General features: G+C 41.4%; 2 protein-coding genes across 3 annotated transcripts; both read right to left on the bottom strand.

The window, feature by feature from the left end:
- Nucleotides 1-17,766: 17,766 nt before the first annotated feature.
- chchd6a (coiled-coil-helix-coiled-coil-helix domain containing 6a) lies at nt 17,767-114,298 on the bottom strand. Of its 2 annotated transcripts, XM_070544979.1 has the most exons (9): nt 114,037-114,298; nt 112,322-112,415; nt 111,256-111,370; nt 110,411-110,555; nt 82,949-82,972; nt 80,725-80,808; nt 69,084-69,154; nt 44,874-45,009; nt 17,767-18,355 (listed from the first exon to the last, which is right to left on the bottom strand). In XM_070544979.1, the coding sequence occupies exons 1-9, from the start codon at nt 114,118-114,120 to the stop codon at nt 18,332-18,334; spliced, it is 777 nt and encodes a 258-aa protein (XP_070401080.1). In that variant the 5' UTR covers nt 114,121-114,298; the 3' UTR covers nt 17,767-18,331. The 2 variants fall into 2 exon arrangements, with proteins under 2 accessions (XP_070401080.1, XP_015824077.3); XM_015968591.3 differs by lacking the exon at nt 82,949-82,972.
- A 565-nt stretch (nt 114,299-114,863) lies between these two features.
- On the bottom strand, nt 114,864-119,278 carry LOC107391327 (E3 ubiquitin/ISG15 ligase TRIM25). Its single transcript, XM_015968590.3, has 4 exons — nt 118,420-119,278; nt 117,261-117,400; nt 116,033-116,200; nt 114,864-115,835 (listed from the first exon to the last, which is right to left on the bottom strand). The coding sequence occupies exons 1-4, from the start codon at nt 119,062-119,064 to the stop codon at nt 115,127-115,129; spliced, it is 1,662 nt and encodes a 553-aa protein (XP_015824076.3). The 5' UTR covers nt 119,065-119,278; the 3' UTR covers nt 114,864-115,126.
- Nucleotides 119,279-144,179: the final 24,901 nt, after the last annotated feature.

Here is a 144,179-nt window from a genome sequence, read left to right on the forward strand (position 1 = left end):
TGGTGTTTGTTATGGCCAAACTGTGACTTGCGCAGAAGTCCAGTAACGAAACACCACTCGAGTTCAGATTAGGCGGGCCGTTCCTCCTAATCACACCCCTCCAGGTCATGCCGTCATTTAATGCTCGTTATCCAACCCAAAGGCGCAGCAAAGCTACCCTCTCGTCCCCAGGGTAAACCCCAACACACAGGCAGAGAGTCTTGGGGCTAACAAAAAGCCAACCCCAGCCCTCCGCCTCTCACCCGGAGCAACTCCAGCAAAGGAGAGTGTCCAACCCCTCTCAAGGACTTGGGTTCCAGTCCAGAGCCAATGCTATGTGTCGAGGTGAGTTAGACTATATCTAGCCGGTACTGCTCAAACTCTGCCACAAGCTCCTGCTCCTTCCCCGCCATTGAGGTGATGTTCCAAGTCCCAAAAACCAGTTTTGTTGTCCGGGGATCGGACCGCCAAGGCTCCCGCCTTGGTCTGCCACCCGATCTACACTGCACCGGACCCTTCGTGTTCCTCCTGCGGGTGGTGGGTCCACAGTTAGATGAGCCCATGTATCTGGTTCGGATTGGGCCCGGCCAGGCCCCATGGGCGAAAGCCCGGCCACCAGGCGCTCGCTCACGGGCCCCAACCCCAGGCCTGGCTCCAGGGTGGGACCCCGGTAACCCTCCGGGCCGGGTACTCCGACTCTTTGAATTTACACACATGAAAGATCCTCTGAACCATTCTTTGTCTCACCCTTCAACTAAGACCAATTTGTCATGTGAGACCCTACCAGGGGCACAAAGTGCCCCAGACAACATAGCTCCTAGGATCATTAGGGCACTCAAACGCCTCCACCACGATAAGGTGACGGTTCAAGGAGGAGTTTGATGGACGCCAATCATCTGCCCACACCCTCAAAACCCCGTTCCATTTTTATATTTTCCAGAAGTAACAAGATGAAAGATGCAGCCAAGATGGTGGTGAGATCCACCCACGGGGTTTCAGTTCAGCTCTTCAAACACCTACGGGTGAAGACGTAAGAGGTCATTGCTCTCTACTGATCATTAGCATTAGCAAATCCACAACATGGCAGAACCTATTCAGGCTTATGTTATTTGTGGAGATAAAACATCAGTGTTGCAATTTAACTCCAGAGAAGAAAAAAGCAAACATAGGCAATGGAAGAGTCATATTGCTGTTAGCCAATCAGAGGAGAGACGTTTGTATATCATGAATGTTAATGAGACTCCAAATCTCGGTTGTTGCATGGTTTCCATGGTGGCCACACTGGGATTTCCCCCCATAGATTTTAAAAGGGCCATGTATGCATCAAAGCTTCTGGGCCCCTCTGTAAACCTGTGTAGGGCTTAATAAAACCTATGTGGGCAAACCCCGTTGGACCACCATGGAAACCACTGACTAACCCTATTGGCAACCATACATTTGCCCATATATATCTATATGGGGCTCACTTATGCATATTGACTGGGTGTTATGCCAATCAGGAGTCTGTCATGTGGTGACTCACCCACCTTGGCTCGTGACGGGGAAGGCTGTTGTTGGTTTAGTGTCCAGGAAACAGAAGCGAACGTCTTGACTAGTAAGATAAATGTTAGCAATTAGCATCTCCAACACACGGAACAAATCCTTCAGGCTTGTGTCATTTGTGGAGATAAAACATCAGCATTGCAAAGCAAACAGAGTCAGTGGTAAAGCCATGCTGCTGTTAGCCAATCAGAGGCAAGATGTCCAAACCTCAGGAAATATGACTCCAAATCCTGTTGTCTGACGCTACTTTCTGCTCTGGCTGACTTCTCCATGCTGAAACAGGTGAAGTGAATCATCCCCCCCCCCCCCCCCCAGTACAACTCTCAAGGCATTCATTCCTAATATAGACCACTGCAAGTGTATAAAAGTATGAGTAAAGGACCTCTTTAAATATGTAAAGATAAATGTTTGGTTAGAGCAAACCAATCCTCAAACCAAGCTTTTATTTTGAAGTCAACTTTAAGCTTCTGAACTCTTTTTTTAAGCATTTTGGATGCAAGTGTGTCAGTAAAATGTCTCCACATACAGATCAAACAAAAAAAAAAAGTCCAGCTAAAAGGACTCCGAACTGCCTTTGTTGAAGATCTCACAAATATTCGTGTTTTTGGGACAAATTTTTGACATTAAGGCGTGCACACAAAGACCCAAAGTTAAATCAATACCAGTCATCACTGCCGGTAAAAAAAACAGGTACTGTCTGAGAAAGAAATATTGTTTTTCCTCCTAGTGTTGCGTCAGGTGCTTTTCTCCTAATCAAGGGACTCGGGGACCATCGGGGGAGGAAAACCAGACACCCTGACATGCTTCATTAAATAGGTTTTGATTTGAACCTGTGAACATGGACATAAAAAATGCAGTGTTGTGTTATAATTGGGTAAATAATGACATGTCTAGGAGGCAGTTTGAGGGAGAACAAGACTGGCTGCTAACAAATAAATAGCAGTTTTAGCTACTGGCTACATATTAAAAATAGATTTACTTTTCTCCAGTAAGCGGTCCTTTATTTTATTTCAAACAAACTTTGCAATCGCAATACTATTTTGTTGGGGGTTTCCTATTAGAAATATTGTTTTTAGACTGTAGCAGTAGTCATTTAGTTTATCAACAAAGATCATTTTTGGCTTTATGATTCACCTTAGTGAAGCTACTGACGTCCAGTCAACTAAATACTTAAAGTGACAGTGTGTATTTTTCCTGGCGATAGGGGGCAGTAGATACCTGAATTGTTGCAAGCAAGCTGTTTTTGTGTTGGAGTAAGACCGTACCAATGGATGCCCATTAGGGTCAAAAAGCTCTGGGAAGTGCAACCTTCAGCAAAATGACAAGCACATCAGGCTCCATTTCATCAGAGGCAACGAGTGAAGAGGTAAATGTGTAAAACAGTGTTTAAGAATGATGAAAGTTTTGGAACCGTTTGTTACAAATCAGTAATGCATTTTGTCCTGAAGGGCTTCCGTAGATGAAAACATGGCATTGTCCTGAGACTGAGACCCACCCCCATGTATTTTAGACCAGATTTTTATGGATATATGTTAAGAAGCTGCCAATATTTTTCAACAACCGGGCATCATTTCATTCATTTTCAACAACTGTTTGATGGATATTTCCAGAGATTAATGATAAAAATTAAACATTGTCCTTTTAAGCAGACTAACAAGTCATGAGTTAAAGGCATTCATTCAAAAAATACCTCACAGCCGTGTTTTTTATCTAGACTTAGGTAGTTGTCTACCTTTTGGTGATTTGTTTGTGTTTTACTTCAGAGACTAAAGAACTGACATCGGATAAATAACTGAATTATTAGAATTTCGACCAATCCACAAGGCATCCTTACCAGATGCATGAGGATCCCCGCATCCATCCACCCGCCACACGTTCAATTATGTTAAGACTGTCTGAATATGTGCTTTTAGGATTCAGGTGTTTTTCCTGCCAGCCAGCCAGGGCAGGGTGAGGCGCCTGATTTTCTCCCTCATCCCCCCTTGTCACCCGTTTCTTTGTCAACATATGGGGGCGCTGTAGTGCCTGCATGCCCACAGTCAGCCTGTTCCTGTTCATGTGTTTCATGTGCTGCACGTCTGCTTTGGGAAAGGTTGCACTGAAACAACGTGTTGTTGTACCGGGATGCCAGTTCATTGACACATAAAATGATTCTGATTCTGAGGTGTCATAACAGGAATACCAGAGCCTCATCCTGGAGGCATGGTTGACCCCTTCTTTCCACGTGAAAGTGTCGCGAAATGACCGTGAAGCTAACTACGCTGCAATTAGCCGCTGTTAAAGTGGGTGAGTTCCTTTCCACTGTCAGCAAACCGTAACGTCTTGGACTCACCCCTACTGCTACGTTTCGAGGCTACATTTTACGTGCAACGCTTCCAAAACATATCAAACTCCGCAGTTCATATCGCGATAAACAGGAAGTCAAACACAAAAGCAGTGCACAACATAGGGAAACTTTCAAAATAAAAGTCACATGCAGGTAAACATAGGTCATTTCCTGTTAAAAACCTCGTAGTCAATGTACATAGCACAGAAAATAAACCACAGACATGCAGCTGTCTTTCTTTCTTGTTGCTTATTATTGTGTGTGGATCTTTGAACTCATGCCTGGTGTTGCAATACTCCAGTAATTTTATGACCAGCTGCGTTGAACGCTTTCGCTCCCGTTTCACATCGGAATTGCTCCCGGTTGGGAATGCATTCACGGCTGGTGGAAAGGGGAGTGTGAAAGACTCACCTGTTTGCTGGTCTGGCCTTTATGGGCTCGGACCGGGCTGAAGCAGAACAAGCTGGCCCTCGAGGACCAAGACTGCCCACCCCTTCTCTATAGTGTCACCTTTGCACAATACTGTGAAGCCACTTGCTAATATGGCCATGTTGGTGTTAGAAAACACAAGTGTCAACATCAAGTGACACCCTAAAGCTGACCACATCTCTCTGGTCATCAATACTACTGAGTGGTTTTTGATTCTCCCCCCTCGGACAGATCTAACAGCTCTGCAGAGCTGCAGCAGAATTATCGAACCGCGTCCGAACCTTGGGGAGAGAGATTCACGAGGATAAAGTGCATGCAGTCGTGATCAGCTGTCCCCGCTGCATGCAGGGTTACAGATTCACAGCATGAGCCTCTCTCACAGAAACACTGCACAAGTCAAGGATTTGGAGTCGCAGGCTGAGACACATAATGATGAAAATCTCTGTTATGCATTGAGCATTTGTTTGTGCTCATAATGGGGTCCAAACGCATGGAGTCTATCACTTGGGTTACCTCGAAACTTGTTATTGGAAGCATCATAAAGCATCAAAACAAATAACAGAGGAATTCCTGAGGCATATCTGCAGGGCAGGAGGAATAACACCTCTGGTTCAGTCTGATAACGTCTCTGCTGAATGTGAGAGCTACTTATGTAGACACCCATCTTCTATTGATCTGGCAGTAATCCGTGTGTCACAGAGCATGAGTAAAGGCGTGGGGAACCATTCAGTTGGTGTATAAGTGAAGTCCATCTAAGCCGAGCGCTCAGTCAATTACTGATAAATGCATGAAAGTCTGGATTTATTTCATTTTAAAGCTGTGAGTGTGACTTGTTTCTGAAATAATTTTGTTTGTTGGATGCTTTAAAATAATCATAACATCCCCTGCATTCAGATCAGAGTAATTAAAACATATTAATTACGACCAATAAGATGTGATGATTCCATATAAATATGAAATATTAATCTGACTGATCTTTGAAGAAGAAGAAGAAGATTTTAGGGTTCTTTGCTTCTTCAGGGACCATAAACACACTTCGTATTATTTCAGAAAGAGTCAGTTTATAGTTCATAAAATGAAGTTAATTATTTTTCCTAAACTAATAACTTATACCATGACAAGATATGAATAATGAGATGTGGAGTGGTGGATGTGAGGTGTTGTGATGGAAGCTAGATGTTGTAGCAACTGTTCTTTGTATCTGAGAGAAATTGTGAAATCTGGGTGTAAAAGAATTAGTTGTTTGTTCTAAACTAGAGAGTTGTTTATTAAAAACAGCAACCCTTGGTGTGGAGGTTTTCATTTGATCCGGGGGGTCGATGGTCACTGCCGGTGGAGTGAACTTCTGATATCAGGAACCCGTAGACGGTTCCATATGACCCGTCCGGTCTGAGATCCCTCGAGGTGAAGGCCGAAAGCTGGAATGCTTATTTGCATCTAAGGTTGATGTTGGCTTGGCGCTTAGAGAGCTGGTTGTCTGGTGTCAGCCGCAGCGTTGCAGAGAGGCTTTGATTTAAGGTCAAAGGAGAAGATGGTTTCATCCATCCATCCATCCATCCATGGTGCCTATCTCCAGCGGTCAACGGGCAATCAGGCAGGGTGCACCCTGGACAGCGAGCCAGTCCATCGTAGGAAGATGATTCCAAAAATGCTTCTTTCCCAAATTGGCCGGTTCGAGGGTCAGCGAGAAACTGAATTACTCGGGAAGTAATTCTTGTTATTTTAAACTACTTTGTTATGATTTCTGGCCAATTTTGGCAAATCAGGATTTTACACATTTCTGAGTATTTACCAACATCACTCAGAAAGCCACGCCTTCCTTCAGATACAAAGATGTTTTTAACCTTAACATGTATCTTATTGTAATGTGTATGAGTGTAAACCATGATTAACTTGTTAAATCAAACACACACTGATTTGTGATATAAATGGATCATTGTAAGAACAATATTCATTTCAAATTCATTCATTTAAGCACAGATTATTAAAACATTTGATTTAAACATCTTGTTCATTCATCACATATGATTATTGTAAGCTTATGAGTTGTAAAAGTCATGAAGTCCTCACTTATTCAGATTGAAGAAAGTGGACGTCTGACTTTCATGAAGAGTGTGTAGGACCTTGGGAGATGTCTGGATGTTTTGTCTTCTGTATGTAAACACTCAGTGAACAGAACCTTCTGGGTTTGGAAGGCCAAACAAAAAGTGGATTTATTTCTGTAGACGAAAGGTTATTACATTGGTCAATCTATAGGTGAAAAGTGACCCTTTTGGACGTCACAAAGGGTATCGACGCCAACCTGAATATATGCTGCACGAAGAGCACATCAGTCATTGTTAAGGGTTTATAGTTTATTTTGAGGTTTTGATTTTTAATTTTACATTATGGACGAGGGAACTCTTGTCTAGCCCGGAGTGACATCCTTCAAAAATTGGCATACACAACATAAAATGTGTCGTAATAACGCAAACATAACAAAAACCTGTAGCTCCAACAATTATTTGATGGAAAATAATCACAAATTTTTATGTAATACACCAAAGTGCAACATCTATGATGATGTAAAAAAAAGTTAGCAATACACCAACAATCTGAGTTGGGACTAGCTCTCAGCTCTTTAGTCTGGGTCACCGGGTCGCTCCAGCAGACGCGTAATGATCACGTAATGTCCGCTAAGCTAAGTAAGCAGCTAATACCTGCCGTTACAGTAGCCCGCCGGCTGCACAGTGGCACATTTTGGATATGTGCCAGAATTGTAGTATTAGATCCATCTGAAAAAAATGTTAGCTATTTTTTACACGCTACGCTTTCAGAACGTTTCAAACTCCGCGGTTAACATCGGCTCAGACAGGAAGTCAAACACGAGATCAGTGTAAAACATCAAGCAACTATCAAAATAAAAGACATGCCTATTTCCAGTTGCTTAAATAGGACAAACGTGCATCATTAGGCGTGTTTCTACTATTGGAATGGCCTGGTAAAGTCACCAAGTGGGACTTGTGGTAAACTCATGCTGGTTGGTTGTAACTCAGGAAATGATGCAGACTTTACCAAACAATCTGCATTTGTAGAACTGAAAGAGTTACTAACATTATTTACCCGGTTTTAAATTCACCATTTCTACAATCCCACCAATGCAAGATGCAGCAGAAATTCCCTCACAACAACATCATTCACGGCGCTTTGTTGTTTCACAGAGCACTGTAAAAAAACGACGCTTCTCCTGGTCATTGAACACTGATTTTCCATCCCAGAGCAGCTCTCCCGGTCTACCTGTGACACCTCCATATGGTAAATGGCCTAAAAGAGAATTAAACCCAGCGTGCTTGATTGTATGTGTAAAAGACTCAAATTGGTTTACAAAACTAATTTTGTTTCTTTTTCAAGTAAAATCAAAGCAAATAATTAATAAAAAAAACAACATGAGAAGAGTCCAGTTATATAAACTTCTCTCTGAGTTGTCTAATCTGTGAGTTTAAACTAGTCTGATGGCTCGGGGGTGGGAACTTTTACACCTGCAGATTGGTTGAGAGGACTGGACTGCTCCATCTCTGGACAGGACATGAACGAGGCGTTTGTGGGGTCACCCACAGGCCGACGGCTTGCACATATGATGTAAATGTATATGATGGAGGAAGGAAGAGTCTTTGATCTCTTCAGATATCTGCTGCAGGGTCAAATGATCCAATATGGTGCCGCTTCCCCATCAGACAGCCAAGCAGCTACTTGGCAGGCTTTTGATGTTTTTCTTAATGAAACGTGGGGATGATGGAGGATAGAAGGAGCATTGCTTTACTATATCTCAAAGAACACCATCTCCACACATGAATCTACAAAGTGTGTAATGAATTCACATCTCTTCTCTGGTGAATTGTTTTTATGTGGAGGAGTTAGATGAAAGTGATGTTAGTTGTAGTAAACCTCCTCTCTCTGATGGCATTGGTGAGTTTTCCCCTCTTGCTGTTAAAGTTCCAAATAATTTATTGAAAAGTTTTTGGGATTTTGATGTAAACTTCATGCTAAAAGCTAAATGCGTCATTTATCTGCAGCGGACCTCATTTCCTCAGCTCAGCAACCAGATTCCAGCCCCTTTTCTGTGTGAAGTGTAAAAACTAGGATAGTAACAATACATCATTACATTAATTTTATGGTCATCGATCCAAAATGCAAAACATGCTAAAAGTTATTTATTAAATGCAGTTTTATTTTGAAAATAGCTTTATTTTGAAGTTCTGCTCTCAAACCGTTTTCCACCTGTTTCTGCTCATCACCAAACGCTAGTGACAAGATGGTGAGCAGTGACATGATTGTGTTCAGTCAGTTGTAATCCTGTTTCATGTCAGATCCTAAATTGAATCGGTGACTGAATTGAAGATATTAGCAAATATTTAAAGGATTGCTGAAGTTAAACCAGCAATATTCGCCACTAGCATGAACACACGCATATGTTAATATGAAAACATAAATATTTTTTTTTACAGGAAATTACATGTTTTATGTCCAGTCTGACATTTCAGTTTTTTTTCTAAATCTGAAGTTGTTTCAATTAAAAAAAAAAGTGTAATTTGATAATTCAGTTCCACCTTTCTGCTGCCTGTGACTAGCGTTGGGTACCGAATTCGGTACTTTTTAAGGTACCGACCGAAGTCCACAGTACCGACTGAGCACTGATTCACGTCATTTGAAACGGTGCCTCGTTTCGGTACCCGTCCTTCATAACAAGAACTTGCCAAGACAGCTGCGTATGCGCAAGAGCGTTACGTCGTCGGTCCCTGCGAGCCAGTTGTAAACAGAGCAGCATGGTAGAAAGAACGCACGCTAAAGCTTGGGTCCACTTCACTAAATGTGATGGGTAACTGGGTGATGATGAAACCAGCGACAACGATCTAAGTGAGACATCCTCATCTTAATCTGCTCCGGTAGGTAAATAAAATGTTTAAGATAACGTTAGCTTGAGATGTTAGCTTCCGTTCCGCTAATGGTGTGTTCGCTTTCTCCTCGGAACTCCGAATTTCCGACTAGAAGAACATGAACGTGCTCTTAAGTTTGGCTTCACTTTACTAAATGTGACGGGTGATTCCCATCATCTAAAACCATTCCGACTTGTTTAGAGCAAAGATAACCAGACATCTCACCTTTCATCCAATGAGCTTCCTCAATTCAGAAAGAAAAGCTCAGAGTTCTGAGAATTTGAGTAGTAATGGGTGCTCCATTAACGCAGTCTTATACTTCCGAATTACCCCTACCGTCCTCCTTTCTGAGCATTGTTGGTTTTGTTTGTCTGGTTTACACGTGAGTGGCCGAAAGTGTGATTTGTGAGTGGAAGCAACAACAATCAAGTCCATGTGTCTTTGTTTGAACCCACTAGCATCCCCACATTCTGGTTGACTACAAACCTAAACTTTTCAGTTATTTCTGTCACAATTATTCTAAAACCAAACAACATTTGTTTCTGCAAAGCTAAGCACGTGCACTCTGCTTGTTGAACATCAAACTGCTAATCAGCTGAGTCCACCGGCAGTTGTTCCACCAACTGTTCTCTCTGTGTAATCTGGATTATTTAAACACATCCTTTAACCCCTCCAGGAAAAAAAATAAACACATCACCGTTTCTTTTGTAAATCACTGAATTTTGACTGTCAGTAGTTGCTGTTCTGAATTAGACCTGTAGGTTGTGAGTCGTGGCCGGTCATACTTCTGTGGTCACGGTTTCACGGACAAACACCAAAGTTCTTTGGCATCTACGGTTTTGTCCAAATGAGATCACGTTTAAAGAGAAAACGGCGTGCATTTACACAATTACAAGAAGTGTTTTTACTGCAAATGAGATAGAGCCTTTACAAAAAAAATCACGACACTGAAAGATTTGTAATCAAAATCCGAGTGTTAGAGATGTTGGGTATTAAGTGTTTTTGTACTTTAAACCCTCTCGCGTTTTTGGGTGACTGATTATGTAAAAACAACAAACATCTTTCACTCTGCTTTTCAAGGAGAAGGCTTTGTTTGTCAGACTCTAAGACTGCTGAAAGCCGATTGTAACTGATTATTCTGTCTGATATGAAGCAACCATCACGGAGTAATTCCACCTTAGACCTGCAGCGTACCAGGAACAAACACTGACAGGGGCTCTAACGAATCAAGATCTACAGATCTAAGACCTATTTCACTACAATCCTCTTTGTAGTAGGTGAACTGACGAGCTCCTGTTCAAGCTTTCCCACAAATGTTGTTTATGTTCAAATTAAAGCCTCTGGCGTAATTCCGACAGTTGTTTGAACACTTTTCTTAGTGGAGATCATTTTAATTAGTTGATTCCCTGAAATGGACTTGGCATTTCAGGGTCAAAGAGACACATTGTTGGACGGCTTTATCCAATCAGAAACTGGCTCTGGCGTCAATTTGGGGTCATTGTTTTGGTGGGGAACCCATCTTTGTCCAAGTCTAAATCATCTATTCAGGTGGATGTTGAAGGCTGTCTTACTTTATGATTCCAACCACTGAATGCAATGTGCGGCTACCGCATCATGACACCACCACCACCATGCATGGTGCTTGTGTTCTCAAAAGTAAGAATCTCAATTTGACACTTTCATAGAAACTTCCTATCAATGTGGTCAAACAGCCCCTCTGCCCTCCTTTTGCACTGCTGCTGCTGCATCCTCTGTTCCTGCCATTCAGCCCTTCAGCACCACGGGCAGCTCCTACATGACTCTTTACCCAGCCAAGTTCAACTTCAGCACCTTGGAGAGAGACCTGCCAAGCAGGTTGACAGCAGTTGGGCAAAACTCATCCTAACCTGAGAATATTTATGCCCTGTCTTGATTCAAGGGACAAAGAATCAGTCTGTGGCCTCAGTAGTTGGAAGTAGGCACAGAAACAGTCGTTCTCAGTAGTGGGGCAATTAAAAGCCCATAGGGGTGTATTTGCAAGAATCAATTAATCTATCCATCCATCCATCTATCCATCTATTTATCTATCTATCTGTAAATAAATAACCAACAAACACCAAATCCTACTTAAACCATTGATCACAACATGAAATATCTCTATTTTTCTGTGCATCGATATTTTCTCACACCCTAACATGATTGACGTCGTGGTGAGTGGATCTAAACCATATCACATGTGCACGTTTCTTAGCATGTTAAAGAGCTGATGGAAACGCTGAAGGGGCGTGTGCTGCTCAGACTCAATTACACTCAACAAGCCCAGAGAAACGTCTCATCTGTTTTACACTGCAGCCGCTTTACTGTAGGAACCCTTTGTTCCTGAGAGAGAATAATGACAATGGGCAGATAAAGGCAAGTCGCCACGTTTAACAGCATTAAGCCATTCAGCAGTGGATGAATTAAAGAAAGAGAAAAAGAGGATAAGAAAAGGATGAGAGGGGAAAGAAAATGACAGCAAGGCTCAGAGAGAAGAGGAAGTCAGCGAGAAATCAGAGGATTAATCCGGGCTACTACAGAGGGATTAAATCATTTTCTCCCCGAACGTCTGCCCGCTCTCAGAGACAACTGAGGTTAAGCAGACTGTTCTCTTCCCACTTCATTTTGCTGCCGCTCTCTCATCCACACAATCACATTTTCTACTCTTTTTAATGGCATTAGAGGGGGGGGGGGGGGGGGTAATCCGGTAGGCCTCCATGACGTACGCACGAACAGATTCAGACAGCAGAGCTGAACAGATGGAGTGTTACGCTAATAGATGTCAATGTTTCTGATAATCTGATGTAGGGGAGCGATAGCAAAACACTCATTGATTTCCCCTGTGGTTAGTGCATAAATGTGTGTGTGTGTGTGTGTGTGTGTGTGTGTGTGTGTGTGTGTGTGTGTGTGTGTGTGTGTGTGTGTGTGTGTGTGTGTGTGTGTGTGTGTGTGTGTGTGTGTGTGTGTGTGTGTGTGTGTGTGTGTGCGTGTGTGTGTGTGTGTGTGTGTGTGAATAGACGTATTGCCTCATGGAAGAGAGAACCCACGATCGTCTTGCATCAAAATCAAATTCTAACAAATTTGTTACATTTGAAACTAACCCAGAACTTTTCTGCCTCATGAGGCTAAACAGTTGTGCGCACATTTATTTGAACTTTTTACAAGTGCTCATTCCTTTCATGGTGAAAAAAAAGCAAAGCATTAGCTGGAACCTCATTGAAATTAATTGTTAATATTTTTCTTAACATTTGAGTGAGTTTGTGCTTTTTTTTTTGCCAAAAGTGTCAAATTTGTTCACAATTTATCCACATTTTTTACTTTTAGCCAAATTCTGAATGCCGGTTACTCCAAAGCCCTCCCTATGTCCTTTCACATGGACTCATGAGAGTTAAAGCCTCAATTTGTAAAAATATTCTTATTCTATGTATACAGAAATGTAAAACAGCTAATAGAAACATTTACAATAGACTTTGGTGAGAAATATTAATGAAAAAGGACAAGTTTGTGAACAGATATGCCTTTAGAGTGATAAAGGAATACAACAATTACGACCCAATGGAAAAAGTGGCTATACAATTTTAGGGCACAGTCATTTTTAGTGAGAGATGACATTAAAAATGTCCTGTTGGTTTTAAATTTAAAGGAAAATACAATTTCTTCTCTAAACCTGCAAGATCACTGTGAGGTAAAGTGTGAACCATCCAGACACCAGATTTTATTAAAAATGGGACTTCATTTGCACAAAAAGTTAATTTTTGTGGGATAAAAAGCAATAAGTAACACAATGAGCCACAGCCCCATGGGAGAGGTGTTATAAAGCATAAGCTTTCATAGGTGAGGGGGGAAAAGCCCAAAAGACTCCTGCTTAACCACCACAGAATCAGCGAGGGCAAAGAGAAAAAAATGGACACTGAAACGAAGACCAGAAAGTACCGTTATGGATATAATTTGAACTCCTGATTAGTTTAATAAAAGAGAAAAATTAGAAAATATTTTTATTATTATTTAAATACACTTTAAATTGGTTGACTTATTGAATTTTGACCACATTTGCTAAATAAATCTCCAGTTGACCCGATACATCGACATAGTTCTACTTGCTGACACCAATTTAAACAGGTACCAAAAAACTCCTACCTCATGTAAAAATAAAGAAAAACAAAATCACTTTAGGTTACTAACATCACATATCATGCAAATGTATACTTAAAAAATATCCATGCAAATTTAGGTTAGGCCAGTTGGGACGAAAACAAACAAAAAAAATAAATTAAATACACACACACACACACACATATATCTATATATATATATATATATATATATATATATATATATATATATACACACATACACACACATATATATATATATATATATACACAAACACACACACACACACACACACACATATATATATATATATATATATATATATATATATATATATACACACACACACACACACATATATATATATATATATATATATATATATATATACACACACACACACACACACATATATAATTATTACATACATACACATATGTATATACATACAGTTTTACTTTACCACAGATCTGTCATATTTTGACACTTTGAGTCAGAGAATAGCTGAAGCATGAGATGTATACGTGTGCTTGGTGTGTAAGCGTGTTACCAAAAGTGTAAAAACTTAAAGATCAATTCCAATTTTACATTTCAATGCCAATTTCAACAGATATTGAACATCTCTAATTTAGACTAGGGTAGACCGCCATATCAGTCGGGCGATATATCGGCCCAATATTTAACATTTTGTATTTGTCCATGACCTTTACATTTCTGCATCAGTTTTGGCAAAGGAAAAGCCAATATCGGTCAACTTCTAATTTAAACAATTTGGTCTTTTGGGGGGGTCGTTGTTTACATTAACAACTTAAATGACAACAAGCTCATTTAACAACTAAAAACAGAGCTCTGCCTGTCTATCAGAGTTTGAAACCTTCAGCTGCCTCACCAAGATTCTCTTGTAGCTGCAGATAAGAGATTTTTGCTGCAACCTTCGCCTAGTTAAACAAGTAATGACAGGCGTGGGTGTTAACCCACATGCAACTCTCTGAAAGGTTCAAGCCGACACCTGAATGCTCCTCTTTCTTGTCTGTATTCTCCGCGCAGCCCCAACCCCGGGCCTCCTCCTGGATCCCCTCGCCTGGTGCCCCCTCCTTCGCCGAGCTGCAGTGGTAATTGGGTATGGCATGGGATCAACAGGGAGAGAGCGAGGACGCATTTGAATGCGTTGACTGTCGTCTTCCACGCTCTTCTTTTCAAACCGGCTGCCTCGCAGCTCCCAGCCTGTGCTCACTGCTGTTACCGTAGCAACATCTGCGTGACCGCATCCCCCTCTCTGCATCCTCCACCTTTTGTGGCGTTTCTTTTATTAACATTGGACGCAAGTGCCCAAATCAACGTGTGTGTGTGTGTGTGTGCGTGCGCGTGTGTGTGTGTGTGTGAGGTGCACACAGCAGACGACTGCCAGCCCAGCTCTCTGCTCCAAGTCAATTACCACAACCTCGCTGTGGATTTTAAAGCTACAACTTAAAATAAAAATCACCTTGAGCGGAGAAAATGTAGGCACTCCAGCCCAACTTGCTGCGTTAAGCCAATCAAACACATTATTGCACACCTGGGTGCATCTTATTTTTGCTCAAAGTGGACACATCTCCAGCTCCATGAGTCACACAGCAGCCACTAATCAGTCCATAACGTTCTTTCATCAAAGCTCTCCTTCAGTGGAAACATCTGAATGACTGTATTTAAACATTTTCTTTTCATTAAAATCCACTGAGACTGAAGGACAAGTTCACTCCAATTATCACATTTTATTTTGTGCCGGCTAAGGTCGAGGACTCGGCTGCTTTTCAAATGGAGTTTTTCATTTCAAACCAGCGTCATGACAGCTTTTTGCATGGCTGCACTATGAGTTCAGGTTTATGTTAACTTCTTTGGTTCGCGGGCGTTATATGATGAACTTCTTTTTTTGTAAATTTAAGATTATTTCACAGAAATGTAGATTTTTCCCCCCTGAAACTTGTTTTATTTTCTAACCCATTTTCACTTCCACATGAGCTTTTAGACTTGGAAAATAACAGAACCTAACAAACAATTTCTGTAAAAACTCTTCTCTTTATCTCACAAACAATAACATATTACAATGTTAAATCAATGTGCTGAAGTCCACAGAGCTTTTTTCTTTAACCCCCAGAGACCCACGGTTGTAATATTACATCAGATTTAAGTCTACAAAAAAAACCCTTCCCCATTTTTTCTTTTTAACACCACATTTACATTGCTAATAGGTCCTATTGTTCAGTTCTGCAACACTATTGGCTGTTAAAATGTGTAAATAGGCCCGTTTATCTGGCCTCCTAGAACAACATGTGAAAGGTTAAAAAAGATTTTGCAGTTGTTTTCTAAATTTGGGTTTCTGGGGGTTAATATCACAATTTGTTTTCTAAAATAGCAAGAATTTTGCAAATTTCCTTAAGAAAAATATGAACGTGGCATTACCTGTGTTGTTACAACAAAGCTTCGTAATCGATGTTTCGGGAATGAAAAAACACATTTACAGTAATCTTTGAATTTCTTTCCTGCAAAACTCAATAAACAGTTAAAAATCCGTCTATCACTGACCCTGGACTACATGCACGACTTCCAATGAATCATCTCTGTGTGCGAACGCAATCGGAACCAGTGCAGGAAAGATATTTGCAGCTACTTCATCAGGATGATCTTCTGCTCCTCTGGTTTATCTCCCATGATGACAAACACAACATTTATCTATCTGGTTAAATCTTCTTTTATGTATTCATCCTGCGTGTTTCTTCTGATTGCATTATTTGGTTCTTTTTTTAATTTGTAAACGGAGAAGGAAGTGACACCACAATTAGTGGCTAGCTCTGAAGAAGACCACCGGTCAAAATTGTCAGCAAAACAAGGTAAAATAGCCTTTTCTTGTGTTAAAAAAGAACCAAATATTGCTATTTGGTTAAAATGCTGAAAACTGACCAAATAAAAAACAAGAGCAAGGAACATAATGATGAATGTAATCCAAATTGTGAATTAGCCACCCCTCTACCCACAAGCAGAAGTTTAAGCATTCCTTAAAGCCATGTCCTTAAGCTCTCCTTTGTAGCTTGTCAGCCTGATTTAAATCCACACAAAGCAGTTTCTTGATTCTCTGTCCAACTGGATGAAAGCGGAATTACAACTGTTGTAAACAACCCTGCTGCAGCCTGCTGCAGCTAATGCTAACAACGCGCTAACACTAACATGAGCCAACTAATACTAAATAAGCCACGAAGTAAAAAGATCCACATGCTCTTTGTTTCACCTCCAATGACATTTCTCTCTTACTTTTACTTCCAGACTACAACATGATGCTAAAAAAATGCAAACTACTTTTTTTCTTCTTCTTCGTGCTTTAAATTACTGGTCGGCGAACTGAAATTCAAATATATATTGTGTTTTCATGAATATTGTTTAGTATCTGTTGTGTTATTTTTATTATGTGTTTTTTTTTTGAATGAAATAAAGATAATAATAATAAAAAAAAGCTAACTGCTAGCCTTTATTTTAGCTATTGGCACAAACAGCTAAGAGCCATAAAGCAGGTAGAGCTCCACCCGTCCCACAAAACTGAGTTGACCTGTATTGGAATGTTTACTATGTGAAGTGCCTTGAGATGACTCTTGTCGTGATTTGTCAGTATAAATAAACTTGATTTGAATTGAATTGAGTGTAAAAGGTAACAATGTGTAGTCTTTACTGTTGATATTTACTGTCTCTGTAAATATCAACCAAAATGTTGTTGAAAACTTATTAAATGATGCCCAGTTGTTGAAAACTATTGGCGGCTTCATAACATATAACCATAAAAATCTGGTCTAAAAAACATGGAAGTGGGTATGTCTCTGGGCGACGCCATTTTAGACGCCACGTTTCCTTCTACGGAGCCCATGAGGACAAAACACATTTACTGATTTGTAAGAAACGGTTACAAAATGTCTCTATTCATAAACGTTGTTGTTTCACGTGTTTACCTCTTCACTCAGTGCCTGTGACGAAAGGGAGTCTGATGTGCATGTCATTGTGCTGGTGTTAGCATTCCCGGGGCTTTTTGACCCTAATGGGCAACCGTTGGTAAACTCTTACTGCAACACAAAAATACCGCTTGCATGCAATGATTTAGGTACTATTGCCCCCTATCGCTAGGAAAAACACACACACTGTCACTTTAAGTGTGGTTTCGGGTCAGTAGAGTGCTGTCCAATATGAAGTTGGTAAAGTTTATACCTAAAATATCACTGAAACCCACTTTTAAAGGAATAGCTTAAAAGTGTTAAACCTCATTAGTGTTGCTTTGGCAAGTTTATAAATGACTTTAGGTTTAGCAGGCTGACCCAAGGAGCACATTTCATTCTCCTATGTCTCCAACATGTGACTTATTAGAATGAGATAAAGAGACATTGCAAACAATTTAGTTGTTATTTGTGAAGAACTAAGAACACTACAGTAGCATTGAATATGAATGGTTTATTAAAATCATACAGTCACAGGTTTGACAACTGAGAGTCTCAGCCAGGATTACCTGAGCTTGTTCTTATGCAAGTGAAATAATACAAAACTATAAAACTCAAAATAAATAGAAATTGTTTTGTTTCTCTTTTAGTAAGCAATCAAAAAAATGGTTCCAGTACAACTCTTTTAGCACAATTTAGTTTCCTTCTTTTTATTCCTCAAAAGCAGCAGGGGTTTGGACGTGAACTGAGTCTTACATTTGGCAGAGAGATGAGCGTCCTTGAACGCATCTCCACGTTTCAGATTTATGAGACTGAATAACAATGCCTCAGAGCATGAACCAGATGTTCGCACCTTTTTTTAAATAGCTTCCCCGCAAAACATAGCTTTAACAAAACACTGCAGATATATGCATATTGTTATTTATGTCATTAAAAAAAAAACAAGGCATGCTAACAGCAAACCAACTCTCCCAGTATTCAAGAAAAGGACATAGCACACGCTACTTTTACTGTCTAAAGAAACATCTTCATCACACAAGGGTTTTCCCATTGCACCCCCCTCTTCATCCATGGTTGACCAACAGGTTCTAGAAGGAAAAACAACAAGGAAAAATAATAGAAAATTAGACTATTTGCAACCTCACAACACATTCTGATCTTTGAGATGCTCTTAAGAGCAGGGACTGTGCCTTTTCTGTCCACACTTTTTCACTGTTAACAGGCAACATCTGAAAGGTCAGATTTGGTAATAATAGGGATTATCTCGGTAATGGAGAGACGAAAACCTATTGACCTGTGTTAAATCACTACTCCAGAGGGTTTTCAGACTGCATTGTATTAAATCACACAACAGGGGTGTGTGCACCAACACAAAACTTTCTTTTCCAAACTAATAAGTAATGATGATTACCAGTATATTTAGGTTAAGAAAACTCAACTCAACTCTCCTCCGCTTTAGCGTAATAGTTACAATCTGTGGAAAATGGATAAAAGCAGGTAACACTTTACAACAAGGGTTCCTTTACTAACGTTACTTAGTGTATTACTCAACATTCATAAACAAAGGATCCCTTTATTAACGTTACACATATTGTTAACTATTGAGAGTCCTTAAGGGCTGGGGGGGGGGGGGGTAATTAGCTTAGTAATACATTACTCAGTATTAACTTTTTATTAAGCAGTCATTAATATTTTATTTAATAGTTTATTAATGCTTAATAATGCACTAAATATTGTTCATAAAGGGACCTTCATTGTAAAGTGTTAACAATAAATAATTAGAACAGCCATCACATTGTCAATCACTCTCAAGCACAAAGGCGGAGGACAATCAAACTGACTGAGGAGATAACTAAACCATTTGGTGAGAGTTGTGACACCATGGCAACAACTTCGGACGACTATGGAGAAAGCTTAAAATAGAAGGTAAAACAATAACGTATAACTGGTGAGAAGATCAAAACAAAGAGAGATAATGAGGAGGGTGTTGATGTCTATAAATATACAAAGGAAGTGTGAGCTTTGATTAGAAACAATACCTGATGGTTTCTAGATATCACAGCATTGCTAAGGTAGGGGAGAGTTACCGCTGGCAACTACAAACAAAAAATAATAGAGACATACAAATAATTGTGATGCTAACAGAAGATTTATGCCTCACTTCAAATGATCCATGCAAGGATATGAAGATGAACGTGGGCCAGAAAATGGAGGAAAAGTCAAGGTTAAGTAAAAATGCCAAGAAAACTGCTAATTCCAGATATCTTTTGAAATGTTGATTAAAAAAAATATAGAGAATACACAGAATACACGTTAAAAATACATCTTCAAAATTTCAGGCTTTGACACTTTCCAAATCACAATGGAACTCATTTTTAGCCAAATCTACTTGATTTTTGCCATCAGTTCCTTCTTGGTAAAGGTTTTCTCCTCGACCTTTTTAGACCCCCTGACCTTTGGATATCCACACACTGTAGCCCGTAGGATCGCAGTCCAGGAACGCAGGAATCAAAACTTCTGAATGTTGTGTTCTTGGCTTGTATAGGATGTTTTTCTCGCCGGAATGCGATGCAAAGGTGATGCAGGAAACGAATAACTTTCAAGGAAAAATCAATAAAAACGGTGATAAATCTACCACTAATTCTGTAAAGTAAAACCTGTCGGAACAAACCAAACACAAAGATATGAAATGGAAATATGAAATGAAATGGAAATTTTCTGGTAATAATTCAAAAGTAAGCGCAACACGTTACTCCTCTTTCTGAAGACAAACAACTAATGCACTGATAATCTCAAGGGGAACTTCTTTTGGTCAATCTTGTGTGTTTGAAGTTGAGTTTTGGTTATTAGAAAAATATTACAGCTACTTAAAATAAAAAAACACACAGAAACACTTTCCTTAGACAAATCCCTGTAGCAAATATGAATGTGCTAGAAACGTATGTTTGATATTAATCATGTATATGTTTGTACTTTGATCCATGTTTGTGTAACCTCTTGCATATTTTACACTGCATTATGACACATAAACTCACATACATTTCTAATTTCATGTGTTCTTCAGAGGGCAAACACGAGACTGTCCTTCGAGCCGAGTATTTTACCTTGAGTGAAGTGCGCACAAAGACATAAATATTAATTGTGTAAATGTGTTTTTATTAAATTGTGCATCATTGATGTTTGTGTGCACCTGAATTAATTCAGTATGAGAGATTAAAACAGGAACCACACTACTTGTTATTGGTACAACACATGGTCCTTACCTGTTGGAGGCATTTTAGGCAAAATTGGTTCTACAAAGCAATGTGTTTGACATTTTTATAAATATTTAAATAAGTGATATATTGAGGTACCATTATCCTTTTGGTTCAAGCATTACCTTTTACTTTGCTTTATAATGAATTATTAATGGATAATTACTTTGCAGCTCCTTATCATGAAATCTAATCATCCCCAGAAGGTTTTGTAAAGTCACTTTCTATTTTAAATGAAAACAAAAGAGGTCATAGAGACTTATATGAAGCTGGTAAAGATAGAGATGGTCTATAATGTACATAGCCTCGATGCACATAAAGATAAACCAGGCGACTTTGCCATCTGTTGTTGAAAACAAAAGCTAAGACATCCCATTTACATGCACTGCCATATTGAAATTCTGGAGCAAGAGTCTGGGCACCAGAGTCTTTCACCAACTTGCCTGCACTACAGGAGTCCTGTAACATTTCTGGGAGCAGGAAAGTCAACAAGGACAATAAACTGGCTCAGTCTTCTTCACCATTGTGTCTCCATACAAAATGTTTAGTCAGTGAGAGATGCACAGAGCACTTCACTCTCAGACTGCAGGTTTACTGGTGGTGCGTAGAATATCTAACAATAGGATGGGAGGCAGATCTTTTAGCTATTAGGCTCCTCTATTGTGGAACCAGCTCCCAGTTTTAGTCCATGAGGCAGACACCTTGTCTACTTTTAAGACTAGTCTTACAACATTCTTATTTGACAGGGCCTATGGTTAAAATCGGAGGTTAGCCCAGATCTGGATGAGTGGGGGAGTAGAGGGAGGTGGAGTGTACAGTGGAGAATACAGTCGGTAAAGATGGCTCTCCCTTACCCTGCCTCCAACATGCCGCCATCTAAAAGGCTAAGTTATCCAGAGTTATCTCTGTAGTTATGCTGCTGTAGACTTAGACTGCTGGAAGACATGCTGACCACTTTCCACACTCGACTACTTTCTTCTACCACTTCTCTATAATTACGTTATTTCCTGCTATTTCAGCTGTTAACTTTACTTTCTCTCTAAGTGTTTCTCTCCTCGGAAGAAGCCACAGTGGCGTTCTGCTGAACTGTGGTGGCCTCATGAAGGGGGCCATTGGCTTGCACACTGCTGTTAACCACTTAACATTCTCTCTCTCCTGAATTAATTATAGATCCACTAAGATAAAGACAATAAAGTTTATCTCTTACTAAATAGAATATTTACAATGTAGCCATAGAAATACTACTTGGTAAATATGTTGCGTGTGTGTGTGAGTGTATGGGTGTTGGGATGTGTGTGTGTGTGTGTGTGTGTGTGTGTGTCTGCTCTGTCTTCTCCATCCACAGTGAGTCGTGGAGGATGGCTGCTTATACTGAGCCAGGATCCTCTGGAGGTTTCTTCCTGTTAAAAGGGAGTTTTCCTCTCCACTGTCGCTACATGCTTGCTTAGAATGAGGATTGCTGTAAAGACTCTGACACTAGTCAGCGACTCAATGCAAGCTGCTGGGCTCCTTATATAGGAAACTTTTTACTGATTGGCTTAATGAACTGACCTGTACTGGAATGTTTATTTTGTGAATTGCCTTGTCGTGATTTGGCGCTTTATAAATAAACTGAATTGAATTGATGACACTGATCTTAAAGACATCCACGGACATTACGATTAGTTTAAAAAGTGGCATTATTTATTCAGAAGAAGCACAGTTTTTAACAGCGCTATTTGGGAGACCTCAGACTGCCAAGAATTGATGCATTGAGTGATTTCTGATGCATATTTTCTTTTTGGCACTGAGAATTTAGACAGCTTCGCCAAAGCTGCTTATACTCTTTTTCTTCCATTCTGCTTCACCAGCAGCTCTTCCAGTTGTTTTGCCCACCAGTCTGCCTCCCGTTCCTGCTCACCTGCGTTGGTCCTTTTGCAACCATCACTATTTCACAACAGTTATGGTTTGAAGTAGCTAAATGAAAACACTGCTTTCACTACCAACTTATAATGTCTTTGGCATTTTGGTTTTCAATCTTGGAAAAAAATCCAAAAATAAGTATCTGGAATGATATCTACTGGTCAATTTATCATGTGAAAGTTTTAGTGCAATCTATTAGCAGGCAATTATATTCTTGTTTTTTATTAGTAAAGAAGTAAAAAAAAATTGCTATTTTTTCATCTTGAATTTTATTTATTTTTTAATCATAGAATAAGGAAGTACATCTAGCTTGCACCTTTGACATTTTGTATCGGCGTGTTTCTATTGTAGAAAGTCACACGCTGGATGTTTAACTGCAAATATTAATATTATTTTTATCCTAAACAATTTTAAAGAGTGCCATCTTGACCAGACAGTACCATTAAAACAAATTATGGAGGAAAATAAAAGTTTAAATATTACTGTAGACTTAAATCCTCCTAAACCAACAGCTGGTCTGATGGTTCATCTGGTATCTGAAACCTGCATTAAGGTAGCACCATGTAAATCACCTACAGGCATGATAATGGACTCCCCACTAGAATGAATATCACTCCCGAGTTAAAGTAGCAACTGGCTTTGGAAAGTTGCTGAGGTTAGATCATACTGCCCTCCAAATACTGTATCAGTTTGCGTCTGGACTTTAACAATAAACCCATTTTCATTTCATGCAGCTCTGGCCAGCAGATCAGCAAGACTGAGTGATAGAACTTTAGAGGAGAGAAGTGGGACAGAGACCGATCACCGTAGGAGATAGAAAGAGAAAAACAAATAACCAAGAAGCAGTGAGGAAAGGCAGGGGAGCAGAAGAAGTCAGCCTGCTCCCCATTTTGCAGAATCCAGCTCGGGAGCCTTGACTCAATTGGAAATCCATTTTATCTGATGACTGGCAGGCAATTGGAACGCCCAGGTGATAGGCTGAGGCGCTGCGGTTGATAGACCTGACCACTCCACACTGCTAAGGGATGGAGCACAGAGTGCAGGATAGCACGCACTACAAAAAACGGCTTCACTAACAAAGTTAACTTCAAGCTACAACTATTAGCCGGCTAAAACTCTGCTAAAAGGGGAGAACATTGATGAGTAGAAAGCAAAAACAGAAATACCTACAAAAATGTTTTGACACACATAGTAATTCATACAACGCCGCTTTCAAGTCAAACATCCTCTAAAGTTCCACATGAGTGTGAACTTGTCAGCATAGCTTCAAGTGCAAATAATGCACTGATGTTTATTTATTTACAAAAAGGCCACAAAAGAAAGCAAAAATTGATCTCTGGGAGAAATGGGCATGAGTTGGAGTGTAATCACAAAGGAAAAACACTTGAAATCATAAAGCCAAAAGAAGCAGACAGACGGAGAGATAGGCTGACAACGGGACACAAAAGAGGCTGGTAGAAATGGATTGTTTCGATAATGTTGTGGCTGTTTGAAGACGACAAAAGCCAGTGAAAAATCCACCTAAAAGCCCTGCTGCAGTCCTCTCTTATCCCAGCCGGTGGTCTTGGTTCCATACTTCCTCCTAAGCATGTGCAGGAAGGTGGGGGTGGTAAAATGCTGATGAGACTGTGGGTGTGGGGTGCACCCAGTGCAACAAAACTGGTGCGTCAATTGCTTGTATGGCTGAGGTGGCTTTCAGTGCAACACATTGGAACTCTGTGTTGGATTATTATCGGGACCCCGACTGGAAATGCAGGGGGGGGGGGGGGGGGGGGGGCTGGTGGCGCGAGCCCAAAGATTGTTGGCACTCAAAGGTCGAGGTACACCGAGCGAGGGGCATAAATGCTGGGGAAAATGCCTCCCTCAGAGGGCAGTTGTTTGTGTTCTCAATTCTGCCCCCCTCCTTACATATCCATGAGCCCCCCCCCTCCATTTTTCCACAAATCGTCTGAGGGCCGCCAGGGGCCACAGTGCTGATGAAAAAGGAAACAGAGGCTACATTTTGACTTGATGTGCAGTTTGATCACACAGCAAACAACAACAAAAGACGGGAAAAAGGGAATACAGAGTACGCAGAAAGAAACGACTGTCATGTTTTTCTAAAGGGAACAACAGTTCAAAGTGTATATGTGACAAAGAAGCAAGCAATTTTATCCTCAATGCTGAACAAAAATGTATGAAAAAAACGAAGATCCAAACAAACAGAAAATCAGTCGGCAGGCACGCCGGTAACGTCTTGATTCTCAGAACTAAAGCAGTTTTATTTACACATGCTTTAAAGACCAGGTTCACTCGTTTTGTCAACGCATTTTAAGTGGTTTCCAGTATAAATAAATGTGAATCTATCTCTGTGGGGGGACGCTCTCACACTCCTGATTCACAAAGTAAACCTTAGCTAGAAAAGCGTAAGATGGAAAACAGCAAGATATGGAACCTTATTTCTTAAAATCCAAACATCTCGCCTTTGATTGTCCAACAGCAACACAACTCTATCACTGACTGTTTGCTTTGCACCATTTATTCTTCACAGATAGTTCTGCCATGTTGTGTAGTTGCTAATGCTAATGGTTAGACCCTACTAGCGGAGACACGCTCTGCTGTTTTCTAGATGTTTAATAAACAAAAGCCTTCTCCGTTGTGAGCCAAAATGGGCGGGTCCATTAATGCTAATTTTAAATGCGACTTCTAATGTGAGAAAAGTCAAAATCCCATCTGTCTGAAATAGTTCCAACCATCATGATATAAAGGGACCATCTCAAACTAGGAATAAAAATGTTTTTGACTACATTTCAGATTACATTAGGGGCAGCAGTAGCTCAGGTGGTAGAGCGGGTTGCCACTTGATCAGAGAGTCATGGGTTCAATTCCAGCTCCGGCCAGGGGTATTCTGCTGTTGTGTCCTTGGGCAAGACACTTCACCCAACTTGACTGTGTTGTTGGTGGTCAGAGGGTCCGGCGGCACCAAATGGCAGCCTCGCCTCTGTCCGACCGACCCAGGCCGGCTGTGTCTACAAAGTAGATTACCATCACTAGCAGTGTGTGAATGTAAGAGTGCATGAAAGCATCTTTGAGCGTCCTAAACAAGCGCTATATAAGTTCAATGATTATTATTATTATTAGTGACACTTTCTTCCATCCGTCCACTGTCTATACCAGCTTGTCCATGCAGGGTCGTGGGGGGCTAACGCCCATCTCCAGCAGTCTTTGGGTAAGCAGGCGGGGTACACCCTGGGCACGTTGCCAGTCCATTGCAGGGCGACACAGAGACACACAGGACAAACAACCCCGCACGCACGCACACACACATACACGCCTAAGGACAATTTAGAGAAACCAATTAACCTGAAAGTCATGTTTTGGGACTGTACCCGCCGGGATTTTAACCACGGACCTTCTTGCTGCAAGTCAGTAACGCTAACCACTGCCCCACTGTGCAACCACTAACATTTTAACATGCTGTAGTAATAATAATTTATAAAAAAGACAAAAACTAAATGTTTCAACACCTGATGGAGGCTTTTCCTTAACCTGATTGGGGCTACGGAGGCACGGCAGTGAAACAAGTACTAATGACTGGAATTTGGAGAATTACATGTATAATATACACTTTTTAAAAAGTACTTTTTTCTATATTAAAAACATTCTTTAGGTATGCTGTGCAGTTGTTTTTGATGCTTGGTTTAAACAGAGTGACAAGTTTTTATGAATCTTGTAAAAATGAGACGAAAAAGTGAAAAAGTGAAAAATAAATACTAAAATGTGTAGATTTGTCATTATGTTGGAGTTTTGGACAGCTAGACTGAAAAATACAGTCCACAGAACACACAATACCAGACAAATTTGGGGCAAAGAGAGAAAGGGATTGCTGATAATGACACTTTGTGGAGATTGGTTGTGATCGGCTGTGTGGTGATCAATGCCAGCTTGAAAGGAGGCAACAATGATGGTTTATGATTGAGGGAGCAGCTAGCAACAGTATGAAAATAAAATCAATACGCCAACTGTGGAGAAGGAGGAGAAAAATGAAGAAAGCGGACAAAAGAAGGAGAGGGGTGTACGAAGAGAAAACAAACAGGAGACATGACAGAATAAAACAAGAAAGATAAAAAAAAGTGGAGAAGATGGAGAAAAGAATAAAAACGAGTTTCAGACAGAGGAAGATAAAAAGGTGGTGCAATAAAGGAAGTACAAGCAGAGGAAAACACTGACAGATGAAGGAGTGTTCTTTAAAGACAGATAAAAAGGAGGTGTATGCAAAAGCCAACGTTTGAATAAACACTGATCAAAACCACGAGCAAATTCTGAACTAACTACGAGTACGCCGATGTAATTCATCAATAATTCGCTATTGTATCAAAAAGTTCAATTTCTACTAAATGTCAACAGACAACTAACTCAGTAAAAACAAATGTACAAAATACAACAAAATACCAAACCGGGTAAAAAAAATGGGCACCTTCCCATTTTCTTATCCTTTGCTTTGTCGTAAACGCCGTTTGGCTTCCAGCAATATCCATTCTGGTTCAAGTAAAAACGTGCAGAAATCCACCGTGGCTCAAAGTTGATTGGACAGACAAATATTCCCCGTTTGATCAGCACATTGGCTGTGCAGACCTTCATTTTAAAGTGCCCCCCACCCCCAGCACAGCATGGTTCCAGACTGAAAATCACTCGCTGTGGCCAAACTGTCACACAATCAGCAGCTGATGTTCACCTGCTGCTGCTAGCTAACAAGCCCTGGAGTTTAGAAAGGCACAAAAATACTTAGCTTTCGGCTTTGATTTGATTTGGGCAACCTGGCTGGTGATCAGTGTGGACAAGCAAATATCTGGGCAAAAAAAGTCCCTATTTGTTGACGACTTCACTTCATGATTACAGCATAAAAAGTAACTGAAGACTGTCCTGTTTCCTCAACCTTTAGCAGTTAAGTGGATACCTTTTTACAGTTCTGTCTTTTATAGTCTTCCTTGTTGTTCTCTTATCTCGTTTTAGTCAGATTTGCTATTTTATCAGTGCCATTTATAAGTTCTCATTCTGTAGTTTTTACATTAATGTTTTGAACCCTACCCATCTTTCTTGCTTTGAATAAAAGCGCCATAATAAGAACGTTATTTGCTCCGATATGATCATGTGATTTACAAACGATTGGAATCAGGTGGGAAACGTTGGATTTGACCAACGGGCAAACTCTACCTCCCAAAACTGAAGCCAACACACGTGACAATAAAAGCAGTTCCCCCTTCATCCCCTAGGGGCTGGATCCAGAAAGGAGCGAGTTCTCATTTGGTGCATTTACATCTGGGTCGGCCTGGTTCAGTCATGGTTGGGTCAGCCCTCCCCCGCGGCCAGGTTGTGTTCACACAGCCTTCTCAGGAACCCAGATGTCTCCGAGCACGTGGGCAGGATAAAAGTGGCACAGAGAAGTCCATGGTGTCCTTTTTAAGTACTACAAGTTAGCACTAGTTAGCGGTTTGTACTACCACTGCACTGAGTAGCGGTACTGCCGTAGGCTCCTCTCTCAGCAGGCTGTCCTCACGCTCTCGCAGTCAGAGAAGAAAGCTCAGCGCCACGCTGACCGCTGGTTCAGGATAACGCACAGGTAACCCTGAATTACCCTACCGGGGCTCGAGTGGACGGACCCATATATGGATTTACTTCTATATTAAAAATTCCAACCTCACAGCAGAAATAAACATGTTTATAGTCTGGAACCATAAACCATTTTGGGTTTAATAGGTCAAGTTTCCCATCATGAGAATTATGTGAATTCTTCTGTAACTCACCAGTTTAGTTGTAATTGAAGCTGAATTATTAGGGGCGTGTCCATTTGATTGACAGATAGCAAATGAAACGCCAGCACTAGCGGATTACCTGCTTGTCTAATAACTGTAAAATATGTCAAAGAAGCCACATGTGGCATTTCGGAGGCATTTTTACCAGTGCTACAGATTTCCTATAGCATTAACCAAAATCCCATCATTAGCTAAACCACCAAAGCTGAATATCCCACTGTATAAAGTATTAACAGAGAAAGTGTCAGTGAAATGATCACGATATTTAAAATTTCTATGGCTTTACGTCATTTCTGAAGTAGGTTTGTAATTTCACAAATAGAAAGAAAAAGGACGGGTAATCTTCACTGTTAAAAATCCAACTTGCAATTTGTTTGGAGAGTTTCAAGTTTTAAGTCAGTTGAACGTTTTAACTTGCAAAATGTTAAGTTAATACAGAAAAGCAAGCACCTAAAAAGTTGACTGAACTTAAAATTGTATTGCAACTGGTTGCTTTTCTGTTTTAAGTTCACTGGACGTTTTTTTTACAGTGTTTTATTCCACATCTGAATAACATTCGCCATCTCCACAGAACTTTTTGGATGGCATTTAAAAAGCTGACCACACAATTTTGTCATCTCCTGAAAATAACGATCCAACTTGTACTCCCACAGCGATGAGTCAACCTGAGCAGAGTTTCAAGAAAACAATGGGTCTATGTTTACAGCCGTTGAACCCGTAGCCTTTCTTTCATTGGCTTGTTTAACTCCTGGTACTTTTATTTGAAGAAAACAGAGCCAGATTATCACATTCTTACTGAAAAAAAAGACAGTGACTATTATGTGATATTTTTTAGTTAGTGACAGAAACTACAAATCGCATCAGAGCTAAAAATTTGGTGTAGTGGTGAAAATCAAACCACCGCTTTAAGATATTCATCCCTGTGTGATGCAAACACTTCACAATTACATTCAAAACTAAAAAGTCTTATTTTTGACGGCACATCTACCTTTAAGAGAAAACAGATGCAACGCAGCTTCACCGGTTATAAAGCTTACCATATTTGTACTAACAAGAACCCTCTTTTTTTTTTTTTTTTTTGGTTTCTACGTGGGCCCCGCACGTTGTCTTCTTGACGCCTGTCAACGTGTCACATTATACAAATTTATCCTGGTTTCACTTCACTCTGCTGTTTGCTTCGGCTTGCTGCAGGATTCATCCGCTGTGTGGTGCAGCCAGAAAATGATGCAATATAGCTGGCGAGAGTTAAAACCTCACTTTTGTAACATTTTTCACCAACAACAACTAGAAATCCTGTAAAAATAATGTGGAAAACGTTAAAGCCACATGTGTAATAATACGATTCACAAGCACAAAAATGAACCGACTTTTGAATCTGATTTTTTACGGCAGTGCACATTACGTCAATTTGTTCTTCTGGAGAGGACAGGAAGATTTTTTTTTTCGTCTGTTTGGCAGTCACAGCTAATGAGGTGCAAAAAGACCTTCAACTGAGAAAAAACGAGTAACGAGAATCTAACAAAAAACCAAACACGTCCAAATGAACGTCACCTTCAAAACCCAATTCCGAACTTTTGCAAAAACCTTAAACGCCACAACTGCACAACGTGGTAAGATCTGAGACCTTTATTTAAAAGTTTTATTTCCCTTTTCTCTAGTGGGCAAGAAGTCACAGAGGCAGAGTGTCAAAAATAGAGCAAAAACACACTTTGCTTCATTGGATGTAAAGTTTGTAGAGAAGTTCTGCACTTTGAAAGAAATTAGAGGAACACTTCTGAGGTTTTAGCCCCAATTAAAAGGACCTAAGCCAATTCCGAAGCTAGGGAGCAAAACTCCTGCGCCTGAGTTTTTAATCTAAGATGACTTTTCTCTGATCAAATATATAAACGAAGACAAATCTAGTTGTTAATTATAGGCCCACTTTAAAGAAAGCTCTGATACTCTTTGTAATATTTATTCATGCAAAGCAGCAGGGTGAAAGGAGTTCAACTAGTAGTTCGCTTCATGAATTTTGTGTCAAAACATGAGGTATTCTAATAAGTGAGGGGCTTTCTGCCTGTGTGTGTGTGTGTGTGTGTGTGTGTGTGTGTGTGTGTGTGTGGTCAGCAGCAGGTCCAGCAAGCAGCTGAAGCTCCCCATTCTTCTTCATTAGTGCTGACTGCCGAGGGGCTCACTGTCTCTCCTTCTCTCTGCATGCATCTCTTCATCCTCCGTCCATCTCCAACCCGTCCCCCATGACCATAGATTTCATTTGTCCTGCTTCTTAAATCCTCATCACCTCCATTGTAGCAGCTCGCACCTGCTCCACCTCCTCATTCTCATCATTTTTACTTCTCCGCTACTTAAATTTTAATCAGCCATCATGAGTTTCAATCTCCCCGTCCACATTTTTCTTCTGTTTTTCGCTTCATATTTGTTTGTTTTTTTAACTCCTGTTTAGGCAGCAGGCAGTAACCAACCCACCAAAATCTTTATTTAACCACGATAAGCCTTGCTGGGATTAAGGAGGACTTCATGTAACAGATATAATGTTTATAATGTGTATATGATATATTTGCCTGAAAAATATCTCATGTACCACTGCATACAGGTGAAGCTGGAAAAATTACTATATGGTGCAAAAATCCGTTGATTTCATTAATTTAATTTAGACTGAGAGACCATCTAAAGACTCAGGAACCCTTTACGGAGTTTTGGATTAATCACCTAATAAGAGTGTGACACTTTGATCCTAGAATAATGACCCTTTTCACAATTTTCACAAATAGCTTGCTTTGCATTTGATGAGTCTCTCATTTATTAGTTTCACCTTTTAAGTTGAATTAATTAAATAAATTAACTTTGGCAACATATATTTTTCTTTCAAATCACTTTCAAGATGGCTGCCATGGATTACAGCTACAATCCAGAGTTTTGCTTCTTTCAGAAATTATGTATGATTTTATTTTTAGGAATCCATCCACTATTGTCCGCTTATCCCAGGTCGGGTCCCAGGTCGGGTCACAGGGGCAGCAGCCTAAGCAGACAGGCCCAGACTTCCCTCTCCCCACCCTCTTGGGCCAGCTCCTCCAGGGGAATCCTAAGTTCTCTCTTCACCACAACAGGCTGGTACAATCCATATATCCATCCATCCATCCATCCATTTTCATTATATATATATATATATATATATATATATATATATATATATATATATATATATCAGTATAGATAGATAGATAGATAGATAGATAGATAGATAGATAGATGATAGATAGATAGATAGATAGATAGATAGATAGATAGATAGATAGATAGATAGATAGATAGATAGATAGATAGATAGATAGATAGATAGATAGATAGATAGATAGATAGATAGATAGATAGATAGATAGATAGATAGATAGATAGATAGATAGATAGATAGAGGTGCTGGCCAGTAAATTAGAATATCATCAAAAGGTTGAAAATATTTCAGTAATTCCATTCAAAACGTGAAACTTGTACATTATATTCATGCAATGCACACAGACCAATGTATTTCCAATGTTCATTACATTTAAATTTGATATTCATAAGTGACAACTAATGAAAACTCCAAATTTGGTATCTCAAAAAATTAGAATATTCTGAAAAGGCTGAATATAGAAGACACCTGCTGCCACTCTAATCAGCTGATTTACTCAAAACACCTGCAAAGGCCTTTAAAAGGTCCCTCAGTCTTGTTTTGAAGGCACCACAATCATGGGGAAGACTTCTGACTTAACAGCTGTCCAAAAGACAATCATTGACACCTTGCACAAGGAGGGCAAGACACAAAAGGTGATTGCTAAAGAAGCTGGCTGTTCGCAGAGCTCTGTGTCCAAGCACATTAACAGACAGGCGAAGGGACGGAAAAAATGTGGTAGAAAAAAGTGTACAAGCTCTAGGGATAACCGCACCCTGCAGAGAATTGTGACGACAAACCCATTCAAAAATGTGGGGGAGATCCACAAAGAGTGGACTGCAGCTGGAGTCAGCGCTTCAAGAACCACCACGAGGAGACTCATGAAAGACATGGGATTCAGGTGTCGCATTCCGTGTGTCAAGCCACTCTTGAACATGAAACAGCGCAAGAAGCGTCTCGCCTGGGCCAAGGACAAAAAGGACTGGACTGATGCTGAGTGGTCCAAAGTTATGTTTTCTGATGAAAGCAAGTTCTGCATTTCCTTTGGAAATCAAGGACCCAGAGTCTGGAGGAAGAGCGGAGAAGCACAGAATCCACGTTGCATGAGGTCCAGTGTAAAGTTTCCACCGTCAGTGATGGTGTGGGGTGCCATGTCATCTGCCGGTGTTGGCCCACTCTGTTTCCTGAGGTCCAGGGTCAATGCAGCCGTCTACCAGGAAGTTTTAGAGCACTTCATGCTTCCTGCTGCTGACCAACTTTATGGGGATGCAGACTTCACCTTTCAACAGGACTTGGCACCTGCACACAGTGCCAAAACCACCAGCACCTGGTTCAAGGACCATGGTATCCCTGTCCTTGATTGGCCAGCAAACTCGCCTGACCTTAACCCCATAGAAAATCTATGGGGTATTGTGAAGCGGAGGATGCAATACGCTAGACCCAACAATGCAGAGGAGCTGAAGACGACTATCAGAGCAACCTGGGCTCTCATAACACCTGAGCAGTGCCACAGACTGATCGAGTCCATGCCACGCCGCATTACTGCAGTTATTGAGGCAAAAGGAGCCCCGACTAAGTATTGAGTGCTATACATGCACATTCTTTTCATGTTCATTCTTTTCAGTTGGCCAACATTAGAGAAACAAACATTTTTTCATTGGCCTTTAGAATATTCTAATTTTCTGAGATACCAGATTTGATGTTTTCATTGGTTGTCACCTATAAATATCAAAATTAAACGTAATAAACATCGGAAATACATTGGTCTGTGTGCATTGCATGAATATAATGTACAAGTTTCACGTTTTGAATGGAATTACTGAAATATTTTCAACCTTTTGATGATATTCTAATTTACTGGCCAGCACCTATAGATAGATAGATAGATAGATAGATAGATAGATAGATAGATAGATAGATAGATAGATAGATAGATAGATAGATAGATAGATAGATAGATAGATAGATAGATAGATAGATAGATAGATAGATAGATAGATAGATAGATAGATAGATAGATAGATAGATAGATAGATAGATAGATAGATAGATAGATAGATAGATAGATAGATAGATAGATAGATAGATAGATAGATAGATAGATAGATAGATAGATAGATAGATAATAAATGGCAAAACCTAAGAATAATATTGGTAAAAGTATGTGTTTTAACTCCGTTGGCTGGCTAGGGTTTCATGTTTATAAATGAGTGGCGCTGTTTTTGGACGTAAATACGGAAGTGGTTAAGGTGCAACACATTTGTTAGCCTGTAGATGGTGAATTGGAAAAAAACCCTCTAGAGTTCTGCATTAATGGAACGCGCAAAAGCTCATCAGTTTAAAAATGTTTTGATGAAATTAAGGGAGCCAGTAGCTGAGAGACATTTATGCCACATACCAAAAGCACTTATCTAGCAAAATGTATTGCTTGTTTCAAACTGTGCCAATACATCAACTATTTTAATTGGAGCTAAAACTTTCTGTTTTTACTGAAACTTCACAACGTCTTTAACCCTCCCACTGTCCTAATGGGTGTGACCCCGCGAGGAAAGTTGACCATTGAGCAGGGTTGATGGTTTATCCCTTGGGTCCACATGGCAGGGGTGAGGTGGTGCTCGCTCCTCACCCCTGCAACATGGACCCAAGGGATAAACCATCAATACTGCTCAATGGTCAACTTTCCTCGCGGGGTCACCCATAAAGACAGAGGGAGGGTTAATACGTGTACAGCTACAACTGATTTACTTTTGGAGTCAACCAAATACCTGATTTCAGACACAGTTAACTATCTTTAGAAATCACATTTATATGTCAGGAAGTAAATGTTTTATATTGGGCTGTATATACTTTGATGTGCTTAGAGTGCTATGATGCATGTCTTGGGCTTAAACTTGTATGAATCAAGAATGGTTTGAAAAATATAATAAATCCCAACATGTCTTCATTAGGTGTACATCTACAACTTTTTAACTTTAGGAGTCAATCCCATTCAAGATGTTTAACAGCCTAATGGACGTCACTTCCTACTCCGATAAACGGAGTAGGAAGTGATGCCACCATCAGCTTTGAGGATGTTTTGCAGTCGGCAAACGAAACGTAGGTCAGCAAGGTAAAGAAAAACCTTTCTTGTGTTTTAAAAAGAATCAAAAATGGAATTAAAAGCTAAGCACAGTAAGAACACACCAAAGATATTCACAATACCTTCTGTGAGATTTGTCCACAGTGATTACAACCTCATAAAGTCTCTACATAAAATGATCTTAGTTTAAAACGTTGCCATGAAAGCTGGTGGGCGATCTGCAGTCCTTGGAGCAATTATATGCCTTTCAGTCTTATCTAATTACAAAGACCTTATGTTGCTTTTTAAAACTTTGTTTATCTTCTCCTCTTGTTCTGCCTTTAAATAAAGCCCACTAAAATATGTTTCACTGGGACCAATTTCCAGCTCACAGCTGCCATACTTAATTTCAACTTTCACTTTATGGCTAATTGTCTCTACTTTTATTTGGATCTCTTGCTCTGCCCTAATGCCATCCCTTCCCTGCCTTCTATATTTTCCGATGTTTTGATTGTTGGCGTTCACACTGGCCTTTCACATCACTCACTCTTGCCAAATCCTGTATCTCCTTATACATACGGTGTGTTTTCTATACAATAAAGCTCACCGTTCTCAACATCTCCTTTGCATTTTTCTTTATGCCAGTTTTGTTATTTACCAGAAAAAGGGACTGAGCTGGCTGAGTTGTGATCTTTGTGCCTGCATGTCTCCAGTTCAATCAACAACACAGAAGGTAAAAGAAAACGAAAAGAAAAATCAATAATGAATTTTACAGTGCACCGCTGTGATTCAGTAGCTTCGCCAAAATCTGCAAACATCTAGGCCGGCTATGGATACAAATTCATTATCAGTGCTTTTGGCAGAGGCAGTCTTTGAAAACACTCATCAAACCAGCATGCTCAACACAATAAAGAAATAGTGCTCCTGCAAACTGGGTGGATCATTATGCATCACAATGGCCCTGCGAATAATAGCGTACCACCTTTCTTTAGATCCGTGGGTAATCCCAACATCCACGGACAAAACCGTTCCAACCAGAACAACAGGATGTTTCACTAACAGCAGGAACAATCTTATGCTTTTATTGTTCCTTGGGGAATTTTGTGATTTTAAAAAATGCTTCATTCACTCCAAAAATATACCGAAAAACGATATATGTTAGTGTTGATATGTTTCTATTGACATGAGGTGGATTTTTGGCTCTTTAAAAAGTGACAAAAATTTGGAAAATTTTCAATAAATTTTTTCATGTCATCACATTTTCACAAGAAAAACAGCTACTTCTGGTGGCATCACTGTTGAATAACTTCTTTCTTAGTTATTCAATGTTGAAGTTATGACACCTTAAAACAAAAGCACAAAAGTAGCATTATTTTTTAAATACTTACTTCTGAACCCACAAACAGTAATCAGTACAACTATTGCATACGAGGCCAATGCTGAAAAAGGAAGACAAAAATCTCAAAGATCATCAACATTTCAAGTACCCACTCCAATTGAAATTGGTAGTTTTGGTGTTATCATGTTGGAAAACTGCAGCAATCACAAACCTCAACATCAACTTTGTTTTGTTAGAGAAATTACATGAAAAAAGCTTTTTGTTTCTGCAGTAACCAGAAATACACTTTAAAACTGTGGATCCAAACACTGGGCTAGGGCTACCACCACTGGTCATGCAGCACTAATTTAAGGGTGCGGAAGTAATTTAAAAATAATTCCTAGAGCCATTCATTCCTACCACTGACTACGTTTACATGCAGCCAATATCCGGGTTATGATCTGGTTAAGGTCGGTATTCGGGTTTCTGAGTTGATCAGAATAACCCGTTTACAAGCATAAATAGAAAGAGTTACCCCTAACTTGCATAACCCGATTTAAATGCGGACGTTGAGGTAGCGTCAGGACGTGTGGACTACGTCCAGACGCAATATGCGACATTTCCGGTTCTTCTTGTTCCGGTATCCGTGAAAACAACAACATGTTTCCCAGTTCTGAAGAGATAGCGACCGCGTTTGTTTGCGCTTTAGTTTCCTCGTCACTCCAAAAGTGTGGTGCTGTGCCGCGAATCGCCATGTTGCTCCCAACTTGTTGTTTACTTCTGGTGTTCTGGCGCATACAAGACGTCTCGCTACTCAAAAGACCAAGATTCCTTGCGAACAGAGCATGCGCAGAACACACGCTTTGATGGGGATATCCCGATATGCGTTTACACGACTAAACATTCGGGTTAGAAAAGGGTTACCCCAGGTGTAGTAACCGGTTTTTAAAAACCCCGTTATGAGCATATCCGGGTTTTTGGCGGTGTTTACATGGACTTGTGGAACCGGGTTATAGTGAATATTTGGGTTTTAAAAGGGTTACTGGCTGCATGTGAACACACTCATTGATGGAAAAGCCTAAACCAATAAGGACTTTACTATGAGTTTACGCTGTTATCTTTCTCGTGCTTTGAAGTGATGTTCGTAAAGTCCATCAATTTACTGGGACCTAGCTAGTAGAAGCTAACGTTAGCATTAGCATCACGATTATCTTTTTCTTATTCATTTATTTTCTTCCTTCAATTTTTCTATCTAAATTTTTTCCTTTTCCCACATTTTTATATGATATATGTAATATTTTTATCATTTTTTACTACATAAAAACGGTTTCTTCTTCTCCAGGTTTGTGTTATTTGTAGAGATAAAAGATCAGAGTCAGTGGTAGAGTCGCGTTGCTGTTATTGAGTCAGAGGCGACATATCCGAATATCAGGAAATAATGAGTAATCCTGCCATTTTCTGCTCACCTATTGTCCGGCTAACTTCTACTTCCTGCTTAACCAACAAGGCATTTTACAATTTTTATTTACACTGTACCACTGCAAATGTATTGAAAAACCAAGCAAACTTGATCTTTGAATTCTTGATGCTTGATATAAACGGTGACTATTTTTATTGTCCTTTCAACCACATTTGCTGATTCCCTTTACTTGGATGTTGTTTCAGACAGTTGTAATGACTAATGGCTACATGAGCCCATGCATGACATTTAAACTTTAACTTAGAAGTAGACTGAAAAGAACCTGAATCTGTTGTTTATTTGTTTGAATTTTATTGTTTTATTAAGAAAAACAGAGCACTGTGTGAAAAACAATCAATTCAGTGATATTTATTCTGAGAAAACTGAGCGCACACACACATATGCACAAGTGTTTCCAAATCTCAGTCTTAATTACTCTGTGACTTTTCTCTCAAAAGTGTTTCTCTGCACTCTGATTCTCTCTCCTCACCGTGTGTGGTTCTGTTTATTTCAGTCTTTCTCCTCAGCCTGATGGGCAGCTTTAACTTCGGCAGTAACTCCCTGGGTATTAGACCCAAAGCCCGTTACACCTGTGTAACTCTCAGCAGGGCTTTGGATATATATATGTGGAAGTGTGCATGTTCCTCAGCAGTTGGCCCTGCTTAGAGGGAGAAAAATAACAAAATTTAAAGCTTCAGAGGTCTGAACATGAAATCGATCAGCTTCTGGCTTTGGTGAAGCTTTGCTAGTATCTGTGAATATGGTGGATTAATAGTTATCTCTGTGTTTTTCCTTTTTTAATTTTCCTGCTTTAAAGTAATTTTACAGCCATGATGTTAAAAAAAGACATTATCTATGTTATGAAGTCTTTCTAAAAAGTACCTAGTCCTTACCAGAATTTAATATTGAGACTTATTATTCATTAAGAAAAATGAAGACTAAATGCATATTCACTGTTTCAAAATCTAAGTGTAGCTCCTTTGATTACTGAGAAATTAACATTAAGGAGCAGTTAGGTAATCAAAAACACCTCATTAAGTTGATCGCTCAGAGGAGGAGGTGACATGATTTTTTTTTCCTGTGGAAGAAAAACATCCAAACTCCAAAGGGGTGCAGACAAGATTCAAACTTAAGATCTTCCTGCTGTGTTACAGTGATGCTAATCATCACACTGCCATGCTGCCACCTATCAGACTCTAAACAGCATGATGTCAGAGTTGATGACAGTTTCATTTGGTAATACTTAACAAAATTATTTTTTGGAGGTGTTGCCTGAAACAAGCCTCTTCCATCTACCCTAGCACTTCAGTTCAAGCTTGAAATGTTGCAAATGAACTATTTTTGAGAAAACCCCAGAAAAAAGTGGAAACATCCAGTGTAACCTAACGCAAGCACCCCATAACAGTACAGCACACAAGCACGGTGGTGGAGGGTTGATAATTTGGGTTTGTTAAGTTAGTTCGTTTTCCTCCACTTATCTGGGTCGTGGGGGTAACATCTCAAGTAGGGCATCCCAGAAAGCCCTCTCCCCGGCCATCTCCACCAGCTCCTTCAGCAGGACCCCAAGGCGTTCCCGGGCCAGATTGGAGATTGCTCCAACTTGTCCTGGGTCGACCTGGGGGCCTCCTGCCATCAGGACATACCCAAAACACCACCCAGAAAGGCGTCCAGGCAGCATACTGGCTAAATGTATGAACCACCTCAGCTGGCGCCTTTTGATGTGGAGGAGTAGCAGCTCTACTCTGAGTCCCTCCTGAGTGTCCAAGCTCCTCCCCCATCTCTACGGCTGAAACCGGCCACCCTCTGGAGAAAACTCATTTTGGCTGCTTGTATCCGCGATCTTGTTCCTTCAGTCACTACCCAAAGCTCAAGACCATAGGTGAGGGTTGGGACGTAGATCAACTACTAAATCGAGAGCCTCGCCTTCAGGTACAGCTCTCACCATGACAACCGGTTCAGGGTCCGCATCACTGCCGATGCTGCCCCAATCCACAGGTCTGTATAGCAGATAGCGAACAAGGCCATCTGGTCACCACGTTGAATCTCCACTATCATTTATACATTCATTCCTCCGCTTCTCCTGGGGAACCCGATGGGGTTCCAAGGCAAAAGAAGACATCTAACCCTTCAAATTACCTGGGTCTACCCCAAAATACCATACTGCGTTGTTGATCAGATACCCTAACCTCCTCAGCAGACTCTATCCAATCCAGAGAAACAGCAGCTCTACTCTGATCTTCCCCTGGAAGACGGAACATCTCACCCTTTCTCCAAGGTTGCCTGACGAATATATAAACAAAGCATATTCCAGATGTTTACATCTGGGATCTTGTTCTTTCAATCTTTGCAAAAGCTGAAGTGAATGAGTGAAAGTAGGACTGACCATTACACAGACCAATGGATTTAGGCATTGGTTTGTTGCTGTGAAGAAAGCGTTGAACTGAAAGGAAGCAAATATGATTTATCTACATCAACCCTCATCTACGGCCATGATGGTTGGCTCATTGTCTTCTCAGTACAACAAATGAACAACAGCAAAAATATAGCCTGGCAAGCCATGTGATTATATAGTCTGGCCACGACACATAGACAGATGTCAGATCTCTACCAAACCGGTAGAGTGCTTCGATTGGCAAGACACACGACTATTTGGGCTCCAATGGAGCATGCTAGAGTGACCTGCAGAGCTAAATCATTTTGCTTCTGCTACAGTCTGTCTGGATTTCTAGGCTAGCTATAAGACTGCAAAAGAGAAGGATGATGTCCCAGTGGAAACAATAAACAGGTATTCTTGTTAAAAATGAGGCTTAATTGATGTGTTCACTTCTTTTTTTAATTATTTTGGCTTTTACTTTAGCCCAAGTTCTGTACCAGTAGACTAAGAAATTTTCAAACCTTTCTTCCATCTTCTTTTCTTCATCTCCTCTCATATTGTTTGCTGAGCTTCGGAAACTGATCACAACCAGGCTGTCTCTGTGTGTGTGTGTGTGTGTGTGTGTGTGTGTGTGTGTGTGTGTGTGTGTGTGTGTGTGTGTGTGTGTGTGTGTGTGAATCCCACTGACTGCCTGGGCAGTGTGTGTGTATTACACATAGCAGTGCCCATGTCTGGTTCAGCTTCCCAGTGGATAATGAGGAGAGCTTATTTGCTTCAACTCTGTAGGCTCTGTGGGAGCTTCCTCTCATTTGCCATCAAACACTCACACACACACACACACACACACACACACACACATAAAGATGGTAGCATAACTCAGCAGGGAGACATCTGTGATATGCAGGCATGTCCACTGACCCGCTGTGACACTGATCAAAACACATCACAACAGAATCTTTGGAATGACAAAACCGGAACAGAGCTAGTTGTGTACTGATTTTGTTCTTTTTCACTTTTTAAATACATGTCAGGGTAACATAATAATGTTTGTTTGCACTATTATCATGTGGTTTTCATCGTAGCAGATCTTTAATATGTTGGATTTCCATAAAGACAAAAATAAGATGAATGATAAATATCTTATATTACAATTTAAAGGAACATTTTAAATACAGAAATAACATTTCTGTTCAACAGGATTGATCATCAATATTGGCTAGTGCAAGTGCAATTACGCCAATAGGAATATAAGATATATTACACACAACAAGAAGTAAATACAATTTTTGTTGCTGGTACATCTTTCAAAGAAAAAGATCAGTTTGAACCAAAATTATTGCAACAGCTATTAAAGTCACAAATACATAAAGAACTTTAAGAACTTTTAAAATGGCATGCTGGAAATCAGGGACATGCTTCAGGGGCCGATCAAGGCAAAAGACATTGATGTGTAAGTTACAGCAAGTTACCACACACTAAGCTATGCTGAACCACAAATACACCATTACTCTAAATGACTTCCTAGATCTAGATATAAAAAAACTGTCTTGAAACAGTTTTGCCCCCATTTTTCGTTACTGCACACCAGTTTCATGCATAAACCAATCACGTCAGTCCGCGTGTGGTCATTAGGCTCTCATACGAGTAATACACAAACAGATACATGCGGTTTAAATGCTGTTGATAGAGATAATATTTAGATAAACCACTGATCAGCATGATGAAAACAGCATGTTCTTGTAGTCTAAAAATACGCATCAGTGGCTCTGAGTGGTACAGAGCAGATGTGAGCAGAGACCAGCATGAGGCTGGATAAAAAGCTGTATGGGTGCATGACCAAGTACTGCATGTTCAAACGCCTTTGGTATGTGTAGAATTACAGTAATTTGTTCTTCTAAATGTATTTTTAAAGTGACACTAAACAGTTTTCTGCTTCTCCCTCCTACTGGTTGAAAGTGGAATTACAACTGCCGTTAACAATCCTGCTGCACTAACAATGAGCTAACACTAAAATGAGCCAACTGATACTAAATAAGCCACTAAGTTAAAAGATCCACACTATTGTGCAAAAAATATTATTTCTAAGTCCAGTAGAAACAAAACCAGGTCACCATCAGTCCGTGACTTTGTAGCCTCCTTTAGCTCCCTCAAACTAGCGTAGGCAGCGCCAATGTTACACTGGTTTTAGCTCTTTGTTTGCCTCCAAAGACATTACTCTCTTACTTTTACATCCAGGCATCACCATGATGCCAACAAAAAAGCAAACATCTTCTTTGTTTTCTTTCGTAATGCTTTTAATTGACGTTCGGGCAAATTGAAAAAAGCTTACTGCTAGCCTTTGCATTAGCTATCAGCAGAGTAAAGAGCTCACAGTTGTTAAGCAGGCTGAGACCGTCCACTAGTGTCCCTACATGTCCCAAAAAAATTTGAACTGTGGTTAGTGGTCAGCAGAGTGCTATTCAATGTGAAGTTGTTAAAGTTTCTACTTACAGAATCACCAAACCCACTTTTAAAGGAACAGCTTAAAGTGTTAAAAACTATTTAGTGTTGCTTTAATGTCGCAGTTATTTTTACGTTGTGCCGAAGCACGCCCAAAAAGAAATGGATGGTATTGCTATTTTTTTGTATTAATTGGGCCGGGTTTCTTGAGTCGGAAAAGAGTAGAATGGCTTCTCCTGGTCAGGGATGAGGACCTGGCCGAAGTGGAAGAGTTTAGGTTCCTCGGGGTCTTGTTCACGAGGTTCACAGGTGGACCGGTGCCGCATCTGCAGTGATGCAGACGTATTAGTGGTCTGTCGTCGTGAAGAGAGAGCTGAGCTGTGAAGCAAAGCTCTTGATTTACTGGTAGATCAATGTTCCTACCCTCACTAATGGTCACGAGCTTTAGGCAGTGAAAGAAAGAACGAGATTGCGGATATTCGTGGCTGAAATCAGTTTTTTTTCCGCAGGATGGCTGGGCTCTCTCTTAGAGATAAGGTGAGAAGCTCAGGCATCTGGGAGGGGCTCGGAGTAGACCCGCTGCTCCTCCACATCGAGTGGAGGTGGCTCGGGAACGTAGCATGCTTCCTGGGTGCCACCCTTGTGAGGTTTTCCGGGCATGTCCAACAGGTAGAAGACCTAAAAGAGGACACAGGACACGGTAGAGGGACTAGGTCTCTCGTCTGCCAGGGAACGCCTTAGAATTCCCCCGGAGGAGCTGGCCCAAGTAACTGGGGAGAGGGAAGTCTGGGCCTCCCTGCTTGGGCTACTGCCTCCATGACCCAGCCACAGAAGGAAGGATGTTTTATTTATTTATTTATTTAGTCAAGAAAATCTAAATATTCACTCAGATGGACCATTTAAACACACATTTAAACGCAACACCAATGGAAATATACACCAGTTATTAATCTCTACAGCTCAGCTTGAATCAAAATTGTGGTAAAAAAAATCAATAATAGATTAAGAATTTAGTCAATTTAACTGACATCAAATCAAATAATTCAGGTCATTAATCTCTTAAAGTAGTGTGCATCACTAATTGTGCTTTCAGCATCAAAACAAAAAAGTTATTCGTGCTCTCTTTTAACTAAATAAAAAAATTATAATAATCTAGACTTGTATAGTTTGAGGCCCTGTCCACACGTAGCCGGGGATCTGCCAAAACGTAGATATTTTTCTACGTTTTGGCCTGTCATCCACACGAAAACGGAGTTTTTTTCACACGAAAACGGATCTTTTTAAAAACTCCGGCCAAAGTGAAGATCTGCGTTTTCTCCGTTTTGGGTGTCTGCGTGTGGACGGACAAAACCGGAGTTTTAAGGTCCACAACGTCACTTTCCGCGACAAAAAAATGCTGACATCACGTGTGCGACCTGTGTTTACACTAGCCGGCATCATGGAAGCCCTCAGAGCTGCGCTCTGTCACTACCCGATCCATCAATTGTCCAAGCGCTTTTTTGCTTGTTTGTTTTTGCAAGCGGAATTATTGCTCCTCGCGGAAGACCACAGACGAAGGACGAGGTTAAGAATGGGGGAAGTACTGCCGCCTACAGGTCTGGCATGTCCTTAACAACATATTTATCCGGGTACGTGTGGACAGTTTGTTTTTAAAACGAGGTGGTGTGGATGCACGTTTTTGGAGGGGCGGATATTCGTTTTTAAAAAACCCCGGCTACGTGTGGACTAGGCCTGAATCTTGCTTTTTGTTCTTAAGGTAACTTCACTGTCAGCTCATTAGTTTTAAAGAAGTAGTTTTTTTTAGCAGTGATACATAATAGTAAAAGATCACTGAAGCCTGAAGAACAAAGAGTTAAGACAAAAAAAAGACTTGAGAGTAAAAGTGACTTTTAAGAGTTCTATGACTTATTTGAAAGGAAACAAACACAAAACAAGCATGACTTTCCAGAGCTTAATAATGACACACGGAAGTAAATATGAGAAGCAAATCAGACAAAAAAACAATTACACTAATCTGCTGCTGCGAAAACGGACAGTGACTAAAAGTTGAGCCAATAGATGCAGATTTAATAGATTAAACGTAATAAAATATAAATTAAACTGGATTTAGAAATACACTTTCTAACATGATCTTCTTTAAGTGACCACAGCCTGGAGCCAAACTGTTTAAATTAACACAAATAAAGAAATGAAAATTGCAATGCTCCTACATTCCAGTTTTAGATTTTCTTCTGTTACACATATCCACTGCATTGCTGAGGAAAATATTCGGAAAAACATCGAATGACACCATCTGGGAAAACATCTTGCTTTAAACTCATCGTTATCTTGAGTGATCATATTTTCTGTTCATCCCACGCTTTAATTTTTTGTCAAACACAACCTAAAATTAGCCCCAACACCCGTCTGTAGAGACGAGGTGAACTTATTTTAAAGCAACCACACTGTTGTCAGTTTAAAGTCGTGGGGAAACAACTCAAGTCGAGTGGAAGAACTTAAGTTTTTGAACTTAGACTTTCGCTCTGAAATCTGTTTTCAATAACAGGATTTCTGTGTGTAAAAACCTTGAGACGCAACACTCAAAATCCTAGCAATTATAACTTTTTACCGCCTTGTGCCCCTTAACGTCGACACAAAAAAAGAACACAAAGGGTATGTGCTGCTCTAAATCAGAACACCTCCACTAGAAAGTGTGGTTCTTTGACTATATAAAAAGGCACTTTCATTTAGTTTTTAAACTTTTGGTTCCAAGATAATCTAGTTAGAAGCAAATGGTGTTCATTTAATGTAAATTCAAGGCTTCAATGATGGGGAGATGTTATCTGAATGATCAGGTTCTTACAGATACCTAAAGTCTCTTACCTTCTTTGCAGCATGTATACACTGCATGTACTCCTTAGCCAGGTCTGAGCACCTTAGAGTCTGCTCCTTGTTGTCCTTGTAGCAGGATAAAATCTGAGCCTGGAGGCCAGAACACACTGGAGTTGTGTTGCGAGACCTGCAAAAAGAAACAACAAACACCCAGAGAAAGATTCGTGAACATGAAGACAACAAAAATCCTGTTTTCCGTATATTTTCCCTGACAGTAAAACATGAAGTACTTCAAGAATAAAACTTGAAGCATCACTCCACGATTCTTACACCAGTTTCATTTTGAAACGGATTTGCCCTAGACCCTGCAGAAATGATTCTATGATTACGGCATGGCTGCATGTGGGGAAATCAGTCGGAAGATTTCATTTGCCTGATCAGTCCTGTACTGTAGAAACTATTAGATACTAGGGATGAGCAAGTACACCACTATCTGTATCTGTTCATTAGAGGTGCTGAAAAAAAAGTCGATTCAAGTCTGAATCGGGATTCTTATTTATAAACATTCAGAATCGATTCACAAAGGTTCCGAATCGATTTCAAGAACTCAAATATTTGGCATGTTACAGGTTTGAGATCTACAGATTTGTTATATTTTACAAGATAAGCAAAAATAAATGTTGCCTTTTGGTCAAAAGATTGCTTCTGTTTACAGTTTTAGAATCACTTTATTTTACATTGTAAATTTGCATTTTTGGAGCATGACCAGTGTCCCATAGCTTTAACTAACTTGTACAACAAAGTAGTTAATCCTGGAGTTGACACTCTTTGTTAATACTGACTGTGAATCGATTTAAATTGAGAATCGAGAACCAATTCTGAATCGAATCAGCACCCCAAGAATCAGAATCAAATCAAATCGTGAGTTGCTCTAACCCCCAAATTCCACTACCTCCGCTCCGCCACGAACTCCGCAGCAAAATCGGTCCCGTTGTAGTCAATCAGAGCTATTCCACTACTGCAGCCGTGCTGCGGCAGTGCGCCGCCCTCTGTTCCGGCGTCCGGCAAAAATAGAATCGATCCTATTTTTGCCGGACGCCGGAGCACCTCCGCAGTCAATGGACAGGAATCACAACCGCCCAACAGGAAAGGGAGCAAGCACAACTTCCGTTATTTAACAATAAATCGATAAACAAAAAGTGTTTTTTGATTCATATGCACAGGTTTAACAACTTTTAACAACTATCAGTGGCGGTTGAACTTTAAATGCACAAAAGTAAGCTATGAATACAGTTTCCACTATCAAAGTAGACACACTTTGTTGATCCAAACACTGCTGATCTCTCAACACAAATGATGGGCAGATTAAACAGCTCATGCAGATGCTTCTCCCACACAACAGGTGTTTGGATCTAACTTCCGCGTTTACTGCTCGGACTGTATCGCAGGATCTCGAAAATCCTGCGCATGCTTGTTTGCGCACCTCAGGTCTCCACAATGGAGCGGAGCCGTTGTAGAGCGGGTACCAGTAAAAATTGAGTTCGGAAGCGAGCGGCTGCGGAAGGTGGGGAGCGGAGGTAGTGGAATTTGGGGGTAAGATTCACATCCCTACTGTTCAACCATCTAAATTATCTGTATCTGTACTCGGAGTGGGCGTGGCCTAACCCGGAAGTGGGTGTGGTTTACATCTATACATTATTTTAAGTCTGACATTGATATGGAATGATCAAAAGTTGCTATGTGTATTGTTTATTTGAAAACTATTTACAGAGCAGCCTCAGAATTCAGATTAAATATTTTTTATCACAATAGTAAAGGAACTGTTACAGAACAAGTTTTTCAATTAAATTAGAACATTAATATTTAAATGCATGAATTAATACATAAAGAGAGAGACAGACAGACAGACAGACAGACACAGAGAGAGAGAGAGAGAGAGAGAGAGAGAGAGAGAGAGAGAGAGAGAGAGAGAGAGAGAGAAACCCGAGTGGAGGCAGTGAGCGATTCAGCACGAGCCGTTTTCAGCTCTGTCTTGTCAAATGCACCACGTACGTTACGAAAAAGTAACTTTAAATATTAAACCGAAAAAGAGGTGAGCTGAAGAAAACCTAAGGAGTTCTGAAGAAACGTGAGCAACAGAGATGCAAGCACAGAGAGATCCGTTACCATCTGTGTGTGTGTGTGTGTGGATGCATGGGCCGGACTGGGGCTGCAGAGTTTTGTGTGTAGGGAGGGGCAGGCGCCCTATATGACTGGCCAATCACAGAGCGTGAAGACGGTCAGTTACCCAATGGGGATTTTCCTTCAGCACAATTATAGATATTTATATTAGATACTCAATGGCCATACGCCTGGTGTTTAAAATCTGTGTGATTTGGGATTATAAATAGTCACTTCAGTGCGTTAAGTTTACATGACTGTTCAATTGCATTGTTTTGTCAAAACAAAATGGTAAATGGTAAATGGCCTGTATTTGATATAGCGCCTTCTAGAGTCCTGGAACCCCCCAAGGCGCTTTACAACACAATCAGTCATTCACCCATTCACACAAACATTCACACACTGATGGTGATGAGCTACGATGTAGCCACAGCTGCCCTGGGGCGCACTGACAGAGGCGAGGCTGCCGAGCACTGGCGCCACCGGTCCCTCCGACCACCACCAGCAGGCAACGTGGGTTAAGTGTCTTGCCCAAGGACACAACGACAGAGAGAGACTGAGCGGGGCTCGAACCTGCAACCTTCCGGTTACGGGGCGAGCGCTTAACTCCTGTGCCACCGTCGCCCAATCAGCTGTGCTTGGTGGACAAATTTTATAATGGACATCATTGTGCCTATTTAGGGTGGGCTTCAGATCCCCCGAAAAATTACCCCAAGGCAGTAATTCTCATCGTGTCACAAACTATATCTATAAGGTTCAGGTGCGCACTTAAAAATTTCTACAAACTCTAATTATAACACATCCTTTTCAGTGGCGTGTCCAGATCTTTGAAAATGGGGTGGCCCAGGTGAGGCACTACTTTGTACATGGGTGGCACCAATGGTTATGCTTATTTCATTTTTTTGTTTTACCCCAAGCCTTTTGTGAACAATGAAAAGCCAATTTAAAGTGAATTCAGTGTGGTGGCCCCTGGGGTGGCCAATCAGATTCCAAGGGTGGCATTTGCTACCCCAGGCCACCCCCTGGACACTCCCCTGATTCTTTTGGCTGTCAGTACGTGCCAGTTCCATTCCACAACCCTGCGGGCTAAGCCCCCGTTGTCTTTCCATGCTACTGACATTCCTGGGTTTTATATTTTATGGTAAGTAACCTGTTTTTGTATAGCACCTTCTTAGGGTTCTACAACCCCCCCAAGGGTCATGCACCCATTCACACACACATTCACACACTGGTTAATATATTTAGATTTAATTTTAAACATTTGTTCAGAGTCTCTCGAAGTCCGTTGTAGAACATTTTAGATCTTTATATGAAAAGGCACAAAGGAAATCGTGTTGCAGATCAAGCTAAACTGCACCAGAACAAGAGACATCAGGTATCATGGAGAAACTTCAAGTATCGGGACAAACACAACATTTCATAATTGATTCTGTATTTTTGATCTCTGATTTTATCCTGGACCCATATTATTTTGATATGTTTTTTAATGTATTGGTACATTTATTCCTAATAGTTGAGGCTTTTGTCAAACAGATGTTTTAATTGTTTTATTTATTATTTTCATTTGACACTTTATGAAGCGTGGTGGGTTTTAGTTAATTATAGTTGTTTTTTTTGTTTGAAGTTTATTTCCTGATACCTGATGCTTTTTGAAATAATTTATTTTACGATAAATTATTTGTTTCTGATTTGTGAAGTTTTTTTTCTTCCTAATACTTGATACAGGCAGGTTAAGCGTCTTGCCCAAGGACACAACAGCAGCCCTTTCTGGTTGGAGCTGGGATGGAACCTGCAACCTTACGATCACGTGACTGGCTGTGTTGATGCTTTCTTCTTGAAGAAATTAAGCATTTTTCCACCTAAATTTGACCTAGGGATGTTCTAAAATGCACACAGTGGCTTTAGCCCAAACACCAAGAGTTGTTTAATTGTTTCTGCAGTTAAAGACTTCACACCTGGTTCTGTTTAGTAATTCATTTCTTGCATTGTTTTTCAGGTACAGTATAAAAAACAATCTTACGTAGAACAATAGAAAACGCATAAAGAGAGTATGATAAATCAAGTTACAATTCCACTAATGGGCACCTGTTTAACGAGTGGGATGTGTGGTACGTGCTTCACTGTAAATCCTACAATTAAAACTAAATCACACTTAATTGAGTGTGTAGGATCGTTCTGATCAAATACAGCAGAAAAGTGAGCTTTGAGGGATTGAATTGGCTGTGCTTAATTTGATATGTGGGCTGTATTACAATTTCTTTGCCTGTCGGTCTTTGTGAGCATTAAGTGTGACAGGTTTGCTGCTTCGGCGCCTCGCTGAAATAGATTCTGACTGATTGAAGCGGAGACAAGCAAGTTAGGTACGCCTACGCAGGTACAGACTGGTGTAACACCTCTGTATTTACCAATTATGATGATGGACCAGTAGGTTCGGACATAGGAGCACAGTGGTGTGTTTTAGTCAGACTCAAAAACCAGAAGATGATTTTTTCTAAACAACCCAAATTTTACTAACTGAATTGAGTAGTTAAAAACACAGTTTAACAATAATGAAAAGAAAAAAAAACACTCAATACACCAAAAAACATTTAACATACGATATTCTAATCACTTGGCCAAAGTGTACATCCTTTTAAATCTCTTGGGTGCACCCTGTTGACCTGTATCCTGTTTCTTAAAATCAGGTTACGTAATTTCAATTCCACAGGGAGTCCTAACATACCGTAAATCCTCTAATACAGGCCCGGGCCTGTATTTGACTCAAGCTCACCAAGCCCCAGGCCTTTATTGGAAGGAGGGCCAGAATTTGAGGCAGGCCTCTATTTCTATTTGAGCAAAATGAACTAATGGTTCGCTGGAGTTTTTGACAATTAAAATTGCACCCACATTTTCAAAGTTAAACACATTTCTTTTAACAACGGTAGTTTCTGCTTCAGCCCTCTCCCCCCTCCCCCTGCACAGCGGCCGCAAACTCACTGATGCGCCTGCAGCCTCTCGGAGTTCCTGCTGCTCTAAACATTAAAATAATTATTTCATTTTCTGTTCCTCACTTCTGATTACCTTCAATGGTGTCTGTTTGTTGCAACCACCAGGTACAAAAACTAACTTGTTTTTATTTGACTATTTTTCTGTCCTGCCTGTTTATTATCTTCCTGCATCTCCTCTCAATCCTAAAGAGAAACTGCTACCTGGGTTCATATATATTCACCTTATGAGTTACCTTTGAGCTGCAGTTCTTAAAGATCTACCGACCGCAAAAACAGCGGAGTGCCGCTGCTTGGTGGCCGCATCAGTGATCGGTGCGTCACCGGAGGACAAGGTGATGCGCCCCGCTCCACAGCGAAACGCATCAGGCACAAATAAAAGACAGAAAACATTAAAGGAAATGAACCGACATGAACGATCGCGTGTCAGTACTGACGCTCTGGCACAGCGCGTTGCCCCCCCGAGCGCAGGAGCTTGTCACCTGCTGACAGCAGGCTGCTGTCTTTTCCGTGGGCTGCATCTTGCCGGTCATTATCACGTGACAGCGACTAGTCGATGACAGGCATAAAAAGTCACTATAGTGAAGTCGACTAGTTCATACAACCCCTATGGCTCCCCAGTGTTCTGCAGCGCACGTTCTCTTTGAACTTGATATCAAATTTTCGCCTCCTCTTCGTCTCCGCACGGTTAAAGTTACCCTCACGGTCTATCACTGGCAAATCAAAAGTGAGACGATGACACAACCGCCCCCGTACTTGCTTGTTACCACATTCCACCCGGCCACAATAAGAAACCGGCCATTATTCACCTCCGCCGACTCCGACACCGGCCAAAATATGAGACCCGGCCGTTAATTGAATAAGGCATGTATTAGAGGATTTACGGTAACATGTTTTCCACTTTTTAATTACAAAATAATGAACTTTCACTGTGAGCGCGCTGACAAACAGTAAACAAACAAGTTTGTAAGTTTTACCTTGCCATTTAAAGCAACCAGGATGAACTTCAGATGAAAAGTTAGCTAGAGCAGGTTAGCTCTATGTAGCTTTAAGTAAAATAAAACAAAACGGCCACTTCTCAGTCTAACCTTTTCACTCTTCTTTTTCAACACAAAAAATGATGTTGTTATTTCAGGCTTGTTTTTCCCGTTCTTGTTCTTGTTTTAACGGTCTGGAACGTCACGGAGCAGCACTCTCCTCCCAGCCGCGCGTCACCTGACTCAGAGTAGTGATGTGACGTTCACGAACGAATCGAATCTTTTGAACGGGTTTTCAAAGAGAATGATGAGAGCCGAGTCCCTGTAGAGAGCCGTTCATCTTAACAAACCTCCCTGGAAGTTGGTCAAACTCACCCCCTCAAACCCCACCCACCGCTGTGACGGACATAGGAGGAACCATAGAATCACGTGTTTACATACGCATCTCGGGAGGAACGCAACCCTGTGGGCCCTCCCGGACACCGCAGGAAGACGTTGCTCTTGACCCCCCCCCCGGCACTCTGTTGGCTTCACTTCTTTCTTGAGGTAAACGACCAACTAATGAACGGCTCCCATGACAGAGCCATAAATCCCATCACTAACTCAGAGACGTTACTCGGCAGTGCCGTTAATGGACAGGATGAGTCGCGGGGGGCTGCGCTCCAATTGGTTATTTCACACAGAGTTTATGTGCTGTGATTGGTTGGGAGGCAGTCAGTCTCTTCTGCCTCTAAAATCTCTTAAAGAGGCGCACCCATTTTATGTGGGTTACACAGGCACGTGCGCTTTTGCAACCACGACACACGGTGTAGTTGACTTTCATCATCAAAGCACACACACACACACATGCACACACACACACACACACACACACACACACTTTCCTACATGTGTCTTCACAGTGTCCCCTCATACACACTTCCTCTCTATGAGGAGCATTTAACACCACGTTTAATTGGAAGGAAATTAAAGGCTCATTTTTCCTTTGACTGTGGAGGGGGTCTGACCCTAATCGCTTCAATTAAAGCATATCTATACCCACACGGGCACACGCACATCAGTGAAACTATCAGACAAAGTAACTGAGCTGATTTAGGCAGGGTGATGAAGGTTAAAGAGGATAATGAACATAGATGGAGAAAGACATAGAAAATAAATGAGATAAAAAATGATAAAGGCAGAATGAAGCATTTATTGGCATTTACTCAGATAATTATTTTTCAGCTGACAGCCTATCAGATTACTCCGTTCCTCCACCAAACCGTTGATTATTTATAATGGCCGTTAAATCCATCTTTCTCCATTTTTTGTCTTCACTACAACTTGGTCTCCCTACTTTCTCACTTCGTCCCTCATCCTCGGCTTTTTTGTCACCAAATTAACTACGCAGACAGCGCAACACCAAGGCACGCCATCTTTATCGCTTCTTCTATTTGAGCCCAGGGAAGATAAGGAACTCTCCTTTAATTTGAAATAAACGGCCTTCATCAGGAAAGCTGAAGCCTCCTGATAGTGCAACGAGGTTTATTAAAGGCACTTGAAGCAGAAAATTGGTTCAGACGCGGCAGAAGCTAAAGCTCCGTCCACATGCTACACCAAATTGAAGGTGAGGCTTTAAATCAACAACATTAACTGAACCGCTAACAAAAATAAATAAAAAGAGAGATGTGGAGATGGGGAACACTTCTTTTCTTTTTATTCTTTTTTAGCCAAAGCCGACTCCCCAACAGTCCGCCGAGCCGGGCTTTTGGTGTTGTTCTTAATGTGTGTGTGCTTCATGAGTGTTTTAATGTGTGAGGAAGCTAGGAGGGGGGGCCTTTATGCATTCGTGCGCACAAAACATGACAAAACATAAACAGCAAGATTAGTTGCTTAATTAATGGTGCTGTCTATTATATTTAATCTCCGGCTGAGAAGGCAGATGTGGGCGGAACAGAGGCCTCAGACATCTGGACAGCGCGGCTTTTTAAAACAAAGACTGGAAGGAAAATAAAAGCTGAAGAATCTGGAAAATAGAACAGACGCACAAAACGCGCTGCAAACTAAAAAAGCCTCTAGCAATGCTTTAAGGCTGATAAGAAAGATGCTTTTATTTCCTCTAAGCTACGCGAAGACTTAGGAGCGATGTTTTTGTGATTCCTTAATAGCTTTGGCTAAACATATGAAGCTTTGTTTGTCCTATCCACCATTTAATTTCAGTCCTGTCAACTACAAAAAGCTTGTTTTTGCAGTGTATTTATGCTAGTAATTAGAAAATCTTTTTAACATCTCATTGAAAGCAGCAAAAAACCTAAATTAAAAAAATCTAATATTGAGACTCACTTTAGAACCAACATCATCTTCCCGGTAGGAATGCTTGGTTATAATTTCTGGCCACTGGCCAATTACGTCAGTACTAAATATTAATGCTAAAAATGCAAGAAAGTTTGAACGGCTCCACCTGTAAAGGAAAACATTCTTAAGTTCAAACTTTGAGTTTCTGTTGAAACCACGATGCTCCACAATGTTTAATAAGGGAATTTATGTAAGGTGCTGTAACTAGTCTCTGAAATTTTAGGGCAAATGTTAAAATGTTAATTTGTTTGAGTCAAATTTACGAATTCATTCAGCACATTTTTGCCCAGAGTTCACTGTTTAAAGAGCTATGCTCTTCAATCATTTGAACATCTTAATTAGGCCTGTGCGGTATACCGCTTCGTACCTAAAACCAGTATTTTTTTCTATACATTGGTATTTTGGTAAAAAGCTTAGAAAGCAGCCAGTATGTTCAAAGTGTTTCAGAAGGGACTGAATTCACTGCTACACACTAAACCACAGCATGTGAAAAGTAAGCATTTAGCAATAGCATGCTAACCACGAAGCTAGCTGAGGTAGTCGAGCCAAAATTGGGAAAAATTACATTTGACTATCATATGCAAAGTACGGGTTCTTAACGTGCAAACAACACATAGTTAACCAGTTGTCTACGTGCTGTTTCACACAAAAATGTCATGTATTTGGCATGTTTGGCTAAGGCCGTACTAGCCTCGTAATGCAGTTGTTGTTTTTCAAGTACAATCTTTTAAAGTGTAAAATATGTCATGCTGACCATTACCAACATACTTTAACAGATAGTTATTATTTGAAATGCTCGCTTTACTCAGACACCTTTGAGCCTGCAAGGCTACAACGAAAACTCGCCCCTGAGAAGATATGTGGAATGTGCCGTCGCTATGGCAATTCAACTCTGTCTCCTATCCCTGGGTGGGACTGTGGGAAGGCTGCTAAAACGTTCCAGGGTCACTGCAACCCTCAATGCTCCTCCCCCCATCCACACTGAGGTGACATGTGCTGCTTATCGTGGCTGCAGGAACTGAAGTAGGGATAGTCCCAACCCACCACCCCACCTAGTGGACACTTATGTTGTGTTGTCTGAAATCTGTTGCATATATGTTTGAGGTGTTTTTTTCTTTTTTTTTTTTTTTTGCAGAGCAAAGCTGCCCTCCCGGTGGAGGGTAGCTCTGAAGTGCCTTTTTTTCCCTCCACCTGAACCAATCCTCATGTAACCTGTCACGAACTCCTCCAGCTGACTGCATTCCATTCATTCCTGCCACCAACGTGGCGACTGACGTCATCACGCCGACACTACTTAAGGAAGTGCCGGCGTTTCATTCATTGCTCAGTCATCGTTCTCACCAGACTTTGTATCGAGTCTCCAGGCTTACCAGCCCTCAAAACCTTCCAAACTACACCTTCAGGAGACAACCACGCCGGTTATCTCCGTCTCTCCGCGTCTGGGCAACCGAACTCTCAGTCACGCTTCTGATCTGCCAACGAACCTGACAGGATGACTGAGCCCCGAATTGACCCAGCGGAGTTCGCGCGTCTGCGTTCCGAAGTGGCTCAACAGCGCGCAACCTTGGATCAGCATACGGCAGAAATGAACCAGCTCCGTGCCATAGCTGATCGCCAAGCCACCAAGATAGAGTCACTCACCGATCTAGTACTCCAGCTGACCACCGCTCTGCAACGTCAGACCGCAGCTGTTCCTGACAGAATGGAACCACGCCTCAGCCTTCCAGATAAGTGGGACGGAACCAGGGGGTCCCCGGAGGGCATGTTGGCGACCCTGGCCATGACTTTTGAGTGCCAGCCAGCACGCTACCCCACATCCTGCTCTCGCATCGCCCTGCTGACCTCACTGCTGACAGGTCGAGCCGGTGAATGGGCGGCGGCTCTTTACAATCAGAAATCTCCTGCCTGCAATGACTATGAGACTTTTGTAAAGGAGATGAAAAAGACTTTTGTGCACCCCAGCAGCGAGGTCTCGGACGAGACTCGGCTGCTTCAGCTCCGCCAGGGCTCCCAGACGGCGGCTCAGTACACCTCTCGCTTCCGGACGACAGCAGCTCGGTTGAGGTGGGATGACGCCGCCCTAAAGGCCGTTTACCTGGAGGGGTTGTCACCTAGAATCCGGGAGGGCATGATTGGACACGAGGCCCCAACCTCCCTGGACCTGGCAGTGGATCTGGCTCTCCAACTGGACCGCTGCATCCTGAACTGGCCGAGCACCATGTCAGCCCCCGTACACACCAGGACGTCACCCCGCCAGCCGGCTCACCAACCGACGGAGGAGCCGATGCAGCTGGGACATCTTCCCCCTGAGGAACGGGCACGGCGCTACCAGGAGGGAAGATGCGCTTACTGTGGGGATTTGGGTCACCACCGTGGCACGTGCCCAAAACGACCGGGAAAAGGTCCCTCCGGGTCGGAGTAGGAGCTGTCCCGCCCGGAGTCTCCACTTTTCCGGCTCCACACCGAACCACTCTCCCGGTCTCCCTCCACCTTGACCAAGGCCCGACCAGACTGGAGGCACTTTTAGACACTGGGGCTGCGGAGTGTTTTATCGATCACGGACTGGTTACTCGGCTCAAGATACCCCTCACCGCCCTCGACCGACCCATTCCCGTGACCTCTGTGGACGGCCGGCCCATCATGCCGTACCCTCTCACCCACCGAACTCAGGGTCTCCACATGACTATTGACCAACACCGGGAGACCCTCCACTTCCTGGTCATCCAGGCTCCGGCTACGCCTCTCATCCTGGGTCATTCCTGGTTCTGCCGCCATGAGCCTCACATCTCCTGGTCCACCAGTAAAGTCCTGGCCTGGGGCACGGGTTGCCATAACCACCGGGACTCCCCTGCACCTCGGACTGGAGCAGCCCCTCCCACAGACGTAGACCTGACGCTCATCCCTCCTCACTACCACGACCTCGCTCAGGTCTTCGCTAAAGAACCCACTACCAGGTTACCTCCTCACCGACCCTACGACCTGGAGATCAGGCTCCAGCCCGGCACCACCCCCCCTCGGGGTCGCCTGTTCTCCCTCTCTCCGGCGGAAACCCGGGCTATGGACAATTATATAACTGATGCCCTGCAGAAGGGATTCATCCGTCCCTCAACATCCCCCGGGGCCGCGGGGTTTTTCTTTGTTAAGAAGAAGGAGGGGGATCTCCGGCCCTGCATAGACTATCGAGGGTTAAATAAAATAACGATCCGGGACCGTCACCCTCTCCCTCTCATGGGCACCGCTCTGGACGCCATCACACAAGCCGCTGTGTTTACTAAACTGGATCTGCGCAGCGCCTATAACCTCATCCGTATTAAGGAAGGTGAGGAGTGGAAGACCGCTTTTATCACGCCCACTGGCCACTATGAATATCTGGTGATGCCTTTTGGACTCTGCAACAGGCCCGCCGTCTTCCAGCGGTTCATTACAGATGTGCTGAGAGACATGTTGGGTCGCTGGGTCTTTGTGTATCTAGATGACATCCTCATCTACTCCCGCACGGCTGAAGAGCACATCAGGCATGTTCGAGCTGTTCTGTCCCGCCTCCTGGACCATGGACTTTACTGCAAACTGGAGAAGTGTGCGTTTCACCAGGAGTCCACCTCCTTCCTGGGTTTTACCATCTCCTCCCAGGGCCTGAAGATGGACCCCCAGAAGGTTCAGGCCGTAGCTCAGTGGCCTCTACCCACGACCCTGAAGCAGCTGCAAAGCTTCCTGGGTTTCTCGAACTTTTACCGGAGGTTTATACGCAACTTCAGTTCCCTCGCAGCGCCTCTGACCTCACTCACCAAAACCACCAATCAGCCTCGCCCTTTTCGCCTTACTCCAGAGGCTGTCCGTGCTTTCCATGAGCTGGTCGGAAGTTTCACTAAAGAACCCATCCTCCTCCACCCGGACCAGACCCGGCCCTTCGTCGTGGAGGTGGACGCCTCGGATGTGGGAGCGGGGGCTGTTCTCTCGCAACGGGGTCCAGACTCTAAGCTCCACCCATGTGCCTACTTCTCCCGGAAGTTTTCCCCCACACAGCAGAACTACGGGGTCGGCGACAGAGAGCTGCTGGCAATAAAATGGGCGCTGGAGGAATGGAGGCAGTGGCTCCTGGGGACCACCGATCCCTTTCTGATCTGGACCGACCACCAGAATCTCATTCATCTACAGACTGCCCGCCAGCTCAACCCTCGTCAGGCTCGGTGGGCCCTCTTTTTCGAGCCGTACCACTTCCATATCGCCTACCGGCCCGGCTCCAAGAACCTCAAGGCGGACGCTCTCTCTCGGCGTTTCGCACCAGATGCCGCCCCCCCGGAGCCTCGGACCATTCTACCGACTCAACGCTTCCTGGCCTCCCTCCAATGGCCGTTGGAGCAGTCCATACAGGCGGCACTTCCTGGCGATCCAACACCGCCGGAGACCCCATCGAACCGTCTCTACGTTCCCGCCTCCTGCCGGCAAGAGGCGCTCACGTGGGGGCATTGTTCGCGGCTCGCAGGACATCAAGGACAAGCCCGTACCCTCCAGTTCCTCCGTCGGGCTCTCTGGTGGCCGTCCATGAGGAGGGACGTCCGCGAGTTCACAGCTGCATGTGATGTGTGTGCTCGCTCCAAGTCCTCCAACCGACCCAGCGCTGGAGAGTTGCAGCCTCTCCCTGTGCCCAAGCGGCCGTGGTCACACATCGGGCTGGACTTTGTCACGGGACTGCCGGCGGTCGACCACCTGGACACTATATTGACTATCACGGACCGTTTCTCCAAGGCCGTGCACTTAGTGGCCCTGGCCGGCCTCCCCACTGCCAAGAGGACGGCCGAACTGCTCCTGGAACAGGTGGTGCGACTCCATGGTTTCCCTCAGGACGTGGTTTCCGACCGAGGACCCCAGTTCGTCTCACGCTTCTGGAAAGCGTTCTGTTGCCTGGTCGGTGCTTCCACCAGTCTGTCCTCTGGGTACCATCCGCAGACAAACGGTCAGACAGAGAGAGATAACCAGCAGCTTGGACGCTACCTGCGTTGCTTCGCTTCGTCCCAGCCGACCACCTGGCCCCGCTTTCTCCTGTGGGCGGAGCTGTCACACAACCTCCAGACCTCCTCTGCCACGAGTCTGTCTCCCTTCGAGACCTGTTACGGGTACCAGCCTCCTCTGTTTGACCATCAGGTGCCCGAGGTGGAGGTCCCTGCTGCCCAGACGCTGGTCCGCCGCTGTCGGCTCGCCTGGATCCGGGCCCGTGCGGCCATCACCCGGGCCAACACGGAGTATGCCCGTCAGCATCGCCGCCGCCACCGGCCTGGCCCCGTCTTCCGGTCTGGCGACCAGGTGTGGCTCTCCTCCGCTAACCTGAGGATGCCAGCGGGCTCCCGGAAGCTCACTCCTCGCTTCCTGGGTCCGTTCCCTGTCCTCAAGGTCATTAATCCAGTCACCTGCCGTCTGCGCCTCCCGGCTACTCTCCGGATCCACCCGGTCTTTCACGTCTCCCAGCTTAAGCCGGTGGTCTCCTCCCCTCTCCACCCTCCGCCGGTCCGGGTGCCTCCGCCCCGCGGTGTTGAGGTGGATCGCACCTACACGGTCCGCAGGATTCTGGACGCTCGCCGCCGGGGACGAGGTTGGCAGTATCTCGTGGACTGGGAGGGGTACGGGTCTGAGGAACGCTCTTGGGAGCCCACGAGCTCGTTTGTCGACCCTACCCTGCTGACTGACTTCTGGGCCCGCCGTCCTGGGACTTCGGGTGCCGTCCCTAGAGGGGGGGTCCTGTCACGAACTCCTCCAGCTGACTGCATTCCATTCATTCCTGCCACCAACGTGGCGACTGACGTCATCACGCCGACACTACTTAAGGAAGTGCCGGTGTTTCATTCATTGCTCAGTCATCGTTCTCACCAGACTTGGTATCGAGTCTCCAGGCTTACCAGCCCTCAAAACCTTCCAAACTACACCTTCAGGAGACAACCACGCCGGTTATCTCCGTCTCTCCGCGTCTGGGCAACCAAAATCTCAGTCACGCTTCTGATCTGCCAACGAACCTGACATAACCCTCTTATCTCTATTGAGGTAGCGCGACTCAGGGTTGCGAATGACCACAATCACCAATTCTTGTCATGTGTCTTGCCCATGTATGTCTGATCTCTGAATTGTAATTGATTACAAAGTATATTTGATTTGATGTTTACTTTGCTAACAGATGTAGTCTAGCAAAGAACACCTCCGTAGCTGGTGCTTTGTGGTTCAGACCGCTTCAGTGTTTACATATTTCCATAGCAACACCAACAGTGTTGTGTGAAAAAAATACCATCAAATAGCATTAACCCAATATGATTTATTAAACTATTGTGATATGAAAATGTTGCCATACCTCACAGCCCTAATTGTTATGAATGTAGCACCACCTATTCAGCTTGGCTACAGTTGGAAGCCTTGAACGTTCCATTTCTTAGGTTGTATAAAACCAGGAGTATCTTACGATGAGGGAGCAGAAGGTCGACATGCAGATTAGTCCAGTCAACAAAAAGCTCTTAATTAATGGTCAACGTTGAGCCCAATCCTCACCTATGGTCATGAGCTTTGGGAAATGAAGAAGAATTAAAATGCACATGACTCAGTGGCTGGGCTCAGCTGGGGAGATTGGGAATCTGGGAGTAGTGCTGCTGCTCCTCCACATCGACAGCTGAGGTGATCCTAACATTTTTTTCAGAATGCTTCCTGGGGAGGAGTTTCAGGTATGTTTTAGTAGTAAGGGGCCATGGGGTCGACCCAGGACGTGCTGGAGGGACTACATCTCCAGTTGACCAGGAAATGTATTGGATTTCCACCAGTGGAGCTGGTGGAGGCTGTTGAGAAGAGGACTTCGCAGCAAAGAAAGCTGTCTATAGCACAAAGATGCTCCAAAACTTCTACAATTACATGCACTTTTTTTCCCATATGCACAAATCATTGGATACATTTCTTCAGTGAAATTGATCTTTTTGTTTTGCTTTAATCAGTTTAAACTGGATTTTAAACGATTGGTTAATTTTTACATTGTAAAATAAAAATTGTACATAAAGTTTATCATTGTACCGGCAGACAGCTGCTGGTGTTCTTAGCAGTGAGTCTATTTTAAAATGAGCTAAATCCTTTTCAAACTTTAATGGTATTTTTCTGCCATGTCATTTCATTTTTAGGCCGAAATTGAACATTAAATTAATTTTGTCATTTTTTTAAGTAAACTTCAAACAAGTTATAATTGAACTCAACCAAATGCATCATTTTAGGCTGCTATGTACGAACAACGATGTGCAAACTATTGAATGAGTCCAATTATGAAAATACACTGTCAGGTAAACAGGCCCCGTCTTATCTACCAAGCCAGGAATTGGCTTCTGACATGTTAGAGGCTCAGAATTCCTGACTAGACTGCTTTGCCACAAGTCGTCTGATTAATCCCGGCACTGTGGTAAAAAAGAGAAAGGGAGAGATGTTAACAAGAGAAAGTGCAGGAAAGGTGAAGTAGAAAGCAGCTCGAGAGAAAAGGTTGCTTCTTATCTCCAGCTTGTAGCTTGTATGCCTGCACCTTGACAGCTTTTCAATTGACTGAGGGTACACATCCTCTGCTCCTCTATCTTGTATCTGTACACTCCTTCAATCATCCTCCAGCATCCCTACCTACTTATCACACCCACAACCAGGAGACGGCGGTCCACGATAGAAGTTAAAGTTTGTTAAATGAGAATTGTTTAGGCATCAATTGTACCATTTCATTATGTTGGTCCTTAAAATGCATGAAGGTACCACTTCTTTGTCCATCTGTGTGATGCAGATCAATTATAAAGTCACATCTGGTCATATTGCATCTCCATCTACATTTGGATATTTGAGTCATACATGAAATTAAGCATTCCAAATGAAATGACTTGGTCTGAAAATGCCTAAATGTTAAGTGAATGATAATTAAATCCATCCTCTAACTGACTTCACATCTCACTGCACAATGTTGAGTTAAGCAGAGATTATTTTTGTTTGTCTTTGCTTTAAAGTTCCATGCAAGCATCTACCTGTAGTTATATTTTCCTCTCACCTAATGTTAAAATATCTTATGATACTCTACCAGGGTTTTTCCCCCCTCGTTTGATTTATAGATCAAATGTGGAAAATGAAAGATTTATTTTTAAACCTGACTTGAAATGACGAAATTGGGATTAATAAGCCTTCCTGGATGTTGTTTTTCTTTCTTTGTCTCATTTTTAAAATATATCAGTTTTTAATATATATTTTCAAGGTTACGGTTATTAACCCTCTGGGGTCCAAGGTGTAATTTGCCGTTTTTGACTAATTTAGAGTTTTCCTTTGTATTTCCAAAATAAAAGCCATAACCACTGCCTTATGTGGTATCAATCTTTTCAGCACAACCTGGACCTTATGAATTTATACTCATTTTTTATATTTGGACATAAATAAAAACAGCTGAACTGCCTGGTGGACATTTATCCTTCTCATCATACTTTATATACGCCTAATAAAAGTCTACTAAACTGCAGAGACAATATATCTGTCCGGATCGCTCCAAAATATGAAGTTTACTGTCAATATCTGTCTAATTGTTTGTTGTTACTCCATTCACGCCACTCCTTTCCCCGCAAAGCGGCTCCTTTTTGCGCACATCTCGTTACTCGTGCGGCCTTCCTCTCTCTCTCAGCTACATAATGATACGTTTTATCAATTGTGAGACTTCCACCAACAGCAAAAGGATCTCATGTTTTTGTGGTTTATGTTCATAAGCACATTCCCTCTCACGGATTACTAAACAGCCATTTTGACAAGTGATCAGATTGTCTAAAAATAGGTCGTTTTTTAGTTTAGCATAACTCCGCTTTTACGTTGCCTATTAACAAAATTTAAAAACTGGGGTGTAGTTTATAATCTCCTTTTTAAAGCTGAATTGAAGCCGAAACTCAGGGAGGCGGAGTCTTGCTGCTACAGCGTCCCAAATCAGACCTGTTCAAAAGATGTGGATATGCGTCCGTGGACCCCAGAGGGTTAAAAAGGATGCTCGCTATCGAAGTAGTGATATTAATACAGGTACTGTTTTGTTGTCAAGTAAATATGGTATAGAAATATCTTAATGGGACATAAGAACAAATATTATCTTTACCCGATATTTAAACAGTTTTTTTTTTCTGAATTCTGATTTTTATAAATATTTAAATTACACAAGTTTCTGGAAGATTTCAGGGAGTGCACGAACAATATGTAAACAATCAAATGCAATAATTTTATATTTGTGTAACAGTTTGGTCGTTATTGAGTGATACATTTTGACAGGTTTTAGTCAATGAGCAAACTTAATAACATTCATGTGAAACTTACTCGTTTCTCCATTGTAAGAAACTAAGTCCTCCCTCAGAACTCTCCTCCTCATATGATTTTAAAGTTCAGGACCATGTAATGTGTGATGTGCCTTGAGACGACGCTCGTCGTGATTTGGCGCTATATAAATAAACTTGAATTGAAATTAGGGCTGCAACGATTCGTCGACGCTGTCGACTAATATTAACAACAGAAATAGTCGACAAATGAACTTTCTTGTCGATGTTGTCGCCAGACATTTTTTTTCCGACCGAGTGAGGCATCTCACTTCATTACAATCTCTGCCGAGAGTCGCACATGCGCAATAGCTTCTCTGCTGAGCTCCAACTAACAGAAATGGCTGCGTCCGATACCGCAGCTACGCTTACCAAAACATCAAAGGTTTGGGAGCATTCTAGCCGGTGTCGGTACAAGATCTGCTCGGGTGCAAGATCGGCTCGGGGTCCGTCGACTGCCGATGACGTCAAAGTAGTTGATTGGCTGAACATGAACCTTATGGAATTACGTAATCACGTTACGTTGGTCCAGGCAATTCTTTCTGTTGGAAAGATGGACAACTTTTACAAAGAAATCCATCGTTACCTCTTTGAAAATACACTTTTAGCATAGAGCTGCAAGTATATTAGGGCTGAACGATAAACTGCATGTGCAATTAAATTGCGATGTGACAAAAGGAGATTTTCTAATCGCAAAGGCTGCAATTTGGCAGCGAGTGGTTAGCGCAATGCTAATATACATGGAAAAACCCATAGGAATGCTAATGTTAATTTCACCGATTACATTATTACAAATTATGAATTAGAAACGTGCCAAATGATTACATTTGGAGTCTAATAGAAAGTAAAACTACCATCAATCAAATAAGTACAGACAGGTATTTTAGTAAAGCCAGAAAACTTTTAACTCCAGAGTTTTGGCTAGCAGCTATGAGCGTAACTGAACTACGTATGGACAAGACGTCAAAAACTAAACACAAAATACTTCAATAAACGGGACACACTTCTTTCCTGCAAATACAATTTCACAGGTGTTGCTAATACCATGATCCTTCAAGGGATGTGCTCAAAGAGGAATTCAACATTATGAATACAATATAGTGTTTTATTTTACAAATACCATTATAAACACAAACTTACGTCTTAAGAAACATTATTTTAATAACAACACTGCTAAATTCTTTCCAACAGTATAGATGTGTAGTGTATTTTGTCCGAGTGGGTTTGCCGTACTTTGACGTCATCTGCAGTCGAAGGACCCCGAGCCGATCTTGCACCCGAGCAGATCTTGTACCGACACCGGGATTTGGCGAATAAAAAGATTACCTGCATTATTTGCTAAGCAGTCCTAGCGTATGATGGCAGCACCTCAGTGATGCATGAACACTTAAAAAGAAAGCACATCGGACAGTTGAATGAAACAGAGTCTGACTCGCCTCGGTAAGATTTAAATAACACGAAAGCCAATACGTTTATATATACGTTTATATATATGTTTATATGTATTTTCGCTTTTAAAAGAGAGATTTAATGTTATGCCTTACAAAAGTATTTTAATTTTATTTATGCATTTATGTCTATACTGACTGAGCACTGTGCCTAATTGGTTTTAGATAGGGCATTTTTATTTACTTTTAGTATGAATTGGCCTATTAGCATCTTTCTTGTGTTTATGATAATTTTTCACATAAATAAAGCAATCTCATGCTAAATTTAAGAAAAAATTAATAATTATCCAATTAGTCGACAAATCGTTTCAATAGTCGGTGAATAGTCGACTATTAAATAGTCGTTAGTTGAAACCCTAATTGAAATGTAATGTAAATAGTCGATATTCTGAAGTGAAAGTTTAGAAGAAAGCGTGCCGTTGATGGGCTTTTCTCTAACAGAGCAGGAAGTCGTCTTCTTCTGAACTTAGATTTTGTCTTCCAGTGTTTTGGCTGAGCGATTGCTGCAGGATAGTTTCCTCTGACACAAACTTGGAAAATATCTGACAAAAGATGGCTATTAAGGCTGCTCGCCCACCGCTGTAACAGACAGCTGGCCTAGTTGCAATGCCTTGGATGGCGACCTGAGCGGTTTGACGTGAGAATCTACTTTGCTCGTCTTTGCAGAGGAGGTTGTCTACCTCACACTTGCAAATGCAAAAATAATCCAGACTAAAAAGGTAACTGGTGCAATGGTTGTATTAGTTTTATTAAACATTTTTGTTCAGTGTTTGTATGTGGTCTAAACTTATTTAACGACAAAGCTAAAATGAGATCTGAAATAAAATAAAGCAATAAAAGCAGTTTGCTTTTCCCATAATAAAACATCAAATCAAACATGAAAAGGATTTGAATATAATCTAATATTTAGCGCTGTAACGGTGGTTTTAGTTTCCCAGCTGAAGTCACTGGTTGTTTAGTTGGACCATCATTGCGCGTGTTTACCAAAAACACAAATAAAATCTCTAGTCTCCATCCAGCATCGAGGCTTGAAGAGAGATGATTCTTGAAGAATAAAAAAAGACAGGTGTTGTTCATTCTACGCCTAGAAGACGTGGTGCTGTCCTTGAAAATAATGGTGGTCGTACGAAATAATAGATGTAGTAGTTTTTGTTTTCTTTTGTATTCATTTTTGCTTATATCACTTTTACTAAAACTGAAGATTTAGTGATCTAATTTATTTTATTAACCTTAATTTCATGTTATGGAGTTAAGCACGTGTTCAGTAAAACCCAGCCTTGTGAAAATTCTGGAAATTGTTCTTTTGTTCATTGAACTACTGATTAAATTTGTACTAAAGAGGGTATACCGTATTTTCCAGAGTACAGGTGCTGGCCAGTAAATTAGAATATCATCAAAAGGTTGAAAATATTTCAGTAATTCCATTCAAAACGTGAAACTTGTACATTATATTCATGCAATGCACACAGACCAATGTATTTCCAATGTTCATTACATTTAAATTTGATATTCATAAGTGACAACTAATGAAAACTCCAAATTTGGTATCTCAAAAAATTAGAATATTCTGAAAAGGCTGAATATAGAAGACACCTGCTGCCACTCTAATCAGCTGATTTACTCAAAACACCTGCAAAGGCCTTTAAAAGGTCCCTCAGTCTTGTTTTGAAGGCACCACAATCATGGGGAAGACTTCTGACTTAACAGCTGTCCAAAAGACAATCATTGACACCTTGCACAAGGAAGGCAAGACACAAAAGGTGATTGCTAAAGAAGCTGGCTGTTCGCAGAGCTCTGTGTCCAAGCACATTAACAGACAGGCGAAGGGACGGAAAAAATGTGGTAGAAAAAAGTGTACAAGCTCTAGGGATAACCGCACCCTGCAGAGAATTGTGACGACAAACCCATTCAAAAATGTGGGGGAGATCCACAAAGAGTGGACTGCAGCTGGAGTCAGCGCTTCAAGAACCACCACGAGGAGACTCATGAAAGACATGGGATTCAGGTGTCGCATTCCGTGTGTCAAGCCACTCCTGAACAAGAAACAGCGCAAGAAGCGTCTCGCCTGGGCCAAGGACAAAAAGGACTGGACTGATGCTGAGTGGTCCAAAGTTATGTTTTCTGATGAAAGCAAGTTCTGCATTTCCTTTGGAAATCAAGGACCCAGAGTCTGGAGGAAGAGCGGAGAAGCACAGAATCCACGTTGCATGAGGTCCAGTGTAAAGTTTCCACCGTCAGTGATGGTGTGGGGTGCCATGTCATCTGCCGGTGTTGGCCCACTCTGTTTCCTGAGGTCCAGGGTCAATGCAGCCGTCTACCAGGAAGTTTTAGAGCACTTCATGCTTCCTGCTGCTGACCAACTTTATGGGGATGCAGACTTCACCTTTCAACAGGACTTGGCACCTGCACACAGTGCCAAAACCACCAGCACCTGGTTCAAGGACCATGGTATCCCTGTCCTTGATTGGCCAGCAAACTCGCCTGATATTAACCCCATAGAAAATCTATGGGGTATTGTGAAGCGGAGGATGCAATACGCTAGACCCAACAATGCAGAGGAGCTGAAGACGACTATCAGAGCAACCTGGGCTCTCATAACACCTGAGCAGTGCCACAGACTGATCGAGTCCATGCCACGCCGCATTACTGCAGTTATTGAGGCAAAAGGAGCCCCGACTAAGTATTGAGTGCTATACATGCACATTCTTTTCATGTTCATTCTTTTCAGTTGGCCAACATTAGAGAAACAAACATTTTTTCATTGGCCTTTAGAATATTCTAATTTTCTGAGATACCAGATTTGATGTTTTCATTGGTTGTCACCTATAAATATCAAAATTAAACGTAATAAACATCGGAAATACATTGGTCTGTGTGCATTGCATGAATATAATGTACAAGTTTCACGTTTTGAATGGAATTACTGAAATATTTTCAACCTTTTGATGATATTCTAATTTACTGGCCAGCACCTGTATAAGTCGCTCCGGAGTATAAGTCGCACCAGCCATAAAATGTATAATGAAGAAGAAAAAAACATATATAAGTCGCATTTTGGGGGGAAAGTTTATTATTTTTCTTACAAAATCTGAGACCAAGCATTTCACATCGCAAGACAAGTATTGGTAACAATAACGGAATAAACAATCAGGGCGCAGCAGCACGCCACAGTCTCCAGCAGAGAATGGCGGTGTTTCAAACCCTCCCAGCGGGCGGGGAGAGATAATTCCTGGGTCGGAGCCGGCCCGCACCACCCCGCCACAGGCGCAGGTGATGGTGGGGCAGAGGAGCTTATTCCTGGTCCAGATCCGGCCCGCTGAAGCGCGGTATACACAATTTGGTATATAAGTCACTTTGGTATATAAGTGGCAGGACCAGCCAGACTATGAAAAAAGTGCGAATTATAGTCCGGAAAATACGGTACTCATTTATGCTGAGCACTGTACAACTAAAAGGCACACTTGACAGTTTTGCTTGCCTTTAGCACCCCTGGCATCTATTATTAATTCTCTGCTGTCAAACTGAAAATGAAATTCATCTCCTCGCTGTACGTTCGTCTTTTTAGCATCTTAATCTAATATCTGAAATGTTTCCCCAGCCTTTAATAGTGTCTACAGGAGCAGTTCATCACTAAATGAAACAAATCAGCTGTGTTCATGATCTAAAACATGCAGGAAACGTGCTGGATGCAGAGGTAGGGGTCTGAGTGACATTTCATTAACCCTGTAAAGGGCCATTTCAAAATATGAAAATATTGCATAGTATCCCTTTAAAATAGGTGACCATCTGCTATTTAATTTAAAAACTCTTTGGTCAATAATATATATTTTTTACATTCGTGATAACTTTGCGGTGAGGTCAATTTGTTAGGCCAAAGCAAAACCAAAGAAATAAAATACCAATATGTCGTTTCATTCTAATTTATCTTCATATCCAGATGCTTCAGTAAGAAAATAGCACCATTTATTTTATTTCTCCCCTAATGAGGAGCTGTGTTTAAAACACGCATGGTCTTCTGATGACTTGTTTCCTGCACTTGATCAGTGTGAATGTTATGATCCATTAGAGAAAAATCACAATAAGGTCATTAAAATAACTTTTTTTTTACATTAAACACAAGAGAAGAATCATTTGCACATAACTAAAAGGACAAACTTCAATAACATCAAGTGAAAACCAAAACCCACAAACATAAAAGTTGTCCAGGATAATGTCTGAACTGAAGAATACATGTATTTTTCTTTTCCGGTGCATATCTGCATTTTCTGAGGACTCCTGTCATGGACCAGCAAGTCAAGGTTTGGTTTCTATTGCCAATTAAAGCTGTGTGTTCTGCACGCTGCTGTAGCAATAATTAAGATATCTTTTTCCAGCTGTAGCTCATTATAAGTCCAGAGTGAGCAGTGAGGATGGCCAAATGGCTATTGTTGAATTTGGCTTAATTAAAGCAACCAATTATCACACAAGTCGGTTTGCTCCAGAAAGTGTTTGCATTTAACTGGTTAAAAGGGGAGACCACTACTGTTTATTAGTCCGCTAAGTGTGTGTGATTCTGTATGCATAAGCTAGTGAGTGTGTCAGAACCACAGGGGTATAATATCCTTCTGCTTTTGTAAATACAAATTGGTTTGTGATTGCTGTGTGGGGATGTGCATGCGTGCACATAGAATGTCCTTTATGAAACATGGTGATGTAAAGATTTGGGGAAGAAAAAGTATGCAAGTTGTGGCTGATTTGTTGATGTTGTGTGTGTGTGTGTGTGTGTGTGTGTGTGTGTGTGTGTGTGTGTGTGTGTGTGTGTGTGTGTGTGTGTGTGTGTGTGTGTGTGTGTGTGTGTGTGTGTGTGTCTGTGTGTGTGTCTGTGTGTGTGTGTGTATGTCTGTGTGTGTGTGTGTGTGTGTGTGTGTGTGTGTGTGTGTGTGTGTGTGTGTGTGTGTGTGTGTGTGTGTGCGTGTGTGTGTGTGTGTGTGTGTGTGTGTGTGTGTGTGTGTGTGTGTGTGTGTGTGCGTGTGTGTGTGTGTGTGTGTGTGTGTCTCACCTGACGTTTGCTTCTGTCTCGGATGCAGCTCGGTGGAATTGTTCTTTGCTCTCCGTGTATCTTTCCAAATTCTAAAGATGACACCAAAAAGAGAAAGAGAAAAAGAGACATAAGAAATAATTTTTAGGTCATTTGATGAATGCATCTGGAAAACGGTTGAACGCCTTCTCGTGGTCAGGGACGAGGTCTTGCCTTCAGTGGACAAGTTTAGGTATTTCTGGGTCTTGTTCACGAATGAGCGTGAAACCGATAGGTGGATTGGTGCTGCAACAGGGATACGGGCGTTGTACCGGTCTGTCTGGGTGAAGAGAACTGAGCCAGAAGGCAAAGCTGTCGTTTTACTGGTCGATCTATGATCCTACCCTCACCTATGGTCACGAGCTCTGGGAGGTGACCGAAAGAACGAGATTGCAGATAAAATCGGCCAAAATTAGTTTTCCCCACAGGGTGGCTGGGCTCTTCCTTACAGATAAGGTGAGAAGCTCGGTCATCCGGGAGGGGCTCGGAGTAGATCTGCTGCTCCTCCACATCAAGAGGAGCCAGTTGAGGTGGCTCGGGCATCTGGTCAGGATGCCTCATGGATGCCTTCCTGGTGAGGTTTTTCAGGCACATCCAACCAGGAGAAGACCCAAAGGAAGGCCCAGGACTCACTGGAGGGACTGTGTTTCTCGGCCCGATGTTTGCAAGGGCATTAAAACACAAACACGCACAAATCATGCAATCACCAGAACTTTTTCAGAATTGGTTCAAATAATTAACGACCAAGATTCAAAGCAAGAACTCGCGTTTCCAGAGTTCATTTGAACTTAACAGCCTTTTCAATCTTATACTGACAGTGTGTATTTTTCCTGGTGATAGGGGGCAGTAGATACCTAAATCGTTGCAAGCAAGCAGTATTTTTGTGTTGGAGTAAGTCTTTAACAATGGATGCCCATTAGGGTCAAAAAGCCCTGGAGAGTACAAACTTTAGCTAAATAACAAGCACATCAGACTGCCTTTCATCACTGGCAACAAGTGGAGGTAAATGTGTAAAACAATATTTAGGAATGGCAAAAGTTTTGTAACCGTTTGTTACAAATCAGTAAATGCATTTTGTCCTCATGGGCTCCTGTAGAAGGAAACATGGCCTCTAATATGGCTTCGCCCAGAGACTTAGACTTGCTCCCATCTATTTTAGACCTGATTTTTATGGTTATATGTCGCTAAGCTGCAAATATTTTTCAACAACTGGGCATCATTTCAGTCATTTTCAACAAGCTTTTGTTGGATATTTCCAGAAATTAAAGGTAAAAACTACAAATCGTCTCTTTAACGTAAAAATACCATGACGCTGAGGAGTTGCACAGTAAATTTGAGGACGGTTTTATAATTTTAGCCTCCCCTCTACAAAACTAAACCCTAGCAGCGATGAGCTGCATTACTCTTACATTGTTTAGGAAGTCAAGACTTCTCCCCTTGCAGCCTGGCTGGTGAGGACTAAGACTTGTGCAAGCAGGCAGTGATATGATAAAACAAGCAGCTAATCCACAACAACTGCAGCCTCTCCTCCATCAATCCTCTGAGCTTAGGCCCTGCAGCATTTAGTATTCCCCAAATATTTACTCAACAAACTGTACCAGCTTGGGGGGAAGGCATGGGAGGAAGGGAAGCTGCAAAAGTGAAAACAGACAGAAAAAAAGATAAGAAGCTAAAGTAATGAAGGTGAGAGGAAGCATGATCAAGCAGGAAAGCATTGCTTTGACGGGAAATCTGTATGTGTTTCAATCAGCTGAGCTTGTTCTCTTTGTTTTGAGTGAAACCATAAAATAAAAAAACATGTCTTTTAAGCTTAAGGTTTACTGTTTTGCATGTGTCAGTGAAGGTACAGGTGCTGCGCTTTGTCAACCTTCTGACACATTTCGTACAGAAATGCTGAACGTGTGTTACTATTTTCTGTCAAGCAGTGGGCATTTTCAGCGCTACTTAAGAAAGTCCAAACCATGGTTTGTCATCAACTAACTTAGACATGTCCTTAATCACACGTTTGCAAGTGAATGCATCTGGCGGCTCCAAGGGGTAACATCATTTCATCATGTACTTCACATGTGCAGGTGCGACAGTCATTTCAAGGGAGAAACCTTTCGCTGCTAGACTCAAAAATCATGCCGATCATCACCTGTAACTCACACAGGTACATGCGATGCTTCCACAAGTTTCAAAATAAAGTCATAAATCAGGGAAGTCCTGATTAAGAGTTTTGTGTCACAATTAAAGATGAAGTATCTGCCAGCTGTTGTTTTCTTATTTACAAAGATAACTACTTTAATACACGACTATTTAAACAGCACCTTTTTCTAACAGGAGGTCTGGTTGAAATCAGTCTCCACCCATGGTGTTACTCACTCGTTAAAGCTACTATCCGGAGTATTTTTTAATCCGACTGCACCATCTAGTGGCTGACAAATATATTGCACCGTAAGCCGCGGGTTCCACCTCCGCGTTTAAGACCGAAAGCATTTAAAAGACTTACTTGTTTATGAGAAAGGTCACCAACTCTGAATCAGCCTAGGCACGTCCTCAAACGCTCGTGCACGCTTTGAGAGTGACGGCTGTACTTAAGTGGTTGTCTTATGCTATTGGCTAATGCTGAATGACTCTCAGTCCGTGTCAGCAGGGAGTGGGAGGGGAGCGTGGACGCTTGGCCCGGTGGCCCGCCAGGCTTCTAGAGCGCCGGGCTAGCTCTACTCCGACCAACTCAAACAAAAAAGCTGACTCAGCGTGTCTGGTAACAAAATGGTAGTTTCTGATCCCTACAGCAGGAAAAACAGCCCTCTGTGATCACTGCTATTAGATTATATTAATGGTATATTATTTTATGTGTGTCCGCCTTACCTCTGTCTTCCTTTGACCTGATCTTAACCTGATTACCTTGATTCTGTGGCTTTTTATGAAAAGATGGGAGAATATTTATCCAGACAAAGAATGTTTTTTCTTGTTCACTTGGTGTATAGTGTAAGTACTCTCATCATCTAGAGATATCAGCATATTTGTCTAAATAATGTACACAGCTAAACCCGAGTCTCTGTGCATCAACTCCAACTACTAAGCAACCTGCAGCCTCCTAATTGCCTCTTAGATTTTTACTGCTGCTCGTTATCTTCACTCACCCTGTAGACCTGTTTTACTCTCGCCGTTCCTATTGTGTGTCTTTGAGAAACAGGATATTTGCTGGATCAGCTTAAAAAATGCAAAGGGAAAACAAAAGATGCGAAAAGGCTCCAGCAGTTGTACGTTCCTTTCAGACATTAATAGCCGAGCAAATTTCCCCACTGATTATGATTGCAATCAACGATTTCCATCAGTTGTCCACAAATGTTTTCAGTTTACCTACACAAACATGAGTCCATCTATGAAATGTGATACATGAAGAATCAGCTGGATGCTCCAAAGCAATTAGACCTATTTGTCGCTCTTGATTATTTTATCGGCTCATTCCAGGAGACTAAATCTAGCCATAAATAATAAAAGTCCGGATGTTCAACCCTTCGCAAAACCTACAAATGATCAGAGCAAAAACCTAATAGGGTTTTCTTCCTAAATATGAGCATGTTAACAACATAAATAAACACAGAAAATGCAAAAACACAAGTTTCTTTTTTCTAAATACCACAGAATGGCATCTTTAAGGTGAAAAAAGATGAGTCCATCGTTTCCCATTCAAAAGCACACGTAGATCCACCTGTACAAGGACCTGTTTTTTAACCCGCACCCACTCGCTTCATCCAAGCGTGACCTGACTGTGGCAACAACATTCACTAAGCAACACAAGGTGTTTTCTCTTTTGACCCTGACTTGTGTGTGGGCCCAGATAAGTGCACGCTGGACTTTCTTTCCCTACGTGCCATACATTAAGCTTGCACTGTGCGTTCAAATCTTCATTTAAAAAAAACATGCACAGGTTTCAGGTAGAAGAACACCCTGTTGCATTACTGTGGTATTTGGTATACCTTACATAGGTCCAAGACTCCCAACACTGCCCACATGCATTTACAATACAAAGCCTGAGTCATGCGTCTGCGCCAGAGCGGAGACACGCAACGCCATTATCCGTCCTTGCGGGCCTGCTGGAGAGCGCCCGCAAGGACGGACGGAGTCGAGCTCTCTTTTCTAAACATATGTCCGTCGAGATGGAGAACGCAAGCTTGTGATTGGTCAGGGCGCCGCTGTCGTCTACACCGCCACCATTGCGCCCTCAAAAACATAAAGAGCCGAGGATACCTAGCGGCAGACACGGAGAAGCTTGAAGAATACCTCGTGAATAAACTCTAAAAATATGAACATTTAATTCCTCGTGACTGGAGGAGTGAAAACATGCGCAGCAAGCGTTTTATTTGTGGACGGAAATGACAGGAAACGTGGGTTTAGAGGTGGCGAGCGCATGAAGAGGTGGAGGAGGATGAAAGACAAATTTGTCTGTGTTAAAAATCAAATCAAATCAAATCAAATCAACTTTATTTATAGAGCGCTTTCACATGGCCAGAATGGACAAACAAAGCGCTGTACATCAATAAAATGCTACACAATAGGACAGAGATATGACCAATAAAATATATTAATAAATCCATTAAAATACACTAAGAAATCCCTGTAAAATACCGTAATAAATCCTATAAAATACAATAAGAAATCCATTTTAAAATACAGTACAAAAACCTGAGTGCCAGTTCACAGTCCATATCCGGCCTACTTCCCCCAACTTCAACGTCCAAAAGCCAGCGAGAACAGATGTGTTTTCAGTCTTCCTTTAAAGGTTTCTAATGACTTGGCCTATTTTACATCAGCTGGCAGCTCATTCCAGAGACTTGGTCCAAGTACTGAAAAAGCTCGACTACCACGAGACTTCAGGCTGTACCTAGGCACAGTTAGTAATCTCTGGTCAGCTGACCTAAGGGAACGCACCGGGACATGCTGGTGGATGATATCGGAAAGATATTTAGGAGCCCCTGTGTTTAACGCCTTAAACACAAACAGGAGGACCTTAAACCTGATGCGATAAAAAACAGGGAGCCAATGCAAGGCATGTAGGACTGGTGTTATATGTTCAGACCTCCTGGTAGATGTTAACAACCGGGCTGCAGAGTTCTGAACCACCTGGAGGCGTGCTACTGGAGCTTGTCTAAGCCCCGCATATAGCGAATTACAATAATCCAGCCTGCAGGTAACAAAGGCATGGATTACAGTTTCCAAATGATTATGGGACAGAAAAGGCTTAATTTTCGCAATGCGGCGTAGATGAAAAAAGCAAGATCTCACAATACTGTTCACCTGAGCATCAAATCTGAGATCTGCGTCCAGTTTTACCCCTAAGTTAGAGACCACCGCCTTCTGATGCGGTGCCAGAGTCTCTTATATACAAAAAACACAATATAAACACACTATCTTGGACGGGATGCATGACAGGATACCACAGAACAGCGCAACGCCCTCTGCTGTCCTGGCGGGGAATTGCTTTGCAACACTCCTCAGGAGACGGAGAAGCATGAGGGCAAAATGTCTCCGTCCGTCCGTGCGCGTCTCTCCCTTTTGGAGCTGACGGAGAAGCATGACTCAGGCTTAACACAACATATTTAAATACAAGATAATTCACAGTTCATCTTTTTGCATCAACTCTTGCTTGTTTTGCAGATTTCCCATTGTAGCGTTAAACATGCAGGATAGCTGCCCTTGAGGACCACAATTGGGCACCACAATACCTAGTGTTGAAGGACTTTCGGTCCACCTTAAATCTAATCTGTAAAGCATTTGAAAATAAAAATGATTTAGTCACTGACAGCTAAGTCCAGAGTAGAACTTATCTTGTTATGTAATGACTATCCATCTGGAAGTCTGCACACCCTGTAGAGCACGGGCAGAGTGGATACCACACATCATCCACATTTACCACTACACCCACTGATCTTTGTCACAGCGGATTTAAAATCTTTTTTGTCACACAGCGCCTTCACACGGACACTCCACACTTTAATAAATGTTGCTAGTGGGGAGTCTCGTGGTGGGTGTTTACCGTCGCTGAGAAATGCATAAGTGCTTCTTCCGCCCAAGAAAAATAATGAGGCAACAGGAATGTCAGCCACAACTCTGCAATGTTTAGCACCATTAACTTATTATGAAACCCATATCTTCATCTCCAGATGGGCGCAGCCTCAGTGGAAATGCTACTAACAAGCTAAACTAATAAGCAGATCCGAAGCCCTCGGTGCAGCATATTGAGCAGATAGCTTTTTACAGGATGAAAGCGGTAAACTTTGACTTGGTGCATATGAGGCTCAGAGTGGATGCATTTCCATACGAAAGTGCAACACAGCAGAAAAGTGACGTTTTAATGTGGTACTTGGGAGAGGAGAGGAAAAACATGAGTTCTGATCAAAATACCAGAATATCTCCATCTTGTTGGGATCACACACACACATACGCATTATGTCATCAGAGCCAGAGTGTGTATTTAAATATGTGTATGTGTGTGTGGTATGCTGTTGTGTAACTTGGGTTGTGAGAACATGAATTTGCTGATATTAGGGGGTTATTAGGTCATATCCTCAGGGTAAACCATTAAATTTCCTTCTGAAGACATGATTTAATATAGAATAGAAATTGTTCATGTAGGTCTCCAGGAATTGAATATAAGTTACTGCCTTTATTCAAATGATGGAAACACAAAGGTGTGTGTGTGTATGTGCGTACGTGTGTGTGTGTGTGTGTGTGTGTGTGTGTGTGTGTGTGTGTGTGTGTGTGTGTGTGTGTGTGTGTGTGTGTGTGTGTGTGTGTGTGTCTTCCTTAAAGAAGTTTTCAACCTCTCTGTTTGCCCGGGAACAAAAGCAGTGCCAGTGGCTTGATTTGGAATAAAGCGGTGCGTGTGTGTTTTGTGTGCAGATATTTCCAGGGCACTACACAGGGGCCCGGCTGACAGCCCGTCAAGCAACCTGTCAGACTTGGAGGAGGATTATTATCTCCTTCTGTATATGCTCTATTTTCACGAGCTTCAAAAATATGCTCCATTATGACAGGAGTGTGTGTGAAAGTCGGAAAGACAGCGAAACCGCCAGTGAGAGAGGGAAACAAGAGACTAACGAGGAATTAGTAGAATAGAACTAACAGGGATATGCTTCATATCACATTTATGCTGATTTTATTGTATGTTTTTGACACTTTTTAAAACAAAATGGAGACAGAAGTGCTTCTATTTAATAAATAACTCAATAGGGAGATCTCCAGTGTTTGGTCGTCGTCGTCTTCCTCCGCTTGTCCGTGTCCGGGTCGCGGGGGCAACATCCCAACTAGGGTGCTCCAGACCGTCCTCTCCCCGGCCACCTCCACCAGTTCCTCCGGCAGGACCCCAAGGCGTTCCCGGACCAGATTGGAGATGTAAACTCTCCAACGTGTCCTGGGTCGACCCGGGGGCCTCCTGCCGGCAGGACATGCCCGAAACACCTCCCCAGGGAGGCGTCCAGGAGGCATCCTGACCAGATGCCCAAACCACCTCAACTGACTCCTTTCGATCTGGAGGAGCAGCGGTTCTACTCCGAGTCCCTCCCGATGTCCGAGCTCCTCACCCCATCTCTAAGGCTGAGCCCAGCCACCCTACGTAGGAAACTCATTTTGGCCGCTTGTATCCGCGATCTCGTTCTTTCGGTCATTACCCAAAGCTCATGACCATAGGTGAGGATTGGGACGTAGATCGACCGGTAAATCGAGAGCCTGGCTTTCTGGCTCAGCTCCCTCTTCACCACGACAGATCGGCTCAGCGTCCGCATCACTGCAGACGCCGAACCAATCCGCCTGTCGATCTCCCGATCCCTCCTACCCTATCTCGTGAACAAGACCCTGAGAAACTTAAACTCCTCCACTTGAGGTAGGACCTCTCTCCCGACCCGGAGTTGGCAAGCCACCCTTTTCCGGTCGAAAACCATGGTCTCAGATTTGGATTTTTAAAAGAAAATGGAGACAGATGTGCTTCTATATAATAAATAATTCAACAGGGAGATCTCCAGTGTTTGGCTTAAACTCATCTAGCCTCAGTGCTTTCTTTATCCTCAAGCTTTTTTTTTTCATTGTAAATAAAACAGACAAGTTTTTTCTTGACTGTCCAGTAATTTGCGGAGGTATTTCTGAGCAGTCCAGCACATGTGGGCACTGGAGCCGACTGCAAACACACGCCGAGTCCTGAGATGGATACACAAGTCTGCCTATACTGCCCGGCATGATTACACAGTATCTATGCAAATAATATCTCAGTCTACCTCACACAAACACACACACGCACACACACACACACAGAGGTCTGTCTGCAAACATCCTGAGCTCAACGGTAAACACAGCTTGTGCCACCCGTATGCCAGCCTTCCAGCCTTCCACTCACTTTCCAAACTCAGCCTGTTACTAATACGACAAACACAAATAGCCACTCAGATGACACCAAGACCCGTGAGAGTCTGCTCCAAATAACTGCTCGATATCTTGGTTTTGCTCATCGCTTTCCTCTGAAAATAAAAGTTTTTGTTGTTTTAATGGTTTCTGGAAAACTCTGGAATGCCATTTAACAACTTGCTCCTCGTGTCAGCAGAGCACAACGTTTGTGTGTAAAAATGGCTGAATAAAAGTAACTTCCTAAAGTAAAACTAATACATCAAGTAAGCAGAGCAGTCCAGTTTGGATTTCTCATCAGCAGAGAGCCACAGGAACAGGATTGGTCATGCCCAGTTCCTAAAATCCTACACTTTAAAATTTACCAACTAGAAAAATGGCTATTGCTCAAGTCAGTGACTCTATCTGCTTATTTTAACCAATCACAACCACTCTACACATATGCACACTGTCACAGTTTTTTCTCCTCCTATAAATTGCTTTACTGTAGTATCAGGTAAAAAGGCTAGAGGCTAATGTGGAGCTAACAAAGCTAGCTGAATACCCTGCTAGTCACTGGTGTAATCAAATAGATTACAGTTATTTCATGAGCCATAAGGCGTGGGATTCCATAGGAAATAGGAAATCCACCTTACAGATCGGTGGGTTATTTAAACCAGAAGATTGGATCTTTTTATTGCAGGGATTAGATAACCGCTACGTATTCACTCAGAGACAACATAAGAGAGAGAGAGTCAAGTTTAAAAGTTAAGAATTTTATTACTAACAAATTAAACTAGACTGACTTTAAACACTAAATGTATGGTGTAACTAAAATGGATGAGACGGTGAATGGATGACGTGTGATGTTAAATCAGAACCAACAAATCCGAAGAAGCGATTGTTCTGACGGGAACTGAAGGTGTTGTTTTCGCATTAAGCCTTGGTTAGGAGATTCAGAAACACATGAGACACCATCATGTCGGTCTACCTACCCTTTGTGGAAGTCCTCTGTAGATCAGGAATATCGAGGTCCAGTGGACCCTCTCTGGAACCGAGCCGGTAGGAAAAGCCGCGGTTCCGATCAAACCCGTCTTGAGTTACTTCCGGGTACACGACAAGTTATTGGCATCTGGTGAGACCCAAGCCTGGGTCGGCGGATGGAGCTTTTGTTCTGAAAGGAACTGCTGCCGCTGTTGGAATAGCGACGGGATTTTTCAGCTTGTCGTTGTTCTTTCGGTTAAAGAGTTGAAACCAGGATTGGCCACTCCGTCACTTTCTCTGGAACGCTTTGAACTGGCGTTAGAGCTGACGTGGCATAGTTTTATACCTCGGATGTTTTGGTTTATTGTCGAATGAAAAATGACCAAACACCATCAAAACCACGCCTCCGTCAGATCTGTAAGATTCTGATTGGATCAGTGAAAGTAATGTGTCATGTCTTTTTAACGCTACGTGAAATGAGTCCTGTTGGAACACAAAGTCACAGTACCTCTATATTCTATAGGATCATAATAAAGTAATTAATATTTTGATTTCACAGGTCAGTCACATCTTATTTATTGACTAACACTTTGATGGATTAACTTTATTAAAATAGAGTTCTTTGATTAATTAAAAGAAAAGAGTTCATTCTTCTGTTGAGCTGAAAATAAGCAGGTTAGAAGGAATGCATGAGACCTTGAGACGTATCTCATGCAGACTAGTCTTGAGCAAAGAAGGGAAAAATAAGAGTCATTCCGTTCCGTTACACTGGGCAACCCACTCTACCTTCTGAGCTACTGCTGCCTCAACAACAGCAAGAAGGCAAACAACCACACCTCCTCCAATGACTGAGGCATACTACCACAATTGTAGTAAGAGACCTCCTATCATAAAACACCCAAGAATGCTAGCACCAGATATGACAACGTAATTATCTACTGATATTTATCAACGTGCGACTTGTCTTTGCTCGTCATCTATATTCTTCTGGAACTGATCTGTAACTGGCTAGTGGCTACAGCCATGAAGCTCTCAGAACGGTAGTGAGAAACACACTTTTTTTAAATAGATGCAATACCCAAATTTGACCACAGGATGTCATTCTTACATTTTGCACCTTTAAACTATAATTCAGTGGCTAAAAGGGAAAATGTCGCAATGAGTATAATGATGGAGCCTCCATGTAAGCCTAATCGCTCAGCCTTCCTGAAGCCAGTCCAATCAGGACATGGCTGTTATTTTTGTCATGACGACACTTCAGCATTACGGTGGCCCATGTGGCTCCGCCTACAGCAGGACAAGCTTGAATTAGCCATGGTAAGCAGAACACAATACTTACAATCCACACATAAGGTCTTCTCCATTTGAAAAATAGAAGACAGCTTCCCCTAGAGAGTCTCTGCTAAAGGTCCTCTAGCATGGCGCCTGGTGAGACTGAGACTTAACTTGAAACCACACCTTTTATACCTGGTAAATGTCAAACAGAAGATGAAAGCAAATAGAAGGTCTTGTAAGAGCTCTCCAGAGATGCTCGGTCTGGCTTCAAACTCTGCAGCTCGTCGATTCACGCTCGATAGGAAGAGTTTCATTTTCTGCATCTCAATGTCACTTTATCAAAAATATTTCTATTCATTTTGCATGTTCACCACTATAAATTATGGATAAGATAAGATAAGATAAGATAAGATAAGATAAGATAAGATAAGATAAGATAAGATAAGATAAGATCAGATCAGATCACAGCAGGCCCACTGCTCAGGATAGGTAGCAAAGGAGTACAAAATGATCAAAAATGCACAAACATAAAAAGACAAGACACTATATACAACAGTAGTTCCTATGTAGACACACACACACACACACACACACGCACGCACACAGAGTAAGCCTTATGGATAGGGGATTGTAAAACATTGTGGATGTAATAATATATAAAACATATTAGCTGTTCTACCACAACTTATTTTTACTGTCCAAGTGATAGATTAATACATGCATGAACATGTAAGCACACGTGCACAAATGTACATATATCAGGAGTAATATGCATGGATATTGATTGTAGAGTTTAAGTGGCTCATGACATCGTTACGTGTTATAAATCCTAATGGCTGTCGGAATTAATGATCTACGTGAGACTGATGCACCCCTGCAGCGTGCGTGCGTCATAGTAGTTAGTCTGTGCGTACATATCCATAGTTATGCTATGGTCCTGAGCACAGCACCTCTGGGACTCAGAAAGCTTTGAGTGATTTCTGTTCATGTGTGGATGTTGTACCCTCTGCTCCAGCTGTGCCAGCTGCTCCTTGTAGAAGGCATCCAGTGCTTTCAGCTGCAAATCTTTCTTCTGTAGCTGCTGAGTCTGTAACACACACACACACACACACACACACACATAGACAATCAATTAAACCAACACAGTAGAGGTCTTAGGGTAAGTTGGTGACAGGATTTGACACAAAAAAGTGCTCATGTACTGTATAATCTAACGGTACATGTTAAGCCAGAAGAATTGAAAAACGTAAACATGCATCTAATTATTTTTTATTTTTCTCTTTCCATAAATCCTGATCATTAATTTTATCAGAATTTTTTAAGACAAAAAATTTGATTTTGTTTAGACAAAGAACCCAAAACATATTATTTTCTTATTCAAAATGAAGTTGGCACTCCTTTGTCAAAACATTCTTGTTTACATAGATCATAGCACAGTTGTTCTGCAGCGGGAAGGTTGCAGGTTCAACACCTTGTTATGTCCTTTCTGCAAGGTTCTCTTCTTGAACGCACTGGGTCAGAAACTGCATAAACTAGTGACTCTAAATTGCCCCTAAGTGTGGGAGTCAATCATTGTACATCTCATTTCTTGCTCCTGTCATGAACTAGAGACCTGTTAAAACCAATGACTGTTTATATAATATGGACAAACCCTCACCCATAGGTTTTAGAAGAGGTCAATCAATTTAAGACTATTGGGCAGCTTCCCCCACTGCCACATTGGTGGCCTTACGCATCTCATCACTCCCAGAAAATACAAAAACTGACCTAAAAGTGGGGCGATGAGGGTGGACACCAATTAACCTTTGAGCCAATGTTACAAGCTAACTTAGCTAAACGAAACTGATTGTGGTTTGCAGGAACTTTTTGCATGAAAACTGCAACTGAGTGACTGCTACCCTCTGCCATCAAGCCTGGAACACTTTAACACAAAGCCGAGGCTGAAGCCTTCCCTGGAGCAAGCAGTAGGGGAAACTGCTAGCGCTAGCACTGACGGTTCATCTGCTACCTGTCAATCAAACAGAAATGCCTTTAATAATTCATAATTAAATAGATCTACATGGATGAGTTACAAAAAATGTCCCTCACTACTCAGGATGAAGCGGTTAAGAAAAAGGATTGATGGATGAAAAAGTTTAGCAAAGCAGCTCAGTTTGGATGGATTTTATGCTTGAATAGAACTCCAGCCATCACTATGTTGCAGATGCATGCTTTTCTTATAAGCGTTTTTCAGTTCTGTTTAATTCAAGAACCAAAGTTAATACTGATTCATAGGGAATACTTTGACCTCAACTGTGCGAACACCTGGAAGAAAAATAAATCATGCAGTACAAAGACAACCAACACGCCATTTACAGGAAGTCAGAACCTTCTAATAAAGCCAACGCTTTTCACATCCGGCTCCATTCATCCACTTAGCTATGCATCTACACTCATTTCATCACGCTGGTGTCAGGTTGGCATAAACGGTACAAACAACCCTTTTGCTCTGATGACAAATACATAATTTATTAAATACCACAGGGTGAGGGGATGCTGCTGAAGGCATGCAAAAAGCTACATACCAAGTAAAAGTAGATGAAATTGTGGGAAAAGAGATGGATAAAAGGAAAAGGACACAAAAAAGGATGTTTATGCTAAATAAAAATGTTTTTAAAATAAGGAGAAACAAAAAAATTCCACCATTTCTATTGGAAGAAATGTATTCAAATAAATGAATAAACTTTCAACAGCCAACATTGCTGTAGGTACACACTGCCCTGACTAAGATAAAAACACTGGAAAATGTCTTTTTAAAAGAAAGCAAGGTCAAACAAAATTGTGTATGAAAGTATTCAAAAGTTGAATGAGTGACAGAGAAGTGTGTGTGTGGGGGGGGGGGGGGGGCATTCAATTAGCATAAAAAACACAAAAGAGCGGGAACACCACATAAGAAAAAAGAAGCAAAGAAAGATCTTTTACTTTCAGTACATCCCAGTTGGTCATTTAGGAGAATTTTTACGTCATTGAGACAGCAAAGTAGACAGTTTACTTTTAACTGTTGACAATCGAACATGAATTTTTAATAATGACTCTAATCGGAATGGTAAAAACACAGCTAATTTTTTTTCTTACGAGACCCCTCGCTTGTAAAAACAGAAAACTGGTAACAAAATGAAAGTTACAAGTCTGATCAAATGTGGAAAGGCCAAAAGATTAGGACCTTTAGAGACTGTAATGGTGCTTACCATCACTTCTGTCTCTTCTGCAGACTAGACATGTTGGACAAAAGAGTGGAAGGGAAAGAGCAGAGAGTGCCGAAAGACAAAGATGGAGGAAAAGATGGAGGAGAGAGAGAGAGAGAGAGAGAGAGAGAGAGAGAGAGAGAGAAGAAAGAGTAAGGGCATGCAGATAGATTACAGCTTTAGGTTTATGCCGATGAAACTCCAGCAGTTGACGTTACAAAATGTATGGAAACCGTTTCTGGAACATGAACAGCATTTTGTTTCATCTCCACCAAGATTCACAAGATCCAGAAGTTTTCTTTACACACTTTTACTATTAGAAACTTTTAAAGTCTGGAAATGTTGGCGTGTCAGAAATAATCCACATCAGACTGTGGTGATGGAATTTCAAGTCTGAGATTCATTACAAACCCTTAAACTGTGGCCACCGAGATTTGCAGATTTAAACATATGAAATATATAATCATATTTACAAAAATGTTACTTTGTGTTTTACCATCAAATATTATGTATGCACCCCCCACCCCACCCCCACCCACCCAACACCCCACCCCAACCCCCACCCTCAAAAAAATAAATCTGTGTAGGCTACTTCAAAGAAAGTACAGGAGGCTCCGATTTTTGTTTACGACTTGTTTTCTTCCACAGTAACAACTTCACCTATGCAGATGACACCCAGATCTACCTAGCGACTGTGGTCCCATAGACTCACAAAAATCTCACCAGGGAGGTGTCCAGATGGCATCCTAACTGAATGCCTGAGCTAAGTCAACTGGCTCCTCTCAGAGTGGAGGAGCAGCGGATCTACTCCTAGCCCCTGCCAGATGACAGAGCTTCTCACCTTATCTCTAAGGGAGAGCCCAGACACCCTGTGGAAAAAAAATCATTTTGGTCGCTTGTGTCCTTGATCTCGTTATTTTGGTCACTACCCAAATCTTGTGACCATAGGTCTTGGAACATAGATCGACCGGTCTGTCGTGGTGAAGAGAGAGCTGAACCGAAAGGCAAAGATCTCCATATACCGGTCCAACGCCAGCATCGCTGCAGACGCCGCAACAATCCACCTATCGATTTTGTGCTCCATCTTTTCTTCACTCGTGAACAAGACCTTCAGGCATGAGCTTCTTCCACCGAAAATTACTCAGAAGGAATTCATTCAAACTTGAGACCACAACAAATCTTTTGAAAAAGCAAGGGAATGACACATTTAATGCAGAATACATACTGTTAGTGTTACTGGCTTTACAATGAATACATCACTCTAATTTAAAACGGCCAATAAAAGAAATCCAGCATAAATAAACTTGCTTGTCTAGTAACTGCTAAGGTTGCAGGCAACACAATGGACCCTGTTATCAGATGATAAACACAAAAATAAACTTGTACCTGGTTATAAGTATTTACATCAAACAGCTCATTATATTTCAATTACACTTGTTGCCATTTTTCCCCAGGCAAGAACAAGACGACTCTGGAGCTTTTTATTGTTTTTGTCTGCAAAACTTTCCAATTTAGAGTCTGATTCCAAAAACTGTCTCAGCGTTGCGGCGCAGACAAAGCACTGATTGTGAAAAGGAGCAATTAAATTGATTGCACAGCAGCCATCTATCCGTATTGTCTAATGTTTGTAATATTCATAATTACACTTAACAACATAGAATGTGTTGCTCTTGTTTCATGGATTGAGGGGAAAAAAGACACGCATTGTGATGCAGGATGAAATTCAAAGAGAGAGAAGAATTAAGACGATCAGACTTGACATTAACGCGACTGTGCTAAAACTATATGGTGTCAACATTCAGCAACTAGCTACAGAAACTACTGGGGTACACTTAAGTTTATTATTTTGACACAAGATGGCTGCTTTTAATCACACTTGAAAACTGTAATAGCTTCATACTATATTTTAGATTGACAGTCAGCCGCTGTAAATTTTGCACATCTGCTACAAATTAATGCCAATCAGTGTTTATAAAGCACTGCTGTTGCAGGTCTTTCAGAGCACAGTGGCACTGAAAAGCAGCAGCAGCCCTTAGTAACCGAGGTGAAGCGTGTCTACATGCACATATGCGCACTTATACAAGGGGGGAGACATATCATAATTATCAGGGCGGATGAACGGAAAATCAAATCGGAGCTGATCGCCTGTGTTTCATAAAAAGACCTTAAACAAGAGTGCGATGGTCCCCGATGTGAGAGATAGTGCTACTGCTCTGTCGAAAAGCCACAGCAGCAGCAAGTTAAAGGAGAGGAGGAAAAAAGGCCAGAATTAAACAGCTTCTTTGGGGGGTTAATTATATATGTTAGACGAGTATCCATTTGGTGGGGATTAGGCAGAAAAACGAACAGATTTAATTAAAAGAAGAAAAAAATGCTTGCTTTCCTATCTGTGTCTCTCTGTGTTGGTCCAGTTTTAATTTGCAGGAGCTAAAGGAACGGCAAGTGAATCAGATGACTCCTCTGGTGTCCCTTCAGGGACCCGTGAGTCTATGGAAGATAACAGCCAGCCAGGCGTGACTTTACACACAACATATCACATCACACTACACAAACCACAACACACTGGATGAGCTCACACACACAGTTAGTCTGACTTCCTGTTCCATTCCCAGACTCTTCATTCGCCTTCATTAATTTTGTCATTAATTTCACACTAAATAATTAATGTGTATCTAAAAGCAATCTGTGGTGGTATTCAGCAATATTGTTTGATTTCAATTATTATCAATGCTCTGTGCAAAAATCTTTCACGCACACTCACTTCTTCCTTCTATATCTGCTGAAGCTTTTCTCTGCTTTTATAGCAACAATGTCTGTCAGATTGAGCAATCATTTTCTAAAATAATAAGTAAAAATGGTTTCTCAGTGAAACTGCTCTTTAGATAAATTGTTTGATGATTTTTTTTCCATAGTGGAACATCTCTACATTGAGTGTGGAGAAAATTTTAAATGCAATCATAGATTCCAGCCCACAAGTGGGTTCTGTCTATGGGTTGTGGTCAGACTATGAATTTACATACATGGGATAGCTTATCAGGCTACTAGAACGTTGCATCAATTTAACTATAAACCCCTTGAAAGTTATTGTTTGCGTCCAGGGAATTGCGCACATCCACACAAGCTTAAGGGCAAGAACCCCTTCTCCAGCCGTTATCCAGAGCTGTATCTCCGCAATTTAAGCTAACGACACATTTTGTGTAATTATTGAAAGGAGACCGTTACTGCAGCTCACACACAGAACTACACATCACACCAGCATTTTTTAAACACATTTATTTCTCAGGACTGATCAGCAGCACAGCTCTCCTCGCTGCCTTCGCTCAGCCCTTGCTCCTCCCCCAGCTACTCGTGCCCCTCAGCCACACATAATTATATATAAAAAAAACATACAAGTCATAAGATGGCTATAACATGTCCATGTATGGACATGTCGGGCAGATATGTTACTTCTTTATTCTGTTATGAGACTTTGTCTGCCATGATGTGGGTGGTTTTTCCACTAGAATTCTCTACATGGCTGTTAAGCATTACCTTCGGCGCATTTTATCAGCTGGAAAGCTGTAAAATTTTACGTTTACTGTCCTTCTTTCATTTATTTGTGCAGCCTACAGCTCTAGGTGTGTCAACCATACTAATGGATTTTATTTTGCCGATATTTAGCTCTGTTAACTAATTCACTGCCACTGACGACTAAAGTCGTCATTTTAACTCCACCCATTCGCTACCAAAGACGACTAAAGTCGTCATTTTAACTCCACCCATTCGCTACCAAAGACGACTAAAGTCGTCATTTTAACTCCACCCGTTCGCTACCAATGACGACTTAAGTTGTCATTTGAATGTTTTTACTGTGTGGGCATCAGAACGAACCCCCGCACAGTGAGAACAAAAATCTCAGCTCTAAAGCCGATCTTCTTCCGCATACGTCACGTGATCAGGAAGCAGAAAATCCATTTGTTGGGAGATCGTTTTGAGCTGTTGCTGTAAAAAAAGTGAGCCCCAAACCGGAAAAGCTTCTACCGATCACAATTCGACAACGGATTATGAAAGAACGGATAACGCTCGAAACACGCGGATTCTTCCTGATTTAAGAGGTGAGTCTACTCTTCCTCTTGCCTCATCTAACAAGATTTGTTGTTTCAACTCACAAAATAATTTTCAAACAAGGCATAGTTATTTATGATATTTGTACAACTTGACATTTAGAGTTGAAAGAAAGTATTCATTTAAGTTGACATGACTCAAGTTTTTAAGGCAGCCGGTGAACTTTCGGGGTACACAAGGAATACATGAAATGTCAATCGTAACGTCACGAAATGGACTGATTTTAAAGATCCCACAGGTCATATGCAGCCAGAGCAAATAACCCTGGCTGCTACATGTTCTGCTGTATCTTCCCTTGTCAGGAGTCTGCACATCTCAGCATTTTAATCAGATGACTTCATCAGCTGAGCGCAGCTTCATCAGATAATAAAGATGAACAGTAACATTCCTTTCCCCAAGGCCCTTCACAAGAGAACTGTTTTAGATAAATCTTTATTCCCAGAGAAAAGAAGATGTCATAATTAAAGTAATCATTTTATGTTTCAAAATAATCACTGAAGAAAGAAGAGTAGAACAGCTATTGGTCACAAGTAATGAGAATAGAGATAAATAGCTTTTAAAGCAATTTATTTAGCCCACCTTACTCTACTATATTACATTACACAATGAAGCTGTAAAAACTCTGTTGTATGTCCATTTATAACATTTGAAACCCTATAATTCTGTTGTGGACTATATCTTCAGTATTGTGTATTCCATGACTATACTTTTTTACTACACTCATTACTTATTAGGTGACATTTTTATGTCTGTCTTATGAAAATATTATTTATGGTTTGTTTTCAATTGGACATGGGAGGAGCTGATGGGAAGTATTGACAGTGTCTCTTAGTCATTCCTTGTTCCTCTGCTGCAGCTATGTAAACATCACACCACCAGCTGTGCTTTTTTGCACCCACTAAGGAACCTCATCGAGATGTTGACAATAGTCTCCAACGGGTTCTGGTGCCATTTATTTTTTCTTGACATTATTTACGAAATAAATAGAGAACAGCAAAAACATATTTGTCAAATAATTTAATTGAAGACGGCTGCAGTCATCTGATTCTTTAGATTTTTTTATTTGTATTTCCTTTTTTTTTTTATAAATAAACTGGTCTACTTTTATCACTGAAGAAAAAAGTGAAAAGAACAAAAATAAGAATAAGAATATTCGATGACAAAGGCACCAGATAAAAACAGTACTGGCACATTGAGCAGTGCAATAGGAATTTTAATCCAACCCTGTGGAAGAAACAAAAAGCTTTTGTTTATTTATTTATTATATATTTATTTATTTATTTTTATTTTGTTGTAAAAACCCAGTCTTGCTTGAAAGATTCCAGTTTTTGAATTTCAGGGGGAAAGTATATTAACGGTATTCTGAGGTCTTTACACATTTTATTGAAACTTGGCCCAACTAGGAAAACAAACAACAATAAATTCAGCAATACAAATAATAAAAAAGTATTTGATGAATTTTCCATTAAAATGCAGATAAAAAAAAAAATACAGTTTTTTCTGCATTTTCTACCCCAAGACAGCCATGACGTGCTGCTTGTTTTGAGACGATGCTGCAGGGATAACAGATGGTGGTTGGTTGAGCTGTTAGTCAGTGTGTCTGTCGGGTGGATGCCACAGTGATGTCAGCTGTTGAGGGCCAAACACCAGATCCAATACAGATGGAGCACATGACGAGAGCCTCTGTACATTAATGTAAACTGTCCAACGGATCATCAGCCCATCACGGTGGGGCACAGCACTAATGTTTTCACTTGGAGTGTGCACTTATTATTAAACTTCCCCGGTGGGCAGTTTGCGTGTTGCCATCTGATAGTAGAAGCAGTCTGCTATCTCCCTTTGCACCCCCCACCCCTATTTACTCTGCCGCGTTTATTTAACACATAGTTCCCGGCGAGGCAGTAAATTAGCACTCAATAATAATCGGACTGATAATTACAGCCAAGAAACTACACAGAAGACTGAGTGGAATAAAATGGGCCACTGGCCCTTCTACTCCTCCTTCCCGTTCTTCTTCTTCTCCCTCCATATGTTACCTTTTTCCTCTGATCCTCCCATTTAAGCTGTTAAAACTATGGATGCTCTGAATTAAACTGCGATACAAACATCCAAGTTTTGGGGAATTTCATGGTAAGCCAGCAACTAAATTCACCCAGTTCTCAAACTTTGGTTTGTTAGGAAACCTGTTTGGACAGAAGTTAGAATTTAGTAATAAAAAAAGAGGGACTGTGTTTTATAAATGTATATTTTTTAGATAGCTAAGATCAAAGCTTCCCTATCGTCTGCCTTCCTTTTCTCCATTCCAGGTCTCCTAACCTCGCTATCTGACATTGCAGTTGTAGAAAACCAGCTTTTGTGTGCACAGTCACCCTAATGGCTTTACATGCAAACCCGTGTTAGCCCCAACAGATTACAATTACTGATACAACAGAGGGCTTATCTGTACTTCAGCCCACCTCATTCACACGATTCCCGTCAATGCCACTACTGCCATCCCCTCGTTTCCTCCACACCCTGAGCTGTACTTCCTCAATGTCTGGCTCTTATCTCTCAATCTGCCATCACATTAAGCCTTCTTTAGTTTTCCTCCTTTATTGCTACCCATAGATTTTGACGTAAGAGACCATTTCGTGATGTGTTTTAGAGTGCGTTTTAGAGCCAGAGCATAAATGATTAAATTCAGTGATTAAGAAGGAAACTAAATCTAATCTAATGTATCCAAACCTACTGGGCTGCAACTGTTGGAACAAGCAGCAAATGGCACTTCTAAACTGTTTTGCCAGCGTTCTCAGTTTCTATATGTGAGTAGCTGAGCCTGTTAATGGAAGGATAAATGTTCTTGTCAAACCCGCTTCTGTGAATCAAACATTAAAGAGAAGTGAGAACACACAATAAAAATGGAATAATTAAAGCAACCTGTGGCACGTCTTCTCCAGGTCCGGAACAAGGACCCGCACCAAGTGGAGGAGTTTAGTTTCTTGGGTCTTGTTCACGAATGAAGGAAAAGACCGAGAGGTGGATTGGTGCAGCACCTGCAGTCACGTTGGCGTTGTATCGGTCTGTGGTGTTGTAGAGACAGCTGAGCCATCAGCCCAAGCTCTCCACTCACCAATCGGTCTACGTCGAACCCTCGCTTATGGTCACAGGCTTTGGGCAATGACCGAAAGAATGCGATCGCAGACACAAGCATCCAAAATCTATTTTCTCTGCAGGGCGGCCGGGCTCTCGCTTAAAGATAAAGTAAAAAGTTTGGTCATCCAGGAGGGTCTTGGAGTAGACCTGCTGCTCCTCCACATCGAGAGGAGCCTATTGAGGTGGCTCGGGCGTCTGGTTAGCATACACCAGAGATTTCTGTAAGTCTTTAGCTGACTCTCTAAGACGGCAGAAGTCAATAGGGCCCCTCTTTGTGGCCCCCGAACCGTGCACAATAACGGACGGACGGCTGGACAGATGTTCTCCCTAAAATCTGAAATGCCCAAGCCATATCTAAAATTATACCAGTATAGTGGGCCAAAAGTTTGCTTTCTTTCTTCAGAATCTGTGTGGCCAACCGTCACAGCCTCGCGGGATGCTGGGTCTAAAAACAAGATTAGTTCTGCAGACGACTGTTTGGCTTTTAAAAAAAGTGACAGAAAAAATACGATGAATGTTCATGTGAGAAAAAATGAACAATCCTGCATTCTGAAGATCATTTATCAACACTTAAGTGGTCACTCATGACACCTGAAAAATCATTTTAAAAATATGAATATCTCTGAATAATTTACATTTGCACAACATAATAAAGCAGTGCTGTCTGTTTAAGTAGCTTGAGTTGATGTTAAAATGTTGAAATCCTAGGAAAATTAGCTCTAAGCCAGTCGTTTGACTGATTTTTCAGTCATCTAAATGGCATATTAGCAGCGTGTAACCATATGTCTGACTAAATAAGCAGTCAGAGTGGACGATGAAAAAAAATCAAACAATTCTCCAGCTCATATGTAATGCTATAATGAAACATGTCCCATCTGTCTCAATCTGTATCAATCCTCAATGTGTTTGCACACGTGCGTGTGTGTGTGCATGTGTGTGTGTGTATAAACACAGCTGTTTCTCACACACTCTTAACTAAAAACTGAATGAGTTTTAAGAGAGCGGGAGATAGAACACTGTTGCTCCATCAACAGAGAATCAACAACTGATTGGACAGTTTAAGGTATAAACATGAGAAGCAGGTTCGTCCAATCAGAGGCAACATCCGTCTCTTCCACAGGGGCTGGTTAGTAAACAGAGGTGGAAACGAGGGACTCCTCTACACAACCCAATGTTGACGTAACGGCACCACCAAGGAGATTCAAACAATTAAATGACTAAAATATTAGAATCAAAAGCATGTAATGGCTGCAACGCATAATTATGACAGTTCAGTTAATATTCTCAGACAGAATAACTTTCTGAATGTAACGTCTTTTAGCTTCTAAAAATGTTTCAACTAAAAAAAACATTTTCCTCTAGAAATCTAGAAGCAAAAGCATTTTGTTTTGCATGTTGGTCTCGCCATTGCTGGAGACAGGCTCCAGCCCCCACGACCCTGCATGGGCAAGCGGGTATAGACGATGGATGGATGGATGCTGGTCTAGCCACGCTCCACTGGATGCTCAGCAGGTCCAAACAGTTTTGTGTCTTGCCAATCACAGCGCTCTATCGGTTAAGCGGGCCAATCACAGCGCTCTATGGGTTAGGTAGGCAGGATGATGTGACAGAGCAGAACAACTAAGATGGTGGTGGCTCTTTTGAAATGGCATTGGCATCAACTTTCAATTATTTAGACATGGGCTTTTCTTTCAGTCAAGAGCAGACGGAGGTACTCAAGTCCTTTATTTAGAAAAAGGGTGTATTTGTATCTTCTTCAACAGAGTATGACAGACTGCCCCATTGATGAAACAACTGTAGTGGTGAGTACGTCATATTGATCATTGTCCAATAGCATGTGGAGAAGACAACCGTAAATTCTGCCCCACGACCAAGCTCTGTCTATGGGTTGTGGCCAGACTAATTTTCACACATATAGGATGGCTTGTCAGAGAAGGCTACGTCAGTTTTTTTATTCCAGACATTAGTAAGCTCACATTCTGAAGCCATCATGCTGGACAAAAATCAGTTAATGTCTGAAAAAAGTAAAAGTATTATTTGTATGCCCCAAAAGATTTCTTTGATTTAACACAAAACGAGGCAAAGATAAAGATACAAAAAGACTTTTTAAGCTACAAAAGCACTGTGAAGTTACTTTTTTTATTATAATATGTCTATTGAATATACACAACATTCATGTAGTTCTCTACACTAAATCAGTCCCAAAAAGAGATGTCAATAGCTTTATTTTTGTACTTTTTTTAAATGAGCCATTTAAAGCTGCTATAGCAAATTAGGAAAAATGCTAATTTCCCTTAATGTGACATCACAAGGAACTTTTTGAAACAGCTCGTTGCATTTCCTGCAACCAAATCAAATGGATGGACAGCTTTCGTTTACCTTTGGAGTGTTTATAGAGGCAGTAGAGGCCCACATCACAGCACAAAAGGATGTAAAAAGTAAGTTTAGCCTAATAAAAAACCTTCTCAGTAAGAAGTTAAGTTTTGTACGAACGTTTGGGACAAAAAGTAAGGATGCAGCTACTATGAGGAAAATTGTATTTTCCATTCATATTGATGATCAATGCATCAATAAACCAAGTTGAATTGTTTGGTGCACGTAGCTTCAGGTTACTTGCAATAAAGGTGCATTAATTCTTCAGACTTTTTGTAATAATTACAAAACATATTATTTAAACTATAATTCCTGTTGCGAAAAAAAGTGTTTAACCACCCAATGCTACCAATACCCACAGCGCTTTGTTTATAGAAAGTTGTGCAAAATCACAGAGCCAACGATGTGTTGTATGTTTGTTTCACCCTAAAAACACATGTTTGCGAATCAATTTTAAGACTTTAACATTAGCATTGATGACAAAAACTAGAAAAAAAAGAAGTGGAAATCCAAAGGCATCAACTGTGATGACAGAACACCCACTCAGTAAACTGCTGCACATGAGACTAATTACTTTCTGTGGAACAATGCAGCAATATTCCAACGAGCCGTGCAAAAGCAGGTGAGACAAAGAATGTCAACAGTTATTTTATGTGTCAGATACTTTTGAAGGCTTAAGTAATCTGAACATTAAAATAAAATGTTGCCAGACACTGTGCCACTCTAAAGCCAATTACAGTGCAATAAAACTAATGGCAGCGATGAAAGGGCATTGTACAAGGTGAGACCATGTCAAATATATTAGTATGAGGGGGAATGTGCAAAGGCATTTGTGACTGGCTTTCCATAAAAAAGTCTCTTTTTAAGTCCATCTTGATAATAACCATGTTTTTTTAAAGGCACAGCAGTGGATAGAAAAAACAGCAGCTCTGTTTCTGTTTGCTGCAACGTGGTTTTGCTGCCATCTGCTGACGGCTGAAGCTACCGCTTCAAAACATTCAACTGTACTGAGTAAAGGCCTTATTAGGTGGATCCTAATCAATAAAGCTATTATTGATTTACAACCTTGAAAATCAATGATTCACTTACCTAAATCCGTGCCCCTTTCAATGCAATCGCTCTGATTTACATTTTTTATGAGCCCTCACATGTTCAACATGAAGATTGCATGAAGTGGAATGTTTACAAGTAGCCTTGGTGTTAAACAGGAAGCGGAGAGGACATTCCTAATAAATAGTCTCGGTTTTGATGTGGAGTAGATTTGTTACATGTGTGGTAAAAATCCTCCAGTCATTTCTTAGTGGATTTATTGATGACAAAAGAACACTTAACCTATGATTATTGCATATGTTGGAATAGTGTTCATGCCCTTTGAGCTCCACCACCCATATTGTTAAAACGTTTAATTATCCTGAGTCTTTGTGAGTGAAAAGCTCAACATTTTGAGGACCAATGACTGTACTGTGGACATATACAGTGGTGTGAAAAACTCTTCGCCCCCTTCCTGATTTCTTATTCTTTTGGATGTTTGTCAGACAAAATGTTTCTGATCATCAAACACATTTAACCATTAGTTAGGGCTGCACAATATTAGGAAAACCTGCGGTATTCTATAACAGTGCTAATAACCCAACTGTGGTGTTTCCCACCTGAGTTCAATTTCTGTAGCCACCCCCAAGCCTGATTACTGCCACATCTGTTTCAATCAATAAATCACTTAAATATGAGCTGTCTGACACAGAGAAGTAGACCAAAAGCACCTCAAAAGCTAGACATCATGCCAAGATCCAAAGAAATTCAAGAACAAATGAGAACAAAAGTAATTGAGATTTATCAGTCTGGTAAAGGTTATAAAGCCATTTCTAAAGCTTTGGGACGCCAGCGAACCACAGTGAGAGCCATTATCCACAAATGGCAACAACATGGAACAGTGGTGAACCTTCCCAGGAGTGGGCGGCCGACCAAAATTACCCCAAGAGTGCAGAGACAACTCATCCGAGAGGTCACAAAAGACCCCAGGACAACTTCTAAAGAACTGCAGGCCTCACTTGCCTCAATTAAGGTCAGTGTTCACGACTCCACCATAAGAAAGAGACTGGGCAAAAATGGCCTGCATGGCATATTTCCAAGACACAAACCACTGTTGAGCAAAAAGAACATTAGGGCTCGTCTCAGTTTTGCTAAGAAACATCTCAATGATCGCCAAGACTTTTGGGAAAATACCTTGTGGACTGATGAGACAAAAGTTGAACTTTTTGGAAGGCAAATGTCCCGTTACATCTGGCATAGAAGTAACACAGCATTTCAGACAATGAGCATCATACCAACAGTAAAATATGGTGGTGGTAGTGTGATGGTCTGGGGTTGTTTTGCTGCTTCAGGAACTGGAAGGCTTGCTGTGATAAATGGAACCATGAATTCTACCGTCTACCAAAACATCCTGAAGGAGAATGTCCGGCCATCTGTTCGTCAACTAAAGCTGAAGCCATCTTGGGTGCTGCAGCAGGACAGTGACCCAAAACACACCAGCAAATCCACCTCTGAATGGCTGAAGAACAACAGAATGAAGACTTTGGAGTGGCCTAGTCAAAGTCCTGACCTGAATCCTATTGAGATGCTATGGCATGACCTTAAAAAGGCGGTTCATGCTAGAAAACCCTCAAATAAAACTGAATTACAACAATTCTGCAAAGATGAGTGAGTCAAATTTCCTCCAGAGCGCTCTAAAAACTCGTAGCAAGTTATCGCAAACGCTTGATTGCAGTTATTGCTGCTAAGGGAGGCCCAACCAGTTATTAGGTTCAGGGGGCAATTACTTTTTTACACAGGGCAATGTAGGTTTGGATTTTGTTCTCCTCCTAAATAATAAAAACCATCATTTCAAAACTGCATTTTGTGTTTACTTGTGTTATCTTTGACTAACGGTTAAAATTTAACCGTTAAATGTGTTTGATGATCAGAAACATTTTGTGTGACAAACATGCAAAAGAATAAGAAATCAGGAAGGGGGCAAATAGTTTTTCACACCACTGTAACCAGACAGAATATAATGTGTGACTTGAGATTGAAACAAAACAAGTGCACCCCTAGTGGCTGGCTGCAGTATACTCTTTAAGCACTCTCCATCTAAACAAATGGGACATTCTCCAGACCAAATGAGTAAAAATTAACTTTAAATTATTTTTTTCCTTCAGGTGTTTACTTATGATGATTCAGATAGTTGTTCATTTACCGTATTGACCTGAATATAAGACGAGGTTTTTTTCATTGAAAATAATTTTTAAATGTGGGGTCGTCTTATCGGGGTCTAACCATTACACACCCGTAACAGCAGAGGGCGCCAGGCTGTGTGTTCTCAACAGGAGAAAAAGTTGGAAACGAGAGGTCCGGAACTCATCAACTGCCAGCCGTTTCCTGATCAGAAAAGCCCTTTGATGCCAGTGATTTTCGGCTTTTTCACAGTTTTTTTTCAAGATTCACAGAACATTGCGCTCTACGATGATGTCAACACCAAAACTACCAAAACAAAGAATAGACTCACCTCTTACATCAGGAAGAATCCCCACGTTTCAAGCATTATCTGTTCTTTCATAATCCGTTGTTGAATTGTGATCGGCAGAAGCTTTTCTGGTTCGCGCCTCACTTTTTTTATAGCAGCGGCCCAAAACGATCTCCTAACACATGGTTGTTCTGCTTTCTGATCATGTGACAAGATCAGCTTTAGAACTGGGATGTTTTTTCTCACGATGCAGGGGCTCGTTCTGATGCCGACAGTAAAAAAAAATTGCAATTGATGATGACCATAATCGTCATTGGCAGTGAACAGCTGGATTTAAAATGACGACTATTGTCGTCAATGGCAGTTAACATAGTATGGCAGAGTTATGCAATTTTTAAGATGATGGTGGTCAATTTAGCAGAGGCGTCAAAACATTGCATGCCTTGGATGGCAGTGAGGGTGACATTCTGGGAGGAGTCGGCCGGTGTAGCGATCTGATTGTACACCCCGCAGCAACATGAGAGTGAGTGAGTACAGCAAGGCAGAGGGCGTCTGAATACAAGCCTCGTTTGACTTTTGATTTCACGTGTCAGCAAAGTTCTGATGGTTTGGATTAAAATTGTATTTTTTTCTCAGTATTTGTTCATAAACTTTCAACAAAAATTGCTTCGTTAAAAAGTGATTTTTTTTTTGTCTTTCCTGAAGATAAGTCTTGAAAAGAGGGATTGTCTTATAATCGGGGTCGTCCTATATTCGGGTCAATACCGTATTAACTGATCCCATAGTTGTACGTAATTAATAATTTGGTGAAGGCTGGACTTTCAGCTCCAAGTCCTGTAAACTCTGGCTCTAAAAGTACATAATTGAAACACACTTTAACAAACTTTGATGGATTTACCTTTGTGTGACGTTTATGAATAGACACGTATGCAACCGATGGTTTAAAATGGTCAAATTACCAAGACGTTTTGGCAAAATCCCAAACAATTTTCTCAGCGTTTTGTTTCCAATGAAGCCCATGTGTGGTAAAAAGATTTCCCTTTCATTTAAAATCACAGAATGATCTGTCACTAATTAGGAGAGAAATAGGCAAAAGATCTCCAGTAGAAATCAATTTCCCTCTGGGATTAATAAAGTATTTTTGAATTGAATTGAATTGAAATCACGAACTGCAAACTTTATCCAACACTTACTCAATGAGTAAATTACTTATGTGTAAATAGCCCTTGCCATGCTTTGTTATGAACCTGACCATAGACCCCATATCCTTCGCATTACAAAGCCGAATTCCTATAAAAATAAAAATGTGCATTCCGATATTATCTTCATCACAATAAGTCATAATAACATTCAATAGATTCCACTGTGGTTTGAAGGCATGCTTGAAAACAGGAAAGCATGGATGACATCTTTTATTAGCTGAAGCTGCATCAGAGGAAAGTAAAGGGCAGCTAATAAGATGAGCTTCCTAATTATTCCGCGAGAACAGAGAGAGAGATTTACCGTATGCTAATGTGACTTATAACGTTCTTTTGCTTTGAACAGGCTCCAAAAGGCCATTAATACGTTATGAAAAAGAAGAAAATCCCTTTTAGCCCTTCAGTTCGCCTTGCTTCCTTTCTTTCCATTCTCCCAGTCCCTACTCTCATTCTGAAATTAATCTGCAGAAGATTTACCATTAACAAAGAGTATTCAGAGAGCAGCACAGTGGGTGAGGTCCTTCGCTGAATGATGCAGGAATGGACAGAGGAATGGAGGGATCAGGCAGTTCACCAGGAAGAGGACAAAAGACAGGAGAAAAAGGGGAGAAGGGTGGCGGGGAGGACCACTAAACAGCACATGCACATCATTGTCCAGTTCTCTGACTTGTGACTCAGAGCAGCACCCATCCATTAAAAGGACAGGAAGCACCTGTGGCTTCCTCTCCTCCAAGCTCCCCCCATTTAATTCAAACACTCGTGGCTAAACACTGAATCTATGTCTTGTTTGGTTTCCATACAACAGTACATAAGGATAATGTAGTCTAGGATTGCAAATATTTATTAATCCAACATCAGCCGATATTCAGCCATCATGTTCCTTCTTTGATTTTGATTTTTCCCATCCTGCATTCTACGGGTGTAGGCCAGTTTAATCACGATATTATGACCAAACTGTGGAACACAGTCTGGTGTTTGCCAATTTCTCTAATTCAGTTATGATTTGATTTGGATTTGATTTAGGATCCCGTGATCGATATGGAACAATATTACAAGTGGTTGAACATCGTTTTCCAGGAGAGAGACTGCTTCACAGACTCACTGTTCGCCATTACGCCACTAGATTCTTCATTGAACGTGTTTGGTGATGAGCAGAAACAGGCGGGAAATGAAAATTAAGCAATTTTCAAAATAAATCCATGTTTGATAAATAGTTATTACATAAATGTTTATATTTTGGATTAGTGATCATAAACTTGATGTAGAATGATGTATTGATACACTCCTACTGCATAATGGGTTTTGTCATGATGCATTTTAACACAATAAAAATATAATTGTAGTTATTTGGGTTGATTATTTAACACAATTACTTACCAAAAGGGTTTGTGTGTATGTGTGTGTGTGTGTTACGGTTGTCACGATACTAACATTTCAAACTCGATTCGATACTTGAAAAAAAACTCGATGCTCGATTTCGATACCATTTGAAAACACCAATTTATTGAACAAGTTTGTTCAAAAACTAACATTCCTCAATTTATATTGCAAAAATTAAATGTTAAGAATTAAGTGTATAAAGTGCTTAAACCTTTCAAGTATCTGCATTTTTTAAAACGTGCATACAAAAACTGGCGAAAGTTAACACTTTAAATCATGAATTGTCTCACTATATACACACTATTTGCAGAGTGATGTTTTGCTGCTTAAACTCTGTTTAAGGTGCATTTTTGTCATAAGCTGTAATGCCATATGTTTTGTTCTGTACTTTTGAACAACTCTGTTGGTCAATAAAGGGAGAAAACAGTTTTCTCCACAGTAGGACAAAGGTACATCTACCGGTAATCTTAATAAAAACAGATCGGCGCACGGCAGTGACGTCATTAAAAGTGCCGGTTAATTAGCCGCGGCTAGTCTGTTTACGCCTAGAAATCCCAGACCCGCTCCAAACGAACAGGGGGAATCACGTTAATGATTCCTAACAAAACCTTCGACATTGAGATGTTTTGGTGCAGATAATGTCTTATTTCGAGGCTGCACCAAGGGTGCCCGTCCGCACCCGTTATATGGATATACACTGATGGCGATTCGCCGATGGATCTAAATACCCCGGGGAATCCAAGTAGCACCAAAGTTGTCAGCGTGAGTAAACAAACGTACTGCATGCTAGAAATTAAGTCCAGGTTGCAATAAACGGGAGTTTTCCTTAAGCATATAAGCGTGAATATACAACTACGTGTCGGACTTGGTATGCTAATTAAGTTGGGTTGTGAAGCGCCTCCCAAATTTGCTGTTTAAGTTTTTGTTTATTTATTTGGCAGACAAAACTTGGATCGGAGACAACTCGCGTGGGAAATTGCAGTGTAGCCATGCTGCGTCTTCTTCTTCTGTCTGTCTGGGAGGCGGAGGTTGCTTTACGGCATCTGGCGTGTTGGTGTACTTGAAGAAGGCTGTCTATAATAGTCCATAATATCGATACCACAGGGATGGAATATCTAATTTAGATACCACTTTTAGTATCGATTTATATCTAGGTAACGATTTTTTTGACAACACTAGTGTGTGTCTGTGTGTTTGTGTAGGGCTACAGCTATCGAATATTTTAGTATTCGAGTACTCTTATCAAATCCTCCACCGAGTAATCAAGTATTCTATTTGACGATGTTTCAAGTGAAACGAGACTGTGGTCTGCTGCTAAAATTATGAAAATAAAACAACTAAATTATAAAAAGCTCAATAATATATATTAAATTGGTGTTGTCGAGTTCCGTCTTTCCCAGCTGATATTTATAGTTAATAAATATTTATGGAACAAAATCTGACTTACATTTCATTTACATTTTAGGTTTGTATAAATATCACTCCTCCTAGTCAAAATAACATATCTAAATTTGTTCACATATAATCGAAATTTCAACGCGAAAAACATTTCATTTCTACCGGTAATAATTAACTTGTGGTATAAATATATTATGTACAAGTTGGAAACATAACCTAGTCTAAATTGTATTCAGTTTAGTCATTCACAACCAATTTTTCTGAACCACACTTGCTCGTGAGAATGCTACCTGCTAGCTTAGCACTAGCAATTCTCCACCTAGTTTAACTCTTGATCCACTATTTAGGACCGTTTCTGCCTTTTACAATGGTTTTGTCTTTGCTGGTTTTTCCGTTTCCCTCCTCAGCACCTAGATTTCCATGTAGTGTGCCAGTAAAATGTGTTCAGACTGTGGTGCGCACATTTAACAAAGCTTCGAATCAATAAAAAATGAATCAAGGAATTTAATTAATCAAATCATTCGATGATTCCTTTCAGTCCTACATATGTGTGTGCTGCTCTCATTCTGCCTCATTTATTTACAGTGACTTTATTAAACATGACAACAAGATAAATTCATTTGAACTGGAATGAGACAAAATAATACTAAAACAATTTTATCGACTGCATTGTTTCTGTGACCCTTTGGGGCGGAAATTTAAATCCATATTTGATTAATACTGCTCTAACACATGCACACTTGTTCATTTTTACAATTATTTACTAGCGGTTCATTTTGAGCAGTGTGAGACATACGGTACGTCTCAACTTGATGTCTTTCACCTTTTCTAAAGTATCTTATTCAACTTTTTGTCTATTTCTTCCTTTGAATAAATCATGGTTTAATTTTCACTCCTTTGGCTGCTTTTCTTTCATTTTTGCTTCTTCCTTCAGAATCTCCTCCATCAGCCAATCTGCTTCTCACCCTCATCCTTCCTGTCATCCCCATCCAACATCACATAGCTATGCTAACTGTTTAATCATCTTGCAAATTTCTTTTTAATCATATAGAAACACCTTCCTGCTTTAGCTATCCAAACGCCTTAAGAAACATCACTAATAGATACTTCTTCCCTTTCATTTGATTGTTGTTTTAATCTGTTCCACCTCCTCACGATCCTTTGGGAAGAGTTAAATCACTTGTGAAGACTCCTCATTCATCCTTTGCTTCGTTCCTTTCTTTTCAGGAGAAGCGCGTCATCTTCACTTTCAGTCCCATTCATTCTCGTCTCCTCTTCATTATTCACCCCAACCCTTCACAAAATGCTCAGTTTCATCTTTTTTGTCCATCCTTAAATCCTTTCTGCTCCCAGTTACACAATAAATGCTCAATCGTCTGTACACTCCGATTCCCCCTCTCCCCATGTGGTCATTCTTCTGAAAGCTTTTGATTTCTCCAGGAAAGATGGCACGCATTCCCTTATTTAAATGCTTTCCTGTACAAAGAGTGTAAGCCCATTGCCAGATGTAGATTGTAGTGAAGTGAAAGTGCTTTAAATACTACAAAATATTTCATCTTATGATATCACTATCACAATATATAAATATTAGTGATATCAGTCGACAAAATATAGTATGATCTCCTCTGTATTATGACACATATCTTATCGCCAGATTCTTATCAATACACACCCCTAGTTTCCTAATTTCCTGATGAGCCTTGGTCTTACTGGAATTTTGTGTATGTTTAAACAACTCACGACACAAATTTACTGTCGAAGTAGTCACAAAGTCGTGCCCGAAGTCTGAAACTGTCTCAACCCCTACTTGAGATTGTTTCCATGAGTGAGGAAAGATGAGAAAATGTGACACCCCATAAGGAGGACTAGCCAACCAACTCAGAAATTCCGACTAAAAGAAAGGGAACGCGCGCTCTAAAGTTTGGCTTCAGTTCATGTGATGGGTTGTTGGGCGATGATGAAACCAGCGGCAACGATCTAAGTGTGAGGTGCCTTAATCTGCCCCAGCAGCAAAATAAACTGTTTAAGATAACGTTAGCTTGATTTTTTAGCTAATGGTGCATTTTCTTTCTCCTCATAAATTCCAACTTCCGAGTAGGAAAAAATCAACTGTTTGAAAAAGAACGGCAAAAGGAATGAAGATACACAGTAAATTTAGTCCACAGCAGACATCATTGCTTCGGTTTAATTAGCAGTCTCTACCACTACAAGGACCCACCCATCACAGTCTGTCCAGAGGGGAAATAGGAGTAATATGGAGCTGGGTTTTAGTTTTTGCATTATTTAGAAACAGTTCTGGTTAAAGGTTTTCATAATGAAGAATTTTGCTACGATGATTGCATTATTATCATGATATTTATCAAATATGGTTCTATATTGAGAAAAAAATATACATTTAATTTAAAATTTGTTTTAACAATCATTAAACACTCAAAAGTATACAAAATTGGTACTGTTAATTACCAATATCGATTCGTAGATACTGAAAATGTGTGTCTTATCTATTCAAATGTCAAAGATACTCATCCCTAGCCGGGCCTGCCAGACTCGTCCTCTGTTTTATTCTGCACAGAGAAAGAGTCTGGTTATTCACAGGCAGAGAGGCACATGAGAGGCGGTTCTAGGCAACACAAAAATAACTCATCAGAGAAAAGATGGAAATGCCGACTGTACCGTGCGACGCTGTAGTTTTTTAGCTGTAGTCAAAAATGGCGTCTGGCAACGGCGCAAGCATCTTTCTTTTTTTAGAAGAAGAAGAAATGCTTTTAGCGCTTCTACTTGTTGAGGTTTTAAACACATTCTAGTCATTTAGAACAGAGGAAAGAGCCGCCGCTTTAGTCGCCATGTTTATGACAAACTCGGCGTCGTGGTGTGTGACGTACGCTACTCAGCACTGATTGGCTCGGTTAGAAATCTCAGGGGGTGGGGTTATTTGAATAGGAGAGTTCCCAGACCCTTTCTCTGTGCAGAATTAAAGAGTAGGAGTCTGGCAGGCCAGGCTACCCCATCCCTAAGTGCCACAAAATTTGTAATTAATTTGTTTTGGCAAAAGTGTTTGAAGAAGCCAACTGAGGTGACCCAAATAAAACTCTGAACATTTTTATTTCAGTTTTCTTACCTTCAGCCAGCCCCCCTTTACAGTTTATTCATAGATAATGGATGAAGCAGTTTCTGAGTATTTGCAGGAAGAAAACAATTAAGACATTTTGGCCAAAACAAAAAAAACAGACCTTGGAACAAATACGAATGTACCAAACCTTTATTATTATTACTCAAAAACAGGACATTTATCAACAATGAATCACTGTTTCAAATGGGAAGAAAAATATGCAATGGCTTCTTTATTTTATTATTTGTTTATTTATTGTTATTATTAGAGGTATTTTATGGGGGAAAAACATCTCAAGTAGCAAATGCTTATAAAAGCATCTCTTTCCAAACTGTTGTTACATTACTTTATTGCTATTAATACTCTTTTACCAAGCTAAAGATTAGAGGTGTGTATTAGTAAGCATCCGGCGATATAGAGCTCCGGACGTCACGTGACTCTCAGAGAGTAGACGCCATGTTGGCAGGCAACTAAGGTAAACAAAATGAACGGGATCGGCTTGGATTTTACTTGGTCAGAGTTTACTTCACACTTTAAAACCGAAGAAATCGTTTTATATAGTCAGAAATAAAATAGACTAAACATCTCCGACCTTTACCGTGCCCCTGGGATACTTTTTAAAAACGCCAGAAGCTGTCGGAGCGGACTTCTTACCGGACCTGGCCAGGGAACGCCTTGGGATTTCCCCGGAGGAGCTGGCTCAGGCGGCTGGGGAGAGGGAAGTCTGGGCCTCTCGCCTTAGGCTACTGCCCCCGCAACCCGACTCCGGATAAGCTGATGAAAATGGATGGATGGACAAATAACATAGATTTACATGTAAGTAGTTTAAATAGAGTGCTGTGCTGCTTGAATGTATAAACCGAACGCCAAGAGAAATCACTAGTTTGATTTTTTTCCGTGAATAAAATAAATATGTCAGGCAGGAGCGTCTCAGGATCTGTCTGAGATCTGTCTCAGTGAGACAGATAATAGCAATCCAAAGTGCTTTTTATGTGTGATCTGACAGTTGATCAACCATTGCTTAAAAATGAAATACAGCTTAGCCGGTTAATTGCTGTGATCATAAGATACGTAAACGGCAACACGCAGAACTCACGAGGCAACGTTTTACGTGACGTTTACTTGTTGCTATGAGTAATAAGACAGAAAAAGCCCCACCAAAATAAGTTTAGGAAGCCCACTAAGAATCGTAATAAAAGCATTTGAAATAAATACCATACACAGTTGAGAAAACGTTGGTTTAAGTACCTGATATGAAGTGGTCGCTGCATAAGCGAAAACCTTTACTCTCGGGATTCTGCAGTTTCATTTTAGCCCGGTCACTAGCGTGTTTTATTACAATGATCCAACGTTTGTGGCGCTCCAGATCTTGAGGAATCCTGTAGATGGCTCATCCCTTATGTCGTCACTGTCTGTTCTGGCATTCTGGGGCACAACAGGAATCTACCATACTTCCCATTTGATTGAGTTTTCTGACAATAACAAATAGCCCAGCTGCGGGTGTCTGCCTGCCAATATGGCGCTGTTTCGATTTGAACTGTTGCATGCCGGGAGAAGTGGCGTCAACTCCCGGAGCTCTATACTTTACAGCACAGGGGAGAAGATAGGATATATTGTGATACTAAAAGCCAGATGATATTTGTAACTTTTAAGACTGAATTTAGTAGGAAAACTAAGGTGGGTTTTGGTCCAAAATGTGTTAATGGCAAAGGTTTTTGAAAAATGCGAGAGTTGGACCAATTCTTTTTACTATATATATGCTCCCAATTGGTAAACTCAATAGACAGCATGGAATAAACTTCCACTGTTATGCTGACGATACTCAGTTATATTTATCCATTAACCGTGATGAACCGAACACAAAACCATGCTCGTCTTCTGTACTCGACACAACGTCACGTTATCGGCCATGTTACCATTACCTGCCATTTTTTATAGCTGACAGTTTTATTCTAGTTTTTTTATTATATTTTATTCTATTTTATTTTATTTTTAATCTTATTATTCATGTTATATGTAGCACATTAGTACCGAAGCAAGTTCCTAGTTTGTGAATTGTTTGTTCACTGACAATGGCAATAAACCTATTCTGATTCTGATTCTGATTCTAATCGGTTGGGTAGATTACAGGCTTGTCTTGAGGACATAAAAAATTGCATGATTCTAAACGTTTTGCTTTTAAATCAAGACAAGACGGAAGTTCTCATCTTTGGACCAGAAATCCAGAAAAGGAAATTGCTTAGTCAGTCACCTGACCCGAATGGCATTACATTAATCTCTGAGAACAAAGTAAGGAACCTTGGTGTTATCTTTGACCAGGACATGTCATTCAACTCCCAGGTTAAACAGGTTTGTAGGATTTCCTTTTTCCACCTTCGGAATATTGTTAAGATTAGAAGCATCCTTTCCAGGAGTGATGCTGAAAAACTAGTTCATGCATTTATTACATCAAGACTGGATTACTGTAATTCATTACTCTCAGGAAGTCCACAGAATGTAGATGAAAGTCTTCAGCTTGTCCAAAATGCTGCAGCTAGAGTTCTGATGAGAATTAAAAAGAGAGATCATATTTCTCTTGTCTTAGCTTCCCTACAATGGCTACCTGTTAAATTCAGAATAGATTTTAAGATCCTTCTTCTCACATACAAAGCTCTTTATAATCAAGCTCCATCACACATCAGTGATCTGATTGTTCCATACGTTCCTAACCGAGCACTTCGCTCTCAGACTGCAGGTTTACTGGTGGTTCCCAGAATATCTAACATTAGGATGGGAGGCAGATCTTTTAGTTATCAGGCTCCTCTCCTGTGGAACCAGCTCCCAGCCTTAGTCCGTGAGGCAGACACCTTGTCTACTTTTAAGAATAGGCTTAAAACATTTTTATTTGATAGGGCCTATGGTTAAAATCTGATGTTAGCCTAAATCTGGACAAGTGGGGGATTACAGGGAGGTGGAGTGTACAGTCGGTAAAGACGGCTCTCCCTTGCCCTGCCTCCAACATGCCTACATCTAAATAGGATAGATTATCCAGAGTTAACTCTGTAGTTATGCTGCTATAGGCTTAGACTGCTGGAGGACACACTGACCACTTTTCACACTCTACTGCTTTATTCTACAGTCTGCTCTTTAACTGTACTATTTTGTTCAATTTCAGCTGTTAACTTTATTTTCTCTCTAAGTGTTTTTCTCCCCAGAAGAAGCTACAATGATGTTCTGCTGAGCTGTGGTGGCCTCATGGAGGGGGCCATCGTCTAGCACAGTGGTTCCCAACCTTTTTCCCGAGGGACCCCTTTTTTACCAGTAAAATTTCTGAGGACCCCCTCTCATTCTCTCTTCCAGTACAAACAGTATCAAGAAATAATAAAATTGTTCAAGAACATTTTAATATGCTTTGATTCAATAGATAACAGCAATAGTAGGCTCCAGTACAGAACAAAGTCATTAACAAAACCAAACAGAGCATAATGTGCTTGACAGTTTGTATTACTTTTCTGAACACATTGTTTCTTGTAAACACTGATAAATCAATCATTCCTTTCAATAAACATTTGACACATAAAAAATACACTGAGCAAAATGTACTTCAATGTGTATATTACTGTTTATACTAGATTATTTACTGTAAACGCTGTGATTAATCAACCAGTCCTACCTTTAATGAACTTTTGACACTTGAAAATAAAACAGTGAGCTGAGCAAAATGTTCTTAAAAGTGTGTTACTTTTTCTGTACTAATTATTTCCTGTCTTAATATCACTAAACTTTTCACTCATAAAAAAATGTGAGCAAAATGTAGGCTATAAACAACTAATAAATGAAGTTTTAGCCCCTTAAAGTGGAGAGGTCCTGGCGACCCACTGAGAGGCTTTGGCGCCCCCTTGTGGGGGTCGGGACCCCCAGGTTAGGAACCACTGGTCCAGCACATGGCTGCTAACCACTTAAACATCATCTCTCTCCTGATAATAACTTTTTGCTTTCCTTGACATTGGATGTGCTACTACTAGTTTACCCATTTAATTATAGATCCACTAGGATAAATACAATAAAGTTTATCGCTCACCAAATAGAATATTTACTAAGAAATCACAATATAACTATAGACACATTACTGACTGACTGTTTTTCTGTCTGTCTGTGTGTGTGTGTCTGTGTGTGTGTGTGTGTGCGCGCACGTGCGTGTGTGCGTGTGTGTGTGTGTGTGTGTGTGTGTGTGTGTGTGTGTGTGTGTGTGTGTGTGTGTGTGTGTGTGTGTGTGTGTGTGTGTGTGTGTGTGTGTGTGTGTGCGTGCGCCTGCTCTGTCTTCTCGATCCCCAGTGAGTCGTGGAGGATGGCTGCTTATACTGAGCCAGGATTCTCTGGAGGTTTCTTCCTGTTAAAAGGGAGTTTTCCTCTCCACTGTCGCTTTATGCTTGCTTAGTATGAGGATTGCTGTAAAGTCATGCAATTTGCTGGGTTCCTTATATAGGAAACAGTATTTCTGATTGGCTTAATGAACTGACCTGAATTGGAATGTTTATTATGTGAAGTGCCTTGAGACGACTCTTGTCGTGATTTGGCGCTATATAAATAAACTTGAATTGAATTGAACCACTTGAATCGTTTTTTTGATCTCCATAATGTATTTATAGCTAAATTATATTAGAAAGTTGTTTTGAGCTAATTTGTTTTGCAGAATTGCTATTGTAGCTTTAATCATAGCTTAAAAATGGCAAAAACCAGCAAAACTGGCATCTTTTTTTTTTTGCTTCCAACTAGAAAATTCTCATAGAAGCATTTGTTTCCAAATCATTGTTACATCTCTCTATTGACATTGTGTTTGTTTACAAATTGCACCGCTAAAAACGAGAAAAGAGCTAAATTGTGATTTAAAAAATGGACCAAAAACGATCAAATCTTACTTAAACCACATTCTGGTAAATTTTCAAGACTTTCTCAGAATTTCAAGATTAACCAGAGACTATGTTGCATGCAGTGATCATAATAACACATGAGGGATGTGATGATTAAGCTCTTTGTCTTAACAGCATGAGCAAGATTTTTTATTAGAGTTGAGAATATGGAGAAATCTGCAAAAATATGTCCCAAATGTGTGCAGATCTGTATTCATAGCACAAGAAACAGTAATTACAAGAAGCCCTTAGCATTAAAAGGCCCAGTCCAACACAACTGGTCATTCTGCTCACGACATCCCTCCAGCAGCCTTCTATTAGAAGTAGGAGTATGTTGGAGTGGAGATAAGACAGACACTACAGCACGTCTCAACACGAGGGGGGGGGAGTCACATGAAACAGGCACCAACTGGTGTGTACAACAGGCTCTCCCCTTTCCACAACTATAATTCCAACTCTGCCCCACTCCCTATCTCCAGCCCCAGGAAACTCTCAGGGTGCAATTTACCGTGTGCACCAGACTGATAATACTGTCTCCAGGGCAGGAAGGAGAGAGTGATGGGCTGGGATAGAAAAGAGAAAAAGACAGAAGGAGATGGAGGGTAGGTGAGGGAGAAAAGAAGGACAGAAACCCCCGGAACATGAGCGAGGGAGAACACAGAAAAGAGGAAAAGATAGAAAGGAGGAGCAGCTATGTAATAGGTGTGGATAAGAAAAGAAGCGAAGCAGAGCGAGTGTCACCACGGAAATTACAAATGCAAACCCAAGAACCAATCTGCGTCAGTGCTAAATGCTCCGACGTGATTTAACAGGAGAAAAACTCAACAAACTGAATCACGACGTGACTCTGGAAAAATGCATCTCCTCCAAGTCGGAGGCACTCGAGTTAATGAGTTTTCAGCCAGCAACATTACTGAACTCCTGTAAAAACCTGAATCCTTTCTTCTTTTTTCAGATTACAAATTATAAAACTGTTTTTTGAATCAATGAAAAGAGGGAGCAACAGCTCCTCCTACAGGTCGTTAGCGGACGCCCAAATGATGGAAAACTAGATTTCTTTGATCCTTCTAAAACTCTTTCTCCTAATAAAACTTTAATATTAGAGAGCTACCCAAGGTACTGTGATGCTTACAGTAAGGGAGACTTGCTTTGATCCATTATCATATGAAACCATACCAGAGAGAAGTATTTTCATGAAAGAACAGCTGACTGAGACTTCCAAACCCCAAACGATGCTCAAGATAAACCCCTAAGTCCCTTACTTGGATTTTTATCCAATCCAACTAATATTGAAGATGCATCTTCTTTATGCACCAGAGAAAGGACATTTCCACTTGAAAAAAAATGTTTTTTTCATTAGTTCTGACTATAATCTGTCACTTTTTTTCATGCAGGCTGAACATGAAAATAGTCTCCTACACCTATCTCCTGCATTCGCTTCTGATAGAAAACAGACGGTGAAACTCTAGGATTAGAAAATCCTGACAGATCTACGTCACACTGTCACCTAACATTTATGGACTCGCCCATCTTGACTCACGACGGGGAAGGCTGTTGTTGGTTTAGCGTCCAGGAAACAGCAAAGAACGTCTTGACTAGCTGAAGCTAACAGCTAGCATTAGCAACTCCACCACACAGCAGAACTCCTTCAGGCTTGTGTTATTAAAGGAGATAAAACATAAACGTTGAAGACTAAATGGAGTCAGTGATAGAGTCGCATTTCTGGAGGGGTCCAAATATCAGGAATTAAGACTCCAAATCCTGGCGTCTGAATCTCAGCTTTGATGTGAGAATCTTCTAGATGCTGAAACAGGCGCACCAGAGCTTTTTTCCCCAGAGTACGACTTACAAGGCATTTATTCCCACTAGAGACCATTGTATTGATTAAACAAGTGAACCTCACCATTAAAAACACCGAATCAAGCTTTTTTCCCACTGTTGTAATGGTGAATCAATTCATAATCAATATATTTTGGCTTTATTGATGAGCTGTTTAGCTCATTCTTGAAAATCTAACTGTATGTGATACACCCAGATATCACGAGAGAAATAATTAAGAGGTTTCTTTTCAAATGCATCTTGAATTGCATCCTGCACATTTCATACACTTATGAGTGAAAGCCCTTCTTGCACAAGCAGAGGCATACAACACGTTGTTCGGAGCATCATTAATGGACAAACACAAGCTGAGAGCAGCTCAGACATAAAACCCGCAGGTTATAAAAGTTATGCATTCAACAAACCATGAAAAATTCTAACCAACTCATGCTAATCATATTTTAAAAATGTATAACAGATTACTTCGATTCCAGTCAGCAATTGCAACTTAATTGTGCTTCTGTGAGATTTAAAAACTAATGTGTGTGTGGTCAAACTGCATACCAGTTGTTTGGCTTTCTCAGCTTCCTGGAGAGTGCGTTGTCTTTCTCGGCTCATGGCTTTGGTCACTTCCTCCCTCGTTGCCTCCGGCTCTCGTTGTGCCATCTTGGCCAACTCGTCCTTCAGTATTGTCTGCTGGTGCTCAGATCTAAATGCATAAATCATGAATGGGTTTATTGCCGGTTTGAATTTATTATTTAAAAATTCCTCACATTGTGTGCAGGAAACAACTTGTCCACAAGGGGGCGATACAGTCTAAAGTTAAGATGCCAAATCTCAGATTAACCCTGTTTGTGCAATGTGCAAAGTAAAGATGTATTTCCAACATTTTAAACCCAAACGATCCATATCGTATTTAATGTCAATTAGTATTGCAAATAATTAATCCCACAACTGCATTTACACCAACATCAGGTTAATTTTGTACTTTTTACAACAACTGAAGGTCTTAAGCAAAAATATTCACAGTTAAGTAAATATAAACAGTACTAGGGAATAAACAAACCTTGATTTCCTTTCAAATGTTAAATCTCTGGGGAGTGGGGAGGGGTTTGTCTTTGTTTTTTACCTAAATTACTTTTCAAGCAGCAAAAAGCTGCACAAAACAACAAAAACTTTTTCAAAATACGTGCAATAATGATGCCTTCAGTCACTAATTCACTTTTTAAGTTCGAGAAATTTTAACCAAGCCTTACAGAAAAAGATTTCAGTGGTTCATATTTATTTTATACTAAATCAGAGACTTAATTAGCTCCTGGGGAAGATCTGAAGACCAGTTTCATCATCAAAGGTGTTCCTGTTTGCCAGACATAAATAAGCTTGCTCTGGTGAACCTTGACCCCACCCACCTTCTCTGTTCTTCCTTGGTGAAGGAGACTGGTTTGCTGGACTGGCTGCTTGGTTTGGCTCGCTGTTGTTGGCTCTGCTTTGCTTGAGAGTCAGAGCTGGAACCGTGAGAAGAACCTGATGAAAGGAAGACAGAATATCAAAGGGTCGACCCTTGATGGAGGAGAAAGGAGAACATTTAATAAAATCACTGCAATTAAAACTCAACCTTACAGGTAAACTTCAGTGAAACAAATTAATCTTTAGTAGAGAATGAAAGAACTAATAATTTTATATAATCAATTTCCCTCTGGGATTAATCAAGTATTTTTGAATTTGAATTGAATTGAGATTATATAAATATATATATATATACATATATAATACATATATATATAATAAATATAAATTATATATATATATATACATATATATATACATACATATACATACACATATATATATATATACATACATATGCATACACACATATATATATATATATATATAAACACATCCTCTTGCTTGGGTGCAAGAGGTCCTGGGCTCAGATCCTGGACAAGCCCCCATGTTGCAGCCCCACAAGCTGGGCCTTAACATTTGAATAAAAAGGCACAACTTGTGAATAATAATTGTAAAACTAAGTGTTTTAGCTCTGTTGGCTGACTGGAGATGCACATTAACGAACAAGAGGCGTTGGGGCTTAAAGGTGCAATACAGTTTTTCACCTCTAGATGGTTCGCTCTGACAAAAGCTCAGGATGTCTTTTTTTAATGAGTTGTTTTCATTTAATTTAATGATAATTTAATGTAGTAAATTCATTACAGTACATTTTAATTACAGTTTGGTTGCAAAAAAAAAAGGCTAAACTTGTTTCTACAGACAGACAAAATCTGGTTATGTTGCTAGTAAAGAATAAAAACTGTCTTGTTGTGTATTTTTAGTTAAAAAATTAAGAAGAAAAAACAAGAAGGAAAGTGATTTTTTTTCTTTTGTGGTTTTGTTAAATTATTATATTAACAAGAGACAACTGGACCTTGAATTATATAAAGTAAACGGTGTTATTTAGGAAAAAAAAAGAGCGAAAACCTTTATCATTCTGGGGGCTCGGAGTTGAAGATGCTGATCGATTTGGAGCAATGTTGGCTACTCCTCTCATCCTCTGAAGAACGTCTTCTGACAGCTGACAAAAGAACAAATACAAATTTGATACAGCCAAGTTGAAATAAATACAAGCAAAATATTAGATCCTAAAGTTTTATTTTCTGTTTAAAATTTGGATTACGTGTTGTGATTTTTAATTTAAAAAATACTCTTATTTTTGTCTGGAACGGATCCAGCAAAACTTATTTATGAGCACACAGACTCACTGCAGCCGTGTAGTTTTGCCATTTGTAGAACCGTGTGTGTTTCGGGCATCCAAGGAAACTGTTAAGCTTTGTCTAAAACCACAGAAGGTCGTGCCATGTGTCGATGACTCACAGCATCTGAATGTGAAACTCAGTCTGGCAAGAATATTTATTTATGCGATTTTAACTTTATTGTCTTCTAATGAGACATTTTCAGACATTTTGATAATAGCAGGCAAAAAAAAATCCCTAATTATATTATTCGTTTTCCATTGCCCAGTGACCAGATGAATGAATGGTTAATGGTAAATGGTAAATGGCCTGTATTTGATATAGCGCCTTCTAGGGTCCTGGAACCCCCCAAGGCGCTTTACAACACAATCAGTCATTCACCCATTCACACACACATTCACACCCTGAAGGTGATGAGCTACGATGTAGCCACAGCTGCCCTGGGGCACAATGCACAGGCGCCACCGGTCACTCCGACCACCACCAGCAGGCAAGGCAGGTTAAGTCTCTTGCCCAAGGACACAACGACAGCGACAGACTGAGCGGGACTCGAACCTGCAACTTTCCGATTACGGGGCGAACACTTAACTCCTGTGCCACCGTCGTTATTACATTGCTGTTAATGGAACACAGAAATATAAAGAACATTAAAAATCATAGCCTAATTCTGCATCTACATAACTACATTCAACCAGTATGTGTCTTTTTCCACAATCAAGGTGTCATTTTGCAATTCAAATATATATTGTTGGCTTCATATTATTTTTGACACTTCCATAATTTACATTGTCACTTCAAAAGTTGAATAAAACCCAAGAATTCGATTTCTGAACGTGTTCATGAACGCACCCAACTGCCATTGAGACAGCCCTTCGCCAAAGTCCATTCAAATGTTGTTTATTTAAAGTCTCAATGCTGCAAAGCTAACATGATCTGCTGACATTAAAACATATCTATTACGATTTAGTGGTAGCTCGATATTGCAAGTAAAATAATAAATATATAAACAAAATTGAAAAATACCGAGAAGTTTGTTTTGATTTAATCTTTCCTCAGCTAAAGTTGCTACCAGTTTTAGTAACTAGTTACATCTACAGCCACTACGTTAAATTTATCTGAGCCGGATTCACCGGAATGCCTTTAAATATGTCATAGTTTATTTGTTCAACAGCTATATTTACTGTGTTACTCATTATCAGAGGGTACTGCTACAAAATAGCACATGTTGGCAGAAGTTTGGCGTAGCAAAAAAAGGACACCTCAACCTGCCTCGGTTCCTGCATTCTCCTCCAACCTTCATGCTTTAACAGGTGATGTTAGGATGACAGGCTTACTTACGCTCAAAAGTCGTGAAGCAACATGTTAAACGCTGCTTCGTTGTCAGCGTAGCACTAAAGTAATATGTTAGCATGGCTTGTCAAACGCTAGCTAAATTAGCCTTACCTTTATGCCACGAAGAATCCTGACTCTGTCCTCATCATCCACCCCGAAAGATACTTTTCTAGTCGTACTTTCTCCGGACCCCATCTTTATTGTGATAAGCTATATTTTTAAACAGCAAATGGATCTAGTGCACTACTGTTTATGTCGTCCTCAATGACAATGTGTGACAGATGGGAAACGGGTTGCCAGATTTGCTATAAAGAACCCTTTTTGTTGTTTGATATTTAAATGCCAAATATTTAGGTGAATAATATAATCTGTTCCCTGGATAGAAATGTTTAAAATATTTTTGTTATAACTATCATAAATTGTATTCGTAAGTAAATTTTAAAACGTTTCAATCATTTTACCTTTACGGGGTTTTCCTCCGTTCTGGCAACTCTAATTCCAGACGCTGCAAGACTGTGGAATGAATTTAAGTTAAAAAAAAAAGAATAACGAAACTAACATACAACTTTCTAGTACACCTATGTGATGAGCAGATTCACAAAATTGACTGCAAATATATTTATTTGTGCATAAATAATTTATTTTCGCAAAGCAGTTGGCCAGCTCAAGCTAAATGTCAGAGTTCATGTGAGCCACTGTTTGCCATTCACCAACTATATTCAGTAGATTACACACACACACACACACACACACACACACACACACACACACACACACACACACACACACACACACACACACACACACACACACACACACACACACACTTTCAAAAATCTATTTTGTGTTCAATGATCACACAAATTGGAAACATTATCCATATTAGAATATTTTATTTATATAAACATACCAAAAACAAACCAATCAACAAAAATAAAGGAAAAAAACCTCATGATCTTGCTTTTCCAGTAAATAAACAATTATGTTTGTATTGATCATTTGAACAGTAGCATCTGTCTTTTCCAGTTTTTGAGAATGTTTTGGCCCAAATGGTGAAACCCTGATACTGTATTTAGGACATAAATAACAAAATACAGATATGCAAATAAACTAGCATTTAAAGTGTTTCAGTGCTGAAACACCAAAGTAAAACCCTACATAATAGCATTTAAACAGATTTTATGCAGATTCAATGTAAGAATTATATTCCACTATTCAGCGTGATCCAGGACTCTGGTGTGTTCGAGTGAATGCTGAATGCTGGGTAAACGGGCTCCTTGAACACATGTCTAAAGGTGTGGAGGTGTTCCCTACAACCGTTGGTGCTGTGGAACTTTAAGGCCCCACCTTCATAGTCAAGAGCAATCTCAATCTTTGTAGGAGGACTGAGTGTTTCTGCCAAGGCTATATTGCTGGAGGCTGTGCACGCAGTCAGCTTCCCGTTTTTCCTCTGAAGTCTCCAGGACACTGTGTTGTGTCCCAGGCGACTATGGTCACCGCGCCGAAGGATGCTCTTGTAGCACACACCGAGGGACCACATGCAGCTGGACCCCACTTCTACCACCCACACGTGTATGCCACCTGAGAAACTCTGGGTGCACATGATCTGAGGAGCGCTAGCAAAACGCTCTGGGTGGTCCACGTATGACTGCTTGGTTGAGCTGTACTTGACCGTGCGCATGTCAGAGGAAATCAACAAGCTGGGATGTGCAGAGTAGACATTGAAGGTGAGCTCCTGGGGGTTCAGGAGGATGTGAAGACTTTCCAGGAGGCGAACCATTTCAGAGCGGAAGTCGTTGGTTTTGAGCTTTGACTGGAGATGCTTGGTGTTGAGTAGAACGTCAGGGGGGATTTCAGAGGAAATGCTAACTGTGGTGGCATCTCTAAGCTTCTGTTCGATCTTCGTGAATCTGGAAAGAGAGGAAGTGTCTTAATATAGTAGCTTTGTCTGAGATGTAAACATGTTCAATGGGAAAGCAGGAGATGTATTTTGTAAAGAAAGAAAACAATCTTTTATGTAACGCTCTTCAAGATAAATATCATGAGGCACTTCACTATATATATATATATATATATTGAAGTATAGAAAAGATTTCTAAATGTGTACCCATGTAAGAAGGCAGCTGGGTCTGTTTCAGCGAGGACCTCCTTTACTTTCTTCTGGGCATCGATCAGCTGCTGCTGTTGATCCTCCAGAGCACTCACTCCCAGCTGCCAGCTTTTCCGGTGCTGCCCTCTCTCCGTCTCCAGCAGCATGGCCAGCTGCTCCCTGTACCTGAACACATCACATCAGCAGGAGGATGAACTGTGATCTCATGTAGTTAGAATTCTGCCATGATCTGGTGTAAAATAAAAACCTGTAGAAACAAAAGTCAAATATGTAAAACACCAGTGGGTTTTGCGTAATATGTTCCCTTTAAAGAGCAAGTCACCCCCAAATCAACTTTATTTTGCTGATGCACTATACAAATGTTAATCATATTGTAGACATGTGTAGTTAATAATTAGGCACTTTTGTGCATCTTTGTAATAATTTTAATATTCTACGTAAAACTGTCAGCATTGCACCCACTTCAGGTAATAACTGTGCACTACATTTGAATGTAAATCTGCCATCGCTATTGGCTAAGAGGTACCCTATGACGTTAGCTGGTACCATATGATGTCACAATGCCGCTGTGAGCCTGTGTGTGTGTGTGTGTGTGTGTGTGTGTGTGTGTGTGTGTGTGTGTGTGTGTGTGTGTGTGTGTGTGTGTTAGCGGCTCTGCCCCCTTGGCCTGCCAGGCAACACCTCCTTGTGGCAAAGTTTTCAAACGTGAAATGGGAGTGGAGTTAGTCACCAGGTAGGGGTGACTAGCTATTTAACTCGTTCGCTGCCAGCCATTTCCTGATTTCTAAAGGCCTTCACTGCCAGCGTTTCTCGCCGTTTTTACAGTTTTTTTTAAGAGTCACAGAATGTTGCGCGCTAGGATGATGTCGACGCCAAAACAACCAAAACAAAATGGAGACTCTCCTCTTACATCAGGAAGAATCCGCGCGTTTCGAGCGTTATCCGTTCTTTCATAATCCGTTGTCGAATTGTGATCGGCAGACGCCTTGCCGGTTCGCGCCTCACTTTTTTTACAGGAACGGTCCAAAACGATCTCCTAACACATGGATGTTCTGTTTTCTGATCACGTGACATGTGACGTATGCGGAAGAAGATCAGCTTCAGAGCCGAGATGTTTGTTGTCTCGGCGACTTTAGTCGACTTTATTCGACTTTAGTTGTCATTGTCAGTGAATGAGTTAAAGGCCATCTTTCAGATCAGGTACCTGCATGTGTTTGTGTATTACCTGTCCACCATTGATTGGATGCTGTCCATAACTGAGACGGCCTTTTTGATCATTCTGTCTGCCGCCGCCTCAGAGACACCCTTACTCTCTGTGGCCTTGTGCAGCAGCTTCTCTATTAGCTGCAGCCTACTGGACACCACCTGCAAACATCAGAAATAATTTGTGATACACACAATGAATGGAGAAACTGGAATAAGTGGATGTTCTAGTTTGGAACAAGATTAAATCAAAGAGTAATCAAGAAATAAAAAATAACCAAAGCGTGAGCAATGACATGGCAGGTTTGAGAATGTCTGATCTAGCTTTGTGATCAGTCCGGTGGAGTTGTGAAGTCCCTACAATGTTGATGGGCTCACAGTGTTCTCACCAGGTAAAATCTTTTATTCTTGGCATTCCTCTTACATAATCTGCATTGTTAATCGCTTGTTTGCCACTCCAAACGTTCCATCCCTACGTAGCAGTTTTACTTCATCAAAAACGAAAAGAAAAGCTACAATTTTTGATGTTCATTTATTCGATTAAAAACAACATCCTATGCTGCCAGTGGTGGAATGCAACAAAGTACAAGTACTTCATAGGTACTGTACTGGTACTGCTTTTCTGTATCTGCACTTTAGTAATCTTATTGAAGTCTAGTTTTACTTTTACTCCACAACACTTTTCAAAATGTTTGACTTTCAAGTGACTTTACTTTACTTTTCGTTTTAGTCCTAACTAACTAACGCCGGAGCGTCTTTATGCTCCTGTTTGTTCAGCTCTTATTGTAAAGAAAGGTCGAGGAGACGTGCTCATCCAGGGTTGGTTTGGTGTATTTAGCAACACTCTAAATGCATATTTAAATGAATACTTTTACTTTTTTACATTTAAGTAATTTTAAAGTACAAACTTCAATACTTTTAAGATGAAAACTCCTTGGATACTTTCACTTTTACTTAAGTCGTTTTTTACCCTCTTTTCACAGCTTTGACCTCCACAGAAAGGTCACCAACATCTTGACCTTCTCCATGTAAACCAGAATCTAAATCCGCATCAGGATGTTGGATCTAATACAAAATGTGTCAGTAATTTAGCTTTAGCTGCAACTTGACCTATTGCAGACGATGAGCAACGATGCAGGGAAACATCCGTGGCATAAATATCAGGACTAGTGAGTCAATACCTTGCTGCGGCTCTCCAAGGCTTGTCTCATCTCCTCTTCTGCCACACTGAAGGTGAGAACATCGTGGCTCTGGTGAAGACCTTCTACAAGGCATGAGGAGCACAGAGAGGCCATGTCACTGGAACAAAAGTAGCCAAGAGGACAATGATGGATGGAGCAGCCCTTTGTCCCCAGCTCACTGAGGGGCTCCACCGTGGTGTGGGACTTAAAGGACTCCTTCTCATTGTGCTTCTGAAGATGCCTGGAGCACAAGGAGACCTCACACTTCAAGCAGCTCTTCACAGCTTCTGATGGGTTGTCTATGCAGTGGTCACAGAAAATGGCAACCTTCTCTGAGTCAGCCTCAGTCGTCGCCTCGATCTTGATCTCCTCATAAATTGGTGATGCGGTGGCTCGATAACCTTCAACAATGTTGGACAGTTTGAAGTTCCTCTGCAAGGTCTCCAGGCCTTCGTACTCTTCGCGACACTCTGGGCAACGAGGACGTATTTTGCAGCTGATCTCTTGGGAGTCTGCTGTCTTGCAGATGCAAACCCTGCAGTAGTTGTGCCCACAAGGGAGGACCACCGGATCGCTGTAGAGATGAAGGCAGATGGGACAGCTCAGCTCCTGGGCCAGTTGCTCCTCAGGTTTTGATGAAAACATGATGAGAATTTGCTCTTCTTCTCCTCTGCTATCAGTCCTGTTAAAAACCTCTGTACATCCTCTGCTCTTGGATCTTATCTCCAGGTCTCAGGGAGTGAGACTGCTGGTGTTTCAGTAACAAAGTGAACAGCAAAGTCAGCGACTCGTACTTGAAGCATGAAAAGAGGTGGTTCTAAACTTGTTTTTAGGACAACATTCCATTACTTTCTGTTTGTCTGCACTGCCAGGAAGCCACGCCAGTATCAGGGCTGCTGTTGTGATGAACTGGTTCCATTTCACAGTTAAATAAAAAAAATAAAAAAAGATACAACAAAGAGAAAAATACTTTTCAGGCGATGTGTAAAAGTCACACTGCGATGGAGTGGCAACCTGCCCAGGACGTACCAAAAAGGGTGTGCCCAGAAGACTGCTGGAGACGGGCGCCAGCTCCCCGCGGCCCTTCGTGGATATAGAAAATAGATGAACTGATGTTACTAACAAAAGGTCAAGTGTTATTTCTAATTATACAAATCTGAATGTTTCCACAACAACTGGTGTCTTCAGATACTGGCAGAGGTGGAAAGATTACTAAAATTTCCTACTTAATTACGAGTAACAATACTTTGATAATTTGTTACTCAAGTACAAGTAAAAGTATTTGCCTAAATTTTTACTCAAGTAAGAGTAAAAATTATTGTAAATTAAATGTAGGAAAGAACCACCATAAATCTGCTCATGTGGTAAGTAGCAGCTATGCTAGGGGAGAGGAGATTCTGTGGTGATGTCACATATGCGACGTGCCGATTTCTGGTGTGTAGTCATGCTAATTACAAACTTTTACAAGTTGATGAATCTCAAAGTACGTGACTGGATCCTTACTTTTCATTTAACCCTCTGGAGGCAGGCGTTGCAGATTTGCAACGTTAAAACCTACCTACCTGGTTACGCCACATATGTATTTCATGAGCACTTATTTACTCAGAAGTACCACCGAAGGACTTAGTTGTTCATCCTTTTACCAAAACTTATTTCTAGCCTGAGAGGGTTAAATTGCAGTACAACATATGTGTGATCCAGGGCGTAAGGCAAAGCGGATTAGAAAATAGCCTTTTTAGCACAGTTGACTTGCATTCGTTTTTTCATTCTTCCGAATACCCATTAGCCGACCGGAAAGGGAGGACCCTTAGGCTCCCTATTGGTCCCTGCGGAAATCTGATTGGACCCCTGAAGGGCCCCTGTCCAGTCACTAATCTGTACGTTGGACGATGATTCCCTTTCAGTTTACCTACATAGCACCAATTGACAACAAGAGTCATCTCGAGGCACTTATTCAAAGTTCACTTTTCAATTGAATCTACTTGTTGGTGCAACGTGTTCAGTTCATTATGCCAGTCAGTTAAAATTTTCCTATGTATGAACCAGTCAGATTATTGGTGGATGCACTTCCAAGTCCAAAAACTAGTGAAGCTAATGAGAAAATTAGGAATTTCCAGCATGAACTCTTGTGTAAGGATGGTGGACTGAGACAAATATTGTAGCCCCCTGATGACCCCATACTCAGAAAAGTCTAGATCCGCCTCTGTTTCCAAGTAATTCACTGAGTGCATTTTGAAGAATACAACCCACCCATCCCCTTTCCCATACCCTAGTGACAATCTCTAGCTCCTCCTAGAGACTTCCAAGGCATTCCCAATCCCAGGCAGGAGCAGATACAAAGTCCCTGCAGCAAATCTGGGATCTGCTCCCGGTGGGATGTGACTGAAAACCGTCCACGGTGTAGGGTCAAAGGTGCTACATAAATAGTTTACTTTCTCATGGTGTAAATTTATTGTAATAATCTGTCTTGCAGTCATGACTCAGATCTCACAGATCCATCTATCCGTCTCTTCCTCCATCCAAGATTAACTCCTTCTCTCGCAAACGGGAGGAAGCATTCCCCCTTTTCCAGTTTAAAACCAGCAAACCACTTGAAGATATTTTACTGTCTTCAAATTGATCTTCAGAGATCCTTTAGTTTGTTTTGTTTCACTTCATGAGCAAACAGAATAAAATTCATTAGTACAGAAAAATTAATTAACAAATATTGAAATATTTCTACAAATGTTTCTATTTCTCTCCAAGACGAACTACCTGAGATATAAATGGTTGCTTAAAGGATTATGTTTCATATCTGTGTTTGTTTTGTGTAAGCTGCATCAACAGAACGGGACAGAAACAGAAATAAAGAAAGAAAAACACAAATGAAGCTGTTTGTTGGACTTTTGCTGTAGTTTCTATTAAGTCGTCGTCGTCTTCCTCCGCTTATCCGGGTCCAGGTCGCGGGGGCAGCATCCCAACTAGGGAGCTCCAGACCGTCCTCTCCCCGGCCACCTCCACCAGCTCCTCCGGCAGGACCCCAAGGCGTTCCCGGACCAGATTGGAGATGTAACCTCTCCAACGTGTCCTGGGTCGACCCGGGGGCCTCCTGCCAGCAGGACATGCCCGAAACACCTCCCCGGGGAGGCGTCCAGGAGGCATCCTGACCAGATGCCCAAACCACCTCAACTGACTCCTTTCGATCCGGAGGAGCAGCGGTTCTACTCCGAGTCCCTCCCGAATGTCCAAGCTCCTCACCCTATCTCTAAGGCTGAGCCCAGCCACCCTACGGAGGAAACTCGTTTTGGCCGCTTGTATCTGCGATCTCGCTCTTTCGTTCATTACCCAAAGCTCATGACCATAGGTGAGGATTGGGACGTAGATCGACCGGTAAATCGAGAGCCTGGCTTTCTGGCTCAGCTCCCTCTTCCCCACGACAGATCGGCTCAGCGTCCGCATCACTGCAGACGCCGAACCAATCCGCCTGTCGATCTCCCGATCCCTCCTACCCTCACTCGTGAACAAGACTCCGAGATACTTAAACTCCTCCACTTGAGGTAGGACCTCTTCCTGACCCGGAGTTGGCAAGCCACCCTTTTCCGGTCGAGAACCATGGTCTCGGATTTGGAGGTGCTGATCCTCATCCCAGCCGCTTCACACTCGGCCGCGAACCTACCCAGCAAGAGCTGAAGGTCAGAGCTGGATGAAGCTAGGAGGACCACATCATCCGCAAAAAGCAGAGAGGAGATTCTCCTGCCACCAAACTCGACACACTCCACACCACGGCTGTGCCTAGAAAATCTGTCCATAGAGGTAATGACCAGGAAATAATCAATGAGTTAAAGGGAAAAAAGACATTTTCCTACTATTCGAGTCTTTTGACCCAATTATAATGTCCTACAGTTTATTAAAATGAATTTCTGGCTTGAACCTATACATTCCTGTAAAACAGCTGCCATGTTTTCCTCCTTGTTGTGTCTTTTTCCTCCTGACAAACTACATCGCTGAAAGAAGACTTAATGTAGATCATTGAATCTTGTCATTATTATTTAGATATCTCATCTTGTCTCATGGGTCTTTTCTTGTATTTTCTCTTACTTTCACTTTCACTCCTGTATGTTTCTTGCTCTGCTGATCGCCAGCACCACCTTGTTATGTTTCATTTGTGCCTTTCTGACTCACCGATCCGGCTCTTTGTTCCCAGGGACTGAAAACCAGACATTTGGGCAGATTGAAAACTGGAAAATCAACTTTAACTCTTGCAGTTGTAATTTGTATGCGACTCAGCCAGATTCTTTTTGACTTGACTCTGAATTAAAAGATGCAGCCATTTGCCTTTAACCCTCATAACTCACGAGTGCGTCCTGAACTCAGCAGGTTTATTTCCTTTCATTGAAACTATTGAATTAATCTACTCTTTGCCTGCTGACCCAAAATACTTTAATGTCTAAGCAGTGAGAAATATATATATTTTTTAATTTTGTCTTTAGGGAAATTGTATTTTCTGTAGACACAAGACATGCCAGGCCTTTTTCCACCTCAGTTTTTGTTTCTGCAAGTTTGAATCCTCCATCTGCAGCTCTACTAGCAACTCCTTTTGTCTTTCTGTGTCATTTATGAAGATCTGCTTTTTAAAGTAATCTTGATTTCAAGTATTGACCTTAAAAATTATTAATAATATAATTTTAATTGGTCAAAGTTTAGACTAAAAGTGTTTGACCAAAAGGGAAAAACAAAAACAACAAGGTGACATCATCATAAGTGAAAGGGCAAAAACCTGAAACGTCTTTATTTGCACAGGAAGGAGTACAGTTGCCACCTAATGGCAGAAATTATAATATTCCTTAAATATTATTATTCAAATATGACGAGCTGTTGAGTTTTAGTGATGTTTGCTTGAGTTAAATCTGTTTTTTTTTATTGTGCCGTTCTATTGTTTGTGTTGTGAGCCGGGAGGTGAGCACTCGCCACACTCCATCATCTCACCTGTGTTTTGAGCTTCTCTGGTTTCAGGAGAGAGAGAGAGCAGCAGCTGCGTCCCATCAGCTGATTAGCGGGCCGCCTTCATAAGGAGGACGGAGGATGCTTCTTGTTGCCAGATGATTACGCCTCTCTGGTAGAGTCCCAGCCCTCGTAAAACTTGAACCTTGTCTTAAAACCTTTATTGTATCGTGTTTTTTGCCCTGACCTAATTCCGTTTTTTTTTTTACGCTCCAGGCTCAGTCATCCCTCCCCATAACCTGCATTCTCGTTTTTGGATTCCTACTGTGTTACCATACAGCTCTCGGTCTTCCTCCTCGGTCCTCGTCCTCTCCACTGATTCCAACCCGCTCACTGCACAGTCTGCCCTCTCTCTCCTACCTGCTGGATACCCATCACTCTGCGCTCTTGGATGTTCCCTCGCTCTCCTGGCTCACCCCTCCTCGGACACACTACTCCTCTCTCCCAATCACGCTGCTTCCCGCTCTCTCACCCGCTGGATTTCCAGTGCACCTTTAGTTATTATTCTAATAAAGATTTTTTTTCTTCTACATCCTGCCTCCGAGTCTGATTCTGCGTGTCCTGGGTTAAACACTTGCCACAGAACATGACAGTTTGAGGGATTTCTTTATCTTGTATGTAGCTCGTGCATAAATGTTCTTCAGTCCCCAGGAACAGTAGCTGCTGTTCCAGGTGCTAACAGGGATCCTAAACAAACAAGGGTTGCAGAAACATTTAACAGGCACAGCGTGTGCTAACTCGTTGACCTCTGAAGAATTTCAATCCCATCTGCTTTCATTCAGATTCAATCTTTTGTTCATTTTGTTTGACATTTTTATCTTTAAAGGGACTTTACGGAGTTGTGAATTTTTATGCTCACCATTGCCCCCTCAGGCCAAAAGCGTAACGGCAGCTTCAATAGTAGGCTCGTGCACGAGGCGCGCATGCTATACGTGCACACTCCTTAACGAAAATAACAGCTGAGACAGTCCCGTGTGTGTGTGTGTGTGTGTGTGGCCCGGAGGACAGAGGACAGGAGAATGTGCAGCTAATTAATTAAATAATTTGGTTCTGTACCTTTCTCTTCAGCACAGCCGACAAAGGTTTATGATGGGTCAGTCCTCCTGCATGCTCAGATCATTCCCTTCCCTTGCTTGAAAAATTGTTCCAAAATGAAAGTTGAACCCACATCTTTTTTATCTGTGAATTCAATGCCGTTCGGCGAGTCTCAAATAAAAATTTGGGCATCTTACTGTAAAAAAATATACCATTAATGTAAAAAGAAACTCTAAATAAACTATGATTCCAGAATCGAACCCAGGTCTTCCACAAAGGAATCCACCGTCATACTGAGTGAGCTATAACACAACTGATATCTTTATCTGTAACATTTATATCCTTGATGACAGCTGAAACAACGTCAAACCAAAGAATGGTTCAGAGCGAAAATGGCTATTTTGTTGCTAATTTGCAGGAAATATCTAGAAGAAAGTTCTACAGAAAGTAGTTAAGGGTCCTCAGAAATGTAGCTAGCTTTGTCACTAGGCGTTAGGAACAGCGACAAAGTCGCTGAGTGAGCACTGCCTCTCTCTCTGCTGCTAAAGCTACGGATAGCAAACGCTACGGGCTATGCCTGAGCGTGAACACGCATGAAGCAGCCTGCTCGGCCCGAGCATCTCTCTTTTTCTGTGATTTTACAGAAAAACAGGCAATCACAGTAAAAATGCCAGGGCTCATTCTACAGGACCAGGGCATTGCAGGAGAATGTATGATGAATAAATTTATTATTTCTATTCATGTTTTGGCTGTCAAACTTCCATAATGTCCTTTAAGCTGTGGAACCAGATAACAGGAAGGCAGGTATTTTCCTTTTGTCTTACTCATTCTGTCCACCAGAGGGCGTCACTGCTCCTTGTTGATTCTGATGTTGCAAACAAGATAACTCCTCTCTCTCTCTCTCTCTCTCTCTCTCTCTCTCTCTCCCTCTCTCCCTCCTCTCTCTCTCTCTCTCTCTCTCTCTCTCTCTCTCTCTCTCTCTCTCTCTCTCTCTCTCTCTCTGTGTGTGTGTGTGTGTGTGTGTGTGTGTGTAATTGGGTTGTGCAGACTGAACCGGTTCAGCCTCTTTAACCTTACATATTTAATGTTGTTGGAGAAAAATTTATTTAAACGTTTTGATTCTAAATCAGCACAAGTATCCAGAATTTGCAGTACTGCTCTCATGTTTCTGTGCACTGATACATAAGGATCATGGCGTCTTGCATACATTGATTTATTTTGCAGCATTGAGCATTTTTGTATATTTCTTCTTTTAATTTGCAGTTTTCCCTGAAAAAAAATCCTTGATTTTCATTTTTAGATAAAGCAGTGAACAATTTGTTTACAGTACATTTCAAAGCAGCCCTGAATCCTATTACATTGAACCTTTTGATTAAAATGTAAACATAGACATGGTACAATTTTGAATTTTTGATTTTAGAAAGCATTAAATATATGGAATCCCAAAGCTGCCGCCTTAAAAGTGAAAAATCTCACACAGATGGTCATAATTATGGCTTTAAAGTAGTTTTTGATGCAGTTTGTCTTAAAGAGCAAGTCACCCCCTGCCAGAGTCTTACTACACCTCCACTTCCTGTTTGGAAAATGTGCCAACAGAACGATCTGACCGAGGCAAACCAGTGGGAAGAAGAAGTGAATGTTCATACTTAAGATTCTGTAGCTCAATTATAACCTTTTAAAAGTAATGCTTTAAAGTTAAAATGTTTCTATGAAACTCATAATTGACATTTTTGAGGCCATACTCCCAACTTTAAAGAAGTCATTATGACTGTTAATGTGACTTTTGTTTCTTTTATGTGGCAGGAATGGGGTGTCACGTTCTGCCCCTGCCTTCCTGACTGTGTCTCTCTCCTGCCCTGATTAGCCCTTATTGTTCTCACCTGCCCCTCGTTAACCTGCCCATGTGTTCCTGATTTCCCTGTGTATTTATACCTCCCTCCTTGTGCCAGTCTTTGTCAGATCATTGTTGTTTGTCGTGTTGTTCTCGTTCCTGCCGTGTCCTGTCATTAAACCCATTTTTACTTTATCCGTGCCTGCATTCCTGCCTCCTGGTCAGCTCCACCACACATGGTCCACCAACTTCTACAGCTCACAACATGACATGGGGTTCCTTAAAAATCCATCATCTTATAATTTGATTTAGATTTCAAGACTTTTAAAAGTCCCCAAGAGCTACCCGAAGTCTGTTTAGCCAGCTGAAGCTTGGTTTATGCTTGACGCATTTACTTTCCGCTTGGTGATGCGGCTCGCGGATGGAACGCGCTTCACAACTTGCAGCGTTTATGGTTCATGCGGCTTGTCTCTGCGGTGAGCCAATATTCTCCCAAACTGTAGGGGGCAGCATGGAGCTCTACAGCATGCATTCAACAGTACACCATAGTAGAAGTAAAAATGACTGTTTACAACATGGCATTCCAGCATTTTTTAACAGCGTCCTCGTCTTTTCCGACAGTGCGAGCTATTTTTCTCCAAGAATGATTAACAACATGTTGATCACGGTGATCTTTGAGAGCTGAATCATACAAATGTCTGTATTTATGAACCTCTGTCATACTAGTACTTGCCAGTCCGCCATGTTTTCCGCGTCCGACCGTCCGCTTGGTTAGAAATTTTCCTAGGTGTGCGGCGCTGAAAGTTTGGGCCGTGCGGAGGCGCGGTGAAGGGACGTGGTTGTTAAAATGACGCATTTTTTCCGTGCGGAGCCGTGCGGACCTCGCGGACGCGTCCAGCATAAACCAACCTTTACTTGATGCAGTCTTTCCCTGATGTTTTAAAGCATATTCATCAAATCAGAGGTCAGAAACTCTTCTTATCTACCCGACGTCGATCCAAATGAAACACACTTTTAAAATGCTGCTTACTCTGTTATGTTGCAATGCCAAAGCCATACACAGGTATCTCAAACACACCCAAGGTTACACGTTTTTCATCACACATCTCAACACACAGAACCTGATGTTGGTTTTCTCAAGTAAAATATGTGTTTTATGGAAATTCACATGAAGAATGAGAGGTTTATACAGTCAATAGAATAAAATAGAAACAGAAAAGCGGGAAATGGAGCAATAAAAACACGCATCAGGGATGACTGCTTACAGAAGCAGGGCCGCTGGGCTGATTAATGGATGTGGGACAGGTGTGAGGATGGGATGAAGGCAACGAAATGATAAATGACCCATATTTGTATAGCGCCTCTCAGAGTAAGGACTCCAAAGCACTTTACACTACAGTGTATCATTCATCCATTCACACACACATTCATACACTGATGGTGATGAGCTATGGTGGTGATGAGCACACTGACGGAGGCGAGGCTGCCGAGTACAGGCGCCACCGGTCCCTCTGACAACCACCAGCAGGCAAGGTGGGTAAAGTGTCTTGCCCAAGGACAGTATTCTCTGTCTGGAGCCGGGATCGAACCTGCAACCTTCCGATTACTGGAAATCCCGCTCAACCTGTTCAGCTACTGCTGCCCCAAACTGGCAACAGGTGATGGAAAGCAGGGAAGACAGAATTAAAAGAAAAATACTAAAAAACTAATAAATATTTAAGTGCAATGAAGTGAAAATTAAGAAAACATTTCTAACTGTACCGTCACAGTTAGTTCATGCTGGGTCTGTGAAGGCGCTGGAGGGTTTATTTAAACTACCGGAACAAAAAACTCGCTGCTGCTGCCGGAAAAATTAAATTTTGAGTCAATCTCAATAAACATGCTACTGAAGTGCTCTGAGAGGACAACAGCTGTCAGAATGACACAAAACTGGACAACTGGTCAGGTTGGTAATGACTGATGGGCCAATTTTTTGTGATGTTCTGTTTACTCTATCCTCCGTCATGCTGCTGCTGTCGGTTCACCGGCCTCGCCTTCTGTCCTCTTCCCAGCAGCAGCGCTCCACCCGTAACATTATCAACACAACCTTGTTTCCTCAGGACTGTCGTTGGATGACAGAATCCACATTTGAAGTTTCCAGCATGTTTCAAATCAGTTTCTTTTTATGTGTTCTGTCCTGTAATGAAGAAATAAATGCTTTTTATGCAGCCTAATGGTTCATGTTTTACAGACGAAGTTAAAAACATCTTATATCAAGATCAGTAGTGAAGTCTTTTCTTTACGACAGAATTACTTTCGTTTCTCCTGAAGGAATGTTGAAGTTCTTGTTCTGCAGTGATGCTTGAAACTTGCGTGACTTTGCGCTTCATCACCTCGTCGTGTTGCTGGGTTTGGCGACATTTGAATCTCATCTCAGAACATTAAAGACCTAGAAAAGAAGTCACCATCGTCTGTGAGCTGCTGCATGATGAACCAATCACACGATGGTATGGTTAACACTAGTTTCTTCCTTAAAGAACGATTCGATTTACTGCATCTTGTTTTGTATTCAGATTCATCTGAGGCTAACACATCTATGCTCTTTCCAATAAAAGACAAAAAAACTTATTTATCATTTATCATGTTTACATCGATTATGTCAGAGTTCCTCTGGAGAAGAGGAACAGACCTCAGCTGCCATTATGCTTGTTCAGATTTCTCTGAATGTCTGTGTGAGTGAAAATGGAGATGGTCACAGAGAACAACTGTTCTCTAAACCAATCAGAATAATTACATTTCAAAAACCTGTAATTAAAAATGACTTACTATAATAAACCACTGGGAGTTCATCAATGAGAATCTAAGATAATTTGCAGATTAGAACACTAAAAAAACATTAATTTTCACAAGACTGTAATTTCACTGTATTTCTACTAAATTGACAAAGTTCCCAATTCCAGATCATTATACAGCCGTTCCCCAGGAGCCAGATGACACAGAGGAATCCACCAGGATCAACAGGTGAGTTTAAAACAGATTATTCTTGCATCACGCATTCATAAGTAAAATGAGTTTACTTTAATGTATTTAATGTTTTGCAAAAGTCGTGAATCCTGCTTTGTGTGTTTGACAGACGTTGGCAGCCCCCACGCTTTTTCTCATCAAGTAAGTGTCTAAATGTTTATGCTGGTAAAAGCTGACGACTCAGTGTGTATGATGCCTTCCTGGAGGGGGCCATCAGCTGGTACGCTGCATCAGTTAACATTCTCCCTCTGCTGATATTCATGTTTCATTTTGTTACCAAGATATCCTCGTTTGTTTCTTTTTCTGCGTGTCTGCTCTAGGGATGGGTACCTTTGACATTTGAATCGATTCGGTACTAAGTACCTAGGAATCGATACCGGTACTTAACGGTACCAATTTTGGATACTTTTGAGTGTTCAAAATTTTAATACTCTTTTATAATTAATGGAATCAATGGAAGCTAATTTATCAAGCTAACATTATCTTAAGCCGGGCGTACACTGTGAGACTTTTTCACTTTTTTGAACCGATTTTCCACTCGTGCGAGAATCCACAAGATCGGGGCGAGTTTTGCGCTGAGCGTCGTGTAGTATACAGGGGGTTACGAGAGTCGATTAACACCACGTGACCAGCTACCGATCAGCAATCGTGAGCTCACACTGATTTCTGGAGTGTTTGATATTTTGTTCGTCCCTCTTGAGGGCTGAAGCAGCGCAGCGAGCGGCTGCAACCCAATAAGTACCAGAACCGCTCACGGCACATGCGCAATCATGCATCAACACCACTCGCCCGCTATTTCCCTAATAACACACGTTGTTCGTTTTTATTTCTACACATTTTTTTTTACTCACAGTGATTGTCAAGAAAGCGTGTTTGTTGTGTTCATGTCAAATTAAACTGATCACAAAACACTGATTTACTTTCTTTATTTTGTTTTCTTCATCCAACCCCCATAAATCCCTGTGTGTCCTCCTGCAGCACTCCCGAAGGACAACAGGCAAAACAAGACAAGAAAGTCTGACATGTTGTGTAAAAACTGCTATTTTTAGCATATTTTTTAGGCCCGACGTGTTGCTACCAGACGTACAGTGTGAGCAGTCAGGTCGCATCCGAGAACTGGGTCGTACAGTGTGAGCACATGACTCGTGCGATCTGCCCTGCGAGGAAGTCGTACAGTTTGAGCTGAAGCTGAGTGCTACGAGTGAAAAAGTCGCACAGTGTCCGCCCGGCTTTAGTCAGTTTATTTAGCTGCTGGAGCAGATTAAAATGATGATGCCTCACACTTAGATCGTTGTCGCTGCTTTCATCTTGACCCAATCACCAATCACCAATCATTTAGTAAAGTGAAGCCAAACTTTAGAGCGTGTTCATGTTCTTCTTGTCGGAAATTCGGAGTTCCGAGGAGAAAGCGAATGCACCATTAGCGAAACGGAAGCTAACATATCAAGCTAACGTTATCTTAAACATTTTATTTACCTACCGGAGCAGATTACAATGAGGATATCTCACTTAGATCGTTGTCGGTTCGTTGTCGCTGGTTTCATCATCACCCAGTTACCCATCACATTTAGTGAAGTGGACCCAAGCTTTAGCGTGCGTTCTTTCTACCATGCTGCTCTGTTTACAACTCGCTCGCAGCGACCGACGACGTAACGCTCTTGCGCATGCGCAGCTGTCTAGGCAAGTTCTCGTTATGAAGGACGGGTACCGAAACGAGGCACCGTTTCAAATGACGTGAATCAGTGCTCGGTCGGTACTATGGAATTCGGTCGTTACCTTAAAAAGTACTGAATTCGGTACCCAACACTAGTCTGTTCTGTTTTCTCAAATCCCCAGTGAGTCGTGACAGATAGCTCATATTGAGCCAGATTCTGTTGGAGGTTTTTTCCTACTAAAGGGGAGTTTTCCTCTCCACTGTCGCTACATGCTTTCTTATGAGAATTGCTGTAAAGACACTGAGACAACAAGTCATTGAGTCAATACAATCTGCTGGGTTTACTTATACAGGAAACCTTTCACTAGAAAAGCAATCTAATTTATTTGTCATTGAAACAGCGTCCCAATACAATGAAATGTCAGTTCCTATTTGGAATAATGAACCGAACTCAACACACTGATAAGAAGGTTAAATTGGAAGGTTTACTTTATGAAGTGCCTTGAGATGGCTCTTGTAGTGAATTGGCGCTACATAAATAAACTGAAGTGTACTGAATTGAATGTACCCTGCGTAGTGATAAGGAGATTGGGGGGTTAAATTATGACCAATAAGATGTGATGATTCTATATGAATATGAAACATCAACCTGACTGATCTTCGAATGTTTAACCAGAGGAATTTAGGATTCTTTGCTTATTGAGGGACCATAAACACACTTCGTATTAATTCAGACAGAGTCAAGTATTTAATTAAAAACAAACTTTACTTTCTAAACTAATTATAATACCTGACAAGTTATGAAACGATGTGTGATGGATGTATATGTGTTGATGGAATGTGATGATGCGTGATCATAACCTTTGTATCTGAAAGAAACTAAGTTCTGAGTGTAAAAGAATTTGGTCTGCTATGAACTAGAAAGTTGATGATTTATAGAACCACATCAGACGCAATCTGTCGTGTCTACAAACCTGATCGGAGACCCTGGTGTGATCCCGAATGTCAGGAAGTCTGGTGGACCCCAGGGCACCGAAGTTCGTAGAAAAACAGCGGTACAACCAGTCCGGTCTTGGGTTGTCTACCAGGTCACAACAGGCAGGAAGGTTGTTGCATCAAAGTCGGATGGACTCTTAAAGAGTCTTAGCTGTGTCAGCTTTGCAGCTTGCAAACAGGTTTTGACAGCTTGTCAAAAGATGGAGTGGTTCAATGAGTTTATTCTGGGTGGTCGTCCCAGAGTTCTGATTTTCTGGCAAATCACAACATGCCATGTTAAGGAGGTTTTACGGAAAAAAAACCTCAGAAACACTCCTCCTTCAGATAGAAAAGCTCTGATTTTGTGGTAAAGAGAATCACTATGTGTCGTGACATTTACAGTACTTCTTTGTGTCATGTAGATGTGCACGTGTGTGAGCTTGTCAAGTCACGCACGCTGCTTATCAGACAAATGGATATTGCAAGGACACATTCATTTCAGCCTTATTAATTTAGGCACAAATTAATCAAAACATTTCATTTAACACCTTGTCCATTCATTATATCATTGTTTAAGTATTTCATTTAACCATATTGTTCATTTCATTTCATCATTATTTTAACATTTCATTATTTATAACGGTTCGGTATTATAAAAGTTCATTCTTTATTCTGTGAATAAAAGACTAGATAAGCTGCTGCTTGGCAGAGAAGAACCTTGGAAAGGGAACATGTTACCAATGTTGTGATCCTGGGATGTCAACAAGCACTGCAGAATCTTTGCTGGGTGTTAGAATATTCAGTTTAAAAACCACTTAGAAAATTGAATTGTCAGTAGATGGCCGGACACTGTGTAGGTCAATTTGTAAGTGAAAATTGACCCTTTCTGCACGTTACATATCCCCCCTTTTCAATGACACAGGGCAGAAACCACGAGTCGTTGAACAATCCCAGAGGCCCTGAGGACTCAGCAAAGGAAGAAAATTAGTACCCAGGCACAAAAGCATCAGGAGTGAGGAAAGCAAACCCCCACACAGAGGCAAAGGCAATAGATTTCCCAATCAGGAAAAAGTAATCCACTTAAGCCGGGTGTACACTGTGTGACTTTTTCTCTTTTTTGAGATGATTTTCCACTCGTGCGAGAATCCGCAAGATCGGGGCCAGTTTTGCAGTCAGGTCGCATCCGAGAATTGGGTCATACAGTGTGAGCACATGACTCATGAGATCTGCCCTGCGAGGAAGTCGTACAGTTTGAGGTGAAGCTGAGTGCTACGAGTGAAAAAGTCGTACAGTGTACCCCCAGCTTTAGTGTTATCCACAGGCAGGAACCACGATGAGCAGGAACAGACCAGATCCCAATGATCCGTAGCGATTCGTAGAGATCCAGGAAACCATAGCAGGAAAACCATTGGACGTCCAGAACCAGAAGAACCAGAACCCAGAGCAGCAGGCAGCAGAACCAGGCGATGAAGCAGAGATGTCATCCCAGGAAGCGAGGACATCTGGACACCCAGCAGAGTAGATAACACACACACAGGGCACTTGAATGTAGACTCACAGATGGTGTCTGATTCAGAAGAACAAACAAAAAGAAACCTGGTACTATATGTACCTGTATGTGCTATGTGAAAGCAGATTGTGCAAAAAGAGTTCAGGTGAAAGAAATGGATGCAGTAACTATGTGTACTGGAAAAGTGTTGCAAAAAGAACAAAATAAACAAAACTCTAAAATATATGTAAGGGAAAGCCAAAGTTTTTGAGCAAAAATGTTATCTAAACGGAAGGGCAAAATAATCTGTAGCCCATAACTGGCAAAAATTAAAATTGAAGCAAAACATAAAAGTTATGTCATAAAGTAATCAGCTGTAAGCAAAATATTGCTAAAATGTATATAGACAAATGTATCTGTTAAAGATGTAATGGAATAAAATAGAAGAAGAAACACTGGAATGTAAATCAGTGTTGTTAGTAATCAAATCTATATGTGAAAGTATCCCATTAGGAATTAGAGATTAGTAAATAAAAATAAAATGGAATTTGGATAAACACAACAGTTTGCGGAATACTCGCCTTTAACTGTTAATGACTTTGTCATCACAGAACTTCAGAAACCCAAAGCATGACCATCTCAAGTCACCCAAGTCTGCACGTCATGTTTAGACAAGAAATATAACCATGCACACACACACACACACACACACACACACACACACACACACACACACACACACACACACACACACACACACACACACACACACACACACACACACACACAAACAGAACTTGTGTAACTTGGAAACAGAGAACTATGGGACAGAAGAATCTAAAACAAATGAAATCACCCTCCTTTTGAAGGTGAAGACGTCGGAGGTAAAGGAGGCGGAGGCACAGGTGGAGGTACAGGACCGACCGGCGCAGGTAGAGGCACCTTGGCAGCCGGACCTTCATGGACATTTGGTACAAGAGCTCGAGATAGGCAGTCACCTACATTGCGGACCGAGTCCCTTAAAGAGGTCAACCGTGCGAAGAATTGAGGGTACAGGAAAAATGCCAACCCAAGAGACAAACAAAGGTCATGCAGTGAAGAAAACGACAGAATCAGCAGAGGACCAGGCATAAGACACTGGTTGAAAACTGAGCCCAGAATCAGCTGACAACTCATGCAGCACCCTGTTTACTGCACCAACCCGAACCATGGTCGGACCATTGAATGTAACATGTTCCACCGTAGCTGGAGAAAGAGCAAAGGAGATGTTATCATAAAAAGGAGAAAACTCCACAACAGACTTGTGCTCTCCAGGATCCAAGTAATATAGAGAGACCTCCCCTACGTGGATCGCAGTGCCACGCGGAACCGACACCCATAAGGTTTGGGACGGAAGCTCAACTCGAGTGGGCACGTCATGTCAATCACAGAAAACATTAGCTTCAAGGCCAGGGATGTTAACCAAACAGCGCTGACCAACAACAACAGCCGTAGTTTGAACCACGTGCGAACGTGGAGTTACGGTCGTTGGACATTTAGAATCTCTAGACATCTCATCTATACCACAAGCCTGTGACCTTGTCGCGTAGGGAAGGGGTACCTGAAAGATCATTATTTGAAACCGTGAACTTAAGAGCGTGGAGTAGTATTTGAGAGATGTCAGCTTCTGATTGCCACGTCAGTGGTCTAGTCCAGTGGGCTCCGGTTTCTGAGAGGTTGCCAAAGGCATTCATCAGTTTTTGAGTACACATCATTTCGGGGTCAAATTTAACAAAAACATTTTGTGTGAACAGGCGGTAGTTAGTCATCAATAGGCCTGGGCGCTCTCGTGACACCCGAAGAGGGTCCAGGTTCGCACAGTCGCATTAGAGGAGGCTGCGCAGCTAGCGCAAGATACTTTGTCAGCCCCGGAAACTGAAACCAAGAAAGCTTTAGACTGTAGACTGGCGCAGGCGCGGCCTTACGAGGGATCGCCACAGGTGTGCGCTCTGGAGGACCCTCGGTCGACGCGCAGGTGCTGTCAGAGAGGTCAGGGTCAGGCAGTAAATGATAAATGACCCGCACTTGTATAGCGCCTGTCAGAGTAAGGACTCCAAAGCGCTTTACACTACAGTGTATCATTCATCCATTCACACACACATTCACACACTGATGGTGATGAGCTACGATGTACCCACAGCTGCCCTGGGGCGCACTGACAGAGGCGAGGCTGCCGAGCACAGGCGCCACCGGTCCCTCCGACCACCACCAGCAGGTAAGGTGGGTTAAGTGTCTTGCCCAAGGACACAACAGCAGAATTCTCTGTCCAGAGCCGGGATCAAACCTGCAACCTTCCAATTGCTGGACAACCCGCCCAACCTGTTGAGCTACTGCTGCCCGCAAAAAAAATGTATATTTTTTAATTAAAAAATTAAGTGGTACAGGGCCACATTCAACACCCCCCCACCCCCCACCCCCCACCCCCCGGTAGGTGGCGTCCCCACAGCAAGGTACTGGGCTTCAGCTGGAGTCACCGCGCCACCATCAACCCCCCTTTGGCAGGTGGTGTTCCCACTGCAGGGTGAAGTGATTCTGCTTCAGAGAACGACGCAGACTCTGTGGTTGTCACTGACATTAGAGGTACTGAAAATTGACCCTTTCTGGACGTTGCACCTGCACGCATGATCACATGTAGCTACGGTACACCAGGGATTCGACTCCAGTTCTGCATATGCTCTTCTTCAATGTAAACATTAAGATATTAATTACAAAATAGTCAAAGTCAATGAGTTGCATCAAATATTTACTTCAGTGAACATATATGACACCTGTAGGTGACACTGAAAGGAAATATTACTTAACAGACACGAGCAGTCAGCTACAAACCAGCAGAGAGACAGAGGAAAAGCACAGCTGTCTGCACGCCAACTCCAAACTGTTTTAATGACTAAATGCTCTGGCTCACATTTCAATTGAATAGGAGCTCCAAACAAACCCGTGGTCCGTTAACAAAAAATCAGAAGCTCGGTCACCATATGTTAGGAGAACCTTTTTCATTTTCATTTCAAAATGGAACCAGTAAATCGACGAGGTCATGATACGAACAACACAACACAGCTCAGTAGCCAGATGTGCTTTAACATCTCTCCATCCATCCTCAGGACTGGCATCGGTGGTTTCCATCTTCTTCATTGGACTGGTGGGAGGATTTCCAGGAGGTCTGCTGCTGGGGCAGACAGCCGTCACTCTGCTTCAGTCTCTGGAGCTTCTGACCAGCAACAATTTTCTCATGAACCAGCTGGGGAAACTTTTAACTATTGGGTCTCACACTGAGGACCAAAATAAAAACACTGATTACATTTATGTTTCTCTGCTGGTTGAGGAGTTTAGCTCACATTCCTTAGTTTTGTCATTAGCTGTTGGCATCTTTCTTGGATTATCAACATATCAGTTGGTGATTAAAACATACGGGGCAACAGCGATGGGAAAAGCTCTAGCTCATGCGGGACCAGTGTGTTTGACGGGTGTTTCTGTAACTGGAGCACTTCTGGGTCTAGCTTTAGAAAGGTCTTTATTAATTATTAGTACTGTTGATAGTAAAGTGTGGTTTGGGATTTCAATAGCTCTTCTGTTTGTTGTTATTTTGTACCTCTCCTGGTGTAGGATTCATTTCAGTCGGATAGATCGGAAGGTGGTTTTTCTTTTGATTCTAGCTAAATTCCCACTGATCTGGATCATTTTAAACTTTGGGATGGGGAAAGTGAAAATAAAAATGATCCTTCTAGTTTCTTTAATACCACTGACCATCATAGGTCAGCTCAGAAATACACGTTTTATCCTACAGTCCAGTCTACCTTTAGCAACTACATTGTATATGATAGATGCTTTTGATTGGCTGAAGCTACCCATCGTTACCACACAGTCAGATACCATGAAGGACGCTGTACTGGAGGGACTTTTTGTTGGAGCATTAACTGTTCAGATTCTGATGATTTTTATAGGAATATTTCTATTAGAAACTTGGCAAACTGGTGGAGCGTTTAAAATCTGTGGCACTTCTGCAGCTTTAGGTGGAGCCGCTATAGCTGCTCTTCGGTCTCAGGTTCTGGGTCCAGGTCCTACTATAGGAGCTCTTGTGGGGGTTTCTGGGGCAGCAGGAGTGTCTCTGGGTGCAGCACAGGCTCTGACTGATAAGTTTACACAAGAAGCAGAAGGACTGCTTTTTGGAAGGTTGGGACTGACAATTGGAGCTGTTATAGGGACATTAGTATTCTCACATTCCCACAATGGGCTGTCCACAGAGTTCATATGCTCTTCCATTTATGCAGGATTGTTTTCTTATGGGTGTTGCATTCCACAGATTAGCTTCTATTTGATAGATCATAATATTGGCAGGATATTATGGCTGTGTTCATGTATATGTTTTATAGTATTTGTAAGATGTTTATATTACATATCTATCTCATTGTGTGTGTATTACATGGCATTGATGATAGTTGTAGGCATTTGTTCTTTCTTCACTGGACTGATAAGAGCTCAAAGGAGTCCCACACATTTGACCTCCTCACTGAATAACTTACAGTCCTGGCTCTAAGTAAAGCGCTGATCAGGAGAAAGCAGGTGTGAAAAATGGACGGATGGCTTTGGTGTGTTCATTTTGTTTGGAGGTGATCATCAGAGATCACAAAGCTTTCATTTATTTAGATGATCTCTGAGAGCATTTTCTGTTTTAAGGATGAATGTTTGGTGAAAAAGAGGAAAACATACTACATTGCCAAAATATAAAATCTTTGAGAACCCAAAATGAGCTAGCTGCCTATAAGAAAATACCAGGGAGCGTAAAGATTTTATGTAATATTTATCCCAAGAAACGTCTGCTTTTGTATATGAAATATTATATTATGAATGAACTAAAATGTATGTAAATGTCTAATGACTGTTCAAATAAATGATTATTTCTAATTTACAAGGTTTCCTTCTGTTTGTCTCTATCAGAGCAGAAATATATCCATTTGTCCCTGGAATGATCCCAGAGTTTGTGTGATTTACTAACTGGTTGCTTACATTTTTCCTTTTATTTTCTTTCTCATTGAGATTGCTGTTTTTCCTGCCAAAACTTTTCTGTTCAGTGGCTACTGGGCTCTTATAAATCACAGGGATCTTTTTAATTGACAGTTAAGTTTACAACAGTATATTTTGCTATGGCTTTGACCTGCAGGGACTGTGACCAGCTGAAACATCCTAGCATTATAGCAGATGCTTTCCTTTTCTTCACAAGACTTCCAAAACTTCTCCAGAAGATCTACCATCCATTTTCTTCCGCTTAACCGGAGTCGAGTTGCGGAGCAACAACCTGAGTTGAGAAGCCCGGGCTTCCCTCTCCCCAGCCGCTTGGACCAGCACTTCCAGGTGAACCCCATGGCGTTCCCTGGCCAGGTGAGAGACATGGTCCATCCAGCGTGTCCTGGGTCTCCCTTTAGGTCTTCTCCCGTTTGGATGTGCCCGTAAAGACAACCTGTTGAGCTACTGCTGCCCCAAAAAAGACAACAGGTGACTATGTGTAAGTGAATTGAAGACCAGAGGACAGGATCCTGTTGATTATTGGATGTGTACCAGGTGAGATAATTACAGGTGAAACACAGGTGTGCAGTTGTGAGATAACAAGACCGTGTTGCTAAATACAAAAACCCCTCTACATGTGTTTCTCAAAAACATTCAACTGTAATGTTTTCTCATCTCCCAGAATAGATTAGAAGATATTAAAAGGGCGGCTTTCAAGTAGATCACAGAAAACCTCTCACAAAACTGTCTGCTTGACCCTTACCAATCTGGGTTCAAAAAGGGCCACTCGACTGAAGCTGCTCTGTTAGCAGTGATAGAATCCTTAAAAGAAGCTAGAGCGACAGGCAAATCCTCAGTGCTTATCCTGCTCGATTTATCGGCAGCATTTGACACTGTCAACCATGGCTTCCTTTTGTCCACACTCTCTGGCATGAGCATAACAGAGAAAGCACACGCCTGGTTTGAATCATACCTCACAGGACGATCATTTAGTGTATCTTGGCTTGGACAATCCTCTACCGTGCACCATCTTGCCACAGGAGTCACCCAGGGCTCTGTACTAGGACCTCTTCTCTTTGCCATCTACACCATCTCACTGGGTGAGATCATTCGATCACATGGTTTCTCCTACCACTGCTATGCAGACGACACCCAGCTCTATCTGTCGTTTCCACTGGAAGACCACACTGTCTCTGCACAAATATTGGCTCTCTGACAAACCAAAGTGGATGAAATCCCACCATCTCCAACTCAACCTCTCTAAAACTGAACTACTTGTCATCCCAGCAAAACCATCCATACAGCACAATATCTCAATCCAAAATGACTTCCTATCTCTGGCTCCTCCAAAGGCAGTTCGAAATCTGGGTGTTGTGATTGATGAACACCTGAGCTTTAAAGATCATGTTGCCTCTGTTGCTCGTTCATGCCGCTCTGCGCTGTATAACATACGAAAGATCAGACCATACCTAACACAACATGCCACCCAGCTCCTGGTACAATCTACTGTCATCTCCCGCCTCGATTACTGCAATGCCCTTCTAACTGGTCTTCCAGGCTGTACTGCGAGACCTCTTCAAATGGTCCAGAACGCAGCGGCGTGTCTGGTCTTCAATCAGCCAAAAAGAGCACACGTCACCCCTCTGTTCATTGAGCTCCACTGGCTACCGCTAGCAGCACACATCAAATTCAAATGGCTGACACTAGCATACAAAGACCGAGATGGTACGGCTCCCATCTACCTGAATCCTCTTGCAAAGGCTTACGTCTCGGCCCGGCCGCTCCGGTCATCACAGGATCGTCAGCTAGCAGTGCCTACACCACGCTCAGGACAATCCAGACTCTTCTCATGCATCGTTCCACAAATGTGGAATGACCTTCCAAACTCTACCAGAACAGGGTCTTCCTTTTCGATTTTCAAGAAACTCCTGAAGACCCTGCTCTTCAGAGAGCATCTTCTTAACTAGCACCCTCTCTGCACCAGTCCCCCTCTCTTCTGTCCACTCCTTGTTCCCTCCTCTCCATGATTCATCATGCTCCCTCACTGCCACCTACGACTGACTGGAAATGGTTTGTTGTTGTTGTTGTTATTGTTGTTGTTAGCCTCAAGGGCAACATGCCGATTATCACTTGTAAGTCGCTTTGGACAAAAGCGTCTGCTAAATACATAAACATATTCATATTAGATTAGGATCAGATTAACAAGTCCTAGTTCAAGTTGTACATGAGAGATGAGCACATTATGAAGATTTCACATTGTAATTTTAATGAACTAAAATGCATGTAAATGTCTAATAAATAAATGATTCTTTCTAATTTAACAGGTTTCCTCATTAGTGTCCCCATCAGAGAACATTAAATGAGGGCAAAACAACTTGATAGATAATAAAGGTTTGTGTAAAGAAGACCTCTCAGTACAGATAGCTGCCTGCTGCTTTCACACATTTAAAAAGTTGCTGATTGGAATGAATCATTAAAACATTTATGTTTTGTGTCAGTCTGTGTCTGTGTTTTTGATTAATAAAAAAATCGCTGGTTCAATCTTTGGCTGGTCCTTTCTCCATGGTGGTCGCATGCTCTTCAAGTTTGTGCAATGTCTCCAGCAAATGTTATTCCCATTAACCAAAACAACATGGATCTGATGGTAGCCAGTGATTCTAATTTAACCCTAGATGTTAATGTGCATCCTCTGTGTTGGTCCTGGAATTGGTGACCTATTCCAGAAGTGGCCTGCATGCATCCTGTTGACGGATGGAAGACACCAGCCGTCCCTTGTAGCCAGCCAAAATCTGCTCCAGGAAGGCTGCAACTCTGGAGCTCAGAGGCATTTTCTCTCTTGTTCTCAATCAGAAACATCAGAAAAGATATTTTTATCCAAGATGTACCAACCCTTGTACACATTCCAAATAAAGAAAACACATTGCAAAAGGTTTTTTTGGTTTGTAGTCATGCAAAACCCTGATCCAACACACAGAGCCTGATGATTGGCTTTCCAGTTTCAGTAAAACACCTTTTCTAGAAATCAAATGTAAAATGAAAAACCCTTTCCCCAATTCAGCCCAGGAATAAATGTCCCTTTACCTTGAAATACCTTGGAACACCAGGAACCAGGGTGTTCCTTGTTTTTCAAGTGATGTCAAAAAGGGGGTTATTTTTATTTTTCAAATGATGTCACAAGGGGTCTATACTATATAAAGACTGTCAATACTACATAAAATAAAGGAGGTTCTTTCCACAGTTGGGGTGCAACAGCCTGAACTTGACTTTTCTATCTGGTCTTTAGAACTTCTAGAAGGTTCTGGTTAGAGCCCTGCACTGGAGCCCTAGGCCCGAGGGTCAGCCCGGCCCGATGGCCCTCGGGCCGGGCTTCAGGCCAACGACTGTGTAATTACCTCGGACACGGGCCGGGCGCCTTCATTTTTAATTGAATTCATTAAAAAAAACTGAAACACTCAAACGCAGCAGCACCTGCCTGCTTCTCACGCTCCAGCACCCGTTAGCTCAGTTAAGGTCTGTGTGGTTTATAAATGCGCCTTTATAAACAAATTCTCAAACTGCTGATTGAAACATGTGCCCCTGTTCTAATATGCCATTTTATGTCCACTTTGATGTCAGAAAGCATTCGTTTATTCTGATGAAAACGGCAGCATTCTGTTTTTCTGTGAATAAATTCGCTCTGCAGTTAAAAAAAATACAGCATTCATTGCTGGTTTATTTCTAACTGGAGAGCGCATTTTCAGAGCGGCAGATTAAATTTACAAACGCTTTATTAATTGGGGGCGTTTATTTAATCTGCTGCTCTGAAAATGCGCTCTGCAGTTAGAAAATGAGAATGCTGCTTTTTTTCTAATTGCACAAAAGCGCATTTTCAGAGCAGATTAAGTTTACAAACGCATCCAATTAATATAGCGTTCGTAAATTTCATCTGCCGCTCGAAAAATACGCTCTGTTAGAAAAAAAAGCTGCATTGATGCTGTTTTTCTTTCTTTTCTTTCTTTTATTTTTACTGCAGAATGCTTCTCTCAGATAATTAGAACGCTGAGCATTCTATCACGCTAAAACATTATGAAAGGTTAAAAAAAAGTCTGTCTCGGGTCGGGCCAGAGAATCCTGAAAACCTTTTCGGACCGGGTCAGGCTGGGGCTCCACCCCCTCGGGCCGGGCCGGACACGGGCTCAGATTTTAGGCCCGTGCAGGGCCCTAGTTCTGGTGTGTTGACCTGAGGGCTCATTTTGGAGCCTAAAGCCTGATTCATGCTTCTGAGTCTGCGTCAGTGCGGAGACACACAACACCATTATCCATCCTTGCGGGCCTGCTGGAGAGCGCCCGCAAGGATGGATGGAGTCGAGCTCCCTTTTCTAAACATCCGTCCGTCGAGACAGAGAACGCAAGCTTGTGATTGGTCAGGGCACCGATGTGTCTACACCGCCACCATTGCGCCCTCAAAAATAAAGAGAGCCGAGAATAACTAGCGGCAGACACGGAGAAGCTTGAAGAATACATTGCAAAAAAACTCTAAAAACATGAACGTTTCATTCCCCCGTGACTGGAGGAGTGAAAAGATGCACAGCAAGCATTTTATTTGTGGACGGAAATGACAGGAAACGTGGGTTTAGAGGTGGTGAGCCCATGAAGAGGTGGAGGAGGAGGAGAGACAAATTTGGCTGTGTTAAAAGTCTCTTATATACAAAAAAAAAAAACCACTATATAAACACACTATCCTGGACCAGATACATGACAGGATACCACAGAACAGCGCTACGCCCTCTGCTGTCCTAGCGGAGAATTGCTTTGCAACGCTCCCCAGGAGACGGAGAAGTATGAGAGCTAAATGTCTCCGTCCGAGCGTGCGTGTCTCTCCCTGTTGGAGCTGACGGAGAAGCATGAATCAAGCCTAAGGCTTTAACAGTTCAGTAATATAGGGACGAGCTTGACCATGCAGAGCTCTGAAGGTTATAGTCAGGATTATAAAATGAACTCTACATATAATGGGTAACCAGCGCAGAGACATGAGAATAGGATTGATGTGGGCTCTTCTGTTTACTCCAGTTACTGTAGGTGCCTCGCCGTGGCGTTCTGGACCAACTGAAGACGGTCGGGGGATTTCTTGTTAAAACATGTGAAAAGTGTTACAGTAATCCAGACAGAAGGAGATAAAGGCATCTATAACCTTTTCAAGTTCATGTTTGACACCAACCTTCGCAGTTTGGAGATATTTCTCAAATGATAAAAAGATTTGGACCAGGTGGAAAGATGTGAAAAATGAAAATCTGGATTATCATTTCTATATAAATATCCAACTTTAGTTTGCACTGCAGATAAACATTGTAATGGTGCTTCTGTCTTAAGGCATGTGAACGTGCATGTGTAGTTTTTAAAGTTTAATGTTCCCTTCTTCCACGAAGTTTTTGGTACATTAGCACTTGGGAAGTCATCTCTTTGGCGATCGCCTGGCTGTTGATTAATGCCTTTTATTGCCCCTGGACTTCTCCACAAATTAGCAATAGTTTGAATATTACTATGCTCACATTTCATTTGCAACTCAAAGACAATTAAACAAGACGTGTGGAGTAGTTTCAGTTTAAAGTAATCTCCTTTGCTGCTGTCTGATCCCATTTGTTCTTGAGCATGGTGTCATTGCAGCCAGAAGAACAATGCCCTATCAACAAAACATAAACACTCAGTTTCATAAATTGTTTTAAAGAAAATCTGACTACCTTGTTTTGTTGAATAAAAAGAGATATTTGGAATTT

Source organism: Nothobranchius furzeri, chromosome 15 (genome assembly GCF_043380555.1).
Source record: "Nothobranchius furzeri strain GRZ-AD chromosome 15, NfurGRZ-RIMD1, whole genome shotgun sequence".
Lineage (NCBI taxonomy): Eukaryota > Metazoa > Chordata > Actinopteri > Cyprinodontiformes > Nothobranchiidae > Nothobranchius > Nothobranchius furzeri.

What these genes read in the sequence shown, in the direction of transcription:
- chchd6a (XM_070544979.1), bottom strand. Translation starts at nt 114,120, where the DNA reads ATGGGGTCCGGAGAAAGTACGACTAGAAAAGTATCTTTCGGGGTGGAT. An exon ending in CTGAGAAAGCCAAACAACTG is followed by an intron (nt 82,973 to 110,410) that starts GTATGCAGTTTG and finishes CAACATGTCTAG; the next exon opens with TCTGCAGAAGAGACAGAAGT. An exon ending in GTATACATGCTGCAAAGAAG is followed by an intron (nt 18,356 to 44,873) that starts GTAAGAGACTTT and finishes TTTTCCTTCTAG; the next exon opens with AACCTGTTGGTCAACCATGG.
- LOC107391327 (XM_015968590.3), bottom strand. Translation starts at nt 119,064, where the DNA reads ATGTTTTCATCAAAACCTGAGGAGCAACTGGCCCAGGAGCTGAGCTGT. An exon ending in ATCCAATCAATGGTGGACAG is followed by an intron (nt 116,201 to 117,260) that starts GTAATACACAAA and finishes TGATGTGTTCAG; the next exon opens with GTACAGGGAGCAGCTGGCCA. An exon ending in CCAGCTGCCTTCTTACATGG is followed by an intron (nt 115,836 to 116,032) that starts GTACACATTTAG and finishes CTCTCTTTCCAG; the next exon opens with ATTCACGAAGATCGAACAGA.